The sequence below is a fragment of the Lissotriton vulgaris genome, chromosome 9 (genome assembly GCF_964263255.1).
Source record: "Lissotriton vulgaris chromosome 9, aLisVul1.2, whole genome shotgun sequence".
NCBI lineage: Eukaryota > Metazoa > Chordata > Amphibia > Caudata > Salamandridae > Lissotriton > Lissotriton vulgaris.
In genome coordinates this window covers 1,218,462,597-1,218,575,846 of record NC_141697.1, presented here as the reverse complement: position 1 = coordinate 1,218,575,846, position 113,250 = coordinate 1,218,462,597, and the positions used below count along the sequence as shown (strand labels likewise).

The window sequence follows — 113,250 nt, the reverse complement described above, 5'->3', positions numbered from 1 at the left end:
TTCTTGCAGGAATGCTCGTGTTTCTCAAATAAATAAAAATTGGCGCCAAGTGGACCTGTGGTGGTCTGTGCTGGGTGACCTTAAAGCCTGCAGTAGTCAGAACCGTCCAGATGGTGGCAGCAGAGTATTGTACATACGTATTTTGGTGCTGGTGCGGATTCTGAGACTCCAAACCTGGGGTAACCTGGTCTCTGCCCTCAGACCTGCTGGGGCACCTCCTTAGAAGCAGCGGCCGAGGACAGATGGCGGGAGTCCTTGGGGCACAAACGAGCCCCTGAAGTTAAATTCATGGAGGCCGATAACCAGAGATATAGGTCGTACAGGCAGGAGGGGGGTCTCACAATTAATGTTAAATGTTGGCAATTTAAAAGAGACGGAATAAAGTGATATCTAGAGGTATTTTTCAATGTTTCATAAAAAAATAGTGCAGTGTAAAATATTGCCACAGCAGAAGTATGCATCGTGAAAGAAAAGTCCAAAATACATGCTTTGCTTTGCCATTTTTCATCAAATACACCCAGAATTTAAAATTCTTATTATATTGTAAATTAAAGAGGCCTAAAGGTCAAAAAGACTTTGGAAGTAAGGATATACAATGGCAAAGGAACTCTGACAAAAAACAATGCCCAACGTTTTTTTTGTTTAAATTAGTATATTTATCATTTCAACCACTGTAATGCTCAGTTACCACTTTGACAAGCATTGGCAAAGCCAATAAGTCTGGCGCCCACTGACCGCCTTTGGGCTCTGCCAATGCTTATTTAGTTTTATTGTGGTTTTAGTAAAACTGTGCTGTTTGGGATTTGCCGATCCCAAGCAAATATATATTTTAAAAAATGGCTAAAGCCAAAAATATTTTTGACTCAAAATGGCACGAATTGACCTAGAACGCGGCACTGAAGGGAACAACAACTTTTTTGTCCGGATGTGTAATTGTGAAGAGCAGACTGCTGTCACTCAGAGTGAAGTTAGCCAGTGGCTGAAGTGGGCTTAACCCCCATCCCCCCGATGCTGTAGTGGGTGAAAAATTTGAATGACGCCAAAAACAGACCAATAGATGGATATATATGTCTGTGTGTGTGTGTGTGTGTATATATATATATATATATATATATATATATCGAGAGATAGATATAGATATAAATAAATACCTATATAGATATATATATATATGGTAAGTCTTTTGACAAGATGTCGCTGGTATTCAGAATTCAGAGACACTTGTGAAGTGGCCTAGGAAGTTTCTGTCAACATTCTGGCCCCTGCTTTTCTCCTTCATCGACATCCCTTTGCTTCCAGACAGGGTGGGCTCGGTCACAATCTTAAAATCACTGAACTCTGAAGACAGTCCGCCAGACTCGTAGGGGCGCAGTGGCGGCGGTCTTCCGACTGCCCCATTACACTCAGGGAGGTCGGGCCACCCTGGGACCACCGCAACTGCCAGGATCAGAGATGCCTGGCTGTGGCACAGCGTTATAGAGGCCACAATATGCTGGGCGGTGCTGCTGCGGCGCAGCCAAGCGTATTACGAGTTTCCTCACCGCCACACGTTTCACACTTTTCATGGCAGTGGGACTGCCATGAAAAGTGTGGCATGAGAAAACAAAGCAGGCCCTACAGGACCCCCAGGTGACTCATGCCATGTGGATGCACACATGGGGCACAACATGTGCCTCCCTGTGTGCATGCACACCTGTATCTGCACGGCGTCGACTGCAGCAGTCCAAGGCCGTGCAAGTACTGACTTTGACGCCCCCATTGAGGCGCCTAATTCATAGGCTCCACCCCGGGAACGCCAAAGAACCGCCCGCCAGACTGCAAGGAAGCAGGCGGTCCTGCTTGGCACCGCCAAACTATAATAAGGCCCTAAATCTAGTGGTTCATATCTTGATAATGGAAATAGATGATTGCAGTTCTACTCCCGGCTTTCCAACTTCACCGCACTGTGTGACCCATGCAGTGGCGTCACTAGGGGGGTGCGGGGGGTGCGGCCCGCACCGGGTGACACCAGCACATGGGGGTGACACCAATCTGGTAATGCTGTGTTGGCTGCTGGCCAAACTTTGCAGCCTCGCGTCTCTGCCATTAAATGGGCGCTGCCGTCCTTTCAGAAGACTTCCTCACTCGCGCTCCGGTGGAATTTTATGACCAGAACCTTTCATTACTTAATACTATAATCTCGCCCAGTGTCTGCTAAATTTGATTGGTAAATGTTTATAATTGTAGCGGTAGCGGTTTAAGCTTTGTCATCATAATAAGCTGCCTGCCAGTGCCCGGACGTTCACACACAGTCTAGTGTCTTCTTTGTGCAATACACAGTACTTTTCAGGGGCCCTGCACCAAGCGGTACAGTTGAAGTCGCACTCTAGTCAGTGATGACAGAGTAGCGATAGTGTCACTTATAGTCCGTTGAAATGTCACTCAATTATTATGATTATGTCACACACATAAGCAATCTAAAACATTGGCCATGCATGGAGCTGAAAAAGCGTGTTCTGCTCAAATAAAAAAACATACGGCAGCAGCCTTATGCACTTCCGGCCACACGGGTCACTTTTACAGCATAGGACTTAAAGCACAGACCTACTCCAGGTGGGCTCATGGAGGGCTTAGGAGAAATTGACTCATGAGGGAAGGAGGGAGGGAGTGATTGTTCAGCCATGTGCAATCTGTTCTTGGTGTTCCACATAAATGCATAGAATGTTCACGTATGCCCAGACTGAATAATTTCGGAGTGTGATTCCAAACCCCACAAACAAATGCTTTTGCATCCTGGATCAGGAAGTGAACTGGGAGGTAGAAAATGTGTATCTTCACATGGTTCCTGACCTCTTTCTCTGCTAGATTCTGTTGATGAGTCACATTTAGACCTTTTTTGGCAATAAACACGATTTATGGTTCATTAGGTCACTGTGTTTAGTTTCTCAGCTGCAGGCGCACAACCTGACTGTTCTTTGCATGAGATGGACGCAGAAGGGCGCATTCTCTTTGCTGGACCCTACAATGGTCTGCAGTTGTAAGCTGGAGGAAGGGGTGACAGGGAGAGGGCAACACGCCTTTGCTCAGCTGTGACAACTGTGTGAAAGACTCAACGAGGCATCCGTAAACCATCACGGATTGGAGAGACACCGTAAACTCTAGTAGTGAAACGCGCCCTGCAGTTTAACAACCATGCCGCCCCCCTCCCCCCCGGAATCACTGTTAAAAGTGGACTCTGCAGCCAATCAGCACTTCGGTTGGCTGAGGTGAAAGGGTCGGGATACTTAAATCCTAGATCACTCTACACATTACGAGCCCCACACACTTCTAGAAAATGTTTAGACATATAACTGGCTCTCTGTCGACCCGGAAGTAGTGACAATACGGAGACCTGTTATTCACTGTTAAAAAATCAATACTGGACAGCAGGTTGCCTTCACGGGCGGTCCTTGTAAACTAAAGTTACGAGCAACTGAGCCGGCATTTTACATCAGCGGAGCAAAGCTGTTCTGTCATGCTGGGCTTTAGCCGAACACTGCTGAGGAAGGAACCGTCTGTTTCCATAGAATTTTTTACACTGCAAAATGTAGTTTTCCCCACCTTTTGCGCTAGCAGCACTGCCCCATCAGCCAAGCATGGTAGGGGTGTACTGTAAGGAAAAGGCCTTGGGGGCTTGTGGCGGAGCCCCGGGGGCACTAAGGAAACCTGCTTCCTGGTCTCTTCCTCTGTTGCCGGTGTAAGGAAGGACTTTATATTCCGATGGACCGGGACTGTGGAGGGGAACTCGGATGCAAGGAGGTGAAAGCAAGAGAGCCGAGGAGGACAACAGGAAGGAGGACGCAGTAGCAGGATGACCACCGGGAAGGCGTGCCGGACGAATCGGCCTGGGCTCTGTCACAGAGGAGGTCCATGGGGTAAGTCATGAGGGGGGTGACACCATGAGTTACTCGCACTGGGTGACACCAACCCTAGTGACGCCCCTGGACCCATGTCAGATTCCCTCATCTCCTTCTGCCCCATTGGTGGAAAGCACAACCTAGGCTGGACAGGGAAAGGGTGCATTTGTAGTAGAGTTTGGACTAAAGGGCAGATTCTCTTTTTGAGAGGTAGAGCTCACACCCCAGCCTTTCCATGATTATTTCGGTTTCTTAAACAGATTACCGCGTGCTCATTCACTGCCTGCATCAGAAGGTGGCAATGCGTATTCGTTATTTTCACTGCGTCCGCACTCAAGGGCGGCTGGTGTTTTTATGAAGTAGCCTCTTCACCCAATAATACATTTTGAGAAAGGCAAGACTTGAAACTTCTTGATGCCTGATACTTCTTCAGTTCTGCTCGTGCATGCCACAGACGGAAGGAGTTCCCATATTGTCCTTCGTGTCCAGTCTGAGGAAGTGATATTATGAGACTGGGATCACAGCTCCATTTATCGAACATGGCAATTCTGCTTTTTTTTTTTAAAGGGGCTGCATGGTCGGTCCCAACCAAAGGGCAGAGTGTAGGCACTGACACAGAAGAAAGAACCCTGGTAGGAGAAGATATGGAAACCTGGCATTCCTCTGGCAGGCTGTAGGCTAGGGGGCTGGTTTTAAGGCAGTCGGGGCTGCCTTCGCCCCACCATGTCCCAGGGCCCCATTCGAGTCACAGGGTCCTGTGGTGTGGGGCTGATTTAAACAATTTTGACCAGGGTGATTCTGGTTTCCAGTGAAACCCTAAACATAGGCTGTCCCACCATATAGGTCAAACAGGCGAAGCCGGTGGTAACATCTGCCCCTCCTGGTCTTCCCTTTGGAGCCCCTGATGAAGCCCTCGCTTCTTCTGGTCTTAGGGGCCATAAAGGCAGCTGCAGGAACAGAATGTCAGCAGGGCAACAATGCACATATTTACTTATATAGCTCCCAACATCTGCCCTTCCCTTAGCCTAGCAGGTGGGAATAGGAAGCTGAAGTGGGACAAAGGGCCAACACTGCCATGCCACCAGAAGGTCGAAGGGCTCATCATGTCACTTCTACTACCACTGACATTTTATTTAAATGACATCCCGGGCATCTGCAGTGGAATTTAAGCAGCACATCTGCAGGGGCGCTCAATGAAAAGCCCCACCTCTGTATAAATATCTGTTCTTTCTACTCTACCCCACATGAAGAGGCACTTAGTGCGGCCCCCTGTAGGAGAACAGAGACCACATGCACAATTTCACAAAATTGACTGCTAATATTCTTTACATTTTGTACAATTTTGACTGGATCTGTCGAGCCCTTTCTGAAAAAAACAGATGAGCTGTAATAACAGGAAATATCTTTTTTTTTAATAACAAAAGAATCACAATGTTCACTTAAATACCTTGTTAGGTCTGATGGTTCCGTAGCTATCACCCCAATCCCAAGGGACGTCCAGTCCAGCTACCTCGCTCCGCTTTACCAAAAGCCTGGTTCCCAGCCGGCGCCTCGTCACCGGCATCCCAATGTCTTTGGTGGCAGCAGTGCCAACACCACTGGGCACTACCACCGTCACCCGCTTTTGCTCCACACTGACCGGCCTGCATCTGGCCTTCGCTGCACCCGGTGGGCGAGGGGTCTGCTGCTTTTTCCTGATGTCCAGCACAGCATCACCCAACTTTTCCAGTGAGACATCCATGACTGTGACGATTGCTGTCCACACCGACTTCAACAATGGTTTCCACCTCTGCGCCCACCTCCTAAGCGACTACCAAGCAATCTTCAACCAATCAAATTAGGACTTTAGAAGATGGGATTGCCATATCCTTTTCTGGTGGTTCACTCCATCACAAGAACACGACGCATGAAGTGGGATAGCGCAGTATCGAAAGAGCGACAAATTCCTACATGGCTACTAACAGGTCTTACTCTACTCTGCTGCAGTGCAGGAGGCATTTGGTGCACTTACACAGCCCTCCACCCCTAACCGGCGCATCTGCCAATCCAGAGTTCACCCAAAGTTCAGTATCTTACAAGTACATTCTGAAACCATGATGAAGCACCGGTGCATGACAGAGAGTCACTCAGGCTAAGCCGCCAGAGAGGAGACAGCCCCATTGTCTCAAAGAGCACCAATATAGGGCGTAAAATATTCATGGGGATCAGAGAGCGTAACCTCAGCCCGTCCGGGGTGGCAAGGGCTGCATTATTTTTCCAGGTGATGGAACCGAGCCTTTGGTACACCACTGTCAAGTTACAGGCCGTGGCAGGGCAAGCCAGCCAGGCAGGGTGTTTGTTTTTGCCACCTGTAATTCTCTATACTACACTCTGCAGAGACATTAGTATTAAAATAGCTTCTTTGGGGCGAAGGGCATCACAGATCTTTTCTAGACGAGAAGAAACAGGCATTGATTCTTAGCTGAAACAGGAGCTCTCACGATATTTCACTTACTTTATTATGGGATTTCGGTGTAGTGTGCAATGAAATGAATTCACTCCGGGTGCAACATTTGGACACATTTGCAAAAACAAAAATAAAACGACAACTTATGCTCAACTGAGGTCTGACACTGCAAATTAAAGTCTGACCAATACAAGCTTGAGGAGGGTTGAGTTTGGAACAAATAGATTTCTAAACATCGATCTTGTGAAACATATTTTTTTTCTATCACTTACCTGACTTTGGTGAGTGGGAGTCCCTTCCCAGCATGCCTGCTTTTGTTAAAGTTTCGCTCTCATTCCAACTCCCTTCTCCTTCCTAATGCCAACCTCACAATTCCCTCCATCACTGCTCCATACATGCCCTGAGCCCTTATCCGCTAAGTTGTGTTTTTCATGATTGTGCGTTTAGCACTGCGACACGCTGGTCCCTGAGGGGGCCTCTGTTATACTTACCTCCCCAGTTGTTCAATACCAGAAACACTTTTCTTGGAGTCTGTTGCCAAATTACACTCGTTGTAGCACAAAAACAATATTACTGATCGATACTAGCTTAGTTTTCATATTTTTTTTATCAATACACTTTCTGTTTTATTTCTTTTCTAATAAAGACATCCCAATAGTTACATTTGCATAGAAGTAGATCAGTATGACTGAGGGTATCATTTTTCTCTGGTAGGAGAAGATTGACTTTATCACAGACCGGTAAGATGAGGACAAAATATTAAGTCGTAAATAGAGTCAAAAGGAAACTGTAAGCAAGATAAAGAGTTAAAAAAAATTAAGTTACAAAAACGTTATTAAAATATTTTACATTTAATACAAAATATTTATTTACATTTTAAATACCTTTACATACTCTGAAGAATTAAGTTAAAAATACAAGTTGAAGGCATGGGAGGTGGGCAAACGATGGAGCGGAGAGGTGATCATGAGGAGTTTCGTCTGCCCGTGTTCAAAAGAAGTTTTATGTGTACCGGAGAATTATGAGAAAGAGAGCAGAATGAGGTTTCCACTCAGTGACAATAAGTGGCAAGTTTATCCATTTGGATGAGAGTGTGTGAGCCACAGATGAGGTAGAGTTTTGTAATTTTTGAAGGACACATTAGCTTCTTGTTGGTGAAGTATTCTCAGCAGTGTTGTAGAACATGTTTTTTACCTTGCTATTTCTGTAAGTCAGTGTTTTTTATTAATTTAAAGAAGTGTCCATAAAATGGGTCATTGCCAGCTTCTACTTGCAGCCATGTTTGCTTAAAACAGGGCATCTTAGGAAACTCATATTACATGTCCACCTGACAGCGATTACTCTGAAACGTGTCCCATCACGTACCAACAAGAAACACAAACAATAGACAATACAACACAATTTACAATCAAAAATGTCTTGGGAAGACACACCAGACATAGAGCAGTAATGCTGTGATTACTTACCGATAATAGCATTACTCTGAGTCCGTCTCTCGCCGTGCTGACGCACACAGTGAGGCATCAGTAATAGCATTACTCCGAGTCCGTCTCTCGCCGTGCTGACGCACACAGTGAGGCATCGGTAATAGCATTACTCTGAGTCCGTCTCAAGCTGTGCTGACTCACACAGTGAGGCATCAGTAATAGCATTACTCTGAGTCCGTCTCTCATGTGCTGACTCACACAGTGAGGCATCAGTAATAGCATTACTCTGAGTCCGTCTCTCATGTGCTGACTCACACAGTGAGGCATCGGTAATAGCATTACTCTGAGTCCGTCTCACGCTGTGCTGACTCACACAGTGAGGCATCGGTAATAGCATTACTCTGAGTCCGTCTCTCATGTGCTGACTCACACAGTGAGGCATCGGTAATAGCATTACTCTGAGTCCGTCTCACGCTGTGCTGACTCACACAGTGAGGCATCGGTAATAGCATTACTCTGAGTCCGTCTCTCATGTGCTGACTCACACAGTGAGGCATCGGTAATAGCATTACTCTGAGTCCGTCTCACGCTGTGCTGACTCACACAGTGAGGCATCAGTAATAGCATTACTCTGAGTCCGTCTCTCATGTGCTGACTCACACAGTGAGGCATCGGTAATAGCATTACTCTGAGTCCGTCTCACGCTGTGCTGACTCACACAGTGAGGCATCGGTAATAGCATTACTCTGAGTCCGTCTCTCATGTGCTGACTCACACAGTGAGGCATCAGTAATAGCATTACTCTGAGTCCGTCTCTCATGTGCTGACTCACACAGTGAGGCATCAGTAATAGCATTACTCTGAGTCCGTCTCACGCTGTGCTGACTCACACAGTGAGGCATCAGTAATAGCATTACTCTGAGTCCGTCTCTCATGTGCTGACTCACACAGTGAGGCATCGGTAATAGCATTACTCTGAGTCCGTCTCACGCTGTGCTGACTCACACAGTGAGGCATCGGTAATAGCATTACTCTGAGTCCGTCTCTCATGTGCTGACTCACACAGTGAGGCATCGGTAATAGCATTACTCTGAGTCCGTCTCACGCTGTGCTGACTCACACAGTGAGGCATCAGTAATAGCATTACTCTGAGTCCGTCTCTCATGTGCTGACTCACACAGTGAGGCATCGGTAATAGCATTACTCTGAGTCCGTCTCACGCTGTGCTGACTCACACAGTGAGGCATCAGTAATAGCATTACTCTGAGTCCGTCTCACGCTGTGCTGACTCACACAGTGAGGCATCAGTAATAGCATTACTCTGAGTCCGTCTCTCATGTGCTGACTCACACAGTGAGGCATCAGTAATAGCATTACTCTGAGTCCGTCTCTCGCCGTGCTGACGCACACAGTGAGGCATCGGTAATAGCATTACTCTGAGCCTGTCTCTCGCCGTGCTGACTCACACAGTGAGGCATCGGTAATAGCATTACTCTGAGTCTGTCTCTCATGTGCTGACTCACACAGTGAGGCATCGGTAACAGCATTACTCTGAGCCTGTCTCTCGCCGTGCTGACTCACACAGTGAGGCATCGGTAATAGCATTACTCTGAGTCCGTCTCTCGCCGTGCTGACGCACACAGTGAGGCATCGGTAATAGTATTACTCTGAGTCTGTCTCTCATGTGCTGACTCACACAGTGAGGCATCGGTAACAGCATTACTCTGAGTCCGTCTCTCATGTGCTGACTCACACAGTGAGGCATCAGTAATAGCATTACTCCGAGTCCGTCTCTCATGTGCTGACTGACACAGTGAGGCATCGGTAATAGCATTACTCTGAGTCCGTCTCACGCTGTGCTGACTCACACAGTGAGGCATCAGTAATAGCAATACTCTGAGTCCATCTCACGCTGTGCTGACTCACACAGTGAGGCATCAGTAATAGCATTACTCTGAGTCCGTCTCTCATGTGCTGACGCACACAGTGAGGCATCAGTAATAGCATTACTCTGAGTCCGTCTCTCATGTGCTGACTCACACAGTGAGGCATCGGTAATAGCATTACTCTGAGTCCGCCTCTCGCCGTGCTGACTCACAGTGAGGCCTCTGTGCCTCAAATCATACACTTTTCCAACGTATTAAATGTCCTCCTTCCCTCCATTCCTCTTGGTCCGTACCAAGCCCAAACACCACACAGCTGGACTGGGCCAAATAAGGGCAGGAGGGAGGGACTGAGTCAGCACAGCGAGAGAGATGGACATAGAGTAATGCTATTACCGGTAAGTAATGGCAGCATTATGCCTTTGTCCCTCTCACCATGCTGACTCACACAGTGAGATGTACCCATGTCAACAAACGGACCAGGACAACAACACAGAATGCAAACATCAGTTAAATTCAAAGGCAAAAAACGGTTTACAATATGGAAGACAGCACCTGGGAACCCAACAAATTCGGGACTTAGGGGCCCTGGATCACCCTGCAATTTGACACAAAATTGGAAGGAACCACCCAAGTGGCAGCCCAACAGATCTCCTGCAAAGATGCACTCTGCACCTCAGCCATGGAAGCAGACATGCCCCTAAGTACACCTCCCCTGGATCCCGAGAGGATAAGACGGACCGAACTGTTTGTAGGTCAATAAAATCACAGACCTGATCCACCTGCTCAAGGTCTGAGTTGAAGGCTTAGCCCCCACCTTTGGGAGAGAGCAAAGTTGACAAGCAAAGAGGAAGAGACCCAGGAGCCCTTCACCCGGTCCAGGTAAATCAGAACCGCCCTACGCACATCCAATGTGATGAAGAGCCACCTCCTAAGGGGACAGACGGTCCGGACAAAACACCGGAAGAATAACTTCTGTGACGATGGAACAAAAAATTCACTTTGGGCCCAAAACCGGTCCCCTAACGAAGAATAGTGTTGTGACCCAGAGGTTGTCTTTTCACCACAGGACACAGCTGTAAGGTCACAGGTCTTTATTCGTGGGTACAACGAGCCACCGCACCTCTCAGTCCAGAAGAGAGGCACCAACTGACTCTACTTAGAACAGGCACCACAGAGCACCATGACAACACATGAAGGTTCTCTGTGGAACATTAAACAAGCATATGTAAGCACAACATATTAACTCTTTTCTTTTTACAGTAATACAAACAGGGTTAAGTACAAAAGTGCACCAAGAAACAAAATAAAAAACAAAGGAAAACAGAAGTAATAAAACATAAATGAAAATATCAATACATTACAATCAGCACAGAATAAACATTGTGCAAAATGTGGCACTACTGCAACTTCAGCGTAATTTCCAAGGAAGACGTCTAGCATGAATAGACTTCCTTGATACTTGGCATGTCGCATTAGTTTTAGAGACAGTACCTGAGGATACAACGGCTGGACCAGAAGGAGACTTCCCTGCAAGCTCAATACGTCTGGTGCCATTGCAATTATCACCTATAGATTGAACTTTAAGAACCTTTGCTAGGTTCCACCAATGTCCGCCACGAACCATGACAGCACGCCCACAAACCTTCTCTACACAGAGTGGTTCACAAAAGGAACTACCACCTTTTTTAACAAAGCTGGTGCTTTCGATACAAAATACTCACACACAAGGGGTATATAGAGTACACAACTACAACACAGGAAAATTCTCCAATTTTGAAAAACTGCCCTCACTCACATACCGAGGTATGTGACATGCTTCATCATAGGGCCTGCTACAAACGCCCTGGTGTAGCCACATCCAGGGCGGAGCATTAGGGAGGGGGAAAAAATAATACATTCCACACTACAAGACGTATACCCCTTGTGTGTGATTATTTGGTTTGCTCCAAGGGTCCTGGGGTATTGGAGTTTAAACAATTTTGGCCCTCCCCCCTTTTGTGTGTTGATGCTTTTGATACAAACCCAGTCCCCAGGAGACACATTGACTGTCTTAACTGACATCTTTCGATTGTACCTATCAGACATCTTCTTTTGTGCAGTTTTAACTCGAGTTTCCAGTGCATCATTGTCAACCCAACATGACACTTTATCCCTAACAGTTCTTAACAGCCAAGCAGGATAAAGTGCAGAAGTGGGTACTCTACTTTTTAGTGATATGAAAGGCGCCACTTTAGTAAGTGAATGTGGCATAGTGCGGTAAAACCACAGCATGGATCTGACCGCACCTTCAACATCATAACAATAACTCTTTGCCCACTTGATGCATTCTAACACCATTCTGTTCATCCTCTCTACCAAACCGTTGGTTTGTGGGTGTCCAACAGAGCTTCGAAGATGCTTCACACCAAATTCACTCAAGAACACACTCATTTCCTGATTGATAAACTGCACCCCGTTATCCGAGACAAGGGCCTCCGGGAATCCTTCCCTCAGGCCACTTGCTATGGAAATCCATAAGAACAAACGCAAAGCGTAAGTTGTGTGGTAGAAAATCGAAAGGGCCTTCCATATCGATGCCCACCTTAAGCCATGGCTTGGTGGGGAAAGGGATGGGTTGAAGGGGAGGAGTAACAACGTTCAACCCCTTTTCTGAACCACTACAAACTACACATTCCTTAACCCTCTCCTCTATTTCCGTGTCCATGGAGGGCCACCAATAATGCAGTTTGACCCGCTTTTTAGTCATGATTGCCCCCAGATGGCCATAATGTGCACTGTCAACCAACTTAATCCGAACATTCATGGGTGGAGCGCATCTACCATCTCTCATGACCACTCCGTCCTCAATGGACAATTCTTCAGCCACTTTTCAAAAAGGCTGAATAGCCGGAGACACACGTCTCTCCCTGGGCCAACCTTTCACAATGTATTCTTTGACTTTAGCTAGACAGGAATCTTGACTCAACTCCTCCTTCCATTCTGTCTCGCTGCACGCTTTGCTTTCAACAGCATCCACAACAGCTATAAAACAATCCTCCTTGTCTTCCTCCACATTCATAGTGTCATCTTCACTTAAGGGAAGTCTTGAAAACATGTCAGCCCTCACATTCTGCTTTCCTGGAATGTGATTAACCGTAAATTCATACTGCAGGAGTTTGTTATGTTATGTTATATTGAATTTATACAGCACGCAGCTACTCAAAAGTATCCTGGTGCTAAGAGAAGGAAAAGACCATAAAGAGCACAAAGCAGCCGCTAGAAAAGCAAAGTTTTCAGTTTTTTTCTTAAAAAGCAGTGGGTCCTGGAGTCCTGGATACACCTGAGCGCCCAGGGCAACGTGTTCCAAGCCAGACTGGCTTTCCGCACAAACGAAACACCTCCCAGTCTTTGGCGGTTGAACCTGGAGGTCTGTAACAGCCGCTGAGCGGACGAGCGCAGCAGTCTGCCTGGTGTGTAAAAATCAAACCTCCTCTGCAAATAGATGGGGCCAAGCCCATGGAGAGCCCTATGAGCGATGGTCAGCATCTTCAATTTCAGCCGCGAGTCAACTGGAAGCCAGTGCAAGGAACGCAAATGAAGGCGCACACTGTGCGTAGAAGTCATTCCAAAGAGCAATCTGGCCGCCAAGTTTTGAACAACCTTCAATTTCTTAATAAGGTAGCCCGGGCTGCCTACCAGAAGGGCATTGGCGTAGTCCAAACGGGAGAGGTTAAGAGCCTGGACCACTGTTTCTCTGGCACTGCCTGGCAAAAAGGGAAGAAACTTCCTCAAGATTTTGAAGGTGCCAAAGCATGTGCCCACCAGCTTCTTGATTTGTGTAGAGAAATTCAGGTTGTCGTCGAACAAGACGCCCAATTTTTTTGCGGCACTTATGTCTGCCATAGGACGTGGAAAGCCAGGAGGCCAAAGCCTTTCTTTGAAGTCCACAGTGAATGACCCATAAAGAAGCACTTCCGATTCCCTTTGTTGCATTTCATCTGAGCCTTAGCCAACCACTGGAAAACCGAAGACAGACAATGTTGGGCCGCCACTATCGAATCATCCTCTCTGTCCCATGAGAACAGGAGCCGGGTGTCAACCGCGTAGGCCATCACTTTATCCCCGAGAGACTCCGCAAGATAGACCAGCGGAGTCACAGATGTTAAACAGTAGGGGGGTAAGTGATGACCCCTTCGGCACCCCCGTGGATAGCTGCATCGGCTCTGAGGTTGGTAGTTAAACGTGCAATGAGAGTTGTAGCATACTTGAGACGTTCTCCCCCCAATATGTATAGCAGGGGTTTAGGATCAGTTTGTATGACAAACTTCCTGCCCCAAATGTACGTTCTGAATTTTTCACAAGCCAAAAGTTCCTTTTCTATCACTCAGATCAGATCAGCTCAGGATCTCTCAGAACTCTAAATGAATAGCTAATAGGAACCTCATTCACACCTGTAAATTCTGTAAGCACTGCCCTAGACCATAATTGCCAGCGTCAACAGTGATCGTACAAGGGACTGCCGGATCATATGCTCTGCGTGTTTTGGTATTTACCATTTCAGATTTGCCAGCTCAAAGGTTTCCTGAAAGTTGCTATCCCACACAAATGAAACATTCGTCCTCAACATATTGGAGAGTACCTTCATCTTGCTAGCATAGTCAGAAATAAAGTGTGAGTAATACTCGCACAACCCCAAAAAAGAACGTAGCTCATCCTTATTTTTGGGACAAGGACACTCAACCACCACTCTTACCAAACCAAGTCTGGGACTTACACCATCAGCAGAAACTAGATGTCCTAGAAATTCTCTCTCTCTTTTCCAAAACTCTCACTTATTTTTTTTTTACAGCAATACCTTTTTCCTCAAAAGTGCCAAGCACAGTCCTCAAAATCTTATCATGTTCCTCTAAATGTTTTGCAAAAATGAGTACATCATCTTGGAAGATGACAATGCCCTTCACATCTCGTAACACTGACTGCATGACACTTTGGAACACCGAGGCCGCGGACGCGAGACCAAACGGTATCCTACAGAATTGGAAGGATCCAAAAGGAGAATTAAAAGCAGTGTAATGGAGTGGAGTGGTGTGGCTCACTGGTTAGAGGCGGCAGACCCGGGAGCAGAGGACGGCCCGGGACCAGGGTTCAATTCCCAACGCGGCAGGGTCGTGGACCAGGGTCAGCAGACTCGATAATTCTCACCTCGGTGCCTACTCTAACCAGGGATCACACTCGGCAACCCTGGGCATTAGCTTGCCTCATCTCCACAACGGCCCCCCACATACGCCGGGGATGCCTGGTTTCACCTTGGAGATACCCAGTAGGGACCATCTCTCAGGGAAAGCCAGGACGGGTTCCCCAGCGGTCTACTGCGCAGAGATACTCCTTCGGGAGTAGATTCTAGCGCATTACAAACCCACAATTAATTAATTAATTAATGACGTGATTCCTCCTCCAACAAAATTTGATGGTATGCGGATGCTAAGTCAATCTTGGAGAACCATTGAGCATCCCTCAACTCTTCTAACAGATCACCAATTTTGGGTAGCTGATGGGCATCAACCCAGATTTCTTTGTTAAGACTTCTCAGATCGATGCACAAACGGATCTCCCCATTCCATTTTCGTGCGACCACCAATGGACTTAACCATAAACTGGATTCCACTGGCTCAATAATCCCAGACTTCTCCAATCTGTCTAATTCCAACTTGAGATCACCCCTGAGGCTAAATGGGACTGGCATGACCTTGTGCTTCACAGGCACAGCATCCTTTTTAATTTTGATCCTGTGCTTGAAACCTGCAATTTTCCCAAGGGTGTCAGAAAACACCTTTGGAAATTCTTGTTAACAAAGGGACTTGGACATGTCTTGTACAACTAAGAATTGTTCACTTGTACCAGGCCTCAGCACCATGCCAAAGAGGTCTTGGTGATACCACCAAGGATGTTCAAGCCACGAACAGCAACGTAGATTTTACCCTGAATCCTACATCTTTTAAACTCCAACACATCCTCAATGTAGCCTTCCAAGTCTATTTTGCATCAATTATTGGTATTCATCGACTACTTCTCCCGCCGCCAACACAATGTCAGGAAGGTGTTTGAAGACCTCCATACCTTCAAACCCTAATGAATTAGGTGGAAGAAATGTTTTCCTTTCCGCCCTATATCTTGAAGCCCCATTGGCACCTATATTCGTTTCAAACGCATCAAACCATGGCCTCCATTGGATCTGAGGTGTGCCAGGGCTCTCAAGAAATGGGGGTGGAGGGTTCACAGATTACATATTTAAAATGTATTTATTTGTAATGCTTCACATGTAACAAGTACAATAATCAGAAAGCAAGCTTAACTGTGCCTCTGCACCACTTTGCATTTAATGAACTATATTCACCATATTCAACTCTGCACGCAATGGTAGCGAGATAAAGTACCACTTTTCCTTTAGTAAACCATATTCACCATATTCAATAAATACTACAAGCAATTGTAGCAAGATAAATGTGACAAATGACCCACTAGATGGCAGTTGAATGCAAAAGATCGAATAATGTACCACATGAAATCTGAATATTTTCTAAAATGTACGAGTCGTGAAGCCATCAAAAATAGATTTGTCGGCAAAATAAATCCAACCTATTACATGAAATACAGGCTGTGAGTCAACATATTAAACACTGCATGTGTAAATAAAATGAAGAATGCCACTGAGAGCTCAAAATGTACACAATCACAGTACCACTAAGCAGTGTCTTCTTTTGTTGAAAATCGCCGCTGCTCCCAGCAGAAACTGCCACAGGAATGTCAAATAACAGCAGTGAGCTCTGAAAGATACAAAGCGTAATGACAGGAAACTGACGAAGCGTAGATGACGCTTACACACGCACAGCGCAGATGACCTATCACTAGATGAAATTCCAGAACACAGTCGGTGAAGCTCTTCGCAGTGAGGCAGATGACGCTGAGCAATCACTGAATCCTCTGTAGGATTCTATTGTGTCATCATTCCTCCCTTGCAGCTGAAGAGTAATGAGCTCTCTTTCAACGGACACTCCCAACGGTCGTGAGACAGGGGAGTCTCAGATCCAGCACACAGCCACCAAAGAGTGATTCTCCTTACGAGGAGACACAAGTGGACATCAAGAGCAAACACCAGACCCATCCCGTTAACCTCCTCACTGCACTGTAGATGCAGATTTCAAGAAGATTCACTGGCAGCTGCTGGAGAAGGTTTGAATTAAGCTTCTCTTAAACGTCAAACATCCGCTGGAGGAGGTAGGAGATAATTGTCTTCGTGGATGGTGGTGTTCTCTTCTTCGTCCGATTACTTTTCATGTATCACCTTGTGTTTGGCTGTGAATGCACCTCTTGTTTCTCTCTAAGGCATATACCGTAAACAGCACAAAGTTGCGGTGGCTCGCCCGGTCGACGCCAAAAATAGTGTTGTGACCCAGAGGTTATCTTTTGACCACAGGACACAGTTGTAAGGTCACAGTTCTTTATACGAGCCACCGCTCCTCTCAGTCCGGAAGAGAGGCACCAACTGACTCTACTTAGAACAGGCACCACAGAGCACAATGACAACAAATGAAGGTTCTGTGTGGAACCTTAAACAAGAATATGTAAGCACAACAAACAAGCCTGTCTTCAAACACATGAAAGAAAGGAGACAAACAAGACAACAAGCCCAATGCCCCCAGGCTGCGATCAGACATGACTGCTACCAGAAAAAGCACCTTCATTGTCAGAAAGCGGAACCCCACAAATTCCAGCAGCTCAAAAGGGGGATACTGACGAGCCTGCAACACTAGCGGCAAATCTCAAGACGGACACACCACCTGGAAGACTGGACTGAGATTGGAAAACCCATTAGAGATCCTGTAAACTAGACCCTGATTGTCCACCAAACCAGACCCCCTCCCCCCCCCCCCAAATGGAGCCCCAAAAGTCTTAATCGCCGCCCATTGCACCTTAAGAGTGGAAGGGCTCAGACCCGGAAACCATCCTCCCAGATCACCTGCATCACAGGAAGAAGACATGTCAAATCCTGCACATTGGGCAACCAGCATTCCAGAATAAATCTAATCAAAATATTGAGATGCCATCGAGCACAGGGTACCAAAAACCCTGTGACAGCCAGATCGCCCTGCACCCTCATTCAAAGAGAAGCCTGTTGAGTGGCAGCAGACAGCAGGGCAGCGGATGAGAATGAATCTTTTGAACCCTGGCATCCAGCAAGGTGACAATGCCCAGATCTGTCCAGACCGAGCACCAATGAAGATTTGATCCTGAGAGGGAATCAGCTGGGACTTCCTGGCATTCACGAAGAATTCAAGGGCCGACAGGCAATCCAGAACCATCTGAACATGAAAAAAGGTTAGGTGAAGAGAAGCCTCTTGACCAAACAGTCATCGAGATTCGGGAAGATGGCAATCCACTGGAGATAAATAATGGCCATCAGAGGGGCAAACCCCTTGGCAAATACATGGGGAGCAGTCTTCTGACCAAACGGCAATCTTTGGAATGAGTAATGCGCCGCCCCCACCGCTAATCTCAGAAACGGCCGATGACTCCGATGCATGGAAACATGGAGGTACGCATCCTGCAGATCGATGGTAGCCAAGTAATCTCCGGAGATACCAGGGTAAGGAGCTGCTGGAGAGGCAGTATCTTGAACGGAATGGTTGCCACCCACCGATTGAAGAGTTTCAAATCAGAGACAGGCCAAAAATCTCCTGACACCTTCTGCACAGGGAACAGGATCAAGTACATCCCCTAGCCAACCTAATCCACTGATCCCGTCTGATCATACGTTTCTCCACCAAGGATCTGATCCCTTCCAAAAGTGCAACCCTCTTGGCTTGAGACCTGGAGACAGGCGTAGGGTTGCGCCCTGTACTTGGGAGGAATTGAGACGAAGTCTATAAGATAGCCTCTCTGAACTACATTCCTCACCCACTTGTTGGTGACTGACAGCAGCCACGCAGGAAGGAGCGCAGCTATCAGAGCACCCACTGGAAGAGAGGCCATGGGTGACCCATAGTCAGGAGCACTGACTGGATGGCCCAGCCTTGGGTGTGACATCCTGCTGTTTTTCCCTCTGAGGCTGGAACCTCTTTCTGCAAAAGGGATAAGAGCGGTTATCCTCGCGAGGGACATCTCTGCTTTCACAAGACTCCGATTCCAAGACTTAGACGTCATGTCAGAAGATGACATGTAGGACCAAGTGTGCTTCTTGTCCTTAAATGATTTCCGTTTCAGACCATCCAATGGATCCCCAAACAGCTTGTCACCCTCAAAGGGAAGCTTAAGAAATGAAGCCTTCTCCATCAGATCCATCTTCCAGTCTCTCAACCACCGGTTACGTCTGGCCATGAAGCTGCTTTGATGACATCAGCTGACAAATCTGCCGGGAACTTGGCCTGTTGCTTCATTTAAACCAGAACATCAAACACAGTAGCACCCTTCCGCCAAGGTCTCAAAGTCCTTCACTAATGACTGAGCAGCCCACACCCCACACGATGCAGCCCAGAGCATCAGGGTGGAAGACTAGAAAGATTTCTTAAGACCACTATCCACCTTGCGGTCAACATGATCGGACGGCAGGCCGTCACATGGATTCAAAGGAGAATGCCTAATGAGAGGAGCCAGGATGGAACCCACTTTGACAGAATGCAGCAACACTTTATTCCTGTCATCCAATACGTAGGATTTCAGGAGGAACCTGGCAATGTTCAGGCTCCTTTCAGGACCTGAGAATCACCTCCTTGATTTTCGGATACAAAGGCAAAGCCAGTGCCGCAGGCTTAGCGAATTGTGGGAATTTCCGCAGTCCCCTTCACTGGAGGAGACGGCAGGCCCAGACTGTCTCTAATATATTCAAGAATGTCTGACAGCTCATCCCGGGAGATGAACTTCCCACCAGGAACCACATGTCTCTCAGGACCAGACATCTCAGAGTCAGTAGAGTCACCATCATCATCAAGCCGGGCAGAAGGAAGGCAGACCTTACGTTTGGCAGACGGGACTCTGGTGAGAGCGGAATCAATCATAGCCTGAACCTCCAGAGCAGTCAGGGATACCGAAGTCCCAGTCGAGACAACACCGGTACCCCTATCCGGAACATCTAAACGGAAACCACTGTATCCGAATCCAGGGAACAAGACCTTCTCTTCTTTGCCCCAAGCATCTCCATTGCATTCACTAACTAAACAGACCCCCAGAATTCTCAGAAGAAATAGGATTCCAGAAGTCCCTTCTTACGGGCAAGAACCAGTAATAATACAATACGCATGTACCAGCTTCTCATAAGGCCATGAAATGCCCTTAGCCAATTCTGAGCACTCCAGGTCCCTAGAAATAATGGAGCAAAACCTACACACTGTAAGCCCGCAAGCAGCACCACAGAGCTAGAGGCCCACCTTGTCAATTTCACAAGCTCCAGGAGCGAGCCAAGCCAGAAGGCAGCATTCCCAGGAGACACTGTCACCCCGGTAACAAGCATGCAGCAGTAATAAGCACTGCAGAACTCCGGCTCAGCTGTAGGTAAGAGAAGCCGGCAAGAGCACCAGCTGCCAAACAGGAGGCAGCCTGGCATCCCCCAAGCACTCACCTGAAGTTTGCCATCAAGCCTCCCCGCTACATGCCGCAGAAGGTGGTCAAAATCAGCATGACGCAATCCGTTCCTCGCGAGCTCCCCAACCCTGCCTGCATCACGCAACCGGGAACGCAGTGGCTGTGAAATGCTGGAGCACACTCATTGTGTGTGCCCATAGTTGTGTAATGGGGACAAATAAGGAACAGGAGCTATTTAGGGGGGAGGGAATTTTATAAGTTGGAAAAGGGTGGGATTGGAGTTACAGGGGCTTCACTGCATAAGTCAGCATGGCATGAGGGACGAAGGGGGAAGGCAACAACAGAGTTGGAAACTGTAGGAGAATCAAGGGTGTAGTAGCAGAAAGCCAATGAGCAGGCTCAACCTGTTAGTTGAGTCTCATCCAACGCCTACATCTTTGCACGTATGAAGGATAGGATAGGATAGGATATAAGTTTGTAAAGCGCTTGATTGCCGTGGCGTCTTGGCGCTGATGTATGTAAAAGATCCAGCAACTACATCTTCAAACAGATTAGATGGCAGAAAAGAGAAGCGTCTTCAAGTCTTTCCTAAACAACTTTCTGTTGACTTGAAATCGCATAGCCATAGGTAATCTATTCCATAAGTGCGCTGCCCCATTGGATAATGTCCTACCTCCCCACCTCGCCCCCCTAGTCCTAACCGTCTTAAGTAGACCCATGTTAGTGGATCTTAGGGTGCGTGAGGGGGTATAGGGCGTAAATAATTTGGAAACCTCATCAGCGCCGCCTCCATAAAGCGCTTTGTGAACCAAGCATAATACCTTGAAATCCACACGCTGCTGCACCGGAAGCCAATGCAGCGATTTAATACCTGCTGACGTTGAACAACCCCTGGGGATATTCGGAAGTAGCCTTTCTGCTGCATTATGAAGAGACTGGAGCTTGCCCATCTGTGTTTTGTCTATCCCCATAAAAAGGGCATTACAATAATCTAATTTAGACAGGAAAAGACTCACCATTACTGTCTTTTGTAGCTCTCGTGAAATACATGGGAAAATCTTTCTTAACGTTTTAAGAGAAAGAAACAGGATGAAGTCAGACTGTTGACCTGGGCAGAGAAATTTAGCTGGTCATCAAAGATGAACATAACTTACTCTGAATTAAAAGTGGAGAAATTAAATATGTCAGCCTCTTGCAGCCTTTATGAAATCAACCAGTTAAAGAATTATTTATTTATGCACAAAAGTGTTCTTTCATTTTCTAAGTTAAAACTGGCATGTTTCCATACAATACCTCTTCTTGCAATTTCCGATTCTTGATAACGATCACAAAAAGAAGTCTTTACTCCTAATCTCATGCGATCATATCTTCTCTCACCACACACACAACCACTTCTGAATGTTGGCCACAGAAGATGCAGTAAGAATACACCTCGCCATGCTCTTCCCAACCGTTCAACTCAGCAAAATCGGCGATGTGGCAGAACACGAATCATACCCTTCTACCAGATATGGTGTGATCCCACTTTGGTTCACCACCCAAGCTCCCACTTTTGGACCACTGGCATAGAATACACAGTCAAACTGCAGTTCTCGTTCCCAACAATCCAGCTTGTTTATATCAGTGAAGTAGCAGAACACATGAATCACAGCCTTATCCCTGATCCGGTGTGATCATGTCTCTGCTCACTGAACAGCGAGCACTTTAAGGCCTGGACCTTACAAGACCCAATGGTAGTGCAGCTCTCCATCTCCTTCCCAACAGTCCAACTCTGCGATATCAGTGAAGTAGCAGTACACATAAAACATCACCTTATCCCTGATCCGGTGAAATCATATCTTGGCTCACTGCACATGTGACCACTTCAAGGCCTTGGCCACAAAACACACAGTAATAGAACAGCTCGTTATCTCCTTCCCAACAGTCCAGCTCAGCAACATCGGCGACGTGGCAGAACCTGCTTCGGAGGAAACGCAGTCCATTATCCCCCACCTGCCACAGCGTCAGACGCTGGTCCACAGAGATGGAGATCAGCAGGTCAGGCCGTAAGACCCGGAGCCCAGTGATGTGTGCTGCATGAGCAGAAGGCACACAGAACTTCTTCAATACACAGATGCAGGGTTCCGGCATGGACTCTTTTTGAACATGTGCATCAGGTGTGCCAGCGGTCTGTTCTATTGAGATGAGGCAGACATGCAAGGAGTTGTCATCACCCCCGCTGGCTACGAGGTAGCGTCCAGTCTCAGTTTCTCTGATATGGAGGCTATTAATGCCAGACTGGTGAGCAGAGACAGTCAAACATGGAACCCCAAGATCTGTGAAACGACAAAACAAACGACATCAGTGATGCAGTGCAGGGAAAACACGTTTTTCACAAATAAAATCAGTGCCACACCAGCTGCACATGGGACTGCAGACAAGGCCAGCGTTTTTTGTGCAGCAGACATGCTGAACTCCCATTTTTGAAGGTGATAATGAAGAAAATCGCAGCTCAGTGAATTAAAATATTTGCCCACAATCACATAATTTGAAACCAGTTTATGGATCAAGAGCATACTAAATAGGTCAAGTAGATTATTTAAGTCATTAAACCTGCAGGTCTAGTAACAATTTTATGATTTTTGCGGCCTGTCCTCGCACCGGTACTGTGATCTGTACTCACTGGCATAGAAACATGCTACTGGCACCTTGGCCTTTCAACCAAAGGCCAAAAGTGGAAGTGCTTAGAGACATATTAAACATCAGTATTTAGCGCTGTCTATGAATAGACTGGCAGGGACATCAGGAGAGGCCTGTGCAGGTAAGAGCGGTGAGGCGGGGAGTGGGAGGGACTCGACAGACGATGGAAAATTAAATAAATAATTTTTCCTCATTTGCATCTGTAAAGTCCCCTCCCCACCCCGCCCGCTGCTCTAACCTGCATGAGCCACTCCCGAAGACATGAGGGTTGGAAGCGATGTGGCCAGCAATATTACACTTTCCACTTTTAGGTCTGCCCTACAGACTTAATAAACCTGTTCTGTGCTCCCGTCAGCCAACGGCAAACGCGAGCACTACCTCCCTGGTGCAGAGCACAACCATTGGCCGATGCAGCCCCGCCCGCCTATTAAAACCCCTGCATTGCAGCGGAATTTCCGCCGCGATTAACGGGTTAAATGTGGATTGGCGTGCATTGTATATTAGTACAATTTAGATTTCTCCTTTTTTTCTTTTTGTAAGATGTGCTCTATAATATTGCAGGATAATATGAACCACTTCATTTCCTTTCTAAAGATGCAATTCTTATGTTTATTTGAATGGCAATAAAATATTAAAAAAGAAGAAAGCATTGGCAATGTACCGGCCCACTTTCAGTGGCAGTGAAAAGCACTTCTTTCTAGGGGTATGTGCAAGTGATCAGGCAATATGCCGCACAGTCACACTGCAAGAGAGCTTGTTGCCAAAGAGTACTGAACCATTGCCCCATGCTGCATGTTGTGGTGGGAGAGAGCCAGGTGTGAATGGCAGGTGAAAAGATAGGCGAAGAGGGCTAACCCAAGGCTCTTCTATGTATGTATATAGGTATGCACTTGGTATTTATAATTTATTAGATAACACTGGCAAAATAACTAAAGGTGTCTGTAGGTCAGACTTAAAAACTGGGAAGTGCAATAATATTGGCAACATTGCTTCCCACCCTCATGTATAATGTCCAGTGCAGTCTATTCACAGACAGCACTTAGTACTGGTGTTTAATGTCTCAAAGCGCTTCCACTTTTTGCAGATAAGAGAAAAGAAGCAAAAGGAGAAGTAGTGATTTGCTAGTATTACACAATGTGGGGAAGTTGAGATTTTACATTTAGTGACTTGGATTGATCTATTCAGCAAAACATTGCTGGTAACTGAAGAGAGTGGTGGCGCATAAAGCCCCTTCGAAAGGAATGGATGGCTCAAGCCCTCCACCAATCTCTAGCCCCTCCCTAAAGCACCTCCAGACATTTCAGGCAGTGACAAAATAACTGGCAAGGCTCCTGCACTCAGGCACCAGGAAACACTTGGATTTATGTACATGCACTTGCCTAAGCCCCACCACTCTCAAGACAGGACTTAGAGACTCGCACCAACTGAGCAAAAGTACTTCGATTTGTCCCACCAATACAGCTTCCTAAATCTCTGCATGTAATCTCAATATGATTTCATGGTGCATCTTTAAATTGTTGAATTGACCTTAGAAGAGGCAAGAGTCACCATCAACATCAGCGATTGGTAAATAACTGCGCTACAATACTCAATGTGCTGAATTTGAAGGGGACGTGCTAAGCTTTGTCATCAGTGTTTTTGATTTTACATTCTTAGGTCTGGCTTCACAGCACAGCTGTTAACAGACCATATGTGACCACCGGTGAGAGAGGGGATTAGGCGCTCACTTGTTGGATTGCCTTCACATACAGCATCCGATTGGGCAGTAGTTGAGTGCTTTCACTGAAAAAAAGTGCTCGTATTGCACATTTTGTCTTGTGGGAAAGCTTACACTCAATGCAGCAGGACTCCAATGATCACATTTACAGGCCTGGTCTGTTTATTATGAAAAGTTGTGGGAAAGGCAACATATTTGTTGTGAAAAGCGCATTTTAGAGGCAGCATGGATTTAAAAGTAGATTGGTAATACTCTTATTAAAGCTTGCAGAGAGGTATTTAGCGGCATGGAAAGGCACAGATTACTACAGTAGGTAGGTAAGGTTTATTCTTTAGTAAAGGTTACCTGCTCAAACAAACTATGGCGAGAGAAGAGGAGAGGATTTGGACTATGATCATTCTTGTTGGTCCTCTTAGGAGAGGTAGTATTTTGCTTTGTCAACTGAAATGTTGTATACAATTGTAATTTTGGGACCGTAGGTCTGTTATGACCTTGTCTGATGGTCGGCTTGTAAGGAAAGCGTATGCTCAATTTAGTAGGCTTTAGTTGGTATGGTGACTAGCCAATGATACTGGGTCACTGGGAAAAGCTACATCCAATACCATAAGTCTGATCTCTTTATTATGATAGGTCATGACAAAAGCAGCAGGTCTGGCTTATCTACTTTGAAAGGCATACATTAAAATCATTAGCCATTAAAGGGGAAATGTTATAACAATGTGTTAAAAATTACAGGTATTTTGTAACAAAAAGTCTCACAGATTATTGTAGTAGACAAGGATGTTTCAGTCACCTATTTGACAAACCCTTTGGTAGTAGAATTTCACTGAGATAATACTTGGCAGGCCCTTTTGTCTGGTTAGTTTTGCTAGCTATAATTGTGTATAAATGTGCAATTTTATAAATGTATGCATGATGGTTACCAGCTGATACGCTATATAGTAGGCGTTATGAGTAACTGATTTGTTGGAAAATGTTATGACAGACTCTATAGGTTTGATCGGTTTATTGTGAAAATTATGACAAAGCCGGGAGGCCTTACTTACTTATTGTGCACAGCGGGTTTTACAAGCAATAGACTTAAAGGGTGGGTTTTTATTACACTGTGCTAAAACCTGTAGGTATGTATTTATTTATATGGAATTGCACAGATTACCATAGTAGGGAATGGCTTTGGTGTTGGTGACCCTCTTGAACAAAGTGTGGGGATAGAAGAGTTGCACTATGACCATCCTTATTACGCCCTCTGACGAGGGAATTTAAATAGTTTTGACCACTGTCATTTTGTATCCATTTGAAACTTTATCACAGTACACCTGATGGTTGATTTGTGGAAAACATTAAGCGCTATACATTAGGTCGGAGTTGGTTTTGGTGCAAAGTCTTTAGGCCTCATTGGTTATTTGGGAAAAGTTATTTCATATGCCACATGTATGATCTGTTTACTATGTAAAACGTTTCGGCACCGGCAGGAGGCCTGCTTTAATCATTATTAAACCTATATGCTAAAGCCAAAAGGCATTTATGGATGGGGTACAGCATCATGTTAAAGCTTGCAGACATATTTTGTTCAATTAAATCTCGCAGGCAAGGATGTTGATGTTGATTATCCATGTTGACTCACCCTGCGATTTGCATTGTTCTTATTCTTGCAAGAATCTTTTGGAAAGCCTGACAGGTTAAGTTGTCTGTTAGGATCTTGTAATAAAAAAGCTATTAAAAATATGTGTATACATATCCATTCCATCCAGAACAGCATGGGTCAACGGGTAAACCCGGTCCTGCCACTGGCTCTCTTGCCTTTGATTGATGTAATTTGTCTGATCACATGTGCACATCTGCCTGAAAATGAGTATTCCTCAGTGCCAGGCCTGATGCACCAGTGATTTTCCTCTATTAATGGTCCCCTTCCATTTCTTTCTTTCTCTTTTTCATTGTCATTTTAGAGCTTTGAATGGCCTTTGGGGGAACTCTCTTGTTTGGGTAGTGAGTAACATAGATATAGTGCAGGCTCTGACACCAATGAAATACATTTACTAGTCCTTTCGTAATGGCAGAGGCCACCTTGGACTAGGGACAGGATCTCTCAAGAGAAAGAAAGAGGAAGTGAGGCAAGAGATGTTCAAACCAAAGGATCCATCAACGATCCCCATGCAGATCTTAATTTAAAGAGAGAAACCATTTCAGCATCGGTCAGCTTAGTCTAGTCTAAATTATTGGGACTGTCTGAAAGAGTAACCGGCATCGAGAGCACCAAGAAAAGACAGAGTACAAGCAGTGCTTAATTTGAGTTGGTGGTTTCCGGAGCTCGGCACCTGGATTTAATTGTCTACACCAGTACTTAAGTCTGCCATATGGTGGCACTGTTTATTTAATTTAGAGATTAGCAGAACAGTTGTTTATTGATTAAATATACATTAAAACTACTGATACCTGTCATCCAGGCCATTCCCATAGAGCTTTGGGGGCTTGAAATAGTCTGAAATGTCACGCTTGCAGGAGTATGATGGTTGGTGGTTATGTAGGTACTGTCGGTGGTAGCACTGGCAGGGGTAATGGGTGGTTTAGGCTGCAGTGGCCTCCTGATGAGGGCCCGGCACTTATTATTTTACAAGTTAAGCCAATGAAAAAACGTGTATGCAAATAGTTGGAAAGGAGAGATGGTTACCTGACAAACTTGTTGAACAGACTGCTTAGGAAAGGCAGGGTGAAGGCCTGATGAGGGGGCAGGACGCACAGTTATGACTGCACCGAAAAAATGAGAAATTTGATTTTGGGTACCGTGATTCTACGGCGGTCGGTCGGTCATATGAGGCGGCTGCTGTGTCCTCCTAACGGAGCATCAATACGCTAGGTAAGAAGGAGGCTCTAATGTTCATAAAGCCGAAGCTGCATCAGTTGAACATTCAGGCCTTTATCACATATCAGGTTCGCCTACTGGTGGTTCAGCAGGGTACAAAGCTAGTCATTAATGCAGAGGTTGGATGCCAGCGCATGTGTGATCAAAGCGAGGTGTGGGGAATAAACTCACGCATATTGCTGCATCTGAGATCCCTGACTGAGTTGGGCGCAGAGAGCAGTATAACAGTTTCAAAGTGCAGCCTGTTTGTTCCAGATCCTAGGGAAGAGGAAGTGGCTCAGTACAGCTGGGTTTCCTAAGTCGTTTTGAGTGGTTCTATTTTCTTTGGTCTTGTCCTCATTTTTTTCTGCTCTCTATCCCGCTCTCCTTTGAGTTGGGCCTTGTACTTTACAAAACAAATTTAAATTTCCAATAATATCGGTATGCTTAAAAATATGGCTGTCCTTTCCCCGGTCCCAAAGCAGTAGTACAGGGCTACAGTTGTAATCATCGGCTGAAAATGTGGGATTGATGGATTTTTTATGTCTTGTTGTAGAAATAAGAATCTTTATTAAAATTAGTTATTTTATCAGGTATCCATGTACAGGTAAAATCCATGTATCACCTGCGAACCCTGCAGAAAGTCCATCTTCTGGAACTAGTGAAGCCACCAGACAACAGACATAGCATATGCACTAAGGAGAAATACCGTTTTTCAATGGGCTGCTCTTAAGGTACCATCTTTCACCTGTGCCTAGAGTCGCGCTCTCTACTACCATCACAGCACTAGGAGCACACCCGTCCTCCCCTTACCATCTCTTCGAGTATACGCTTCAAGTTAACTGTTTAGCTTCACTCATGGGTGAGGTAACATAATGCATCACTTACCACAAGCAGTGGCGGCTCCTCTGCTGTGGCGGAGGAGCATCGCCCCACTGCTTTTACGCAGCGCGAAGCAGAAACATAAAATGATAATAACTTTGTGTTATCATCTCTTGCTGCTTCCTGCTGCTTTGCAACCAGGTGGGTGGGCGGGGCTGCTCTGCTCTTGGAGCAGGGTAGGGGAGGAGTGGTTTGACCACTTCTAAGTGCACATTGACTGCTTGGTCGGCCCATTTGGTCCGCCCTTTTGGGCCGCCAAAACCAGTCATGCGCACTTTCCCCTGTTCTCTATGCAGGCTGCATTACAGTCTGCATGGAGAACATGTAACGGAGCCAGGTATGTTTATTTAGCTTAGCCTGTTAGTTAGGTCTGCTATGCAGACTCCTCTGTAGGGTTCAATAGTGGGGCGTCAACCTTTTTACCGGTCACCTGGGTTATGGGAGTATGTAATGAATCAAGGTATGCTCTTAGAGCCTCGCCAGTCATTTCTTTGCCATTGTGCAGACTCTGGCGTCGGGCGAAATAGTTGGGCTCGTAGTTCTTTTCCCGCCATATATGATTGCCCCGTCATCTGGTTTACGGGAGGATGTAACGATCTCGATACTCTGGGCTACACCCCTTTATCTATGGCCGCCATACCAGATGTATACTTGTATCTTTCGTGCCCCATGCACATACTCATATTTCTATCCTCCTCTAGTTATATCCTGATTTGAAGAGGTGCTACTTACCTGGTAAAACTATGTATGACGACTTTGTCTACTTCCCCCATGAGTATTGATCCTATTTGGATTTGGGGCCACCTGTTGATCTACGGACGTTTTTTTACGAGGTAAGACTAAGAACTAGGACAGGCTCTGTCTCTACTTTTCATGTTAATAATAGCCATTAGTAGCTGTTCATCGTCCTATTAGATTATTAATAGACATGCCTGACAAGGATGATATTATTTAGAGCACTATATGTGCCTTCATGTAGTTTTCTTATATTTGTCCACAGCGACCTGGTTCTAAAGGAATCTGAAATATCTGTTCCAGGATTGTCACGCTAATTAGACCTAAGTCTTCTCTTTAGACTAAAGTAAGTTGGGAATGTTTATCGATTCCTCTGTTCCGCTCGGTATCTGTATTAACTTATCAAAATGAGTGGATCTAGACACTTGGTGGAGGCTATACTAAGGTGATGCTTGGCTCTATATATTTTTAGGTTTTGCTTTCTATCTTGACACATTGCTCATATTTCTTCCGAGCACAGTGCCCCTCTTTATTTGGGTATTTGGTATTCTTTACTCATTTCCCTTTTCTGATGTAGATGCCCACAGCTATAACATTGTTCAATGGATTTTATGTTCATGATGTGTAATTTTGATATCATTGTCCCCCACAGATTGCGTCTCAGATTACTTGTCTGAGTACCCCGTGTAACCCCTAAATACCATTAACCTGGATTGAAGTCTATATAATCTGAAACCAAGATAAAGACTGTTAAATTGGATTATACCTATTAATTGCGCCCTGACGAAGGAATTCAGGACCAAGGCTTCCTGTCCGAAACGCGCGTCAGCGTTTTTGTGTATTATATAAAAAAGAAATTCATTTTTTACCTTTCTGTATATACTTTCTGTATGTTCTTATAGTGTGTTAATTATATTAATTGTTTAGTGTATGTTGTTGAGTTGATTCTAATTGGTGAGACGGTTGCATTTGAATGGTGTGATTGAGTGGATTGTATGGAGATGCGTGGTGGATGTAGATATTGGTTTGTTGGGTTACACTATGTATTGATTTATATATGATGATTATTTATTTGTGATTTACTAAGGAATTATGTAAAAAAATTAAAGAAATGATATATTTTTCTAAAATATCTTTTTTGTGTGGGGCAGTGTACTTATTTCAATGAGTTTTGGATATATTACCAATGTTTAAAGCAATTGCCTGAGAGGTTTTTGTTCTTGTTTTGATATTTTCCCTGCAAGCCTCTCTGAGTATCTGTTTTCAGGGTCCCTCTTTTGTTCTCGTAGTGCATGGAGAACATGCACCAGACCCATTACCTGGTTGAGCGTCGAATCAGGATGCTCAAAATCAATCACAACGCTGCCCTGCAGCGTAGTGATTGGTCAGTGGGGCCTGCTTCTTGTTCCTAAATGTGCAAGAGGAGCAGGAGTAGAGACGCAGGACGCGGCCTGTGGCAAATTAAGTTTATTTAAAAAAATGTTTTATTATCATTATTGCGCCAAGCATGACCCTGCGCCTGCCGCGCCATCCGCGAGCCATGCCGGCCGCTACATGGAGTAACTTAAAGCTGCTAGACATGCTTCTTGTCACTGCCTGTTGTTATGGACCTGAATAACATGTTATGCCTTACGACTACAATGAAATTTTCTATGTAATGGCACTTTGATGCATATGGCTATAATTTGTATTGCTATTGTACCATCAAAAACGCAATAAGAACGTTAAAAAAAATAATTATTAAGGCACCATCTTTCACATAAGCACCACTGTTCTGCAGCTGTGGGCCCCCTCACTATCCACAAGACGGGGCGACGGGGGCTTCTTCTGACCTATCACCCAACTCCTAATAAGGAGGCGTTGCAGCTACTGATATCCAGTACCCACAGACATGCCTCAAGGCTCAGCATTTTCTCGGAACAGTGGCACAAAAAGCTGCATCAGTGCACACCAGAGTAACACACTTAAGAAATATCAGTTGTATAGTGGCAAGTGTATCCGAATCCTCATTTTTATCGCTGCACACCTACTCGATGTTCATGTGCTTTTAAAATTTTACCTGCATAGAGGACACAGAATAACCTGGTTGCTTCTAGCTGCTCGAGGCAACAGGGTTACATTGGCACGGAGAGGCTGGCAAGTGCACAGAGAGTTTCTCGACATCGTTTCTAGACTACTGCATATCCAGGAAATGGTGATCTAGGGTACACTATTATGCTATACACTGATGCACTGACAAATCCAATGCATCACTTTGCTCTGGACAGTATATAACAGCATTTCACATGTAATCCACAGGCATCTCTCTACTCCAAAGGTACACTGGTAGCTTCCACAGGTGTAGCATTTCACTGGGAAGAAAATTAAAAACCTGCAGCATATCAGGAGTTGGAGTGTGGAACAGTGGTGCAGGAGGAGTGAAGCAGTCAGAAAAGGTGGGTTCTCAGGCTGGTGGTGTCCCAGATGTCCGAGGGATGTTTGCGCAATGGGCAGACGAGGCCTCGTCCTTTCTGGTCTGGCACAAGGTTCTGAGGTTACCTTCACCTCATGTTGAGGGATCCTAGTGGCTGGTAATGCTGAACCACACACTGCATCACAGGTAACATGTAAGGTAGAAGAACAATAAAAACAAGTCTGACTACCTGCTGGTTGAGACTCTCTGTCTGTGGCCTCCAAGGATCTGCAAGCTTCCTTCAGTGTTACAGTGACGTCCCAGAATGCAATGTTCCCATCAGTGGCCGCACTGCACAGAAATACTCGCCTGAAAAAACACAAGCAAAGAAAGGGGTCGTCTTGCCTTTCTGTATGGGCAGGTGCATGGGATTACAATACAGGGGCTTTTTTATTGTAAGACAAGTTGCCAGCATACAACGAAATAGTCCTCTTTTAGGACTTGCGTAACATGGTGCATGTGTTGTCTTTAGCAAGACCTTTTGTTAACTTACAGGGAGCATAGACGCCACACACTGCTTGCATTGGTTGGCTTAAGTGTCACCCTCATTGCTTGATTCTTATTGGTAAGGTTCCATAGGCTCCCTTCCTCTTTGTGTGTTTGTCCCTCCCTGTAAGCATGGACACTTTACTTTTGTCCTTCTACCGTGTATTTCTTTCATGAACTACTTTTATTTTTGTTTGAGTACTATACAACAGTGCGTGTTTTTCAGCTGTCACTCTTGTGTAATTTTTTACCCCTTTGTCTTCCTCCCTAGTCCTTTCCGCCCACTGTCTGCTTACCCACAGCCACTCCTTCCTATCAACAAAGCAGACACAGCCATCGCACCCCAACTACAGAAGGTCATCAACATCTCCTTCGAAACAGCGACATTCCCGGATAGCTGGAAGCATGCCGAAATCAACGCCCTCCTCAAGAAGCCCAAAGCGGACCCCAAAAACCTCAAGAACTTCCGGCCCATCTCCCTGCTACCGTTCCCGGCAAAGGTCATCGAGAAAATCGTCAACATGCAACTGGCCCGCCACCTCGAAGACAACATCTTGGACCCGTCCCAGTCCGGATTCAGACAAAACCACAGCACCGAGACAGCCCTCATCGCCGCCACAGACGACATCAGGCGCCAACTAGACAACGGCGAAACATCAGCCCTCATCCTCCTGGACCTGTCGCCGCCTTCGACGCGGTCTGCCATCACACTCTAAAGACACGCCTCCTAGAAGCCGGAATCCAAGAGAAGGCTCTTGACTGGACCACATCCTTCCTCTCCGGCAGAAGCCAGAGCGTCCGCCTCGCACCCTTCTGATCCGAAGCCACCGACATCATCTGCGGCGTCCCCCAGGGCTCATCCTTCAGCCCAACGCTGTTCAACGTCTACATGGCCCCCCTCGCACAAGTGGCCCGCCATAACGACCTCAAAAGCATCACCTTAGCTGTTGTTAAAAAAGCATCTCCTAAGCTGATGACACCCAGCTCATCCTCTCCCTCACCAAGGACTGACACACCGCCAAAACCAACCTCCACGAGGGAATGAAGACCGTCGCCGATTGGATGAGGAGCAGCCGTCTGAAGCTGAACTCGGACAAGACGGAGGTTCTCATCCTCGGACCAACCCCCTCAGTCTGGGACGACGGCTGGTGGCCGACCACACTGGGAACAGCACCAACACCCATCGACCATGCACGCAATCTAGGATTCATCCTCGACTCCTCCCTCTCTATGTCTAAGCAGGTCAACGCCGTCTCCTCCTCCTGCTACAACAACCTCCGCATGCTCCGCAGGATCTACAAGTGGATCCCGACCGAAACAAGAAGAACCGTGACACAGGCCCTTGTCAGCCGCAGACTGGACTACGGCACGCACTCTACGCAGGAATCCCAGCCAAACTCATCTAAAACGCCTCCGCCCGACTGATCGTCAATGTCCCCCGCCGCAGCCACATCACCCCCCACCTGAGAGACCTACATTGGCTCCCCGTCAACAAGAGGATCACCTTCAAGCTCCTCACCCACGCACACAAAGCACTCCACAACGCCGGACCAACCTACCTCGCCGCCAAGACCTGGAACACCCTCCCTACCCACCTACAACAGACGCAAGACCTTCTCGCCTTCAGAAGACTCCTCAAGACCTGGCTCTTCGAGCAGTAGCACCCCCCCTCCCCCCCCCCCCCCTTCAGCACCTTGGGACCCTCACGGGTGAGTAGCGCGGTTTACAAGTGTCTTGATTGATTGACTGATCGATTGATCCTCCATTGTCCATCTGCTTGCCCCCAGCACCTCTCACGCACCCTTCATTGTTCGTGTCAGCCCAAACATGTTGAATAGCATGTTACAGAAGCTAACAAGTCCTAGGGATTCTGAAGGGTTCATCTTCCTTCCTCAATTTTGATGTTGCTGCAGCTCTTCCACTGGTAATCATCAGAGAGCCCTCAGGGAAGGGCTGATACTATGCCCCTGAACAATAAGCAGTAACTTTTTCCAAAGTAATCGCCTAGTCTAGATTTAAAAGGCAGACCGGCCAGGATGAGATGTTTCCTTCATTTCAGCAAACTGAAGTCCACTGCAGCTTGACCAACTTAACTGTAAGACACCTACCACTGGTTCCACCTGGAGTGGAAGGACCTGAAGCAGCTGTGCAAAGAACGGGGGTTCAGAGCCATGTAGAACCTTAAACAAGGCAAGGGCCTTTAACCAAGACCCAGTAAAGCAACTTCAGCTGCCGGAGGAATGGTTTAAATAACTTACAAGGTGGTGGTACCTGGTCACATGCAGCCAGACCTTGGCATAGGAGGCTATACCAGAGTCCATAGTGGCTGTAGGCAGTTACTGCCAAGAAAATGTATAAATCATACAAAAATGGTGAAACAGGCTTGAGGCTCTGTCCATCAAAACGTGTGGAAGAACAGGCTCAGAAAAGGACTGTCTCAAGATTCGTCTTAAAAGTCTAAAAGCTTCATTCCATGCAAAAAATGAGAATGAGATTGGAGTTCCAGCGCCTGATACTACAGGAGTGAACTTTCCAACTTTCAAGGGAGGACTTAAAAGGAATAAAATAGCATTCCGCAGACCAAATGGTTCTAGTTGGGTAACTCAGTTTAACATTACCTTGCTAATAAATGTGGGAATTTGCCTGACTACATATACAAGTGAGGCTTTCCAAAGTCACTCATACCTCAACAGGCTGCACTCTTATTGCCTGGACCTTTTGGGGGGTAGAATCCAAAGGTGAAAGGGACCCTGGCATTTTGTAGCTGGTGAATTCTAGTCTTAGTTGATGCTCATATATCTCTCCATTGCCTCTTCTCCTGTATCACCCTGGATGGGTGATGGCAATACAGTGCTCTGTGGTGGACAGGTTTCATCCTTACAGAGTCCTGCCCCGTGAAGCCAGTAATGAATCTGGAAGACATCTTGGACTGTGAGCGACCACGCTGCTCTCTCCGTCACGCGCTTCTGCCCACACCCTAGCGCAGCTCTGTCTTCTCTTGTGTGTTGCTTCTCCGTTCCCCCCTCCCACCCAGATTTATTTTTATGTTATTACTATCGCCACTACTGACCACCACCCTGCGGTTCTATTTATTTATTTATTTTTAATATGTGTTATTTTTTTATTGGAACATTGGGCAGCAAATTGCTGCCAGCCTCTCTGCCTCAAATCTTGTGTGGTCTTGTTAATCCAGCTTGGATCGTTAAATAACATTTTTTTAAATGGTCCAACGTCATAAAGCATGCATGCATTTACAAGAAGTCACGGCTGACAGTAGCAACGGTTTCATTGATTTCGTTGTGTCTTTTTTTCTTGTTTTGGCCGATTCTGCACAGCATCAGCACAAAAATACATTGGCAAAGCCAATAGGTCCCGAAGGCGAGCCATTTTGGCTTTGTTTTTTTTGCAGCGACTCGTTCACTACCAATTGTTTCTTCTCCTGTATGAGACTCTATAGGTCGTCTCAAGTCCTGACCAAATCCCACACCTCCCTACCATAATATCTCAAGAATAAAAATGAGTGCTGTGCCCCAAGATTCTCCCTCTATTAAACTGAATATTTTCATGAGTCTCAAACACAATACACTTCCAGAAGGATGTTATGTGTCGCTGGAAGTAGCAGAGCGGAAAGCTGCCCCACATCCAGGTTCCATTGTGGGGCCTGGCATCCTCCTGGAAGTGTAGAATCAGGCCTAGCACCTTCTCTCACGCGCATGAGACAAACAAGCCCAGAGGCAGCCCGGCAACCTTCCTTCACACAAAGAACATGTGCATTACATGTAGCTACACATCAAGCAGGACTAGTTCTACATCAAAGGGGAGAAACCAAAGTGGAGGAGCCTGAAAATGTGGTTGTATCCAGGACCTGTCCTAACACTGAATGCCCTGTAAGTACTCGCTGCAAGCATACACTGCTGTGGGAGCGAGATAACTTCACGAACTACCTGAAATTGCATTGATGACACCACAATACCTTAAGTAAGAAAGAGTTTCATGGACATTCACTTTGCACTGCTGCACTGTACAAGTATTTACACTAATTAATTAATCGGTTAAGAACAAAGTTTTCAAGTCATAAATGTGCCATTTATTGTGAAAAAGGAAAACTTGAGGCATTGGGTTCCCTTATCAGAATAACATAAATGTTGCAAACAAGTGGCTTCTCACCTCTCTCCATCAGCGAATGACTGTACAATCACCGCCACCTTCAGAACACAGCGCCGGTGATGGAAGGACTCGCCAATGAGCAGAAGTTTTTGGGCAGTCTCAGACATCAAGAAAATCCTAAAAAAAAGGTTTTAAGAGTCAAACAGACTTCTCCTCTACAACAGGGCAGACTGTAGTATCTCATCTCCATTAATGTTTTGTTTCTTCATCTCCACATTCAAACTGTAGGAATACGTCATCACAAGTCACATTGAGAAACGAGGCCTAATTCTTCATGAAAAGGTAGACTAAAGAAAAAAAAGCAAATAATATAGATGCCCAAAATATCAACAGTGACCACACAAATATCTCCCTACAAAGAATTAGGCCAGTTTTAAATCCTTGAATCCAGCAACACTCACTTTTCATGTATTGGCAGGAATCAGCAAATATTGTATTCTAAAACTGATAAGGTGTTTGGGTGCATGTTGGAATTTCTCAGTTGAAGATATTTGTGTACAGGCAATGTTTTTACTGTCGAAGTTTTTGAATTTGCTGCCCTTACTGTTTCGCAGCCTCCGTGGAAATGTTGAAGTCAGGTACACACACTATTTGTGGCCATTTGTAGGAATATCATGGTTGCTTTGAGTCGTGTGTGCTGGAAATGTCCCTCTCTTTCTATCCATCGTATCCAACCTCTCTCTAGAGTCTCCGATTTGGTCAAAATCTGTTTAGGAGGGTACTGGAGCGGAAGGTTGGATATGTATGAAAAAGGGCACACGCAGCATGAGCACGTAGTCAAAGGTTTCTCCTTTTATTTCCTCAGGTAGGACACAGAGCTGGAGCTGTATACTGGTTTTGTTTACTAATTGTTCCTCACTCTTCATCAAGTCTGGATCTTAAAAGCCATTTATGTCCTCCTTAGACTGCTAAGTCTTATATTTGGTGTTTTGTAAATAGAAGCTTACTGTATATGGTTTTAATTAACCCCTTGCATGCTGGTGACGGCTCCCGTCCGTCATGGCACCCAGTGCTCGTGTGCTGATGATGGCCGGAAGCCGTCACGACCACACCCGCGATCGGAATGTGCCGCACAGGAGCGGAATTCCGACCGCAAGCAAGGGGTTAATCATTTCTTATAGTATGTTTTCAACCTTTTTTAGGCTGCAGCATACCAGACAGCTGGGACTTTCCGAAAGTTGACATAGGAATGCACTTAGCCCATTGATTAACATTGGCTTTGTGGTTTGTAACTTACATTTTCTGGCTTTCTATCTGCTGGCTTTATTTGCTTCAGGCTCTCCAGATTCAGTTCGTTCCTCCCGTTGCCTAAAGTGGGTTTACTGTATTCCACCACTAACTCCCTACTTTGAACAGGCCTTTAAATCTTGGTATTATCTTGGTATTATCTTGTCACATTTGCTGTGCATTCAAAGACCAAGCTCAAATGTCAGGCTCTGTCTTCCGAAGGCAAATGTTGACTTTTCTTTCTCCGAGTTCAAAGTGAAAAGATTTATGTGACAATCTTGCTTGATTCTGGGGTAGTAAAGATGATGTTTCTAGCACACAACATTTAAATGAGCTGTGAAAGTGTTTCAGAATTAGAAACACAAATGAAGCACATTTTTTATTATTTCTGAAGTGTGTTGGAAACAAATACTTTAATATGATCAAAACAAATTACACTAGGTGATGCAATTTCCACACATTTTCATTTGTGAACTGTATAGTTTTATAAGTAAAACTGTATGTCTGTGAAAATGCAGTGGGGATTTCAATTGAATGTGCTGTCTGTAATGGCATGAATACTCCACCCTACGCCAGTTCACTCTACTTTGCACCACTGCACCTCTCCACGCCACTGCACTCTATGCCACTTCATATTATGCCTCTCTACTCAACCCTGTACCACCCTACTCTATACAAATGCCGTCTTCACCACACTACTCTGCACCACTGCACTCTTCAGCACTGCCCTCTACATCACTTTACTCTGTCATTGCACTCTATGCCACTCTACGCAACTGCACTCTACCCTGCACCACTCCACTCAACTCTGAAACAATCTATTCTATGCCACTGCACTCTACGACACTCTACTCCACACCACTGCACTCTACGACACTGCCCTCAACTCTGGACCACTGCCCTCTGCATCACTCAACTCTACGCCACTCCACTTTGCACCGCTTTAATCTGCGCCACTGATCTCTATGAAGCAGCATTGCATTGCCGCTGAATTCAATGCCCTTCACTATATGCCACTATACTCTGCAACACTCTACACCAATGAATTCTACACCAGCTCACTCTACTTTATGCCACACCACACTATGCCCCTCCAATACATGACACTCTCTGCCACTCCACTATACTCTTCGTCATACCACTCAATGACACTCTGCGTGACTTTCGCCTACGCCACTAATTCATGGCTAAAACACATTGGCAATGCAAATAGATCTTGCGTAGGTGAGACCTGTTTGCTTTGCCAATAATTGTTCAAAAAAGGATCAGATAAGAGTGAAACTAATGAATGAGGTTTGTGTTTCCGTCCATTCAGCTGCGTTTTGTGAAGTTTGGCTGGTTCTTCCATAGATGGTGCGGCAATTTAGGAGCTCCTCGGCCTGTTTACAGCTGGAGGTGGTATTGTGACCGATGTAGACTCTGGCCACTAAGGTGCAAGTGGAGGAAGTTAAATTGCGTGAGGAGAACACGGATGTGTTCACTTCATAACTATGATTATTGTCTAGGAGTACATTTGTAGTGAATAAACTTGCTTAAGGACAGACCGCTTAATATTCCCTGTGTCATGATCATCATAAAAAGCATTAATGGGAAAACTGGTTAATGAACCAGAGAATGTGTCTCAAGAAATAAGTTGAAATGCCTGTGCCCTTCTGGATGACTATTCTCTGCCCTCGTCACTACAATAGTAGCTGTACCTCATCAGGTGAAGGCATCTACTCTGGTCAGAAAACCATACATTAGTTTAGGAGGTATGAATATGGCAGCAAGCGAAGTGGTGTCTCTGGCGGAGTGGGTCAAGGCAGCAATGGGATGAAGAGATGCAGGAATCCAGCCAACAACTGGTCAATGAAGGTCTGAAATAGGCCAGAGCAAAGAGGCAGTCTCGCTCAGACATCAAACAGTATTGTATTCCTCATGATTAATTTAACACGATGGGTTAATGAGCCAATGAATACGTTCATGAAGATTTGAAGCGAACACAAAAAAAAGATGGTGGAACTCTTCCAGAAATAGCTGATGCAATCTGATGGATTTGTTTATTCTTACCTTACAGAGCCATCACTGCAGGCCGCAGCCAGAAACATGCATGAGACGGAGGGCAGAGAACCCACACCATGCTTCCCTCCATCCAACACCGCAAGGGACATGTACCTTGAAAAAAACACAAAGGGTATTATCCACACTCAATATATTTTTCAGCAAGGTGAGTTACTTGAATGTAACAACACCTAACTCATTTTTTCCTCACGTTAAATCGCTGGTACTTTCAAGTGCAGAATTGCACTTACATGCGCCATCTGAAGAGTCACAATTGGCACAATTTACCTATTATTATTTACAGCCCCTTATAGAAGAATTCAAAATTAAAGACAGCAGAGAAAAAATCTGCAAACAGATGAAAAGATTAATTTCTACCCCCAATACACAGCCTGAATTGATGTTTCTGAACAGATAATGTGGACTGTATTATTTATTAAACACAAACTATAAAACAATCCAGACTTGCAAATTCGAAAAGGGGCTCCTATGTAACTATATAATTCATACAGAAACACATTATATCCCATCAGCAGCTACCAAGTGTAATGAAGGCGAGTGGGAGAGAAAGTGACATGGAGCTAAGAGGTGACAGAATGACGGAGAAAAACAATGAAGACAGACAAAGGTGTCTACCAGCCGTGACGAACGTCCCCACAAATCACAAAACTATCATCGACAAAGCTGAGTCTTCGCAGTAGGACGTCACCACCGGCATAATGCAACTTGAATCCTCACTGGTCTACTGGTTCCTTGTTTGCAGAGCATTCTTCCTATACTCTCAACAAGGCACAGAGTGCCGGAAACCCTAATTAACAACACTGTCAAATCATCATCATCTTCAACAAATTTCTCTGCAAGCAGGTTATGAGTCCATAAACACAGCCCTAGCTTCTCCACAACAACTCTACAAAAAAACTTTTCACTAATAAGAACACTATCACCTAGTGAGTTAACAAATAACGTTATTAATGTATTACGTTAGTAATGCCCACATTGAAAGTTTGTAACTTATAAATAAGTACGCTGCCAAACGCCGCCCCAACCATGTGATCATCCGCCATGTTGCAGTTAGTGTAGGACTTCAACTCCCAGAATGCTGTAAGTCTGGAATAGCGTGATGTGGGAAACCAAAGTCATTCCTTATAGTTTGTTGGCGTTTTTAAAGCTGGGCAAACTTGATGAAGTCGCTATTTAGACGTCCTAGCCCCTCGAGTCCCCGCATAACTTGAGCAGTGTCCCTCGCATATCGGCGCTCAGCTGGTGAGCTGCCGGTTAGCCCATACCTGAGCAAACTCTATCCAGCGATGTGAAAGGAAGGAGCCTCAAGCAGGGATATTCAGGTTGGGTTGTTTAATGGAAACTGGACAGCATGGGTATAATGCATTTCGGATCGACTCCTCCTTCAGACACCTCTTGATGCCGCGCCTCATGTCCGTAATGCCCAGATTGAATGTTTGTAACTTATAAATAAGTACGCTGCCAAACGCCGCCCCAACCATGTGATCATCCGCCATGTTGCAGTTACTGTAGGACTCCAACTCCCAGAATGCTGTAAGTGATGTGGGAAACCAAAGTCATACCTTATAGTTTGTTGGCGTTTGTAGAGCTGGGCAAACTTGATGAAGTCGCTATTTAGACGTCCTAGCCCCTCGAGTCCCCGCATAACGTTCCAACCCACAGGGCGCCGTGTAGCTGAGTCATAGGTCGGCGAGATTGCACCTACACTCCCGTGTAGTCACGGTCTGCACTTGAGCAGTGTCCCTCGCATATCGGCGCTCAGCTGGTGAGCTGCCGGTTAGCCCATACCTGAGCAAACTCCCTCCAGCGATGTGAAAGGAAGGAGCCTCAAGCAGGGATATTCAGGTTGGGTTGTTTAATGGAAACTGGACAGCATGGGTATAATGCATTTCGGATCGACTCCTCCTTCAGACACCTCTTGATGCCGCGCCTCATGTCCGTAATGCCCAGATTGAACGTTTGTAACTTATAAATAAGTACGCTGCCAAACGCCGCCCCAACCATGTGATCATCCGCCATGTTGCAGTTAGTGTAGGACTCCAACTCCCAGAATGCTGTAAGCCTATTCTCTGAAAAAACAGAGGTTTCGGGGAAGTTACAGCTAGGAAACAGAATTTAAAAAACCTTTGAAATTCACTGGAAAAAAATCAAAGGCTACGTGTATGTTATAGTTAGGTTCAGATTTTACACGCACAAAACTATACAAATTCAGCAGTTATAGTAACCTTAGCTAACTATAGCTCACCCCCCCAATGCACTGCTTATGACCTGACATATTACAACACTTGTGACATGTTGAGTGACATCACTGATGACATCATCCAGCAAAATAAACTTCAATATACTTCATAAAAATCATTTACATTTTTTTAAAAAGAGAGCTCACTGTAATCTTATCAACTATGGCACTCACTTGTCACCCAGGAGAGAGTTCTAAGCGGATAGTCCTTTCTCTTCTAAACCACTACTCAAAACACTAATTCCCAAAGTAAGACGTCAAACGGTACAGCTATTTTATCGCAAACCACAATAACACCGTTCGTCAACCTGGAAAGAGGTTTTTGTGCAGACTTCAGTTTTACGCAAACCACTACAACACACACCCAGCAGAGATGTCTTAGACACAGGCTACTGTGTCAAAGAGCACTAGTAAAATTATTCTTCATCCTTGAGAAAGGTGTCAGCAGAGAGGTCAGTCTGTTACAAGCCACTACTACACTGAGCTATCACCCAAGAGAGAGGTCTTAGGGAACAGATGAATTTATTGCGAACTACTACTACAGTTGTTCATCACAAAGGAGAGAAGTCTAAGCAAAGTGGTAAGTATGTCGTAAAAGACAACTATACACAGCCTCCACTGTGTAGTGAAGTCTCAAAGAACAGCTTAGACTGTCGTAAAGCACTACCATACACATACATCAGCAGGGGACATGTGTCAGCGTGAAGGCTAGTTTACTCGTGAGTAGTACACCTGCTTTAAAAACAGGATTATAGTTGATTAATGAATATAACATTTATAGAGCGCTAACTTAGCCCAAGGGATATTATATGTTAGAAACACTAACACTCATTAGAAGGACAGAAAGAACAGTAATTTAACTTATGCAGTAGCTAAATATATATTTTTCAGTATCGGAAACGTTTAGGAAACACTCACACTCACTGGATGATATGGTCAGTGATGTCATTTGAGATGTCATCAGTGATGTCACTGACCATGTTATGGGTGATGGAATATGTGAGGTCATTGGCAGTGCATTGCAGGGGGCAAAAGTTATAGTTAGCTCAGTTAATTATAACTGCTGAATATATATACACATACTTGTATAAAATATATATGCATATTAAATAGTTGAAAAACCATTTTTGCATGGAAAATGTTTGTATGCTTTCTGCCTCATTAAATCTTGAAATATAAATCAAAATGGCAGTGCTCCATTATAGCTACAAATGCCCATGATTAATTAGATGCATTATTCATTGTCTTTTTCCACGAATACGTTAGATACATAGAACCTCACATATATGTGTGAGCCTCGGAGTACCAGAGGGGGGCAGAGAGCCCCAGGCGGTAATGAGAGCCCTCACTAGACAGCTGGCATAGACGTATAGCAGGCTAAACGCTCTTAACACCTCGGCTATAATTTGGCATTGGTTGCGGACTTAGCAGATGGTTTTTCCAGGTGGATTGGAGTCCAGGTGCATCTTCTTCTTACTTGTGGCTCATCGAAGAGCTGATTAACAAAAGACAGTAGCTTTTTATTGGCAGTAATATAACTGAAAACGCCATGTGGAACCTTTACGGTGCCTACTGCCCAGACATGCAGTGTTGGTCGTGGGATCTCTGGGTCCATAAACATGGTAAAGGATAAGACACCTGCGGTGTTTAGCAGAATGTTATATGCCCAATTCCCACTGCTACATTCCTCCAATGTGATCAGATGCTGAAATCATTGGTGTGTGGAAGAAAGGGTTGGGTGAAATTGAACACCCTAAAACTCCCTTGGCTGGAGGGAGGGCTGGGGCTCCCTGATTTATTTAATAGTTAGCAGAAACACAGCTGGTTTGATGAAGGGCCTAACTGGTAGACATTTTTGCTTGTGGAGGAGCATAGGCTTCTCTTCCCTAAAAGCCCTTTCTGGTGGGCAGTGGAGTCCCTCAGCACTCTTGTGCTTAATTAAGTTGCAGCTTGTGTGTGGCACAGAGTGGTTTACAAAATAGTAAAAGGGTTGCCCTTTGCCTAGTGTCTACCGCTCTAAGAGCTGCAAGTATTCTCTGCTCTGCTGAAGGATATGTCCTTTGCCAGATTGTACACTCCCAAGAGCTGGCAGACAATATTATCCAACTTTTTTGAGGAAAAGATTGCTAAAGTTTATCAGGAACTGGAATTACAGACATGTCGGAGTGCCAGATTTGAGTTCTCTGGTGAACCCCCACAGCACAGAGATGCCTTGTAGCTCGGCTTAAGATATCCAGGCTTTCGTCACTGATGATCCTCTACCCCCTGAAAAAGGAGTTGCATTATGGATAGAAACATCCATGGGCCCTTGCTTGGACAACTTTGTTTATTTTGCCCTGTTAAAATTTAAGTCCATGGTTTAAACACATTAGCTCCAGATCCTATTTGGATCTGCTACCTACCAACGTGTGGAAAGTTGCTAGAATTGAGCTGTCACACGCTCTGTTGGAGCTTTTTAACAACTCTCTTGTGAAGGCCTCTGTGCTACTATAGCGGAGAAAGGCACTTACTGTGCCTTTATGAAAGAAAGCCAGTGCGGACCATATGCTACTGTCCAATTTTAGACAAATCTTGCTGCTCCCCTTGTCGTGAAGATCCTGGAGAAGCATGTGAACATGCGGTCTTTTTTTCAGAGCAGAATAGCATCTTGGAAACAGTACAATCAGGGTTTACACCATGGTATTATACTGAAACAGAGCTACTAGGTCGGGAAGTGGATAAGGCAAACCCGGTGGCCTTAGTGCTACTGGATTTATCATCCTCTTTCAGTATCGCATTCAATCCCTCTCCAGAGTGGTGGAGATTGGCCTCAAAGCGCAGGCTTTACTGCGGTGTAACTCCTACTTAATGGCTCAGTGCCAGGCTGAGTTTCTTCCACCCGATCAGTCGCAATATAAAACCATACAACAAGGAGTCCTTAGGGTGTTGGATCTTAGTATAACTCTGTTGAACCTCTATATCTGACCTCCGTTAAAATTGTTGGGACTCCGCTGTATTAACTATGCTGACAAAACCCAGTTGGCCATCTCTATCGATCCTTTAGGTCCGGTCTCCTCCAATTCTTTCTATCTCTGTATGAAGGTTGATACCTCCTGGTTGGGCATAAACATTTTAATTAAAGCTTAACTCAGATAAAACAGAGATACTGTGGAATTCCCCACAGCTCCTCTATTCTACCTTGCCCTTCGACTCTCTGGCTTCCAGATTGTCTTATGCTGCAGGAACGTCAACATTTGTGAAAAACCATGTGTTTTTCTTGGACGCTGATCTCTTCCTTGTTAGACAAGCTAATCAAATGCCCTCTTCCTGCTACCTACTGCTATTGTTTCTGAGGAAAACCTTGCCCTTTCTTCCTACGGCCATTCACAGGATAGTAGTCCAGATGGCCACTTTGAGTCAGCTCGATTATTGCAATTGCCTGTTTTTGCCCACTTCAGTGGGGAGCATTGATGACATTGAGGCACACTGATAACGAGGCAACCAAACTTGCTCTGACCCGCTCCTGTTGCTCCACTTCATCAGCAAAAACAACAGACTATGGGCGGAAGGATGAACAAATCAAACATTCATATGTGTCTTTTCCTCTGCATCAGCAGCACTAGATGCCCTGCACTGGCTTCTATTGGAGACGAGGACCACTTCTAAGTCACTTTGTCATATCTATTGTGCTTATCATTTGTTAGGGTCAGACCTATTTTAAAAATAAGTTCATACGCTATATCCTGGTTCATTCCCTGTGATCATCTGATGCCTTCCTTCTCCAAGTTCCTCGTTGCCAATGTACCCGGATAGGAGGAAAAGCTTTTCTGGTTGTTGCTGCCAAACTTTGGAATGCCCTCCAGCCATCCCTGTGCAATTTGTAGACTCTGTTGCACTTCAGGAGTGCACTGAAGACTTGTCTTTATGTCAAATGAGCCACCTACAGGCACCCCTTTTTTCGGTCTTCTACGCCTAAGACACCTGAATAGATAGCAACGCACTTAATAAACAAAGTGGTAGCCTAACATAACCTATCCCTCCTAACCATCTCAGGATAGGGAACGACAACGAAGGGTTCTACAAAGACAAGTGAGTCGAGGGACAGCATAGGCTCACCAAAATGTGCAATCCTTCAATGGTCCCCAGCATATCCTCCTCTAGCCGGTAACCACTCACAGATGCTGCTCAGGCCTGCCCGACAGGATCCAGTAAGGGCTCTTCCATTTCAGTTGTCCTCCACTTAGCTACCAGGACCAGATCAACCTTCATAGCAGGGTGATGCAGTAGGGCTTTAAACTTCTAGGCCTGTCCTAGTCTGCAGGTGAACAAAAAACACAGTCCTGGTTCTGGTTCGACATATCTCTCACCTTTTGTTGAAGAGCTTTCTCTGATGTCCAGATGAATTCACATTACTGGCTTCGGCGGGTCAGTATTTATAGGAAACCAGGGATCTGGCAAGAAGACAGTGCCAATCACTAAATAAAACACTAAAAGAAATGGTGCAACACAGAATGCTCACTTGATTGTGTATTTTATGAGATCAGTGCAAGCTGCTTGAGAGGTAGAACTGCACTGGCTCTTGTGCGACCAAAATCTACTTCAAAATGCGTAGTATGAATTGGAAGGCACTCCAACTGTGTAAACTAACTTCTTTTCCTCTTAACATGTCTGGTGGCGCTTGCATCAGTATGGCATTCTCCCAAGTCAAGTTAAAAATCGAGAAGAATCGCAAATAATGTGATACTGAATCCAGAAAGGTGAGAGAGCTTGTGTTCAAGAACACTTGGCCTCACTCTATAGACCATTTGACTTATGTGCAATGCCCAGGCCCACAAAGTAACAGAGATTGGCAACAAAAGTCCTCTATATTGCCAGGACTTTGCGAGCAGAACTTTCCATTCCTCTCACTGTACAAAAATAATTTCAGAGCTCAGGCAAAGTGCTGTGAATTACATCCTAATAAGAAAATGAACAGATCTTGGAATGGACTACATGTTTCTTTGAAATCTGGCACTAGAAAGGAATATATACAATAAAAAATCATTTTATCTCAAAGACGTTCATGGCTGCTAGTGCTGCACAGTGAAAAAAATACATATGTTGTAATGTGAGATGGTCAGGTGGTCCAAAGACCTGGCTGTAAAGGATAGGAGGAAAGAAAGACAGGTTAAAACCTAAGACAAGGTAAGTCCGGGCAAACCATGACAGTCTAATGAATGTGCTCAAGTTTGGTCACAAGAGGGTACGCCCCTTTCCACAATCATCAAGATCCTTCCCCTACTGACTTCCCAGATCATACAAGCTGAGAAATGGTCAAACTTCTAACTCTGCTTGCATTCTTTCAATCTGAAAACCTTTGGGCAACTGCACAAGACTTAATTGTTTCCTGCACCAAAGCTAGACTAGCTGGATTCCACTGAGCACCTCTGAAAACCATACTTAACTCAGCAGCTCGCCTCAATTCTGTAACCAGAAACTACAAAAGATGATTTCGGTATTAAAAGGGCAACACTGGTTCAGAAGCCAAGATTAAACTTAAAGTCACCTGCCTAACCTATAAAGCATTACACCTTCACAAACCTGTACAGCCGACCAACCTACTCAAAATTGCAGAAGGCTTAACCAAACAGAAACTTCAACATCCCACATTGACAACTAACTAAGCTCTTCTTCTCTGGATCTGCTGCAGAGTCACCGGTCTCTAAAGTCCATGCCCCGTGAGCTGAAGCTTCCCATTTCCCAGAAGGGTCAGTGATAAACTGATCTCACGGACTGTCCATTCGCAACCTGAGGATTCTTGATCTCGCTGCATGTTCAACTAAATTTAGATCCCTCAACTTGGAGCTACCTAGCGTTCCACTCCCTGCCTCATACCAACCCACTATCACGGAAGAGGTGTGGCGCAGTGGCCAGGGTGCCTGACTCCGGACCAAGGGGTTCTTGGCTCGATCGCCGGCAGCAGATCAGCCCAGCACCATGTGACTCTGGGCAATAGCTTGCTTAATCTTCCCGAGGACCCCAGTGCCGGGACACCTCTCCATGGGTAGCTGTGCCCTTTACAAATGCTGGTATTTCATTTCATTTCATTACTATCCATCAACCACCCCATCATTGTCTTTTGATATCTACTTTTAGCATTACTTGCTGATGTGTCTTGCAATGGTCAGTCCCTTGCGTCACTCTTCCAATGTTACCAGTAAAAGGCTCAGGTACCAGTTGAGTTATCTGCACTACATAACACAAATGCATGCAACAAAGAAATAGAAACAGCTTGCTATCGGAGGGCACGTGTAAACCATATGCAATACAGCTCCTGTACGATGGGTATGGAACAAATATGAGATACGTGCACATATCGATTACAATTCGGAATTGGTGGTAAGTGCTCGTGACTGCAAACTACTCACTGGGAAACGACAATGTGCATCTAGCATTACATAAGAAACGGTGTTTCGAGTGGAAAAGCTGAACAGCTGATATAGGTTTGTTCAATCAACGGAAACACAAATAAGTTGCATAACTATAGAAAATCAAAATGTATAAATATTTACAATTCGATCCTGGGTTAACATGCAGTCACTTAACAAGCCAGGCATTCAGGCCTTTTGGAACAGAGCAGTTTTATTTGCTTGGACAAATGAAATGTCCATCTGCTGGAACCAGTATCTTGATCGTCATTTTTTTGGGTGTATTATCTGTATTCTTGTGATAACTGTACTTAATACCTGAAAGGAAATATTCCTATAATAATGCAAACGTTTAAACCATAATTCTTGTTGGCAGATGGCAGTTGTTAGAATCTACGGCTATATACAGTGACCCATTTATTACCACTTGTTACTTCTTTACCTATGTTACCTCGTTTCGGAGTCCATCTTCAGAAGCTTGTGCTTGTTCTTCATGCGATCCCAGTGCTCATCCAATCTATGCGAAGCCAGGTGGACCACTTGGCACCGGAGATCTTCCCCGTCACTTCCTTGGCTTATCAAAAGCCTATAGCACTCGATTTCGGCTCTGCCACCTGCAGAAAACAGTACCGGGGAGCAGGTTGATGGGTCTTCTTTCCCGATGTTGCTTTTGACCACTGCCAGGGTCCTCACGCTTGATATGTGGTCATTGACTACTGCAAGGTGGGACATTTTGTTGGAGGTCTCATTAAAAGCTAAAACATTCATGGTGGTGTCTTCACTACTGGTCACTAAGATATTGATATGTTCACTGTTCACCATTATTCTTCCTGTGTGTCTGACACAGGTGAGCTCGCGGCCATGTAGAGACTCTTTGAGGACAGACTGGCGGTTATCAGCAGTTGTACTTTCATAGACACAGATGCCACCAGACTTTATGTAGACGAAGATCTCACTAGAATCGGTGCTACTGTAGCCCCAAGATCTGTGACCTCCTCCACATGGAACTGAATGCAGTTTCTCATTAGTCACTGTGCTCCAGAGAATAAAGTCTGTGGACTGAAATCCCATTACCAGTAGGTTACCATCTAGAGTAAAAATAAGTTTCTCGATCCAGTCCATGCCTTTACAAGGCTTCTGCTTCCTCAAAACTTTCAGCTGGCCGTCTTCTACTTTTACCTCTCGATAGCAGCCGTCCCTCCCTGTGCTGTACACCAAACCGTCACGGCAGCTCAAAGAAGTCACCCCCAGCTTTCCATGAACTCCAAAGAGAAGAGAGACTGGCTCTTCTGCGGGGGCTTCTATCTTTGAATCGGACACTGATTGGCCTGAAGTCTGTTCTCCAACTTGGTACAACAGCAAAGACCCTCTGCGGTCACCGCAAACAATCAGATCTTCTTTGGGGATAAAAGCTACACAAGTGTGCCATCGCTGTTTACACAGAGGTAGACAATAACGGCCTCTCTCGCTCATCTCTCCAAGAAGTCCAAATGAGCATGGCACTTCCAACCATACCATCACTCCACTGGGGCCAGAGGAAAAAAGGCTGAATAGTTGTGAATCTTGGGACTGGAGTGAGACCCATGTCAAGCTGTGAACCTTTCCCTCATGAACTCTGACCTCTTTCACATCCTGATTGACCCCAATACCAAAGATCTTCACATACCCCATTATGCTGCCAATGGCACACAACACAGTACTATCAGGTAACTTAATAACATCAAGAAGACTGTATGACTGATAGTTTATATCCTCCAAAATTAACGCCCATTGTTTAGAAATTACATCATAAGTGTAAATGCTGCCAGCGTCCGTCATCACTAAAAGACATACTGCATCGACCAGCTTCACTGCTTTGGGAGATCCTTTCAAACCGGACACATTCAGCTGAGTGAGAGCAGATCCAAAGGAAGGCTCCGGTTTGAGCTGCCAGAGGCGGATCCCAGCATCCGCTCCACCGGTGGCCACCATGTCATCTCTCTCATGGACAGCAAGTGCTCTGATGCTGCGCCCTTTATGGCCTTTGAAGGTATGCATAATGTCACCCTTGTAGCTCCACACAATGCACGCCGAATCTTCCCCGATGCTAAGAATACGGTCATGGAGTAACTTAACAGACCAGACTCTGGACTGGTGGCCGTATAATACTAGCAAACTCTGGACAGGGGTCTCAGCCCCTTGTAGGTCACCAACCTTCCACAAGCGAAGACTTCTGTCATCAGAGGCAGATGCCAAAATGCCTTTGCTCTCCAGGTAGCAAATGCTAAAGATAACACCCTTGTGTCCGCCGATCCTCCTCCTGGGCTTGGTGTTTCCTTGTCCATCAACAGGATCATTCATATGCCAGACAACAAGTTCATTGAAGACTGTGCCTGCCACCAGAAGCAACTCATTCCAGATGTCTCCAACAAAATGAGCAGAATATAAGATGCACTTTTCTGAACAGTGCACCTTCCGGAGGGTCTTATGTTCCATGTAGTCATATAGTACCACAGAGTTGTGACCAAGTGCAAGAGCAAGATACAAGGTCGCACCCTCACCATCCTTTAGCCACTGCAGATCCCAAATCCAGTCAGGCAGCTCGTGGAACCCAGAAATGTCTCTGAGATTTACCTCCTCATCATCAGTGTGCAGCTGGAGGAGTATTAGACCTTTGCCACCAAACACGGCCAAGAGCGAACCCTCCGTGTTAGCAGGGAACAATCCACACGGTTTAATTCCATGAATGTGGTGATTTCTGAGCACACTCTGAGAATGTCTCAGTGCACGTGCTCTCTTCTGCTTCAGGCCATAAACGTGGAGAACAGGCCCTTCACCTAAAGAAAAAAGTCAAAGTTAACTCTAAAAGAAGTGAAGACATGTTAAATATTTATAAAATTACAGTTCCAATACTGCATCTCAAATAACAATCTTGTGAAACAGACATGTTTAGTTTTATTGAAAGTGGATAACCCCTAAAACCTGGGGGGGACACAAGGGCTGCGCTCACAGAAGAAAGAATGGACAGAGATGTAAAACTCAAACTGGCAGAAGCATCAAGGTAGGCTTTTGCGAATCCTTAACTGCGATTATTAAGGAATAGCAAAAGCCTATGCATGTAGGAATCGCTATAAAAATAGCGATTCCTAAACATTCCTTAATTACGAGTCGCAAATTGCGAGTCGAAATTAAGGAATGGCTTCCCATTCATTCCTTTGGAATCGAATGAATGAGAAATTGCATGTGCAATTTGCAAGTACACATTAGGTACTCACAAATTGTGCATGCAATTTCAAGGGTGCAAGGGTGTCAAAAGGACACTCTGCTGCACTCCTGAAAATGATCTGTTCGCATGCATTTTGTGTGCACACATGTCCAAAGGGCATGTGTGTAACCTACAAGTTTGAAAAATGCACTTTAGTGCATTTTTCAAAGTTTTCGCTATTTACCATCTGGTATAATTTCTCGGTAAATAGCGGACCCAAATAGCGAAATCACTATTTTAAAAGGCATCATGAATTGTATTTAAGGAGTCACAATTTGCGATTTCTTAAATGCAATCGCAATTTGCGATTTTTGCATTTGGGATGATGCATCCCAATTGCAAAAATACCAGTCGCAAAGGGGCAGATTCTGCAATCTGTATTTTCTTTGATGCATGTGGGCCAACATGTTTAAGTGATAAAAACACAGCAAACTGAGCATTACACAGCAATAAAATGAATGGTTCAGTGTCATACTGTAAGCCCATCTAATATGTTTTGGGTCGATGCAATGGCTTCATTGCACTTTTAGATAATGTTTTTGTTTAGCTGTTCAGGAGCAATGGCAAATACAACATTTACATATATCACAAATTCTGTTCTCTTGCTAATATTTAAATTAGAACTCTCTAATAGTTTAAACTTTAAAAAACATAGAATGACTTAACATTTACATGGACACCAAGTTGAGTTTGCCTACCAGAAAGGTCTTAGATGATCTGCTGTAGAAGGGGCTACTTAGCTCTGCATTTGAAAGAGGCTCAAGCATGGCTCTAAATCCTCTGACAGCAACGAGACATCAACGATCCGCGACACTGGTGTTTTCAATATTACCAATTTTCAAACTTAAAATAATATCGTACCATCTTGAGGTAGAATATGTCCCAACATCCAAAAGCCACACGCTCTTGTCATCCTTGTAGCACTACGTAAAAACCTAATGGAGCCAACCCATGCCTGCTCATTGCTGCTCTTGGAGAGATGAGACACTTTCGTCCCTGCGCTCTTTACAGACCATCACATTGGACTCCCTGGTTAGTCTCGCTTTACTGTAGTCTGATGGGTGATTGTGATAGATAGTGCCAGACGGGGTAAATAACACGGATAGTAAGCGTGAAAGAGGGTTTAGAGCTTGATGGTGTCTAATACCTTTGTCTTTATTCACCTCAGTGTAAATCATTGGGTTCTTTCAGCTCTGGCCGGCAGAAGAATCACCAAGCAGGTTATGTGACGGACAACTGGGTTATGTGCAAATCCTACCTAGCACTGTGTGCATGAGCCTGCCACAAAGTAGTGGTGCACTGAGAAGGAATTGAGACCAGAGAGCAGGCACCACACGGAGACCAGCATGTCAGTCATCGTCTGAGGAAATACAATCCGCATCTCACTATTACGTCTGCTGCAATGTGGATCTTAGCCCACAATGCACAACAGGGGTCAATGTGTCAAGGACATCCCTCCTTCCTGCTGGGTCATTAGTCTGTGCGAAAGCATGTGTGTTATGAGGAGATCATATACATGCGAGGAGACATGCTTCGGCCAACATGCGCCTGAAGGCTAGGCACCATCTGGTGCACAATGCAGTGACTCAAAAGATGAGTTTTTTGCTTCAAACATTTAACTTACGCCTTGCAAAAGTTGCATTAGTTGCATGTTTAGGTCTTGCACCTGCGAACCGGATCGCGAAGCGATCCGTTGCAGCAAGACTCTATTGCAATCATTTCAGCTTTCAAGGACTCAAGGGGAACAGACAGGGGACAAGCGATGTGAACGTGCAGCTCTTAGACTTGGAATAGGTCGCGCGCGTCAACTGTGATCAGCATGTCAGTTTCAGTTTTCCACACGCGCTTCTACAGTGTGCTACTTTGTTGCAGTTTTAAAGTTCCCCCATTTCTCCGCGCGTGCATCCCACGCAGAGGGAGCTGCGCGGTCATGCGTTGCACGGCAGGAGCATGAGCAGAATGCTGCAGAGAGAGCACACGGGCAGCCCAGCACTCCTCAGTACTGTGATTCCACAAACCGCGCCCAGGGCAGAGGCATGCACCCAGACTGCAGACACCGCACACATGCACTTTGCACCCCACTGCGGCGCTAGCGCACAGTCTTCGCAGAGGCGTAGCTCCCTCTCCGCCCCCGCCTATCCCCGCTCCTCCTATCCTTCGCCCATGCCCCGGTATACCGCCCCAGCAGTAGTGACCAGAGAGCACGGGTACCTTGCAGACACCATGGAAGGTCCTCTCGCCCCCAGCCCGCTCCGTTCCCCCGCCACCGCCGACCGTGCAGCAGCTCCCTCTCTCCACCAGGCTGCGGTTCCTCCTCTCCGTGTTGTTCTCCTGGTCTCTGTCCAGGCGCTGAGGAGGGCGTCACTCACAGCTGAAGAGGGCGGCGGCGTAGTCCACCTCTTAGCCCTGTAGGAACAAGGGGAGAGGAGCTGATGGGGACTGAAGTTTTTTACCGACGCCATACCACGTGCAGCTTTTGGGGGCGTGGGCCGAAAACACTACAATTCCCAGCAGACCTTTTCTGCGCGATGAGTTCGGATGGGTAATTTGAGAGTCAGGCGGTGCCGCTCGCTGAGGAGTCTTTGGATCCCGTGTTGTCTTTTTGCTGCCAGAAGCCCCGTAGGGCATTGCATCTGTGAACCAGGAGCCCCGCTGGGCATTGTAGTGAGCGAGGGGGAGCTGCTGTTCAGGAGGACGGGACTGCGAGGGCCAGCAGGCTGTGCGGGTTCCAGCGAGCACACCTGCCGCCTCTTCCCGTGTCTCCGCCCCCTGCCTGACTGCTGATAACTCCTCGCGGCCCCCGCTTCGCGGGAGCCGCTCGCTGAGGAGTCTTTGGATCCCGTGTTGCCTTTTTGCTGCCAGAAGCCCCGTAGGGCATTGCATCTGTGAACCAGGAGCCCCGCTGGGCATTGTAGTGAGCGAGGGGGAGCTGCTGTTCAGGAGGACGGGACTGCGAGGGCCAGCAGGCTGTGTGTGTTCCAGCGAGCACACCTGCCGCCTCTTCCCGTGTCTCCGCCCCCTGCCTGACTGCTGATAACTCCTCGCAGCCCCCGCTTCGCGGGAGCCGCTCGCTGAGGAGTCTTTGGATCCCGTGTTGCCTTTTTGCTGCCAGAAGCCCCGTAGGGCATTGCATCTGTGAACCAGGAGCCCCGCTGGGCATTGTAGTGAGCGAGGGGGAGCTGCTGTTCAGGAGGACGGGACTGCGAGGGCCAGCAGGCTGTGCGTGTTCCAGCGAGCACACCTGCCGCCTCTTCCCGTGTCTCCGCCCCCTGCCTGACTGCTGATAACTCCTCGCAGCCCCCGCTTCGCGGGCGCCGCTCGCTGAGGAGTCTTTGGATCCCGTGTTGCCTTTTTGCTGCCAGAAGCCCCGTAGGGCATTGCATCTGTGAACCAGGAGCCCCGCTGGGCATTGTAGTGAGCGAGGGGGAGCTGCTGTTCAGGAGGACGGGACTGCGAGGGCCAGCAGGCTGTGCGTGTTCCAGCGAGCAAACCTGCCGCCTCTTCCCGTGACTCCGCCCCCTCTATTCACAGCCAGCTTAAGACCTGAAGTCATTACGCGTCAGCGGGACGCGTGTGCGGGACATCACCCGGGACAAAGCCCGGACTAAGGGCGGACCCTCTGAGACCCTCCGAGAACCGAGGAGACCGGACTGGACACAAAACCCTGGTATTTATTCTGTGATTCAGTGCTATTATACCTGTGTTATTGCGTGCCCTTGCAAACCATCGTTGTGGAACTATCTATTTAGTTACTATGTCCGATAAACAGGGTGCACTGTTGAATAAAACTCTTGATGACTATTTTACCAAAGCTTCACCAGACATGCCATTGGATATTGTTCTGGCAGAGCGTCGTGCTGAGCGCCGCCGCTCTGTGGAAAGTCTAAAAAATCGGCGCTTGTCGACATCATCCTTACCTCCTGTGAACACTAGTGTAAGCTCTCAGTTAGTTGATGTCGTTGTCCACACAACTGATAGTCAACCTGTGGAATCAGATGTCACTACCCCTTGTATAACTAATTCCCCCCACCTGGACATTACTGGTCCTGATGTTACTACACATACAAGCACCCCTAATGTTTTAAGACCTATTACTCCTATACCATCAAAAATAGTGCGCAGTAGAGTAAAGAAATCTACACTAATCCCAAGGGTACATGGACCACCTCCATGTAAAAAACAACGAAAAGGGGGGGTTCCATCGCAATCAAAATTAAGTCATTCTGATTTCGGAAAAAAGGCAAAGGCTCCTGCAGTTAGCATTGTTACTACTCTTGCTGCTACTGAAGGGCCTATCATTATTGCATCTCCGCCACCCCCTGTTTTGCCTATAGTCATGGAGGATATTATGGAAGTTTCTGTGCTGTCTAAAGCGCCCCCCACAGTTCGCGATTCTGCCACCTTAGATTCCCTAGAAAACTTAATTAACACCTACTCTGCATCGATCTTGGAGAGGCTGATTGAAGTAGAGTCAAGATTAAGCTCACTTGAGCGTGCATTGGGAAATAAGGGCGAGGCGAATCTTAAATCATTGAACTTAGTAACGCATAAAGCACCTAGCGTGACTAAACCTAGCCCAGCCGCTCTAGCCCCAACAGTTAATTCCACTCTGCTGGCGATCCCTTCTACCTCGGTGCCTAAAGGGAATACTACAACAACTGTTCAACTAATTCCACCCCCAACAAACTCACAAAACAAATTGGCTTCCAAGTCAGCTACTGTCATAGCTAAACCATCTAATGACGTAGTTAGCACCCCAAATGAAAGCCAATCAATTGAGGCGAGGGGACAAAAACCAAGATGGGGAAAGCCCAAACCGGTCCCAAACCCAGAATTACCGCCAGAGGCAGTGCCCTTTGTGGTAGTCCTAACAGGGGTTCCGGTGTTACCAACTAGCAAGAGGGAGGGCTTTGCACAATTAAAAAATAAGATCATGCATTGGTTAAGTCTATACAGACCAATAGCACCCCACATAAACGGTGAAATTGTCCACGTCCGACGCCTTCAATGGCTGGGAAGCAGACCAAAAAACATCGAGGGGGACGTGGTGGTCGTAAACTTTAGGGATCCCAATGCAGTCCAATTTGTATTAAATTGGCCTCCGGGCACTACAAGTAACTGCATAATACCCAGACCGTTGACCTTTTTTTATCCAAGGTCTGTGGTTTTTCCCTCTCAGCAACAACCAGCCTCTCATATAACATCTCAAACTATGTCCTGCTCTTATCCACCAGTTATGCAGAGGGCTGGTAATATACACCAAATGATACCACCACTTATTAGACCTAATCCTATGGAGTCTTTCTTTCCCCCAAATCATGCACCTGTACCTGACGTCTTTGGTTGGAATTGTGTCCCATATAGGCAAACCATACCTAACAACAGAAGAATGGACCACCTAAAGCCCTTCACCCCTTTAGAAACTACCAATAGATTCGACATCTTCAGCGGTCTAGATGACTGTGATTGATGCCAAATGTCTAAGGGGGTTGATGGAAATGAATTGTTGAATGCCAATTTGTTGGGGGGAGTAGGGAGCGAATTCTGTTTACAAAGAGCTGGTGTTAACATTAATGAAACTAAAATTGAGGGGAATGCATGCTTATTGCCTGTGTTGGTATCAATAATAGGGGATAGCTCAATACCAATGGGAAGTGTTGCACCCCAAAATGAGTTGATGTCTTTAGAACCTGATGTAAATAGCCCAGAATGCCATATTTCAGTGTCTGTAGAGGGGGGAAATGTTTTGACGCAAAAAATATTGGAAGTACGGCAGCCCTTAAAACTGGTTTCCTGGAATATAGCCGGGTTATCAAAAAATTTAAGGGACCCGGAATGGGCAAGCTTCATTGACACTTTCGACTTTTGTATGTTGCAAGAGACCTGGTCAGTTGAAACTACACACAGGCTAGGATACAAATCTTATGGTGTCAGTGCGATTCCCTCTAGGAGTGGAAGACCCTCGGGAGGGTTGTTGATCTGGGTAAAGGTAGACCTAAAAGTGAACATAGAAGTGATGGATACCAACTCCCCTGATATTCTGATCTTGAAAATCAATGTTTGCAAAGGGAAAAAACTGTATTTAGTCAACGTTTACAACCGACCAACTCCCATCACCAGAGAATCTTCCTTATTAACACAACTTGATCTCTTATTGGGTAACCTGGATACTAGAGCGAATTATGTCATCATATCAGGTGATTTTAATTGCAACTATGAGCCTATTGTGGGGCTTAGTGACATCTTCTCAGAAGAAGACGAGGCAAATGGGATCCCTGTTTTAGATATTACAAAACCAGTTAAATGCTCGCCCCTGGCCCTGCAATTGACGAGACTATGTGCAGAATACTGCACTAGAGCGTGCAATGGACGGCTACCATCAGATATCATGAAGAAGCCTACCTTCTAAAGAGGGAACTATAAAAGCAATATAGATTTTATTATTGCCTCAGTGTCATCATGGGAATTCCTTCTTGACATGGAGGTAATAGAAAGATTAGAGAGCGACCATTTCCCTCTAGCCCTTCAGATTGAGGACTCCCTATGGAGATACAGTGTCCCCACTGACTGGAGAAGTAAATAACGGTGACCAAAATGAGATACACATCAGTAACAATAGACGTTCTCTCAGATGGCCACTAATATTGGGCAATGGTGAAATCATAGCAGAAATCTATAAGCTCTTTGCTAGCATCTTTGGAGCATACTCAAATGACACCCCAAAGGAAGGGAATGGCAGTCACTTTATGAAATCACATCATAAATTTTTTGATGCTTTAAAGCCCTTAGTCACCAAGATGCCGAAGAAAAGGCAGCAGAAGACACACAATTTGCCCCACAGCAAACCCTGGTATAACAAGGACTGTAGGGAGTCCAAGAGGGCACTCTTAACAGCAATTAAATCGAAGATCCAACCTAATATTATGTTAGCCAGGAACAATTATAAGCTGGTCCAAAAGGTATGTAAAGTTGCATGGGAAGAAGCAAAATGGGCTGATCTGTTGCAAGCAGCAAAAACACGAGATAATATAGCCTTTTGGAGGCTGATAGCAAATGGGAATCACCAAGGTAGAGTGGTCAAGGACGTCTATTTAGATGAACGGACATGGGTAAATCATTTTTCTGACCTCTACAAGGAATATGAGGAACCCATTACAGATAGAACCCCAAGCCATGTCATTCCGGGGGATACCCTGGATTTTACTCTAGGTGAGACAGAATTGGCGATAACCCAGATTAAATCTGGTAAAGCCCCTGGGTTAGACAAGATCCCGGGAGACTTGTACAAACACGAATTAAAAATTTGAGCTCCATATATCAATCATTTGTGTAACGAGTTATCCCGGAATCTAGACTTCCCAGAAAGTTGGAAGGGGGCTGAAATTGTTTTAATTTATAAGAAAGGTGACAGGATGGACCCCTCAAATTATCGTCCGATAAGCCTAATGGATATATTACAAAAAATTTACACAAGACACATCCTATTCCGTGTCAATGACTGGCTGGATGAAAAGGCAATTTTGTCCAGATACCAAGCGGGATTCAGATCCAAAGTTAGTACAATTGATCAAATTTTCCGCTTTTGTTGCCTTTACTGGAAATACATTAAGATTAAAAAGGGACAACTACATGTTGCGTTCGTCGACCTAAGGGCGGCGTTCAATTTAGTTCCACGCAACCTATTGTGGGAAACACTAAGCTCAGTAGGGATGCCACCCACCCTGATAGCGCAAATAAAAGAGCTACATAGAGGGAACTTTGCCAGAGTACGGTGGGGCCCAAAAGGCGAATTAACCCCCAAAATACCAATCGAACGAGGTGTGCGCCAGGGGTGTGTACTGGCCCCCACACTGTTTTCGCTATTCGTGAATGACATTCCTTCATACTTGGAAGGATGTAACAACGACTCTCCCAAGTTGAATGGTGAAAAAGTTACTTCCCTATTGTTTGCGGACGATACCATTCTAATTTCCCAGACAAAAAAAGGTCTCCAGTCTCTCTTAAATTCTTTTAATGATTATTGTAACAAGAAAGGACTGGAGATAAATGGGAAAAAGACAAAGTGTATGGTCCTAAATCCAACTAAAAGTAACAAGGGCTGTCTAACCTTAAATGGATCAAAACTGGAATCAGTCCCGCATTTTGGATATCTGGGGGTAACATTAGACTCCAATTTTACATGGAAAGCCCAATTGGAAAAATGTAAGATGCTGTTTAGCCAGAATACAAAACCCATTCTCAGAGAGCAAGGCCAAAGCACTAGTAAGGCCGTGTCTCCCGCAGTTGAACTTTTCAAATTTAAGGTTCAACCTGCTGTATTATACGGTTCAGAAATTTGGGGCCCAGGATCCAAAGATGCTTTTAGGGTCTTGGACAACAACTTCCTGAGAAGTCTGGTTAGAGTCCCTAGAAGTACTCCTCTGGTTCCACTCCAGCTTGATCTAAACTTTCGTAGAACGGACCATCATATTATTCTACGTCCCTTACTGTTATGGATCAGGCTGTGGCGTGTACCCGAGTTGCAAGTATATAAAAATGGGTTAATAGAAATTATGGAGCTTGACAGCTCCAATGTGATATCCTGGTTTAAACATGTTAAATTCTGGCTTACCTTATTAGGTCTGTCGCATTACTGGGAACAACCAGATCTACTCCCACCACACTCAAAAACCATGGTAAAAAAGTGCTTTTGGTCGTATATTACGGGTATGATCAAAAACGCTTCATCTAATGGGTCACTTGTAACAAGATTCCTTAACTTTAAAGATGATCCATTCTTCGAGTCATTTTTGGATGAAATAGAACCACCGTTAGCAAAAACCTTATTTCTGAAATTCGGATATGGTAATCTTCAAATTGGTTCTACACTGGCTCGTTGGTCTGGTGGTGTAAACTCGGAGAATCATGTAGAGGGTGAATTATGTACCATGTGTGGATGTAATCAACAAGAAAACGAGTTACACATCCTCTTCTTCTGCCCAACATATGCCCAGGCTAGAAGAAGATGGATCAAACCCATATGTTTAAGATTAGGTGTAAGATCATGTTCTCAGGCCCTAAGGATCTTCTTGTCTAATACTAGCCAACCTATTGTATTTAGCATCAGCAGATTCTTGCATAGTATCTTTTTTCAAAGAAAAAAATTGGGTTATAAACTGTAAAATGTTGATATACCAAAAGTGTTGTCGATATGCCAAAATTGCTTCTTTGTAACAACTGAGGGACAACTGATGAAATTCTATTCCTGTCGCCCGTATTCCTGATGAAATTTTATTCCTGTCGCCCATAACTGTTCCTATTGAGTTTGAATAATTATTATGAATGTTTAGACATCCTGACCCTTGATTTTAGAATCGACATGAAAATTGAATGAATTTTATAGTATGCTGTGCATTTTAAAAGAATGTTTTATTGTTGCAATGTATTGTTCTTTTATGGTATTCATGCCGAAATAAAGATTGAGAATTGAATTGAATTGAGAGTCAGGCGCGAAGAGGGTGTTTGGGGGGGGGGCGGTTGCTGAACAGTGTCTTTTAGACTTTTTAAGAAATAGTCAGTTTGGGATGGGTAGCATTGTGTGTTTTTAGGTCTCGCCTCTCAATGCGCATGCGCATTGAGCGGAGCGAGATTATAGGGGCTTAAATAGGTTTAACTAAAGTGGCGATTTGATGCTGTGCAAGCGCATTGACCTAAAATGCGCGTGCACAGCATCAAGTCGCCAGCCATCTGTTCCTCAGCAGCTCTTCCCGCTCCGCCCCACAAGCTTCCCCCAGCGTGCGCTCTGCCTCAGCCGAACTCCTCCCACACCTTTGAAGTGAAGCTTAGATTCACTTCAAAGGCCCCTGCTGCTTCAAACTATTCACGGCCGCCAGGCCGTGTCTCTCCCTCATCGCCGCTCTCCCCGCTCCGTCCCCTGCTGCGGCCGTGTCGCATTTCTCCTCCCCCCTCCCCACAGCAATGCCCTCCGTCTTGTTGTATTAAATGTTGTTTGTATCTTACACTTGCTCTTGCTCTGGATACAAATGTATTAAGTAATTTCAAGTCTACTGACTTGGTCTAACGTGTAAATATTCTACAACCCTGCATCAGGATGATATTGTGTAGATCTCAATCGGTTAATAATGCCTGTCGTGCGTGTCTATAAAACTTGGATTTAGACAAGTTTAATCCAAAAACTTGCAGACAAAACTTGTTTTTGGGTGGCATATTTTGTGGAAGTGGCGCTTGTGGCGTGTTTTTCAAAACTGTAGAATGTGTTTTGTTTTCATAATTTTCTGGTTGCTGCTTCACGTCGGGTTTAACTTTCGATACCGGTTAAAAGCATCGCCCTACATACCGCCGCGAGTGTGCAGCATGCCTTGGCCCGACCTTCCAAGCTGGTGCTGCAATTGGTCGCCGCTCATCTGGGGAATGTTTCCTGCCTCCCCAAGCGTTGCAGGCAGTGGGTGTTCTTGATGTGTAAGCGCGAGCGGCTCATTTGTCAGCGATCACTCGCTATGGTAATGCTGCATGGGCCCTCACACAGCCGTACACGGTAGTCTGTATTTAAGAATGTGTCGACATCTGAAACGTTTGCTAATTAATTGACCCGTAGTCGGGAAATTGAGTTTTCTGCAGTGATGAACATGTTAACACAGCAGCAGGTGTATCATTTCATTCGAATCCTAATGTAAACAAAGCAGTTCGGAAGACTTGTATGTACTATTTTAGTACTCCAAGCTAGCCGCACAGATCTATTTCTGTTGCATTGTGCAGTTTGAATCTTTAGATGGTTTTTTGTATTTATTTATTATATAACATTCTTACCAGAATCTCGGTGTTCACGTGTTACTACGCAGAGTTGCGGGCTACAATGCATTGTGTTTTTGTTATTACGAGGAGTAATTTTTTTTTTTTTACTTTATCATTTTAACATGTAAGTGCAGTCAAATATAAGGGTTCACTGTCATTACAGGCATCGAAATGAGGAACATAAAATGAGGTAATCATATCAGCACCACAGTGTCAGGATATAAAGAAAAAGTCAGTGGATTCAGTCTCCCCTTTTTTCAACCCCTGTTGTGCCGCCCGACTTGTTTCTGTTTGTTTTCTTCCTGTTGTGCAGGATGTGGCCCCTCTCTCAGCCGTTTATCTTCTGCCTTTGCCAGTGCTTGTTGAATTGTGTCGTAAGCACAGTCCATTGCAACCGCGGAACCCGGCCATTTGAGGTGTTATTTCTTTTCATACAGGCATACAGCCAAAGGGACCTAGATGTTGCTTCACACAGTACCAAGGCCATTTCACCCTCTCACCCACTCATCCTCGCGCACCCTCACACACCCTCACTCACCCTCACACCCTCAACCCCCCGCACAACCCTCTCACCCTCACACCCCCTCACCCTCACACACCCTTACCCTCATCCCCTCACCCTGACACACCCTGTCACCCTCACACCCCCTCACCCTCACCTCCCTCACCCCTCACTCACACTCACACCCCCTCATACACCTTCACACCCCCTCACACACCCACTCCCCCTCACACACCCTTACCCTCACCTCTCACCCTCACACACCCTCACTCACACTTCCTCACCATCACACACCCTCACATCCTCTCACCCTCACAAACCCCCACCCTCACCCTCACCCACCCTCACACCCCCTCACCCTCACTCATCCTCACCCCTCATCCTCACACCCCCTCACTCACCCTCACACCCTCACCCCCCTCACAACCCTCTCACCCTCACTCAGCCTCACACCCTCACCCTCACACACCCTCACCCTCACTCACCCTCACCCTCACACACACACACCCACTCACCCTCACCATCACACCCCCTCACCCTCACACCCCTCTCACTCCTCACCCTCACACCACTCAGTGCTACAACACATATTGTGTTACAATAGGTGTCACATTTGCGAAAGATAAAACTATTGGCATTGTGAATAACAAAGCTATTAATTTTGCTATTTTCAAAACAAGCACATAAATAAAAAATGTGTCCTTTCCAATACCAATAGCTCAAACTTTCCTAATGCGAGACCTATTGCATTGCTGTGCTTCTCTCCCCTGCTGCACTCTCCTGCTCTCTAGAGATGTGGCCTAACGACCAGAGCTGCATCTAAGTCACGTAAATACAAAACATGTTGCATTCCAAATGCTATAGGTGTCATGCTCGCGAAAGTTATAACTATTGGCATTGTAAATGACAAAGCTATCAATTTAGCTATTTTAAAGACCAAAAAATAAATAAAATATTTGTCATTTACAAGACCAATATCTCCAACTTTTCTAATGCGAGACCTATTGCATTTCCAATGCTTGTTCTCAGTTATGTACATACTGAGTATTACTAAAAATTTAGCTATTTTAAAAACCAAAAAATAAATAAAATATTTGTAATTTACAAGACCAATATCTCCAACTTTTCTAATGCGAGACCTATTGCATTTCCAATGCTTGTTCTCAGTTATGTACATACCGAGTATTACTAAAAACACTCGTGAGTTGAGCAAACTGCAAGACTACCTCCTTTAGTGGGCCATGGGGATTCAGTGTCCTGCGTGACTGAATGGTGCTGGCTTAGTCTGCAAAATGTGAGTTTGTGAGGGATTTGCTTACACTTTGTGCGTGCCAACAAATTAACCGGCAGAGCCAAGCCAAGAGTCTGGCTCGTACCTTCGTGAACTTGCAGAGCCTTGAAAATATTTGCTTTGTAAATCGTAAAACAAACATCACGTATATAAGATGTTTCTTCAAAATTCAAAAAAGATTATTTCTTTAGCAGGTGAAAGCGTGAATATTAATAGGGCACATAATTACACTGCAGTAAAACATAATTATGGAATGATCGTTTTGAGCAGATTTGAAAGTGCTTTCGCGATAAGGAAGAATAATTTGTTTTGGTGAAATAAAATATTTGCCTAATATCATACAATTTAATCGGGAAAGCTGCAATTTATTCATGGTTTCCAGTTTCCTTTTGTAAAAATCCACCAGTGAAAGGGTATCTATTTGTCTTCTCTCATGTTAAGGCTTTGTTTGGACCTTTTAGGGCATTTTACTGCAATGTTTTAAAATATAGCACCAATGTGACCCGAAGGTATTGTGCTTTACATGAGCACCAGTTACATAACACAAGGTAACTTGCATTTGTAGAAGGCATGGCAAGAGTAAGTGCTTTGCCCGAAATCACTGAATGTTGATCTGATGCTGAGGCTCTAATCTGGTTCCACAGTCTCCAGCTCTGCCGTAATGTCACATCCTTGGAAGAAGGAAGACGGATGCCACATTGAAGCTAGGCTCGTTATGGGCATGGACTTCCAACAGAACCTTGAGCTAAGCCAGAACCAGGCTTCAGATCGACTCGAGCTCCCAGTGGCTCGCCCACCTCTTGGGAAGTGGCCCCTTCATGGCGTTTTCAGGCAAATTTGGTTGTTTATTTAACCTATATTGCACGAATATATATGGTTTTAGCATGTATTGTGATAAAAAAAACTGCAGCACACATAATGGCTAAAAAGCGATAAATAGCTGCAGAGCAACAGTTGTCACCTGGCTGTGGTTTTTACTGATCTGGTCTGTATTGTAAGCCCAAGTTGGTAGAAATATTGGGAAATATCCTACGCATGTGTGACACCAAATCCATTGCCTGTGTCTCCTCCTCCCCGGTCACAAGTTCTCAATGTTATAGCTTATAACATCAGTTTATGAATAAAAAGGATGACTGGGCAGTGATGCCCCCCGGGCCCATAGAGTGTGTGAAGCGCCCTCAGAAGTCTGCCGGGTCCTGGGCTCTGCTTTCATCACCGTCCAGAGCTACCAGCAGATATGCTGACGTGCAACAGATGTACGAAAGTGCACCCCCATTTCTACCCCCATAAACCCCAAGGTAGAATGGGCACGCACTGGCAGGTGCCACATTTCATCCACCCCACAGGCGCTGTGAAGCCCCCAGTGTAGTGGTGTACAGTGGCCGTGTGTAATCGGGTGCAGGAAGGTTCACTTTTCTAATTTTGAGTTGCCTTCTCCAGGCGGGTCGTGCACAGAACAGATGTTTAAAGGCTGGGCGTGCGGGGTGAAAGCCCCTGACTCGCTTGGGGCCCCTGAGCTCGCATGGGGCCCCTGGGTGTCAACACTGCCTTTGGTCTGGGCCCCTTTAGGTGAGAATGGCCTTCAGTGTAGGGATTCTTGGAGCCATTACTGGACTGTGTTGTGTCATGTGACTGCTTCAGAGTAGGCTGCGGGAGATGGCTTATGTTACTAGAGCGCATAGATGCTATACATACGATACCTGTGCAGGCATTGAAACGGAATGGAACTCATTTTGAAAGTTTGTGGTTTTTCCCAGAAATTGACATGAATCCAGCTCTCCTGGGCCCACTATGGACACCACTCTTTGTTAGAGAGCCCTCAAGTGTTTTTGCTCAGATAAACCAGAAATGTCCAGGGCTTCATATATTTTTTTTTCAGGATATCTTCTTTGAGTCTACATTTTGTATTGTATTATATATGCTGTTAATGTGAAAATGAGTAATAAGAAAAAGGAAAACATATTTTCCCTGATCAGAAAATTGCGAATCCGTTTGTATTTATTGGTGCAAACAAGACACGTCCGGGCTGAAGGGCCCCTAATAACATGCAAATAAAAGGGAACAATACTTTGTCAAACGAGACACGTCCAGGTTGAAGGGCCCCTAATAAACGGGAACAATACTTTGTCTAAATGTGCTTGTTTTAAACTTAATCTTGGAACCATTAAAGGCAGATTTGAGAAACGTAGCAGTTAATGTGACTACTAATATTAGTCGAATAAATATATAAGAAGAGAGCGGCGTTACTAAGACGAGTGAGAAATGATTTGAGAATTCAGTGGCGTCATCCATGTTCAGCGTTGTAACAACGCATACCATTACCCCACAAGTCATAACAACGACTTGCTCTACGGGGGGCGCTGGATGTTAGAAAAGTATAATTTACTATTCCAACTCCAATTTGTGCAACAGTAGGGAAGGTGTTGGATTTTAAATCCAACACCTTCTGACCCCTCCACAAGACAGGTCTGTTTTTACACCCAGCCCACAACACGGAGACTTTAACATCTCTGTCCCTTGTTTGACCATTATGTCTGTGTGTTCTTGGGTGTATGGTTAGTGTGGATGGTATGGCAGAGTACAATGTGGATGCGAGAGGTAGTATGAGTATGTGATGAACTGTTAGGGGTTTTGTCGAGAAAATTGTACATTGTGTGCAAAAATGGTCACGATATTTGCCCATGTATAAATTGTACAACATCTATGTCAAAATAAGGAAAAATGGAAAAAAGTATTCATAATATGTATGGTTTTAATGTTTTGGATACCAATAATGAAATCATTTTAAAAAAATCAATAAAAATCTTTTAATAAATTGATGTTGTATGTCTCAGAGAGTACGTTAATAACCCAGTGGAACAGATCTAGCCTTAAAGAGAGAAGAAATAGAGGTCAAGTGGGAAGTTTGACAGATTTTTGGTTTGATTGTCCCCGTTTTCTCCCAGACCCTAAATGTAACCTTTAGAGGGGGTACCCTTTTTTAGGAGTAAGCCTCCTATCAACGCATGGCTTTTCAAGTCTTGTAACAGAAGCACTTCATGTGGCATGGGGCCTCCGAAAAGTAGAGGGTGCTTCCAAGGTAAAAGATAGTCTGGTAACTTCTTCTAGTTGTTTTTTGAGATTTTGCAACACAGTGTGAACAGGGTGCATACTGCGAGGAGGAGCCAGTGGAGCTGTCTAGGGGACAATGATGTGTTTTTGAAATAAGATGGTTTTTACTTGCACCATCTTTGAATGGTAGAACAGCATCAATGGAAGCTAGCGCAGTCTGAGAGTCACATCATGTCTGGGTCTTATATTGGATTTTAGTACAAATAATAACAATTAATTCCATCTTGGGTGGGTTGAGCTTAAGGTGCACAGCAAACCTCCAGGTTTTGCCACTTGCTGGGTTGAGTTTAAGGTAGACAGCCCATATCCAGATAAGGACAACTGTTTGGCTGCGTTGAAGGTGGACAGCAGACATCCAGATTTGGATTGTGTCCAGGCAGGCTCAAAGACAACAAAAGTCACTGACTGGCAACATCTGAGGTATGAGAGTGCGTGATTAGCATGTTGTTGTAGTGATATGTCTTGCTGGACATGCAGCACAACCAATGATTCTACTAAAGAGATTAATTGACTACAATTGTTTGCATTGAGATAAGGTTAAAGCCCGGAAGGTGTGGATTGGGTTGTCTATAGTTATGCCTTGTTCTAGAGAACACTAGAGCTTGAATGGTTAGAGTCCTGAATTCTCTGGGGTTGTGCACCCGGATGTACCTATGGTATTACATTCAGCCCATGTGGCCGTGCATTCTTAAGTGCTACATGGAAGCTCTACCTCAATCCCATTCGAACAGACATGCTGTCGGTTTCTCTCATTCTTTTGAACAATTCTTGGAGAAGATTGCAGGCATTTGTCCCCACTCTGTGCCAAGGCAGTAGAAAACGCTGCTTGAACCAGTATTTATTATTAAAGAGCATTTCCTTTCCAAATACTGCATGGAATAAACAATATTGTCCCCCTTTAGTGTGTTTCGTAGTAGAGGGGATATGCAATGTGCTTGAAACATGCTGCAGAATACCTGTGGGGTACTGTGAATCATGCCAACCGCTTCTCCGCCATGGGAGTGCTTAGTGGGTCGCATTAGAAGATGCAAGTCTCCAGAGAGGCTTACACCAAGGACAAAGTGAAGCTTACACTAGCTGAGTCCCCGACCTCAGCCTCACGTGATCCCCTTCTATTCTGCCTTCAGGAAAGCCTGGTTTGGATTAAGAGGGTTTTTATAGTTTATAGACAGCAAGCCATAAAATGCCATGCCTAAAATGTTGGCACTCATGCCACGTTTGCCAGAAATGCCAGGAAGGATACTTTCTATTCATGTTTACTAATTCTGAGATTAAAACAAAAAGCAAAAATGCCAATGTTGTAGCTGCCACATGGAGGGCGTTTAGGAACACTTTCGCCGATCCAATTCTGGACATTATTTAAACATGAAATCTATGGAAAGGTTTCTATTTTTGCCTAATATTTTTGGTGATTTTCTTTGATAGTTACTGATCCTATAAAACACCCAAAAAGGCACAAATGAAGCAGCGCCTGTACTTGGCTCAGTGTTCATAAGCAGGTATTTTAAGACTAATTTCTACTGCCTGCTTCCAGTCATTGCACTCAACATTTGAAACTAAAGATAAATCAAGTGATCAGAATACGGCCAATAAATACAGCCTAGATTAAAGGATTTGCTGATAAACATATCTCATTCTCTTAATTTATTAAATCTGCAGTACAAGTACATGAAAATGTAAATAGAATACAAAAACAATAACCGGATCATAAAATGAAATCGGACTTCTCTCTGTAACTTTCTTAGTTTATTAATGCAAAGATCTGTGTGCAACCTCAGTTCACAAGTTAAAACCCCACAAGGGCTGACTTTGCCTTTCATCTTTTGAAAAGACAATAAATATAATCCTCGGCATAACCAAAAATTAAACGGTTGTTCGAATAATCAATCAATGAGCAAAAAACCAGTATGAGGACGGGAATTACTACTCTTTAATGGGAGGTAAAACAACTTTTTAAACTACAGACTGTTTTGCAACAATGTTGACCATTTTCTTAACTCTTAATGTTGCTATTCCCTCTCATGCTGTTGCCTCGGATAACCTAACTGCAAACTCCTAACAGTACTTTACCTTTACAACATTGCGGACACTGGAATGGCGTTCTCCAAACTATCTGCTAAACTTTTTTTTTAAACTACCTGTTACTCCCCAGAGAACCACTGGACATTCCGTGAGCAGGTTAGTACTTCTCTTATTCATCAACCCACAGACCTATATTGCTTTTCGCATGATCTTTTTAAAGGAGGCATGATTAATTTTTAAATGTATGATAACCCACCTGCCAGCAGATGGTCTCCGACGAACTCCAAGGCGGTGATGGGTGACAGGAGCAGCTGCGACTCCATTGCCATGGCTGCGGTCAAGGCTGAGCATGCAAGTCGCTGTGTCCCTCATTGGGCAGCTGTGGTGAAACAAGAGATTCACTTTACCAACACCACACTATCTCATCATGACACTGGGATCAGTGCCCACAAATCAAAGGAAATGCTGTCATGTGTACACTAGGAAGAAGTGCAGGTCCAAGCAGGTAGCTTTATTCATAGAGGACTGCTGGGTGCTTAAAGACACCCCACAGAGGCATGGACTTTCACTGCAGCTCAACAATCCCTGACAGCAGAGTAAAGTATTCCTGTGATCTCACCAACACCCTCTGGCATAAAGTCTAGATTCTCACAGGTAGAGAAAAAGACGACATGCATCAATTCAACAGCAGGATGACATTACAGCACAAATTGATTGCTGCTCTCCAAAATGAAAGAGATGCTCTATTCAAGATGGTCGCACTTCCTCAAATGCTTTATGTTCTGCAAAAGTATTACTTCTCATTTGCCGACAGATTCCTCACTTCATTGCAATAAGAAATCACGAGTTATCCATGGGTTGGGGGTTTTAAGAGTCTACTTAACCATACAATGCCCCGTGACAATTGGCTCTTTACAGATAGGGGAGATCCAGGCATATGTCTAGAGATGGAAACGAATACATACTGTTTCAATAGATTTCAATACAGACTGCAATTTTCAACCCTGATGTTTTCCCATCCTCGTTCTTTTGTAATTGATTTTGCACCCTATCAAAATGTCTTTTACAAATATTACCAGTTGAGACATTGGCATTTGTTACTAGAGATGAAACCAGCACGAAAACCTTGAGCATCCCTCACCTCTTGCTGCAAATAAAGAAATGCTCCGCCCCTACCGCCAATTACTAAGATCCAGATGGATTGGTTGGGTTTAGGGCCTAGTACACCATCAGGATATCCAAGGGGGGCGGGGGGGTATTGGGGAGCTAGTCATAGTAAGTCATCCGATTAACTTTGAAAATAATTTACTTTGCATAATTCACAGTGCTTTATCTATCACAAAATCAGGCATACCATGGAGGACAACAGGACGACCTTGCCGCAGTTTCAGAATATAACCCACTTGAAAAAAAGGTAGACTTGAACAAGATTGAGGCTAATGGTGTCTCTCGTATCTAAAGGGTGCTAGTTGTGAATACCACTGAACCCCTTCAATCTCTCAAAGACACTTGGAACCACAGCTTGTGCTCCCTAGAAATGGAGAATTGGATAGAGGCTAAGATAGAGGCCCGTCAGGTGACCATTTCGGCATGCTGCAAATATCATTTTCATCTAATATACTATACGCCATCTAGGCTGCAAAAAATGGGGAGAAGTGCGGATGATCTATGTCTTAGGTGCCGCTTGTGTGGGGGCCCTTTCTTCCATGCCATGTGGGAATGCCGAATGATCTAGCAGTATTTGTCCGTGAGGAGCTGGCACAAGCTGGTGGGAGGCCACTCATTAAAGACCCTCCTTTAGCACCACTTGGGGTAATGTTGGACGAGGGGAGACAATGAGCATGGAGAAAACTAGTATTCACTGGCTTAATGCTGGCTAATACTGGAGGGCTCCTATTGATTGTCGAGAAGTACAAAGGCATGGACATATGTGTAGTGGTCGAAAAGTCAAGATATAAAGCTAGAGGTTGACTAAGAAAACATAACAAACTTCTCCACAAGTAACGTAACGCAGACCTAAGATGGCGGCTCGAATGGGTTGTGGGAATGTTTTGTGGAGTTGCTGTATTGTTATGTTAACAATGCTGCATTACACTTGCATTAAAAAGGTAGTAAAACGAATTTTTGACAAAAAGTAAACAGAAGTGCTTACAAGCCCTCTTGTTTGTAGCCCTGTGTGGCACTTAAACCATTATGGGATCAGAATGAAGAAGGAAGTCTCTCTTCAGTCACCTGGAGTTGTTAGCCTGAGATCTAGAGCTCTTAGTCTGTGCTGATGTGTTCATTCGCCATGACCGCTGGAGTAATTCTATGTAAACATTTGACTATCCTGGCAAGGATGCTCTGCTGCAAAAAAATAGTAAATAAAATCCTGGGAGGTTTTGTTACTTTGAAAACACAATCCCCACTTTTTTGCAATGTTCATACACCGAGAAAATCGTTCCACTACGTTTAGAGTTTTGGAGCGACATGGCAGTCCCACGCAGGGAAATCACCAAGTACCCCCCTCCAATCAATCAATCAATTAATCAATCAGGGGAAGTGCAAGCGCGCTACTCACCCATGAGGGTCTCAAGACGCTGGGGGGGGGGGGGGGGGGGGGGGGGGGTCTGCAGTTTCGTTCAGCCAAAGAACCAGGTCTTGAGAACTTTTCTGAAGGTGTTTAGGGAGGGGACGCGTCTGATGTGGATCGGGAGTTAGCTCCAGGACTTGGTGATGTAGAAGAAGGCTCTCCCCCCGTTTTGGCTCTGCGGGTGCGCGGGTTTTCGGCGAGGACGAGGTTGGCGGATCGGAGGTTTCTTTTGGGTACGTGGAGGGTGATTCTATCATTGAGGTATTGGCGTCCGGTGTTGTGTAGGCATTTGTAGGCGTTGGTGAGTATCTTGAAAGTGACTCTTCATGACGGGGAGCCAGTGGAGATTTCGTAGGTGTTGGCTGATGTGTTCGTGTTGAGGGATTCCGAGGACAAGTCTAGCAGCAGTGTTCTGTATCGTCTAGACTTTGCGGAGCAGAGACTTGTTATGCCGGCGTAGAGGGCGTTTCCTTAGTCCAGTCTTCTGGTAGTGAGTGTGTGGGTGACTGTCTTCCTTGACTCGGGAGGGGGGGGGTCCATTTGTAGGTCTTACGAAGGATGTTCAGGGTGTTGAAGCAGCTGGAGGTGACGGTGTTGACCTGTCAGTTCATAGAGAGGGAGGAGTCAAGTACGATGCCTAGGTTTCTGGCGTGGTCGTGGGAGTCGGGGGCTGCCGAGGGCGGTGGGCCACCAGGTGTTGTTCCATGCCGATGGGGTGGTTCCGAGGAGGGGGACTTCTGTCTTCTCTGCGTTGAGTTTCATGCAGCTGTTGCTCATCCAGGCTGCGACATCTTGCATTCCTTCCTGGAAGTTGAGTCTGATTGTGGTGGGGTTCTTGGTGAGGGAGAGGAAGAGCTGGTGTCGTTGGCGTAGGATTCTATGCTGAGGTCGTGCTGTTGGACGATGGCGGCGAGGGGGGCCATGTAGATGTTGAAGAAGGTTGGTCTGAGTGATGATCACTAGGGCACCCCGCAGTTGATTTTCGTGGGTTCGGAGAGGAAGGGTGGCAGTCTGATCCTTTGGTTTCTGCAAGTGAGGAACGATCGGATCCAGCCGAGGGCCGTTTCTTGTATGCCAGCGTTGTGTAGTCTGGCGGCGAGTGTGCGGTGGGATACGGTGTTGAATGCTGCTGACAGGTCAAGTAGGATCAGGGCTGTGGTGTGGCCTTGGTCGAGGAGGATGCGAATATCATCTCTCACGGTGAGTAGGGTGGTCTTGGTGCTGTGGTTGATGCAGAATCTGGATTGAGAAGGGTCGAGGATGGCGTTGCCTTCGATGAACCTTATCAGTTCTGCGTTGGCGTCTTCTCAGCGACTTTTGCCGCGAAGGGGAGGAGCCAGAAGGCCTGTAGTTCTTAAGATCCGTCGGATCTCCTGAGGGCTTTTTGAGCAGGGGCTGGATTTCTGCACGTTTCCAGTCGTCGGGGAAAGTGCCAGTCTTGAAGGTGGTATTGATGGGGCGTCGCAGTTCTGGAGCGATGGCAGTGGCGGCTCTGTGGTAGATGTGTGGTGGGCAGGGGTCTGTGGGGGACTCTGAGTGGATGCATTTCATGGTCGAGGCGGTCTCTTAGGTCGTGACCGGTGTCCAGGAGGAGATGGTGGGCTGGCTGACATTGCTGGAGGGCGGGATGGTTGTGGAGTCAGGTGTATGATTGTTAAAGATGTCGTAGAGATTTTTGAACTTCAGGTGGAAGTAGGATCCAAACTTGTCGCAGAGGTCCAGGGAAGGGGTGATGTCCGTGGCTTCGCTAGGGGGGGCTTGGTGAATTCCTGAATGACGCTGAAGAGTTCCTAAGAGTTGCTGGAGTTGGTGAGGATTTTGTTGTGGATGAATTCCTTTTGGTGGTTCTGATGAGTTGGTGGTGTTCGGTCATGGCGTTCTTGTAGGTGGTGTAGTTTTCGGGTCTCTTGCTGTTTCTCCAGTTCTTCTCGAGACGTCTGCAGGTGAGTCTGGTTTCTTGGAGGTCGGTGGTGAACCAGGCGGCTTTCCGGGGGCGCAGTGTCTCGGAGTAGCGTAGCGGGCGAGCTTGTCTGTGCAGTTGGAGATCAATGTGTGGGATTCCCTGGCTGCGAGGTTGGCGTTGGTTGCAGCGGTGGGGGTGTTGCGGTTGAGGGTGGAGTTGAGCTGCTCATCAGTGACTCTGCTCCAGTTCCTTCCCGGGGGTGCGGGCGGGTTTCATCGGCTTGAGTTTGTCGATGAGGGAGTCTACGCAGTGGTGGTCGGTCCATAGGAGTTGCGTGCTGTAACTGAAGTGGACGATGTTTCCTCCTGCGAAGATGGGGTTGAGCGTGTGTGCTGCCTTGTGGGTCAGTGTGGTAATGAGTTGTTTCAGAGCGATGTTGGCGAGGTTTTACCGGAGGGTGGTGGAGTTGGGGTCGCTGGAAGTTCAGGTCTCCAATGAGTATGTAGTCCATGGAGGCGATAACGTGGGGTGCGATGCGGTCGGTGATGTTGTCGGCAAAGAAGGCCCGGGGGCCAGGGGGTCTATAGGCGAGGGTGCTGCCGAGTGTGGTGTTGGGGCTGGTCTGGACCTGGAAGTCCAGGTTCTCAGCGACGGGGAAGGTGTCGCTGGAGATGGAGAGGCGGAGGGAGTCTTTGTGCACGATGGCGAGGCACCCTCCCGGGTGGTTGGGGCTGTCATTCCTCTAGATTCTGTATCCAACTGGGATGGCGATTGCGATGTCAGGAGCGGAGGAGGCGTTGGTCCAGGTTTCCAAGTACTGAAGAAGGCGGCGTCGGGTGAGAGGGTGTCGAGGAAGTTCTAGATCTCCATGGCGTGTCTGTGCACAGAGCGTAAGTTGAGGAGGATGCATCTTAGGGTGTTGGCGGTTTTAGCAGCCGGGGCGGTGGTGAAGGTCTGGCGGTGGTGAAGGAGAACTGGCCGAGGGTTGTGTTCAGCGTGGACTGTTGGCAGTTGTTCTTTCTTACGGGGTTGAGTGCGAGGAGGACGGCTGTGTCATAGCGGTGGATGGTTGGAGATACAGGATTCCTGGTGCTGGTCTTGATCGGGTCGCGGATGGGTGCAGACAGGCTTGCCTTTGGTGTGCCTTCTGCGCGCCTCCGCTGCGCAAGGAAGGCGGGAGGGACGTGCAGCTGGGAGGTGGGAGCGGGGACCGTCAGGGGGGATGGGCCGCAGGAAGAAAACTTAATTTGAGTCATGAACAGTGATTTTTTTCGTTTTACAAGAATACACTCCAGCTACAAGAGTTTAATGTTGAAAAATTACAAACAAATGCCAAGTGGGCGCATCAAACAAGGTGCTCACTGTGAAAAGCTTCACTACTTGCAAAGGAGCTGCTACAGTGATGGATCTACTTAAAGCAAAAATATACCAGCCTATCTGGCCGGGAACTCCGAGTATGGTAGGCCTTCCTTCCAGGGCAGTTGAAGTAATGGTCTATGCAGACTTGGCATAATGCAACCCGTATTGTAAATGAACCTCTCGTTTTGTTTTTGTGTTTTTGAGGCACGGAGAAATAACAAGTAGAAGATGGCAGTTGAAGAAATGTCTTAGTAAAAGGGTAGAGAAAGGACACCAGGCATCCTCTTGACTACTGAAGGAGTCAATAAGGAAGGATATGTGCCACAAGGCATTGTACTAGTCAAAGTATTTGTATTAGACTTTTAGTGGCAGAGTGCTTGCTTATCCATGTACCATTCTTTTTAGGTCTCGCCTACGCAGCGTGCATGCACTGCATAGGAGGATATTTAGCCGTAGTTGTGCTCTTTTTCGAAGCACATACTGGTGCTTGTGGTGGCATCCACCTTGCGGGAGCGAGCAGGGGACGCGCCACAAGCACGAGTATGTGCTTCGAAAAAGAGCCGACTGCACACGCATGCACACACACAAACAGCTGCTGCTTCTTAGCGCGTCGATTTCACTTTTGCGGCTGTGTCGCTTTCACTGCAGCGCGGCCAATGCTTGTTCTGTTAGTGACTCGCCATCATTGTCCTAACCCCTCAATTAGCCCATCTCTTCACCCCTCACCTTGTCTGCTAGACACTCCCCCTTCTTATGAACCCCCTCATTCTTCACAAATCACTCGCCTTACATTTGCTAAAGCTCCCCATTGGGGCTTTTACTCCTCACTAACAGCCCCTCCCCACACCTTTGTTTCCCGATCCCGTCCGCACACCCACTGTTTCCCAAACCTCAATTCCGAACTACTCCCTAATCATTGTTTACCTAAATTTTTCCCATCTCCCCAACCCTCTTCTGTTACTGCCCTTTGCTTATCCCTATTTAAGCTTGTCGTTTCTCCACCACTCACCCTTCCCTTTCACTCCTGATTCCTTCCATTGCTCCCATATTACCTCTCCTCAAAGGCACTGATTGCAAGGGACACAATTTCAAACTGGGTGGAATTTCGCTCTTTTCCCGCCCTCTTCTACTTCCCTTGCTACAGACATCTTTCAATCCCTTATTCCTCTTTTCCAATCTCGCCGACGGCTTTTCCTTCTCTACCTCCCACCACTCTCCCCCTCAATCATTACATTTACATTGTTCCCACCTTCAGCCCCCCCTTTTCACCACCTTGCTATTACCCCCATCATGCGTGTCACAGCAGAGTGTGTGCGTGCGTATGTGTCTGAAACACTTTATCTCAGTGTACACTGGCATGCGAGGACGTGTCTGTATAGTTGTGTTGTATACCCATCCCTGCATGTGTGCATTGAAAGAGTGTGTGGAATTACACGACTGCAAAATCCAATAATGGTCTTGGGGGCTGTTGCTACTGTGGCTCTCTCCTGCACCACAGGCGATGGAGGAGAAACACAAATGTCAGTTGATACCCTTATTACAGACACATTGACACTGACTGGCACAGTCACATGCTTTAAGCACAGCTGCAGACGCATAAGCAACATCTCTCTCACACAGAGACACAGGTTTATTGACAAACACATAGGCACACACACAACGGTTATTAGTATACACTCACACATGCACATTGCTATTGGCACTTAGACTTGTATGTAAATAAATAGGCATAGGTACATACATAGTCACATACAATCACGGGCACTGCCACACACTTATACAGGTAGCTAGACACGCTGAAAAATGAGCACACACACAGGCATATGTACACACAGACATATGTACAAAGAATTACATATACAAACACATGAGTACATTCACATGTATAAATATAAACAAAGCATATACAACCATATAAACTCCTGCATATGCCCAAAAGACATACATATAATGCACACATACACTTATAATGTGACACATGATAAATAGAAACACACACTTACAGACTCGTACTTGCATACCCCTTTTTTCCCTCAGTTTTATATAGCGCAAACTCTGACCCAAGGGCATTAGTGCGCTTTACATGAGCACCAGTTACATTAAACAAGTTGAAATTAATTTTTTGGGGCACAGGGAGATTAAGTGATTTGCCCAGAATGACAGGATTTTAAGCGGACGCCTGCACTCGAACCTGGTTCCCCAGTTCCAAGCAGAGGTGGGCGAGCCAATAAATTGCCAGTGAGAGCCAATTCAAGGGTCGGCTCTGGCTCTAGGAGCTGTGAACCAGCCGAGCCCTGAAAATAGTTGGCATGTTAATCATGCAACAAACATCATGTAAGAAAATGCAAAAAGTCTTCAAAATTAAAAACAAGCTTACTTCTTTAACACATGGAAGGAAGAGTTTCACCCACACCTCAAACTATTATTAAAAGTGATATGGTTACGTGCATCAAAATTGTTTGTGAATACCTAATTGCGAATTCCTAAGAATCGTAATTAGGTAATCACAATTTACAATGCATAGACTGATAGTCTGCACTGACTTCTGCAGTCCAGTGTTACCACAGTACATTACAAAGCATGTTTCTGTCCATGACACACAGGGGTTCCGTCCTTAAACATCATAGGGCGTAAAATTGTGTGGCTGGATTATTAACAGGATAATTTGCTGCATGGCTAAACACTTATAAGGTCCCGAAGGCGAGACCTATTGGCTATGCCAATGCTTGTTTGTTTAGATGTGATTTTAGGTCACTCACACCTTGAGATCACAAGAGAAATGTTATACCCTGCCTGTCCTACGGCAGTAGATATATCATAAACGAGATTAACATATTCATCCAATAGGATGGGTTATGGGGCAATCCCCTGAATGAGTAAAGGGGCAGCTCCCCCAATAACAGCAGATCACGTATTATGCAATTAATTAGTGATAATGTCTTGATTTCACTTCTGCATGTGTATCATTGTCACTGTTGTCAGAAATAGTGGGTTCCCTCCCTAATGCAGAGTTGTGATGATGTTTGGCTACCGGTCACATCACTCCCCAGGGTGCTTTCTAGTTCTGCACTGTGACATGATTCATGTGGAGAGGTGTGGTGCAGCGGCCAGGGCAGCTGACTTCGGAGCACAGGGCTTATGATTCGATCTCCGGCGGCAGATCAGCTCAGCACCATCAGACTCTGGGCAATAGCTCGCTTAATTTCCACGACGGCCCCAAGCTCCTTGAGACCTGTAAAGGTGAGTAGTTCGCGTTTTACAAATACCAGATTTACGTTTTTTTACGATATGTGAGAGCCGTGCAGGCAAAGAATCAGAAAGCCATGGAACGCACCCAAGCATGATGCCAGCGCGTCCGCTCTATCTCCTGGTCCAATGCATGTAGGCCTTATGTAAATCTTTATGACATGTATTGCAGTGATGATTGCTATTGTTACACACAGAGATTGTCCCCTCTCAAACACCCAATATTGTCTTCACTTGTCTGCCTGATGGCACCCAGGACGAGGAGTTGGTGTCCCTTGCTTCTGCTCAGAACACGGGAACCCAGCGATTCCAAGCCTAACTGAATGCCGTGCTGTGTCCCTGTTTAACCAAAGACAGCGACAGCCGCCAACATTCGAGACGAGGGACAGAGGCTGCCCCATCTGACCATCCTGATCTGAAATCATCAATGCGGGGAGAACTCGTTGACAGAGTGGTGCCTGTCCCCGCACCATGAGCTGACCCTTGCTGCATGACTCTTTGAGCACCCCTGGAGAGCCCCATGCAGTGATCCAGTTGGCCACCGTTCAGACTTGCCGCTGCCGGGCAGGGGGGCACACTGTTAAATGACAACCTGCCTCTACCTCACAGAGCAGCCAGTGAGCATCAGTCGCTGAGAACAACTGTGCTTTTGCCCACAGTCCACTACCTACTCTGCTTGCCTGATCCTTTCTGGGCATTTCAGCTCCCGAAGTCGATTTCTGACCCATTGCACTTTCCTTCCGAACGCTATGGATAGCTTGAGGTCCAACGCGCCTACCTCGGCGCCTGGAACAAACAAACCACCCTCAATTATACCAGAAACTCCTCTCCCTGTCAACTCTGAGTGGGGCCCGATGCCTCAGATGACAAACTTGATACAGTTCTAGCTGCCATTGAAAGCTCCTGAATCTCCATGGAATCTAAGATAGGCTTACTGGTGGCAGAATTGGGCTTTCTAAGGGACGACCACCACAAACTCTCTAACAGATTATCAGAGGGTGAGAAGGAACTCTTCGCATTACAACCTCAGGTGGCAACAGTATAAAGTTCACTCGTCGACCTTCAAAGCCGGCTGAAGATACTGGAAGAGAGGGTAGAGGATGCCAAAGGCTGCTAATGAATGAGCAATCATAGTCCTTCTGGAAGGTCTGAAGGGCGAAGATCCCACGGGTTACTTGGAAACCTGGCTCCGCTCCTTTGTCCCGATCTCACACAGTTCTTATTGTTGGAGCAAGGCCACCGGGTCCCTACTAGGCCCCCGATCCTGGGGGAACCTCCACGCCCCATGCTTGACAAACTCCTCCACTTCTGGGATCGCAATGCTATCTTGTGGCCAGCAGGACTGAATGGATCGCTGAAGACTGACAACCACTCCATCATGCTGTTCAGCGCCAACAAGCGTCATTCTTAAGTGTGAAGAAGCGTCTTCAAGAACTGGACATCCACTTTTCACTCACTCACATATGAGCAACTGGACCCAAAAAAGGAGGAAAAAACAGACCAAAACTCTATTGGGGTATCCAAAGATATTGGGGTAGACGCCTCACTCACTTATCCTGATATGCTTAATCATCAGCGCCTATCCACACCCTAGCAGGGTAGTACCACCAGGGAAAAGTCAATGGGAGATCTTAGATAAATTTGAAACTGCATAGTGCAAAGGTCCAGAAAAGTTGTGAATAAAAATACCTCACAGTATATACCAAGAGAAATTCTTTGTGTGTAGGTAGTGGGGATATGGTTACAAACATGAAAAAACAAGGTTACCGTTGGAATTTATTGCTCAATTATCCTTGATCAAACAGAGTGCCAACATGTTTCGGACCTCACAATGAGTCCATTCTGATCTGGGGCTTCTTCAGGACTAGAATTGTATCCCTGCCTTAACAAACTACACATTCATTCTATATGTGTTCAAGAGGTCTAAACTTTCACCTGAGATTATAACCGGACTGTGGATCATACCCGGTGATCTAAGCAGCAACCATGTAGGTTTACAGGGGTTGGCAGAATCTTGGTGCAAGTGTGACTACAGGCATGCCTTTAAGTGGGATGAAAAAACTGGAGGGTCTCTCAAAGGGGCGTGGCCAATGTAATGAAGGGCATAGCTTAAAAACACTTAAACTAAAAAATCTGTGCTTAGCATAGTGTGCCGCCCAACTTGTTTTTTGCGGTTTGCCACTGCATCTAGATATAATACAACAAGTAACATCATACCTACAAGTCATGACTATTGGCTTTCTCAATGTGTGTTAGTTGCATTAGATAAATAAGCAGCAACTATGGCTTGTTATGTATAATGTTGAAAAAGCTTCCACTTAATGCCCTGGTGCTGGGCCCCGCATAGCAACCCATGCCTATCGCCAGCCCTGCTAGCATCCTCCTGCTGAATGTAGTCGCACTCTTCTTCTTCCAGTGAGGAATACAGAGCTGGTTCCCGTGTTATCTTGCCAAACATTTTTCCCTCTTCTATTCCTCTGCTGTCCTTGAAATTACTTTCATATTTCATTATACTAATTCAACACTAATCTTCTATGGGTCCCGGAGTAGCGTGCTACTCGCTGAAAAAGCGCTTCGACGCCTCTCAGGGGTAGTAAGCGCTATATAAATGCAATTACAATACAATACAATACCCCAATCTATTATGTGCAGTGAAATATGCCTTTTACTCATGTTTCACATTTGAAATTGTATTTATATAGCGCTTAGTACCCTTGACGAGGCGAATTACAACTTGGAACTATGTCGTTGGTTTAATGACTTCATATGTAAGGGTCACTGAAACACTGGCTTCCACAAGGGGTGGGTTCGTGATAGGGTCACCAAACTCCAATGAGTGCTAGAAAGGCGATAGAGGGCTCACAGCAGGGCGGAAAGTAAGACACCCACCCGCCCGCTACTTACACGGACCGCTCCGGTCCATGAACCCACCTGGCACCCGTAGCCCCTAGTCCGCCGTCGCTCTCTTAACCGATCTCACGTGTTCCGCCTACTTCCGGGTCATAGCCATCCGAAACCCTGGGCGTGCTGCACGTGTTCTGAGAGCCGTCAAGGGGTGGGAGGGGCTAAGAAGCAAAAGGTCTACTAGGATTGGAGATTGGTAGCTTATGAGCCAATCCGATTGCACAGCCCTGAATTCCGAAGTGTTGATTGGCTGTGAATCCACACGCGTCGGTATCCGAGCAACAGATTGACAGTCATACCTGGACAGGAAGAGCTTGGCTCGGCCTGTGGCCCTGGCTCGGCTCGGCCCGTGGTCCTGGCTCGGCTCGGCCCAGCCCGACTCGGCCCGGCCCGGCGTCCTGGCTCGGCCCGGCTTGTGGTCCTGGCTTGGCTCGGCCCGCTTTTTTCGCCGGAGTGCACAGAAAGCGCGCACTGAAATTGCTGTTTGTCGCATAACCGTCGAAGTTGGACAGGCAGGCCCTCTTGGCAGAGCTGCCCACGTTACTGTGGCCCAGGCCCGGTGGGGGCTGTCAGACGGGGCCTGCAGGACAAGGGGGGGGGGGGGGGGGTGCAGTTCTCCAAGGCGCCCTCATCCTGAGAGTTTTTCCTTTATTGCTCTGTTCCCCCGAATGCATGGGCAACACATGTACTAGTAATTCTGTTCTGGTTCAGTTACTCGGGCGCGAGCATTTTAAAATAGCAGACGGATGAGGCACCTGCTGCAGAGATGTTTGTGGTCCTTGCAAACCCGGGTAATAATAAAGTAAGAGTTCAGGTGGTTAATACAAGTGGTTAATGCAAGTGCTGGTGAAATCTGTGAGGGATCTAGTCATAGGTTTGACTCGTCAGGAAATTGCATCGAGGGTTATGATCTGTCTACATAAAATACAATTCTATGACTTAATATCTATGTTACACGTTGTGCCTTGCAGCCGGTCACAAATGGTAATCCTGCTGCTATAGTTCATTTAATAATTTAAGGCGGCATCGAAGAGGTGCATTCAAATTGCAAGTTTAGTTGTTGGACGACTTTAATCTTGTTTCCCAATACATTTGCAAGTCAGTCACGTAAATAGCTCACATCGACATTCATAGGGCTTTAAATGGGCCAGTTAAAAAAAACAGGTGCCGAAACGGGTCCCTTTCGGGCTCTCCATTTCGGCCCTCACCCTCAGGCTGGGGGAAAAATCTTAACCCTGGAGCTGCCTTTGAGGTAACTTCAAACTTCAAAGAGACTCGTTATCGTTCTTGCACAGTCTAATTTCTAAACAGAAGCATTTTCAATATTTTATACAACAAAGCCATAGCGGTTGCTTAATTATCTTATGCAGTTAACAGCCACTGACAAAGCCAATAGTCCTGGCTTATAGGTATAATGTTACTTGTTGTAATGACTGAAACAGCAAAATACCAGTTGGGTGGCACAGGTGCCAAGGACAGGTTTTTAGCTTAGGTGTTTTTGAACGACGCCCTTAATTATACAGACCAGGCCCCTTTGAGGGAACTCCCACTTTTTTTCATCCCACTTAAAGCCCTGGACACACATATCTAACCTTCCTACAGAGATTGGAAAACTTAAAAACCTGCCTTTGACTGCTAGCTTAGCTCATGCACTTGTAAAGTGAGAATCTTAATATGTTTGCTTTCATTACTTTTTGGCTGCAAGGAGGATGAGACCAGAAAACAAGCATTTACAAAGTCAGTAGCTCTCGCCTACACAAGAGCTATTGACTTTGTCAGTGTTTTGTTTAGCCATGTTGTACAGCAGGACAACTGCTGTGCGGGATGGCGGAAAGTAAAAATAAAAAAGCGATATGAAGCAGGCAATGCTGACCACGTCATAGCGATTTATCAGGCCGAAGCCTATGGTTTGCAATAAATCTTGGCATTCTCAATCAATCAATCAGAGTACTTGTAAAGCGCACTACTTACCAGTGAGGGTCTCAGGGCGCTGAGGGAAGGGGGGTGCTGCTACTGCTCGAAGAGCCAGGTCTTGAGGAGTCTTCTGAAGGCGAGTAGGTCTTGGGTCTGCCAAATGTGGGTAGGGAGGGTGTTCCAGGTCTTGGTGACGAGGTAGTCTGCTGTTCAGGTAGGCTGGTCCTGCGTTGTGGAGTGCTTTGTGTGCGTGGGTGAGGAGCTTGAAGGTGATCCTCTTGTCGACGGGGAGCCAGTGTAGGTCTCTCAGGTGGGGGGGTGATGTGGCTGCGGCGGGGGACGTTGACGATCAGTCGGGCGGAGGCGTTTTGGATGCGTTGTAGTCGTCGTAGGTGTTTGGCTGGCATTCCTGCATAGAGTTCATTGCCGTAGTCCAGTCTGCTGCTGACGAGGGCCTGTGTCACCGTTCTTCTTGTTTCGGTCGGGATTGGGTGTTGTAGCAGGAGGAGACAGTGTTGACCTGCTTAGACATGGAGAGGGAGGAGTCGAGGATGAATCCTAGGTTGTGAGCATGGTCGGTGGGTGTTGGTGCGGTTCCCAATGTGGTCGGCCACCAGGAGTCGTCCCAGGCTGAGGGGTTGGGTCCGAGGATGAGGACCTCCGTCTTGTCCGAGTTCAGCTTCAGTGGAGGTTGGTTTTGGCGGTATGTGGGCCTTGGTGAGGGAGAGGATGAGCTGGGTGTCGTCGGCGTAGGAGATGATGTTGAGGTCGTGATGGCGGGCCACTTGTGCGAGGGGGGCCATGTAGACGTTGAACAGTGTCGGGATGAGCCCTGGGGGATGCAGCAGATGATGTTGGTGGCTTCGGATCGGATGGGTGGGAGGCGGACGCTCTGGGTTCTGCCGGAGAGGAAGGATGTGGTCCAGTCAAGGGCCTTCTCTTGGATTTCGGTTTCTAGGAGGCGTGTCTTTAGAGTGCGAGGGCAGACCGTGTCGAAGGCGGCCCACAGGTCCAGGAGGATGAGGGCTGATGTTTCGCCGTTGTCTAGTTGGCACCTTATGTCGTCTGTGGCGGCGATGAGGGCTGTCTCAGTGCTGTGGTTTCGTTTGAAGCCGGACTGGGAAGGGTCCAAGATGTTGTTGTCTTCCAGGTGACGGGCCAATTGCATGTTGACGATTTTCTCGATGACCTTTGCCGGGAACGGGAGCAGGGAGATAAGCCGGAAGTTCTTGAGGTCCTTGGGGTCAGCCTTTGGCTTCTTGAGGAGGGCGTTGATTTCGGTGTGCTTCCAGCTTTCCGGGAATGTCGGTGTTTCGAAGGAAATGTTGATGACCTTCCATAGTTGGGGTGCGATGGCTGCGTCTGCTTTGTTGAATACGTGGTGTGGGCACAGGTCTGACGGAGATCCTGAGTGGATGGAGTTCATGACCTTGTGTGTCTCCTCGCCGTTGATGTTGGACCAGGAGGTCAGGCGGATGGCGCTGGTGGTTGTTTACAGGGGAGATGGAGTCTGGCGTAGTTGGGGCGGTCGTGGTGTTGAAGCTGTCGTGGATGTCAGCCATCTTGCGGTGGAAGAAGATGGCTAGTGAGTTGCACAGTTCTTGTGAGGGCGGGATGTCGTTGGGGTTGGAGAGTTACTTTAGGATGTTGAAGAGCTCTTTGCTGTTGTGTGCGTTGTTATCCAAGCTGTCTTTTAAGGAGGATCTCTTGGCTAATCTGATGAGGTGGTGATGTCTGTGGGTGGCATCCTTGTGGGCTGCATGGTTGTCCATTGTGTGTTCGTGGAGCCATATCTTCTCCAGTTTCCGGCATGCGCGTTTGGAGGTCTGGAGGTCGTCGGTGAACCAGGTGGCTCTCTTGCTGGTGTGGCTGTTGGAGGGTTTCTTGAGTGGTACGTGGATGTTGGAACAAGGTGGCGGAGTTGGCGTTATTGTTGTTCTCGAGGTGGAAGTTCAGGTCCCCGAGGAGGATGTAGTCCAGTGCATAGGTGCTGGCGAGGTCGGCGATGGAGTCGCTGAACTGAGCCCGGGGGGTCTGTAGATGGTGTTCCTCTGAGGGTGGTGTTGGGGTCGGTGTGGATCCGGAAGTGCAGGTGCTCGGAGGTGTTGAGGGTGTCGTCTGCGTGGGTGGCAACCTTGAGGGTGGACTTGTGGGCGATGGCTATTCCTCCTCCGATTACGTTGGCACGATCCCTGCGGGTGATCTTGTAGTCGTCCGGGGTGGTTTGGCGATGTCGGGCGCCGAGGAGTCGTTCCACCAGGTCTCGGTTAGGAAGGCCACGTCTGGGGCAGAGGTGTCGAGCAGATCCCAGAGCTCGACGGCATGTTTGCGTGCGGAGCGGGTGTTGAAGAGTATGCAGCGGAGGTGGTTGGGTCCAGTCCTTGGAGGTTTGGTGGTTCTGTTGCAGGTGAAGCTGCAGGTGCGGTAGGAGAAGGGTCCATGGGTCCGTTTCGGGGCGGCCTGGAAGCAGGTGTGGTTTCGGCCGGCGATGAGTGCGTGGAGGGTGCTGGCGTCGTAGTGGAGTCTGGTGTCGTGGAGTTTGCGGGGTCCAGGGGTTCTGGCGCTGGGCGCGGTCCAGGCGCTTATGGGCTTGCCCTAGGCGAGCCTTCGGCGCGCCAGCGGCGCAGTGTCCAGCATATATGGGGAGGTGAGAGGGAGGGGCAGCTGGGAGGCGGGAGCAGCGAGCAGGGAAACAGTGGTACAGAAGGCAAAAAGCTTCCTTGGGAATGCATTCTGCCCATTTCTTACCATTGGCTTTGTGTACTTTATGACACTCTACTCCCTCTACGCCAGAGGTCTTCAAACTTTAGTCGGCCGAGCCCCCCCTATGAAACTTTTTTACAGTAGAGCCCCCCAACCGCCACTACCACCTGACAACAAAGTTCTGGAAGCTGGTACTCTGCATCATTAATGGCCATTCCCTCCTGCAGAGCCCAGGTTGTATAGGGCAAATAATATTAAATAAAGTAAGAGTGTTTAGCAAACTGAAGTTTTTGTAGTGCATGTGCTTATTCTAAAGTTAAAATGAAAAGTCTCCAAGAAACAAATTAGCCCAAAAAATTACATTGGTGCTTTATTTTTCCCATAAAACACAACATTTAGGACAGATTAGCAAAAACACTCCCAAAACACAGGTGCGGGAGTGCTTGTTTTTCTCCACAGAGACAATGTGTGGATGTATTCTTGCTTCTGCCATCCTTAGGTTGTGCTCCACTTCCAGTCTTGAGCAGTGCCTGGAAACAGGAGTGCTCACATTTTGCAATATATTTTTTGTACTTTCATATAGGGCGAACATGATCTAAAGGTAATGGAGCACTTTACAGGAGCATCTTTTACATTACACAAGCACACATTCATTTTTTGTAAGTACAGGGCGATTAAGCGATTTGCCCAGAATCACAGGATATTGAGCAGACATCAAGAATTGAACCTGGTTTCCCAGCTCTACAGTCATCAGCACCAGCTGTTGTGCCACATCCTTGCCCCTAAACAAGATATCAGAAAAAGAAGTTCCACAAAACATGCTTTCTGACGCAATTAAAAAATCCATGATTATGTGGAGTATGGCCAGGTGTTGCCATGTCAGTAGGAGGCCAGCCACACGTTTCCAAGAAGGCCTAGGGGACATTTACATCATACACATGTGATATAAGTGATTCAAGAGGATGTATACATCTTTATTCTCTAGTAACATCAAGAATCATTTTGTTAGCAGAGTTGGCTCATAAAGAAGATCGCCTTCCAAAGCTTTAGAAATAGCTGCACAAGAAAAAAAAATAATTTGGTCTACGAAAGAAGCGAGAACAGATGGTAGGCACACTTCACACTATTTGTTATATTTGACTTGTGGACTCAGCTCTAGGGATTGTAACATGCTAAACCAGCACCAGCGACTTTAATCAGGTCAAATTAATTTTTCGTAAGTCACTGGTAAATTAAGTGATTTTACCCAGGGATCACACGATGTTGAGCCGAACCCAGGACCAAAGGCAGCACCTATGGCATTAATGCCAAATCCACTCCTCCTTGAAATATCCAATGTTCCCACTAGTATTGGGACGAAGGGGAAAGGAGCAAGGCTTAAAAAAAATTACAAAAAGCTCTCCACTCTTACCTGCCAGAAAATGGAATCTACAGGAAGGATGTAACCATTGTAAACTCCTTGCAGTGAAACCTACTTCTGACGTTGGAAGCAACATGGAGCGCAACTAGACAGAACTTTGGGGTGGGGAGAGTAAGATTCCCAGCCAGGGCTGGCTCTAACACTGATCGCTCACGTGAGAGGGACAGGTAGTGAAGTGTTGCATGAGCAGGGTGTGTAGTGTGCTCGTGTGACTGCAGGGAGAGGTACAGGGTGAACTCGTGTGACTGCAGGGTGAGGACCAGGGTAAACAGCGCAAGAGTATTGTGAGTGCAGAGTGATCACTGTGAGTGCATAGTGTGCAGTGTGCTCATGTGACCGCAGGGTAAGTGGAGGGAGAACGGTGTAAGTTCATGGTGAGTGGCATAAGTGCAGTGTGGTCACTGTGAATACAGGGTGAAAGAGTGGGTTCAGTGCATAGTGATCAGTGTGAGTACATTGTGATCCCAGTGAGTGCAGGGTGAGTGTGAAAGTGAAGGACGAGAATGAGGAGTGAGTTGTCTGAATGCAGGGTGCATCCCCAGACACAGTTGAAGTTACTCAGCATGTTATTGAGGCTTGGCATATGGTTTCAGATATAAGTTAAACTATTGCTTTTAATGCAAGGTCCAGGGATCGAGGGTGGGGGCAATAAATATTGTGCTCATCCTGCAATAAACTTCCAGTCTTGCGATTAGGGTTGCCAGCTCATTATATTGATGTCCCAGAAGGTACAAAAGTAAGCAGTCCCCTAAAGCCTATTTTCAGCACTGATCGGTGCACACTTGGAACAGCAAAACTACATAGAAAGCATTTTTAATTGTGTTCTAAGGCTTCCTGAATGATCTATGACTTATAATTAAAGGGAACAAAGATTGAAACGTCACATTACAAAGGAATATATACTATTTTATTTATAACCCTATTTAGTGTCAAGACAAGGCCTTTGCAGGCTTTTTAAACAGCACATGGCTGGCATTTTTATTTTGGTAACCCGTCTTTATATTCCTTTTCATGAAATGCATTCTCACATTAAGGCAGTAAAATTATAAATGTAAGGAATAGGCAGAGTGGGGGCACAGGGGGCACTGGAACCAGAAAACAAACAGCCTCTTTAATCAGTTTACAAAGGTATGTAAATATGCACAGGGGGGCAGATTTACAAGCCCCTTGTGCCATTTTTGCGTCACTTTTTCCATGTTAAAAGTGACGCGAAGTGGTGCAAGGGGCTTGTAAATAAGCCCCATGTTTTTTACCAGGCGCACAACACCCATGGGCTCAAAAGGCTTCAGCATGCCTCCCCACCACCCACTGTGTGTGTCAGCCCAGGCTGAGGCAGCTTCCGGGCACACACACAGACAGTTTTGGAGCTGGCAGCCGCACAAGTACTTCACAGGTCTTTAAAAGACCATTTACACGCTAATGAGGCTTTGTTGTTTTCCAGCCTTTAGAGCCCCTGCATCTCCGTGACCATGAGAATGAGCCCCCACCCCCCTCTCCAAAATCGTCGTGCCTGCCTCTGGCCTTTAAAGACCTGTGACTCTTGACACCGTCAGCCGAGCCCCCAGCAGCTGCAGCAGCCCGGGCTGAGAGGCACGTCTCGCGCCTGGAAGCAACAGTGTGGTGTGAAGTGCGCGCCCCCCCTGAAGGGATGCGTGCCCTCCCAGGGGGGCGCGCCCCACAGTTTGAAGACCTATGCTCTACGCTATGCCACTACACAACACTCTACACCACTCCACAACCTTTTACTTCATTCTACACCACTTCACTTTATGACACTATACTCCACTCTATGCCACTCCACTCTACGACACTCCATTTTATTACACTCCACACTATGACACTCTACTCCATTCCAATCTATGACACTCCACTCAGCAGCCCTCTACGCCACTCCACACTAGGCCACTCTACTTCCCTCCACCCTACCAAACACTACACCATTCTGTGCCACCCTATGCCACTCCATCCCACGCCACTCCATGACACTATGCCTTCCCACTCCACTCCATGCCATTCTCCTCTACGCAATTTTTTTAGCCATGCTGAACAGCAGCCACACTGGTCTACAACATGACTAAAACACATTGGCAAAGCCATTGGCTCTTGCATGGAAAATAACTATTGGCTCTGCCAATGATTATTAGCTTCTGTATCTTAATAAAACCATCCCTTAAAAATGAAGTCTTTTTTAGGGGAATTTCTTTTTTAAATTAAAAAGTATATATTCTGAGAAAAACATAACTTCATTTAAACGTTTTTTTTTTTAGTGATTGCAGATCTGTTAATATAAATATTTTTTGATTTGACGTTTTATGTTCTGAGAGACACCGCTCATGTGGTGGGAGGTTTATTTGATGTTTATAACTGTAGGACCTTATGCGGGACAGCAGGGAGTTCAGATGGAATAACATTGATGTTGACAACAGAAAAACTACAATATCACCACTGTTACAGGACAGAATGACAATATTTAAAAACTTGCTGAAAAGCAAATGTGTCTCGATCATCGTAACTGTTGTGCAAAGGGGATCATAATTATGCTGCTGTTTCCTTGGACCCTGAAGCTGGAATTCGTCATAGACATTGCAAAAGGCTGGTCCTGCAAAAGGTGAAGATAGATTTCATAAGAAACTGAAAGATTGCACGCATGGATGGTACAATGGTCTATCTATTATGTGACCAGGGGCCATATGTGTAAAACCCACTTTTTGTGATTCTCAAATAGCGATTTTTATAGAATCTCTATTTGAGAATCGCAAAATGCTATGTATGTTGGATTTGCAAATAATTTTGCGAATCCTACATATTCCTTAATTGCGATTCGCAAATTGCAATTCGCAATTAAGGAATACCTCCCCGTTCATTCCTATGGGCCTAGGGGCCCATGGGAATGAATGGTAAGACATTCTCAATTTGCCATTCTCAATTAGAGAATCGTAAATTGAGAATGCAATTTCAAGGGTGCCAGGGTGTCAAAAGGAAACCCTGTTGCACCCCTGAAATGTGCATGTGTGCCCATGTGGCACACATACATGCCCTAAGGGCATGTATGTGCGCCACATGGCACTTTAAAAAATGCAAAAACTTGCATTTTTCAAAGAAATTGCAAATTACAACCAACTTGAAGTTGGTGGTAATTTGCGATTCCTTAAGGGGAATTGCACTTTTTTGGTGCTTCTTACATTGCATTTAAGGAATCGCAAAATTTGCAATTCCTTAAATGCAATCGCAAAATAAGGAATCGCAAATTTTGCGATTCCTTATTTTGCACGCAGATTTTCCCTCATACATACCATTTAGCAAAAATGCGATCGCAAATGCCGAAATTCTGCGAATTTCGGCGTTTGCGATCGCATTTTTGCTTGATACATATGGCTCAAAGTCTCATCAGGGTGTTTATGAAGATACTGAATGGAACCAAATGCGTAGTTGCCTTTACCTTAAAAACCACAGAAAAAGGGCATATACGTTCCAACAACTATGTGAAGCAATTGGGGCAAGCGGTGCTGCAGATTACATTTTGAGGTGTGCGTATTTTACTTCATACTGTAATAGGCAGAGGGGCAAAATGAGTGATCTCATTCACAAACGAGAAAATGAAAAAAGTGCCACAAGCCAGCTGGGTTTTAAATCTTCAATAGAATAAAAGGTAATCCATTGCTAGCCTTAGATTTGGGCACAAGAAGACAGTTAAAGACTATTGTTCTTTACAGTAAAATATTTCACCATGTTACATATAGAAAAACCAAAGCAGGTTAATTTACAGCATTTCACTGCTTAGAAAAGTTAGAAAAAAGTCTTAGGACGCAGCCAACACTGGAAGAGGCAAGACGGACATGATAGGAAACAAGTAACAGACAATGGGAGGGAAGAATCAACATGGACAACAGGCAGGTGGGTGGGAGAGAAGAAGCAACATGGACAACAGTTGGGGGGGTGAGATGAAAAGAAGAAAAACAACAACATGGACAAGGTAACTGGGCAATTGTCCTCAATTGGCAAGATCTTTAGCACCCCTGTAAGCCCTTAGTAAATAGTACCCATGGTACATAGGGCATGGGTAATAAAGAGGATCCATAAGGGCTGCAGCATGTATTGTGCCACCCTAAGGGACCCACCATTAAACTTGTCCAGGCTGCGATTGCAGGCTGCGGGAAATGGTGCAAACAAGTGTGAAAACACGGCATGGCACACACCCTGTGTGCAATGCCCACAGACACTGCCTGCAATATGTGCAAGTCACCCTCTACAGCAGGCCTTACCGTCCAATGGCTGGGTGCATTATATTTAGGGCTCCTGGTTATATGGTATTTATTTTTTTAACATTTCCGTCTGTATTTATCCATATTTATTTTTTGCCCATCTTATTGGTATTTATCCATATTTATATTGTGTTTCACTAATATATGGAATCCTAAAATGGTATATTTCCACTTTTAACTGATAAACATGCACTCATACTTTGTTGCCTGTCGCGTTTTAGCAAATTAAGCAGCCAAATATAGCAAAACACTACACCTTCAGGTAAATATGAGCATTATAATACAAATATGTTACCGTACACCTGCATTTAGGAAAATCTCAACCTATTTTAACTTCCCATGCTGCTTATCTGCTCAGCTGTTGTCCTAGAATTCAGGAAAAACAGCACGGAGAGTCACCCACAAGAAGCATTCTTCTACATTTTCTCACTGTAAAAATAAATACAGACAGGAAACACTTTGTTTTCTGTCTGTAATTATCTGTAAAAATTCATAAAAGCGGAAACCCGGGAGCTTAAATTATATAACAAGTGAGGAAATATCTGCATGAGCAGATATGCTCCTGTGCTGTCTATTTCAATTGCCAGATAGTACCAGTGAACAGGGAAGCCATCCTAACAAGTTCCCCAGATACATGATGGCTTCACTGAAACCTATGGTGTCTGGTATCAAACACCTTGTCTTAATAAACCCATACTGATGCCAGTAGTGGAATTATTAAAACATGCACCCAGAGGGCACCTTAGAGGTGCCCCCTGAAAACCTACCAGCCTCTTAGTGTGCTATCTGACTGGTATCATCCAGCCTGCCATCACAGACATCTTTTTAACCCCCTGCAGGTGAGAGCTTGCATGCTCCCAGAGGAAGGTGTTCACGCCTCCTCCAGGAGGATGGCTAGTGAATCTGCATACCAAGGCCAGGGACTTCAAAGCCCCTGCTGCCTTCGATATGTGACCCCGGCTTCCCCAAGACCTGGGAGATGCCACCCTTTGCCTGAGGTCCATTGGGCACCAGGACAGGCTGGAAATTAACTATACAAGATTGGGAAGCAGCAAGCGATTTAGATAGCCGTAAAACCTGGAATTATTACATGTATAGTATGTTATAATTGCGCGTTGCCCACCTCAACGGTCTGTTGCTCATTGACTTAGCTTTACCATTAAATATGTACAAATAGAGAGGCAACCACAACCGATTCATGAATGTAGTGAGTTCAAGAAGCAAGTAAATAAAAAGTCGCAGGTCCTGGTTGATGTGTTGGTTTCTTTTCTTTATACATTTTTCTTATATCTTTTTCTCTCAGAAATAGCGCACCCAACGCGTTTCACCTTAAAGAAAGCTTCATCTGGGCATAAAAATGAATAAACCACTTTTTGTAACCGGTGATGCGTGGAAGTATATTCCGACCATTACGTCTGTTGTTTGACTTCCATGGGGATGTGATGACATGAGAGAAGCAAGTGGGGGGGGGGTCAATGGGGGAATTTTTAACGACCACGGTAGCTCAAACCCCTGTATCAAATTCAAAAACAAACAAGAGTTACCGGGTCCAATTGATTGTCTATGTGTTGTGTTGCGCCAAAAGACCGCTAGACCAACATGTCGTCACAATGATAATGCTGGGTTGGAAAAATTCCCATCAGCCCACCATTATTGGTGGAGTGTCGTCATGTGGGATGCATAACATAAACCCAAATATCTCCCAACGCACCTGATGATGATGCGGAGATGGGTTTTGTAAAGTACTATTCCAAACCACAGTATATCAAAGGTAGGACTGATGGAGTGCAGTGCTCGTGAAAAAGAAAAGAAAAATGAGGTGTGAATAAAATTGGCTCCTGAGACAAAAAATATGTTTATTGAGTATTGTCTCGGGGTCAAGAATAAAAACAGCGCCTAATAGTCTTAAAGAATGACTATATCAGGGCGTAGTGCATGGAGGTCGACATGTTTCAGCTTATGTGGACTAAGCGTCCAAGCTTTCTTCAGGACCAAATGGTGTTAAGCATCTGCATTATGGATTAATCCTACCAGAACTTTGAGCCCAAATGTTCTCTGGTGTTTATCCAACTAGTTGGGCTCAAAGTTCTGGTAGGATTAATCCAAATTGTTAATATACTTAGTTTACATATAATGCAGATGCTTAACACCATTTTTGTCTCAGGAGCAATTTTATTCACACCTCATTTTTCTTTTCTTTTGCACGAGCACTGCACTCCATCAGTCCTACCTTTGATATACTGTGGTTTGGAATAGTACTTTACAAAACCCATCTCCTCATCATCATCAGGTGCGTTGGGAGATATTTGGGTTTATGTTATGCATCCCACATGACGACACTCCACCAATAATGGTGGGCTGATGGGAATTTTTCCAACCCAGCATTATCATTGTGACGACATGTTGGTCTAGCGGTCTTTTGGCGCAACACAACACATAGACAATCAATTGGACCAGGTAACTCTTGTTTGTTTTTGGATGTGATGACATGTGCATGGGCCTTACTCTGCCTATATCCTCGGTTTATGGAAGCATTGGTCAATTGTACTGCAACCTGTAGCAATTGTGAAAGAGCTAAAATAAGCCTGACTATCCCCTGTAGAGAAATCTTGTTTGTTTCTTCTCAAGTGGTTTATTCATTTACATGCCCTGAGGAAGCCTTCTTTAAGGTGAAACGCGTTGCTTGCGCTATTTCTGAGAGAAAAAGATATAAGGGAAATTAGCTATGCTAGGAGGCGTGGTGCACTATCAGGCCATTCACACCACTAAGGTGGGCTGCCTGATGTGCCTCATAAAAGAAGGATTCCACCATCTTGATTTTGGTGGAATTAGGAACTCTGGGACAGGGTTATGCCCCCCACCCGCGGGAAGTAGTCATATAGTGGGCATAGTGACCCCAAGGGTGAGTAGTCCATTGGCTACTACCCTTTACTCCTCTTAGCACCTCTAAATTCAGTATTTAGGTGGCCCCCTGACACCACCCCTTTGCAGGTCAAACCGAGACCCGTGGATGCCTGAGCACCAGCCAAAGCCAACAAAAACTCTGCACCCGAGGTCTGTGGGCCCGGGTTCACAACAACTGACTGTGCTCTCCTGCTCTCAGGACCGCCACAAAGCGCGCCCCCTATTGGGAGCTCTCAGACTTGTCCCCCTCTGCAGCCTGTTTCTAGGTGCCCCCCCTCTTTGCCTACGCTGTAGTGGACAAGGCTACCAACCCATCCAGCATGTCTGCACCCGGACACTCCAGGGCATGTAAACCTGAACTGCCGGTGGTACTTTTAGACCTTGGCCCCCTAGCAACTTAAGTTCTTCAGGCAGTGGTCTTCAAACATTTTAATGCCGCCCCCGTGGAAAAACAAATCATCGGAGCCCCCCTCAAAATTATGAAATTGGCAATGTTTAAATATGTCTATACATATGTAAACATTGCAGTTACGTTCTGCTACTGTTTTAAAAATGCAATCAAACACATGATTGCCAAACATACTATTCTGTTCAGGCAGGCCTTAATACCATGTACTAGTATCCACATTGTGACTATTAGAAATGGGAGTGGAGTCCCTTCCCTTTTGACACCTTCTCCCTGCTGGGATATAAATGACAAAACGATAGCGATGGCCCATTACAGAGCAGCTTCCTGCCGTTCCTTTTTTCAGCTTAAAACAAAGCACAGTTATCAACACAATGCTTCTTTTGGCCAGAGCCAGGAGCCACACCTGGGATCACTTTAGGCCGCTCCACAGTTTGAAGACCTCTGCCCTAAGGGGACCCTAGAATAGTTTGCAAATATCCAAATGCAGTGTATGCCTTTTCCTCCATAGGAAAGCATTACAGCGTAAAGACACATGTTTGAGCAAACATTTTTTTACATACCTACAACAACTGATAAACTGAAAAGTCATAACGAAGTTCTTGGTGTTTAAAAGAAATATAAAAATACTTGTTATTTTTCTAAATTAGTCTTGAGTTTCTTCTTGAGTGTGTGTCTCATTTATTGACTCTGTGTGTGTTCAACAAATACATGAATACTACCCTCTGATAAGCCAAAACTGCTCGCCCACAGTACCACAAAAGAGAGCAGTTGGGATTATTAAATTAAGCCCTGTAAATCCATAAGGGTCATCTGGACTTTCTACTTAGTATACCTCGTTTTGGTATATAACATAAAAAGCCAGCTTTCTACAACTACACTGATACTAATGATCTAAATAATTTTCGCCCAGCATCTAACAGCCCCTTCCTTGCAAATCGGCTTGAAAAATGCATCTACAAACAACAATGTCAGCAGATGAACAATCTTATCAACGACTTCCAATTGGGCTTAAGACCAGGACACAGCACAGAATCGGCCCTACTATACATTGTGGAAAATGTACTCAGAATAATGGACTAGAATGAATCCTGAATTTCTCATCCAACTGGACCTATCCTCAGCATTCGACACAGTCAATCATGACTGCCTTATGGAGATACTCAAACACAGAATGGGTTTCTATGGCAACATTCTCACTTGGTTCAACTCATTTCTATGTGATCACTTGCAACAAATCAATTTGGGAACCTCATTATCAAAGATAGGACCGATCAAGATGGGAGTGCGTTGAGGTTCTATCATATCGCCCACACATTTCAGTCTATACATGGAACTGCTATTGGAGATATTCCAACAGGCAAACCTAGCTTACCACATGTATGCAGATGACATGCAACTATACCTAAAAAATTCCTCCAGTGATGACATCACAAAACTCAACAACATTCATAGAAAAAACCCAAACCTGACTAGCACACAATGACCTCACACTGAACACTATGAAAACAGAATTTCTACTGTTCTCCCCTCCTCACCTCCAGTACAAGAATGGTTGACCCTCCTTGACACCCACAATTACACTCCAATCTCTGTGGAAAAGACAAAATCCCTGAAGATAACTCTAGATCAAATCCTGACTATGCTTAGCCACTCTAAGTGCATTTAACCAACTCAACTTCCTCAAGAAGTTGAAACATTTTGTACCGCCAGAAGACTTGCGGTACAATCTTTGGTGGTGACTAGATTAGACTATGGGTCAGCTACCTTAGCGAGCATACCAAAAGCACACTCTGCACCACTAAAGGCTATACTCAATGCTGCAGGGAGATTAATAACAGGAAAGAGGTGTTTCAACTACATCACTGCCTCTCTTAAGTCTTTACATGGGATCCCAGTAGAAGCCAGAATCCATCTGAAAATAGATTGATGGTCACACAAAGCACTTTACTATGAGACACCTAGGTATCTTAAAAATAGGCTAACAATATTAAGGGGCAGCAGCTCTTCACGTAGCACAAACACCTTCCTCCTAGAACAGCAGTCTTCAATCTGTGGGGCGCGACCCCCAGGGGGGCCGTGGAGTCATGGGAAGGGGGTCGCGCATTGCCCAGCCTTATTGTCTGCACGCAAGGATTGTTGAATGGCATCAGCTCGAGGCGGTTGTCCCAGACAGAGCCTCTCACTGGGCGCTGCTCTGAGAAGCAAACTTATTGTGCACACTCCTCACCAGCAGATGAAGGAGGATGGGTCTTGCTGTGGGGGGTCAAGTACCAGCTTAATTGAGCCCAGCACGCCTGTTAATGTACTGTGTCTCCAAAGGAAGATGCGAGCGGGGCTTGGGGGTTGGAGGGGGCCGTTCTCTCTGAGGGGAAAATTGAATTGAACACATTAGATGAGTGTTTATTCGTCTGTGCAACTTACATTTCTTAGTTTGGAAGCTTTTAGTCGATTTTACCTGTTAGGAAACTGCTTCACAACTGTTCTTAGTTTGAGTGGTACATTCCTTCATTTTCTGGCATATCTTTTTCGATGATGGATATTGGCAATGAAAATGTGCTTACAGTCAGTGGTAATTTTACCTTCCAGAGTGGATTTTTGCAGATAGTGAGTTTCCTTTTTCTGCAATACGCATTGTTTTATTCTAGTGGCAATCATCAATTGCAGCTGACGGTATTTGCTTTGCATTTTTCCTGTAAAGAAGTTCGGAATCATATGGGGAAGTAGCCGTCTTGTAGTAATGGCGCCTTCTGTGGAACTTGGCCTGCATGTAATCCTAGCTCCTCCATTTACAAAAGAGCTGTGAGTTCCTGAACACATTTTTATCTACCTGCGCCACGATTGTTCTATCTACTAGTATTGGAAGTACTTACAAACAGGACAGGATTGCACACACAAATTATTGACATTTGCCTCAGGAAAGCACAGCAGGTGCTAAATAAAGGAGTGCGTGGCTATTAAAAAGTAGTTGAAGCACTTTTTGCATAGCTGATCCGGCAAGGCCTTTTTGGGGTGACGTTTGCCTTTGTTGGTTTTAGCGAGATATTCATGTAGGTATCTATTTGCAGACAAGGGCATCAAGACTTCAGGGTTCTACTTCTAATCCTCATTTGCCAAATTGAGCACACTGTGCGACCCTGCTCTCATCAGCCAGACTCAATGTGCATCGATGTATTTAAAGGTACAGAGCGAGTGCTAGAATTTTTCATCAGGAGGGGGTCCTTACACCTATAAACCTTTGAGAAGGGGGTCTCGACATCAAAAAGTTTGAAGACCTCTGTCCTAGAACCTCCAGTATTAAGACAAGAGAAGAACTACGCCCGTACCTTGGCTCGATTTGCACCAAGAATTTGGAACTTTACCTGCAGAGATCAAGTTGAACCGTCCTACAGCCACCTTCAAGAAAGAGGTCTAGAGGATTTTACGAAACAGATTCCTAGATTAAGCTCTAGGCACTAAACCTCGGACAGACTCAGCTATATCAACGAGCAAGTGCTAGCATGCATAGATAAGATGTGCTATGTTATTGAACTTGAAGAGTATCGTTGGTGTATGCCATTTAACTTGATTTGCGTTTATGGTATTTTATCTGAAGTTTTCGTGTAAGTGGTTTGTTAAGCATTGTGCTGTGCAGCGCTCTGACACCCCTGGGTTAAGTTTGCACTTTATCAAGCTCTCTAAATAAATAAAGAGTTACATTGAAGCAAAGAAATGGTAAGCATAGGGCGGGCTCCAAGACCTTAATGTACACAATATCTCTCGCAAGCGACAGAGCAGATAAAAAAAAGACAAGACCTAACAAGCATTTACAATGCAATGGTCTCGGCATCATTAAAGGTAGAGCTATTGGCATTGCTCATGACATTTTTTTTTTTATCATAAATAAATGGCATTGTCATTTACATTGCCAATAGCTTAATCGTTAAATAAATGGCATTGTCATTTACAATGCCAATAGCTTAATCGCTCGCAAATGCATGACCTATTGCATTTACACCCACACAGAGCCACACACACAAAGCGACCCACACACACATACAGAGCCACCCACACAGAGCCACTCACACAGTCATTCACATAGAGCCCCCTACACAGAGCTACCCTCACACAGACAGAGCCACCCACACATAGAGCCACCTACAAAAAAAAGCTATCCACACAGAGCCACACACACACACAGAGCCACACACACAGAGCCACAGACGCACACACACAGCCACACACACACAGAGCCCCACACACAGAGCCCCACACACAGAGCCCCACACACAGAGCCCCACACACAGAGCCACACACACAGAGCCACACACACACCCAGAGCCCCACACATACACCCAGAGCCCCACACACACACACCCAGAGCCCCACACACACACACCCAGAGCCCCACACACACACCCAGAGCCCCCCACACACACCCAGAGCCCCACACACACACCCAGAGCCCCACACACACACACACACAGAGCCCCACACACACCCAGAGCCACATACACACACAGGAGAGGAAGCACAGCGAGGGGGCAGGGAAGCAAGCACAGCCAGGGGGCAGGGGAGCAAGCACAGCCAGGGGGCAGGGGAGCAAGCACAGCCAGGGGGCAGGGGAGCAAGCACAGCCAGGGGGCAGGGGAGCAAGCACAGCCAGGGGGCAGGGGAGCAAGCACAGCCAGGGGGCAGGGGAGCAAGCACAGGCAGGGGAGCAAGCACAGCCAGGGGTGGTAACGCAGCACAAGCACTAACTATCATTACACCACCTTATCAAAAGGAAAAGGCAATGAGGGGGGGGGGGTGAGGAGCTCACGCACACACAAGCAACGAGGGGGGGTGTAGGAGCTCACGCACGCAGAAGCCACGAGGGGGGAGGGCGGTGAGGAGCTTACGCACACAAGCAACGAGGGGGGAGGGGGTGAGGAGCTCATGCACACAAGCAACGAGGAGGGGAGGGGGGTGAGGAGCTCATGCACAAAAGGGGGAGGGGCTCACGCACACACAAGCAACGAGGGGGGAGGGGTTGAGGAGCTCACGCACACAAGCAACGAGTGAGTGCACTTCTGAAGCTCCCTTGCTGACTGTGTGTTGGTAACATAGTGTATGTGAGGGGTGAGTGAGTGCACTTTTGAAGCACACCCACCATTAGTGCATGGTATTAAGCCATGTCCTGACCTCACTTTGGCCGCTCACACTGTGTTTTAGTGGGGAGCCCCCTGGCTGACAGTGTGTGGAGAGAGTCCCTACTGAGGTCAGCGTGAGTAAAGACCCCACAGTCCTGTGGAAATTACCCTGTGAGAAACCTCAAGAAAGCACTAGCACGTGAGGAAACTTGCCATTTCAATATAGGCAAAATTATAAGAAAACTCGACAGATGTCTTCTAAAACCTGTTTTTTGGGGAACAAAGGACGGGGAATTTGTAAATTGACTTCTGCCTCCTGCTTTTCAAATGCAGGCTTTCAGTTTTCATAACGGGGGCGCACTTTTAACACTAGCACCCATGCTCGTTTTGCTTTTAAACAGAAGGTCGTGCCCCTGGTTAATCTGCGAGTGCTGTCTCCATCCTGGATTTAAGGGTGCCTAGCTATTAAGCCACAATACCCGCATGCACAACACTCTCCCCGTGCCATATGCTGTGCAATTACAGGGTGTGCGTGCCGTGCCTGGAAAGCAGCAGAACAGGGGACATGCACTTCTCCATCCCAGAGTCCAAGAGTCCAAGACCCATAACGGGGAGGGCGGAGCCGCCTACGTGGTGAGTGATTCGGTGCCCAATGTCTCTCACCCTCTACTTACTCCTTTCCCATCCTCATTGTACCCTCCATGCCCTTCTCACCTGACGCATCTCTTGAAGATACTATTATAGCGCTTTCGGACCCCTCCCAACTCAGCATGGCGAAGCGCCTTTATTTAATTAATATCACCAGCGCTTTCATACCCCTCCCACCTCCAAACTCAGCATGTCAAAGCACCTTTATTTATTTAACATCACTGGTGATTTCAGACCACTCCCAACACAGCACATTAAAGCCCCTTTAGTTAATGAATATCACCAGCGTTTTTAGACCCCTCCCGCCTCCCAACACAATACGTCAATGCGCCTTTATTTATTTAACATCACTGGTGATTTCAGACCACTCCCAACACAGCACATTAAAGCCCCTTTAGTTAATGAGTATCACCAGCGTTTTTAGACCCCTCCCGCCTCCCAACACAATACGGCAATGCGCCTTTATTTATTTAATGACACAGCGCTTTCAGACCCTTCCTGGCTCCCAAAAGCATGGCGAAGCGCCTTTATTGATGTACCATAACCAGCACTTTCAGATCTTTCCCGTCTCCCAACACAGTACGTCGAAGCACCTTTATTAATTTAACATCAACTGCACTGTCAGACCCCTCCCACCTCCCAAGACCGCACGGCGAAGCGACTTTATTTATTTAAAATCACCAGTTTTCCCTATAGTTTACAAAACTGCGAGAAAAGGAGAAAGTTCAGTTTAACTGAGTGAAACGAGTTGGCTGCAACCTGTGCTGTGATTGAAGAAAATCTAATACTTGCAATAAAGTAAATAACTAACATACAAAAGGAACTTTAGATCTTTTGTGGGTGCACCACCCAGTGGCTTATGTTTATGCATCTCTGCTCAGCAGTGGTGTCGAGCAACAACTGGGCCCCACAACACTTAGGAGGTAGTGCACCAGTACTGGAACTGTGTGGGAGGTGTGGTTCCCGAAGTCCGTTGGTGCAGCTGGCGACTGTATAATTATCCTGTTGCACTAATGAGCCTCTGTGCTGACTGACTCCCTGCTTGTTGGCCTACCTCGGGTGTGCTCTCAGGCAACCCCCCCCCCCCCCACGAAGAAAAGGCGAAAGAGGAGGGTTGTTGCACCATCAACTCGTAGAACAGGTACCTCTCCTCCAGACACATGCACTTAAGTGCTGGGATTTGGACCTTCACAGTTACTGAGCAGGTGCATTCACCCACCGCGCTGTCCAGGTGCTTTGCATCTATGACTGGAAGATATGTATGTATCTATGTGTATTTATTTGAGTTTCATACGACACACTTGCCATTTGGAAGGCTGTAATCAACAGGGGAAATTGTTGCTTGTTTTATGATAATGGAGTTGACTGACCTCTGAAGGATGAAAGGCTGATTCTATTTGATTCGCTTCTGAGGTAGTGCCCTGCAGATTACCGCATAGTTCAGCAATGAGCGTTCAACACACGGAGTTAAACACTGCAAATCTCTCAAGCCCAGTGGTAGCAGCACAAGCCAGTGGGCTGATGCACCTGCTGCATTAGAAATGCGCATTAACTCACTGAGCTACCTCACTAGCTGTAATAGTGTAGCATCGTAATAAACACGATATTGGCAGAAAAGGATGTTCGGGTCGTTAAAGACACGCTTTTCTAGTGCGAACCTTTTCCCACTGAAGACTGAACTATAGTTCCCGCGCTGTGTGGCCCTATCCAGTCTTATAAAGGGGAATCCCCCTGGGGCGGCGCATATGCAGATGAGATGCATGAGCTCCGACACTGCTCTGTTAAGGAAATCTGCAGGGTCCGCGTGACTGGACAGGCGGGTTTTGTAGGCCTCGGGCTGGAGGCCCGGGTGGCGGGTTCAGCCGTGAGCCCGTCGTGTGCAGGGACGGGCCCTGGGAGCCGTGATCGCTGCCGAGCAGCGTCAGAAGTGCAAAGGTGTGTGTAACAAAACACGACAACAACTGTGCACATTTCAATACACTAGAGCTGAGCTGTTCGAGGCTGGCGAGTGACCCATCGAAAGAGAAAAATGTAAAGCAACATTTTTATCGCTACGTTTACGAATTTTACATGGATTTGTATCCAGTTAATCAAATACCGTGTTGTGCCGCAGGTCACACGGGCAGTCAGTCACCTGACAAGTGCCCTGGTGATGGCACACACTCGTGGCTTTTTGCACTAAAGCAACTCGATTCCCATTTAAACATAAAAAAACCTCCTTCCCCCGTGAGCGCACTCTTCCAAAGCAGTGATACAGGAATGTTATCTGCTCGTGAGTCCGGTCACAGTAGTGATGAGACAGCCCGTGCTGTGGGAGGGGCTCTAGCCCAGGGGGGCTTGTGGATGTGGCTTATCTCTAGTCCTGGGAGGAAGCGCTTAAGGCTGCATGGGGGCGCTAAGGAGGAGCGAGGAAAGGGGGCTGTGTGTCCGTCATTACCAGCCGGTTCCCCTCTTCTGGAGGGACGGGCTTAGATATGTACTTGAAGTTGGTTTTCTCCCAGACTGCCCTCTAAGCACCCCCTGTTTTACCACCAGTGTCTCTGTTGGATTTCTTTCGGTCTGCGCTCCATCACTGTGCCCCCACGAGCTACCTGTTGGGAAGAGGCTGCTGGCTGCGCCCCCACCCTTGATCTTCCAGGATGGTTCCTGTGCTCCCCCACACCTCGCGCGAAGTGGGCCAAGCATGTGTCAGGAGCTGGTCACGGGCAGGTGGCGCATTGCCACGAGATGCCAACGCCCTCTTCCTACTGCCTGGTTCACTTGGGCAGGGCACAGCGCCTCTTCCCGGTGCTGTGAGTGTAGGCGCTTCCTGCCTCACTTCCTGGCCCCGGGCGTCCAGTGTCCCCGCCATGGCCTCACCCACTCGCCCAGACTCTGACAGTCTCTCACGAGCACCGTCTCGGCTGGCGGCGCTGGGTGTCTCCGTGCAGCATGCGTGCACATTACACAGTAATATCCGGTGTCCTGGTAGCGCTGCGTGGCTGCCGCTGAAGGGGGCGCTACAGGGAAGATTGGGGTGCACTGCTTGTGTACACTGGGCCTCATACCTGTAGCAGCAGAGTGGCGCAGGAGAGCACAGCTATGAACGGCATGGCGCTGTGGAGCAGGCTGGAGCGGCCTTGACAGAGCAGGGTGCGGTGCAAGAGGGAAACAGGGCGTCAAGGGTTAATTCTGTGTGATTGGAGCGGTGGAGTGCTGCTTACCAAGTCTCACTGTAGTTTGGGGTAGAGGTGCGTTGACTAATGCAGGAGGGAGGGGTGGGGGCCGGGGAGCGGCAGAGCACGACGGAGGAGAGCTGCAGCAGAGGGAGGGAGGGGGGGGCGAGAGCGCGACGGAGGAGGGCGGGGGGAGGCGAGCGGAGCCAAGCAGCTCCTAAAAGCAGCAGGGAAGGGAGGCGAGTGGCCTAATCACGATTACGAATGCGGGAGGGAGGGGTGGGGGCCGGGGAGCGGCAGAGCACGACGGAGGAGAGCTGCAGCAGAGGGAGGGGGGGGGAGGCGAGAGCACGACGGAGGAGGGCGGGGGGAGGCGAGCGGAGCCAAGCAGCTCCTAAAAGCAGCAGGGAAGGGAGGCGAGCAGCTACGAAAACACGACCACGTCTCTCCGAGGCAAGGAGACAATGCCTCGGAGAAACGCACGGCCATTTTCCGATTCGGGGGCGTGTTTTTTGCGCCCTGAGTGACAGACGACGTCACAGGGCTAAAGAATGCAAAAAATCACGCCCCCGAATCCGAAAAAGACGGAGCTTATTTGGAGGGACGGCTCTCTCCTCCAATGGCTGGCCTCCTTTTAGGAAGCCAGCCAATTGAGGTGAGACGGCCGAGGGAGGCGGGTTCCAGTTCCCTACTAAGTATCATACGGATCTCCTACCGGAAATGCTGGCAAGCCAGCATTTCCGGTCCTCGACCGAAAAAGGAGTGCTGATGGGCCTGTAAGTTAGGCATTTGAGTTGGGCCCAGCTGCAACTAAATCTAAGAGACCTCCCTCACCATGTGCAGATGTTGCTCTGAACCAAAGCATTAAAAGTGCAGCCACTGCTGTGTGTGTAGAGACGCTCTGAGGCATGGGCAAAGTAGGAAATTGCTCAGGGTCTCTCCATAAAGCATAGTTGCCACCATTCTCTCACCGAAAAGGTCTGAGTTTTAAGGTTTCAGACATGCATAAGTAGTTAACTCCACTACCTCCTTGAGAAAATGCTGCAACTAGTGTCAAACACAAGTGTAATCAGGTGTAAGTATCACAACAATGAGAACAATGGTGATTTATTCTAGCGACTTACCTTTAATGCAGTATCACGTCACAGAATAATCACACTTATCTTAAGACGTTCCTTCAAAGTAGGGGTGAAGTAGTGTACTTCTTAAGGCCCTTGAGGAGATGAGCTGCAGCTTGTATGACACTTTGAAGGGGTGCCAAACTGATGTTCAGTAGGCAGTAGAGCAGAGAATTGTCATCAAGTAAGTCAGAGGACCTTTTTCTGAAGTCTGTTTCAGGAAGGAAGTGTCTCAATTATTCAAGAGGAAGTGTTGGGACAAAGTTGTCTTAATTTTTTAGCAATGTGTTCCTCCAAGGTGCGTTCAGTGTTGAGGACAAACCTCAATGGTTCTGCAGTGGCAGTCAGCTGAAAATTGAATCAGTCTAGTTTTATCTTGGAGAGCCACAATTGGATCTGTAGATGTTTGGAGCTATTGGCAAATATGAGGAAATCTCTCTTTGTGTTTAGGGAACTGCTTGTTATTCATTTATAGGCCAATTCAAGGTTTTTCTCAGATGCTTAATATATGGATCATGATGGTGGTGGTAAAAGAGATCCACATAGATTTTAAAGGAGATTGTATTGTAATTGCATTCATTTAGTGCTTACTACCCCATACGAGGTGTCAAGGCGTTTTTTCGACGAGTAGCATGCTACTCCGGAACCCATATAGGATTAGTGGTGAATTAGTATGGTGAAATATGAAAGTAATTTGAGTGGTGGATATGTTAGTCAGCTATTTGGATTGAGAAGGATAGCGGGGGGATAGAAAAGGGAAAAAGGTTTGCATTTATGTAGAGCTTTCTACCCCTGATGAGGTATTGAAGCGCTTTTTGGGTGATTAGCACGTTACTCCAGAACCCATAAATGATTAGTGGTGAATTAGTGAAGTGAAATATGAAATTAATTTAAGAGGTGAACATGTTAGTCTGTTATCTTAATTGAAAGGATAGTGGAGGGATAGAAGAGTTTAGATTTTTTTTGTTTTTTTGTTTTGTTCGGAGGTCATAGCAGTAGGAGGAGGCTTGGGGTGAGTAAAGGGGATGTGTAGGGGGAAGAGTCAGAGGGAAGGGTTTAGAAAGGCTTGTTTTGGGGGATCGGAATAGTAAAAGAGGTATGAGATTATGCTAGGAGGGCTAGAGTAAGGAAGAGTCTTGAAAGGGTTTTTTTGGGGATCATAGCAGTGGTATGGGGTTTGGGATGAATGAGAGAGTGGAGGTGGAGGATATATTGATAGAGGAATAAGGTGAGAAATAGGGCAGTGCATTGGAAAGAGTAGTAAAAAGACGTTTGAGATGAGCCAGAGAGTTGAGGTCGAAGATATATTGTGAAAGGTGTAGGGTTAGAAATAGGGTAGCTCATTGGATATGCTGAATTAGAAGATATGTAATAAATATATAGATTCATAAGTACATTGGAAGTATATAGATGCACAATGGAAGTAGTATATGTAGATTAAAGATGCATTAAATAAACTCCGGCTTTCAAGTGTTGTTGTACTCAAAATTAATATAAACAATTTAATTTGTATATACAATTGTTCATTGTTTGTAATTCAATAGTGAAGCAATTGTAGATAGTTATGATAAAATATTAACTTATTCATGCAGTCACTTATATACATGTCAAAAACATAATGATATCAGCAATATATCCATTTGTTTCACAGAACTAATGAATATATATATTTTTTAAAACAACTATTTTACCCATTTATACAAAGCAATAAACATATAAAGGTACATATTGAAAGTACAAATAAATGCTTAAATACAGAGGGATATGCTGTATATTTGTGTTTGTGAATGGTGCTTTTGTGGGGAAGATCCACTTCTTGAGTAGTTTTCTGAAGATAAGGTGGTTATCCATGTATCTTATGTTGGGGGGTAAAGAGTTCCATAGTTTGGCTGCTTGAACAGAGAAAGATGTGCCACATATTTTTTTTTTGTATCTTGGGATTTAGAGACCAGGTGCTCTAGAGCAGAGGTTCCTTTATTTAATGTGTTTTGGTGATTTTATTGCTGATTAAGTGCAGTCCGGTTCCATTTTTTGCTTTGTGGGTGATACAAAGCAGCCTGAACGTGGATCTTCTGGCAACCGGTTACCAATGCAGGGCTTTTAAGGCAGGGGAGATGTGGTCTTGCAGTTTTATATGCAAGAGTAGTCTGGCAGCTGACTTCTGAATGCGTTTTAATTTTTTCATGGTCATTAAAGGTGAACCGTGGTAGAGGCTATTGGCGTAATCGAGTTTGGACAGAACAAGGGAGATGGTAGCTTGGACCTTGTGAGGAAACCCAAATGGGGGAAGATTCATCACAGAGTTTTTATAGAAACAAAGCTTGATCTTGCTAGTTTGTTCACTTGGGCATTCATCGATAGCTTGGAGTCCATGGTCATTCCGAGGCTTCTCACATCCTTCAAATCTTTAGGTGGTGTTCAGGCCAGGCAACAAGCGGGTCATAATGTTACCAATCGGCACACATGAGTATTTCTATTTTGGAAGCATTCAGTTTGAGATGGCTCCTCGTCATCCATTGATCCATGGCACAGAGACAACTAAAAAGTGGCGAATTTGCAATGTATTTGGGGCATTCCAGTTGAAGGAGTATTTACGTGTCATCTGCATAGTTATAGCACGTGAGGTGAAATTGACTGATCAGCAGTGGTAATAACTTCATGTAAATGTTGAAAAGCATGGGTGAGATGATAGAGCCTTAAGGGACCCCTGCTTTTGTGGAGTACAGTTTGGACGAGAAAAGGGGTATGAATGAAATTAGTTCTGTTGCAAAGGTAGGATGTGATCCAGTCTAGAGCAGTCCACTATATGCTGGCTTCTTAGAGTGTTTGTATCAGAGTGTCATAGTCAACTGTGTCAAAGGCGACCGAGAGGTCCAACAGAAGTAGCAGACTAACCTCGTTACGGTCAACTGTCTTCTTCAGGTCATCCCAGATGGCAAGAAGGACATATTCTATGTCTCTTCCTGGATGGAATCTTGTTTGGAAGTCTGAAAGTATGACATTCTCTTCAGTGAATTGTGACATCTGGGCGAATGCTGCTCTTTCTATCAGTTCGCGCAGGAAAGGTCCATTTGTAATCGGTCTCTAGTTGTCAGGGTTCAGCGAGTCCAAGTTTGTTTTCTTTAGTAATAGGTGTATGTATGACTTTTTGAGTTCTTCTGGGAATATTCCAGTAGTTAAGGAGTTGTTGATGATTCTTCTTACTGGAGTGGCAGCATAGGTTGTTAGACGAATTGACTTGAAGGTTTGCGGTGGACAGGGGTCAGAAGTGCTGCCGACAGGCCTGCTTGCTTTGACCAGGTCCATAAATTTGTCTTTTGAAATGTGTTGGAAGGACCGGAGAGGCTGGGTTAGAGTATTCTTGGATTGTTGTTTTGTAAAAGGGTCAGTGCTGGTGCTTTGTCTTTGTTTTAAGTATGATTCCAATGTGTCTGCTTTGGCCGTGTAATGGTTTACCACTTAGTCTGGGAAATCTTGAGTGACAAGATGAGCTCCTTCCAGGCAATTCGGTTTACGAAATTCATCGAGTATTTTATAGAATTCTTTATTTGCACATTTAACATTTTGAATTGTGTCCAAATAGTACCTTTTCTTCGCATTTTTGATAGTCGACTTGTATAATATGTTAATTGTTTGTAGGTGAAGTTTGTCTTGATCGGCGTTTGTTTTGCGCCAGGCATGCTACAGATTTCTAATTTGTTCTTTTATGTCTTTTATCTCTGTATTTCTCCATGGTGTTTGTTTTCTTTTGTTCTGTTGTGTGGGTTTTAGCAGTATCAGGATATCAAAAGCTTTCTGTAGGTATAGGTTTTTAACAGAAATTATTGTTTCTAGATTTCTATTGGATGTTAGTTGTTTTTCTAAGTGTTCCGAATTGAGTTTGTTTCACAGTCGATAGGTGGATGCAGGTAAGGTGGTTTTAGGTGCATCGCTTAGTGTTGTTTTATGTTGGAAAGCAAGCAAATGGTGGTCTGACCATGTGACCGGAGTTACAGTTTGAAAGGTAACTAGTTCTGTATTTGCAAAAATGACATCTAGGATGTGTCCAGCATTGTGTGTGGGTTTGTGGATGATCTGATTCATTTTCAGTGTGTCTAGGCCAGCAATGATTGTTTTCGATGGGGCATATTGGTTTGTCAAACCAAATGTTGAGGTCACCCAGAAGGCATAGGTTGGAGTGCAGTGTTTTCAGGTTTGAAATTGTGTCTAGAAGCATGTCTGGGAATGTTGCATTGCTAGGTGGAGGTCTGTAAAGGAGTAGGGAGTTACAGGAGGAAGATGGAGTAGGATTGCATCTGGCGAAAAGAGCCTCACAATTTTTTATGGCGAAGTCGTCAACTTTAGTCATGTATAATGTTTGCCTGAACACAACAGCTAGGCCACCTCCATTTTTGCCTGGACGATTTTGTATGATCGCTTGATAGCGTAGAGGAACGGCTTCATGCAGGACTGGGGCCATATCATCTCCCAACCATGATTCAGTTATGATAAGTATGTCTGGTTTTGAGTCAGTGAGAAGGTCGTAGATGTGATGTTTGTTTTTAGAGAGCAACCTCAGTTTAGAGAATGTGCTTTGGCGATAGTGTGACTTTGTTTTTGTAGAAGAGTGAGCAGTATTTTGTGGGCTTGTAGCAGGTGTGTCCTTAGTGCTGGTATTAGCTGTAGGAGGATAGCAATAGTGTAGCTGTTCTGTATCTTGTTCCTCGTCCACCAGTCTAAGAAGGCATTTTGATGGGTCTGCGTGTGTAGATGGTGGAGACAGTGTTTGAGAGGGAGTTGGTGTGCTGTGTTGTTTTTGTGGTATAACCTTGTTGTGCAGTAGACATGGAGAACCAAAGTTGTGAGGTGTGGCACGTTGCTTATATAGTTTGCGTGTGTTAGGGCAGAATGAGTATGAGTTAGGGGTGGTGGTGTATAGCATGTGGGTCATGGAGTAAGGTTATAAATTGTCCAATGTTTGAGAAGCGGTTAGAAAAGAGTTGTTGTATGTGTCTTAGGTGTGGTGGAAGAGAGAAAGCTTGGGATTGGAGTTTATTCATTTGTGTAGTTTGAAAGGTGGGTGTATGTTTGTATTTTGTGATGGTATTATGAGGTGTTGCGCTTGCGACAATTTGTTGTGCTGGTGTGCGTGATATGTTTTGTTTTTGAGGAGTAGTGAAAAGAGGTGCTGACCTATTTGTTTTATGAGATGGATTTGTTCGTATATTATTGTTTGTTAGTGGAAGTTGTAAGGTAAAGGGGGCATTGATGTGTTTGTGAGTAGAGTGTAGGTTGTGTGTAAGAAGGGATGATATAGAGTTAAGAGTGTTTGTCTTAGACTTGTTTGCTGCAATAGGTTATATGTGTGGTGTAGTGGAGTGTAAGTGTTGTGTGGTTGTGTTATTGTGGTAGAAAAAAGAGGAGGGTGTTGGTTGGAGAAATGATGGAAGGCTGAGTATAGGTTTGTTAGTGACAAAAAGGGGTCAGTTAGGAGTAATTATAGAGGGGAGTATGTGTATAGATGGGATATAGTTAAATATGCAGTGGACTTGGGTTGTGGTATAGGATAGAGTTGTGTACTGTTTGTAGGCAATGGTGGAAATGTGCGGTAACTGGCATAGAAGGGTGTATAGATGTGGTTTGTGTGGTTTAATAGTGGGTGCTGAGATATTGAATTGTTCATAGGGTTAGTTGGTAGTAAATGAGTGGAGTACATTTGGTGTGAGTGTGTGAATCTGGTTGTGGATGTGGGTAGTGTAGGGTGGGTGTTCGTGGATGTGAATTTGGGCAGCATTTCAGGCCCTACTAGTCTTAAACAGGCTCAAACAGGCAACTGCCCTTGTCCTCTTTGCCTTTAGCCTCAACTTAGGCTGAGACGCCCTAAACTTAAATAGCCCTAGTAATCAGGCAAATGGGAAACTTAGCCCTAACCAGTAACAATTATAGCCCACAGCCCTAAAACTAATAGTACAGCAGCCTCTTACAGCCAATAACAACCCTAGTCCCAGAAGCCAATCAGACACACAACCCTAAACCCTACATCCAGTAAAAAACCAAGCCCCAGCCCTAGTCTCTGCCCTCACCGCAGCCCTAATCCCAGCAGCCAATCAAACACGAAACCCTAAAGAACAAGTTACTTACCTTCGGTAACGCTTTTTCTGGTAGATACTATATCTGCCTGTGGATTCCTCACCTTGTGAATATCCCCCTTGCGTCAGCAACGTTCGGAAATTTTCTTCGTAGCACGCCGTCGTGGGCGACGTCACAGGAGCACGGCATCGCGCGCGACTCCGTCTGACGTCACCGACCCCATATTAGGCCCACGCCGGCGTGATGACGTCAGTTCCGCCCTTTTTTCCGTGCCTTCGAGGCACACGGACGGACCAACGATAGCAAATATGCAAATATACAATGTACACAGTACAAATAGAACCAAATCAAAACAACAGTAGTATAATCATATATACAGAAAGACCAGGTATAGCAGAGTAGACAACGGGGAGGCGGGTGGGTCAGTGAGGAATCCACAGGCAGATATAGTATCTACCAGAAAAAGCGTTACCGAAGGTAAGTAACTTGTTCTTCTGATAGATACATCTGCCGTGTGGATTCCTCACCTTGTGAATATATTCCCACAGCAGTCCCCACTCCCGGAGGAGGGTGTCCACTCTGCTACACCAGGAAGTCTTGGAGGACAGAGCGCGCAAAGTGGCCGTCCCTCCTCACCTCGGTATCCAAGCAGTAGTGCTTTGCGAAAGTGTGGAGGGAGGCCCAAGTCGCGGCCCTGCAAATATCCTCAACAGGTACACCCCTAGACAAAGCAGATGTTGCAGACTTTGCTCTAGTTGAATGAGCTCTAATGCCCTCAGGAGGGTCCTTACCCGCAAGGGAGTAGCAGATCTTGATGCACAGGATTATCCACCTGGAAAGAGTGCGCTTGTGCACCGCTCTGCCCTTCTTGCTGCCAGCAAAGCCAACAAACAGCTGGTCGTCCATCCGGAAGTCCTTAGTCCTGTCCAGATAGAAGGACACCGCCCTCTTAGGGTCCAGGCGATGCAGTCTCTCTTCCTCCTTAGACGGGTGAGGGGGAGGATAGAAGGTAGGAAGGGTAATGGACTGCCCAAGATGAAAAGGAGTAACCACCTTAGGCAGAAAAGCAGCCCTGGTCCTAAGAACCATCCTTTCTGCATGAATGGTCAGGAATGGGGGTTTGGAACTTAGAGCTTGAAGCTCACTTACCCTCCTTGCCGAGGTGATTGCAACGAGGAAGATAGTTTTAAAAGAGAGAAGCCTCAATGGACACTTGTGCAAGGGTTCGAAGGGAGAACCCATTAAAAAGGTCAGCACAAGATTCAAATCCCATTGAGGAACCACAAAAGGGGTAGGAGGAAACATATTCACAAGACCCCTCAAAAATCTCACAACCACCGGAGACTTAAAGAGAGAAGGCTGATCCGGCAAACATAGAAACGCCGATAAGGCCGAAAGATAACCCTTGACCGTGGACACAGCCAAACCTTGCTGTGCCAGATAAAGGGCAAACTGTAAAATATTAGACAAATGAGCCTTCAAAGGGTCAACATCCCTCTCCCTGCACCAAGAAACAAATTTTGTCCACCTATAGGAATAAATGGACTTAGTGGTGTCACGCCTGGCAGAGAGAATGACATCCACCACCTCGTGAGGGAGAGAAAAAGAACTCAAGTTGCCCCGTTCAATCTCCAGGCATGAAGGTGTAATGTCTGGAGGTGGGGGTGTAGAACCTGCCCCTCCAACTGAGAGAGGAGGTCTGCCCTGTGAGGGAGACGGAGCGGCGGGTGAGAGGATAGGTGGAGTAGGTCCGAATACCACACCCTTCTCGGCCAATCCGGGGCGACCAATATGACTTGGGCCCGGTCTTGACGAATCTTCCTCAGAACCCGAGGAATCAAGGGTATGGGGGGAAACGCGTAAAGGAGTCGATCTCCCCAACTCAACTGAAACGCGTCCCCCAACGCTCCTTGCATCGGATACTGGAGACTGCAGAATGAAGGGCAGTGAGCATTCTCGCGAGTGGCAAATAGATCCACCCGAGGCGTCCCCCACATCCGAAAGATGTCGCGAACAACCTCCGGGTGAAGCCTCCACTCGTGGTCGGCGGAAAACTGCCGACTGAGACTGTCTGCACGCACGTTCAGAACCCCGGCCAGATGATTTGCCACCAGACAAATCTGATGGTCCTGAACCCAGGACCAGAGACGCAGAGCCTCTCTGCAGAGACACTGCGACCCTACTCCTCCCTGCTTGTTGATGTACCACATCGCAGTCGTGTTGTCCGTTAGGACCTGGACCGAACGACCGCGAAGGGAAGGGAGGAAGGCCTTGAGCGCCAAACGTATCGCCCTCAATTCCAGAAGGTTGATGTGAAACAACCTTTCTTCCGGAGACCAAAGACCCTTGACCTCCAGGTCTCCCAGATGAGCACCCCACCCGAGAGTGGATGCATCCGATATCACTGTGGCCACTGATGGAGGTAGCTGAAAAGGCTTTCCCTGTGACAGATTGCCTTCCACGCCCCACCAGGACAGATCCGCTGCAGTTTCTCTGGAGATCCTCACAGACTCCCTGAGATCTCCGTTGTGCTGATA

The 113,250-nt window shown here is 46.0% G+C and overlaps 1 protein-coding gene across 2 annotated transcripts; it reads right to left on the bottom strand.

Moving 5' to 3' along the window:
- Nucleotides 1-17,561: 17,561 nt before the first annotated feature.
- On the bottom strand, nt 17,562-104,763 carry WDR6 (WD repeat domain 6). Of its 2 annotated transcripts, none has more exons than XM_086939321.1 (7): nt 104,651-104,763; nt 69,276-69,398; nt 48,510-50,874; nt 39,422-39,526; nt 36,146-36,262; nt 31,683-31,801; nt 17,562-22,503 (listed from the first exon to the last, which is right to left on the bottom strand). In XM_086939321.1, the coding sequence occupies exons 2-7, from the start codon at nt 69,346-69,348 to the stop codon at nt 22,001-22,003; spliced, it is 3,282 nt and encodes a 1,093-aa protein (XP_086795447.1). In that variant the 5' UTR covers nt 69,349-69,398; nt 104,651-104,763; the 3' UTR covers nt 17,562-22,000. The 2 variants fall into 2 exon arrangements, with proteins under 2 accessions (XP_086795447.1, XP_086795446.1); XM_086939320.1 differs by lacking the exon at nt 104,651-104,763 and adding an exon at nt 81,031-81,077.
- Between the last annotated feature and the right edge of the window lie 8,487 nt (nt 104,764-113,250).

Coding starts and splice junctions, on each gene's coding strand:
- WDR6 (XM_086939321.1), bottom strand. CDS start 69,348: ATGGCAATGGAGTCGCAGCTGCTCCTGTCACCCATCACCGCCTTGGAG. Junction 39,527..48,509: donor AAGATGGACTCCGAAACGAG/GTAACATAGGTA, acceptor GTTTTTTTCAAG/GTACATGTCCCTTGCGGTGT. Junction 36,263..39,421: donor TGCAGTGATGGCTCTGTAAG/GTAAGAATAAAC, acceptor CCTTTTTTTTAG/GATTTTCTTGATGTCTGAGA.